We start from the raw sequence: 144,179 nt of genomic DNA on the forward strand, positions 1-144,179 counted from the left end.
GATAGTCAGCCTAGTAGGATTTTCCCGGCTTTGATCTATTTATTTAGCATTCAAATGCAAAGGGAATAAACAAAAGGACACAGTTGTACTTTGAGCTTAGATTTCACACTTAATAAGAGAAACCTGCCAGATGTTCAGGAACTGACATAAGGTTCCTGTCTCAGGGTCTGGTTTGTCTGCTCTTAGAAATCACAATATGCATTACTTTTCTGTTTAGGCAGTTATATTGGAATCTATGTTTAACCTTTTATAAATTTGTAATCCTACAGTATCTGCCATATTTTGTCCATCGATTTTAGTTAACTACCGCTAAAGGCGAATTCGGGCGGTCGGAAGACCGTATGGCCACGCACACGTCACAAGTGACTTTTTTTACGGACGCAGTGGTACACGGCACGATTTTAAAACCTGCCGATTTCCGAGGCAATCACATTCTGAGAGGAAGGCTGTGTATAAGATACTGTGTATGTACTGTTAAATACAGCTGCTCTCTGTCTATCTCATAACTGCATATAAAAAATATGAGTCGTGACACTTTGCTACACATGCAGGGACCGTCTGATCACCCTTGCGTGTGTACACTGGTTACAAACTTGACAAAACTTCACCTCTACAGCATTGCTAACAAGCATATGCATTAAAAACATTGGAATTGCAATGCTACACTGTACAGCATTGTATGTTTTAACGTAGTATTATGCACGTCGAGGAGGCTATTTCTTTCTCCATAGTCCAAGTCGCCGTGGCGCTGCCATGTTCATCTTCTTCTGTGGTTTTCTTTTCTATAGCTTCTGATTGGTCATTTCCAGTTTGATCAACAAATCGGCTCGTTCAACAGCACACACGTCACGCCTTCAATCCGACAGCTCCCGAAGTTTTTTGACATGTTTGAAAATGATCGTGAGGTCGGGAAGTGCTCGTAAGGCACTCTGCTCGTCTCATAATTTCTCACACACCATACGAGCCCCGACCATATGAGAAGAGACGATTTCCTCCGATAACCCAAAAAATGCAAGCTCATACGACCTCAAAAAACGCACCGTGTACGTCCGCTTTAATAGACGTGCTGTGTTTTGTTTAAGCTCAGGAGGCTGCTTTAGAGAGCGTTGTCTTCCAGTGTTGCCATGTCCTCATATTTACAAGTGCTTTTAGGCATGTTGTTTGGTCTTAGCTCATAAAGCTAGGCACTTCATGGAGTTAATAAAGTGGTCTGTTGTGGATATAAGATATATAATTTTTTTGTATTATAAAACATAAAGCATTTGGGTGTTTTAGTGTTTTTTTCTATGGAGATCTGGCAACCCTGATAGTTTACCACAGGGCACGTGTGCCTGTGTTAAAATGTGCTAAGATTAAGACTTCTTTCACCGTTAATTTAAAACAGTTTTAAAATGAAAATGCACTAGTGTAAACAGGGCCTTGTTTTTTTTCAACTGAAGAAAGACATGAAAATGACAAGAGGGTGAGTAAATTATCAGGAAATTTTTATTCTGTAAGTGAACTAATCCTTTAACTTGCATATTTTATAAGTACCCTGGAATCAGATCAGAATTTAATCAAATCAAAAGTATAACATTGTAATAAATTTTACAAATTTATTAAAAATAAAACACTGAAATAAGTACATTGCATAAGTATTCATACCCTTAACTCAGTACATAGTTGAAGCACCTTTACAGCCTCAAGTCTTTTTGGGGTATGATGTGACAAGCTTTGCACATCTGCATTTGGCAATTATCTGCCATTCTTTGCCTCACCTTTTCAGCTCTCAAGCTCTGTCAGCTTGGATGTGGGCTGGCAGACATTTTCTAGAGTCCTAGTTGTTCCAATAGTCTTCCATTATGGATAATGGAGGCTACATGCTTCTGTGAACCTTTAGTGCAGCAGATTTTTTTCTGAACTCTTCCCTAGATCATTGCCTTAACACAAGTCTGTCACTGAGCTCTACAGGCAGTTATTTTGACCTCAGGACTTGGTTTTTGCTCTGATATGCATTTTCAGCTGTTAGACCTTTTCTGAGAGGTGTGTGCCTTTCTAAATCAGACTCATTCAAATGAATTTGCCACAGTTTAACTCCACTCGAAGTGTAGTAACATCTAGAAGCAATATGAATGCTCCTGAGCTAAATTTCGAGTGTCCCAGAAAAGGGTGTGAATACTTATGCAACGGGATCTTTTCAGTTTTTTATTTCTAATAAATTTGCAAAGTTGTTACAAACCTGTTTTGTGCTTTGTCTTTATGGTGTATGAGATGTAGATTGATGTGGAAAAAAGTAATTTAAAGCAGTTTAACATAATGCTGGAACAAAACAAAACGTACCTAAAAAAAAAAAAGGAGTATGAATACTTTCGCAAGGCACTGTATATATTCTTTAGTCTTCAAAACACACTCCAGCTTGAGCACACTGCATTAAAGCCAGTTTGATTACATTTGAGATTAGAGCAAGGTGGGAGGTGTGAGCCTGGTGTCTGGCTGTAAGAGTGAGTTATGCTGTTGTTACCTGAGTGGGTCGGGAACGTGTCGCATAGTGCAGAGGCTGTACTCTACTACTCTGTTCCTGTGACCTTGGGGGTCATTGAGCGGAGAGATGCATTCATCACTGTGATGCTGGGGATGGGGGAAGGGGAAAAGGGGTGCTGTAGGCATGCAACTGTGGCATCCTCATTACTAACCTACACCCAGCACTCTGCTGCTCTTTGTGAGAAGCTATGTAATAATGTGTTCATATATGAATGGGATGTTACTGTTTTTTTACTGGGTTTAATGGATTTATTCATTTATTTACCACAGTAATCACAATACTCAAGTTTCCTTTTCCCCCACAAACACTAAAGTTTCATTTAGAATATTTTTAGGTCACTTAAGCTGGACGATTAATCAGAAATTAATTGAAACCTCTAACTGATGTAATTTTCCCATGTCAGTTTTTTAAATCCTGTTAATTTTTCATTAATCGTAATCGAGGTAAAATGTTCAAATAATTAAGATTCAGATTTTAGGTCACAAATCAGATTTGGTAACTTCTATTATGTGGCTCTTGATTATTGTGATGATCAGATGTTTTTGCTCTTATTGAAGCACAAAATATTTTCTGGATCATTCTCCAATGTTGATTGAAAACATGATGAAGATCAGTCAGTAAATCAAAAGACAGGCAAACCAAATACTGAGCCATTATGAAATATATAAAAAATGTTTCAGTCTCTTATTCTAATTGTTATGCTAAATATTGTATCATTTGTAATGACATGTTGCATTAAATTAGAAAAACTGGGACCCCACTGTATATCCCAGCATGTCTCTTTCTGCATCACGTTACAACATAAACACTATCCTCCATCCATCTCCATCAATAAAGTGTAATGAATACGTAATGGCAAAAAGGATGACCCCCTCCTCTTTTACTATGTGAGAGTATTGATCCGAAAGAGCTAAGGTCATGTATCATCTGCCTTTCGAACTCAAAGAACTCATCTTCTGTTGTACATAAAACAACTGAATAATGACAGAGATAATGGCGAAGAAAGGCTGAGGAATTACGCGGTCAAAATAACCAATTGTTCCCATTGCTGAACAAAGGCTTTATCAACATTTCAAGTATGACAGTGCAAACTCAATTCAAAGATTTCCTTTTCACTCTGATTCCCTGTATGTTTGAAGAGCTGTTGTGATTAATCTCTGCTCTCTTTGTATACTGTTTCCATGTTGAAAGCCTGAAAGCTTGTGCTGATTTCGGTCGGTTTGCTATTATGACAGACTCCAGTCTCATGGAAACACAGCATCTGAGCTACATATATCTGAACGAAGCTTCCCTTGACACATGTATGTATCATAAACACAGCATGACAGCTGTCACTGCAGCTCATGTCAATGCACGGCTGCTGACTTTTCTCTGTGCTATTGGCAGGGCTCTTCATCTTTACATTGACAAATGTGACTGGAGGGTTTGCGACTGTCGTTTATAGGCTAGGACCAAATTCGATTTGGTTAAGATGAACAGATTTGTTTTGAGTGCCGACGGACTTTTTAAAGAAACTAAATGCATCTTAGAAGCTGATTTTAGAGCATGTATTGATCTGTTTGCTGCTTCACTGCAGAGAAAGGGTAAAAATACACAGTGTATGAGTATAGTCTAATAGCATATTCTTTAAATAGAGTTTCAAGAAATGGTATAGACAGTCAGGCATTAGTGTAAAATAAATACTGACTGGATGATCAAGGCTCTAGTATCTCTTATTGAATGGCTACCTACCAAATAAATATGTTAGAATTAAATATTGGTGTAAGTTTAAATCATTTTGTAATTTTACATCTATATAATCTTAAAGCTATTGCAGTTATATTAATACTGTCTAGGGGTCGACCAATATGTGTTTTTTAGGGCAGATACTGATTATTACCGATCAACCGATAACCGATATTTTAAACTGATATATACAGTTAAGGTCAAAAGTTTACATACACCTTGCAAAATCTACAAAATGGTATTTATTTTACCAAAGCAATAGGGATTATACAAAGGGAATGTTATTTTTTTATTTATTACTGACCTAAATAAGATCATTCACATGGAAGACATTTACATATAATCCACAAGAGAATATATAATAGTTAAATTTATAAAAACGACCCAGTTCAAAAGTTTACATACACTTGATTCTTAATACTGTGTTGTTACCTGAGTGATCCACAACTGTGTTTTTTGTTTAGTGATAGTTTTTTTTTTTTTTTTTTTTATTGACTTTTCATATAACCACAGAACAAACAATACTTAAACTGGAATACAAAAACACACCACTCTTTACAAACATGCTCAATTTATAATAAGTATAAAAAAAAAAATAATAAAAAATAATAATAATAATAAAACAAAAAAAAAAAAACCCCCACACAAAAAAAAATAAAATAAATAAAAATAAATAAATAAATTAGTTACAGACAGTATTTACAATGTCCAAGGAGCAGTCAGTACAATGTCCAATAAAGGCTGTGTTCACATTTACATAATACTCATGTATGGTTCCCAAAGCCGCTCAAAGTTTCTCTGCTTGCCCTTTGCAATATATGTTAGTCTCTCCATTCCGATACAGTTCAATATCTCTTTTTTCCACATTTTCAAGGATGGCACATCCATGCTTTTCCATCTCAATGCAATAACTCTCCTAGCCTGAAGGAGGCCAAAATCTATGAGCTTAGTCTGTTTCAAAGTAGACTCCAAAGGGTATATACCAAGTATACAAAGTTTAACATTCAGAGGAATATTTTCACCGAGCATGTTCGACATACATTCAATAACATTTTTCCAAAAGTATTGTATTTTTTGACATCCCCAAAGGCAATGATACAATGTTCCTCTCTCATCCCGACATTTAGAGCACACATCTGGGATGTTAGCAGACATACGATGAAGTTTAACGGGAGTTATGTAGGTTCTCATTATCCATTTATATTGAAGTAATTTAAACCTTGTATTTATTGTTTGCATTTGTGCTTTTAAACATGCCTCGTTCCAGTCTGCCTCATCAATATCTTCATGCATATCCAATTTCCAGGCATTCAATTTATCTAGTGTTGATTCAGGGCTGTGTTTAACCAAAAAATTATAATACATAGATATATGCCCCCTTCCTTCTAAGTTTTTAAGAGTTATTTCCTCTAATTTTGATAAAGATGGTATATAGCTTATCTGTTCCTTTTTTGATGACATGTAACTTTTTAACTGTAAATATTTAAAAAAATGTTTTTTGGGGATTGAGTATTTCTGGCATAAGTCATGAAATGAAAGTAAAACTCCATCTTCATATAGATCCATAATTTTCTGAATGCCTCTTGCATTCCAAAACTTAAAACCTCCGTCTTTTTTGCCTGGTATAAATTGTGCATTACCCCAAACAGGAGTGAATTGGGACAGTTCTGGCATATCACCAATATATTTATGAGCAGCGTGCCAAACTGAAATCGTATTTTTAAGAAAGGGATTTCTTGTGTTCCGTTTTATGGACTTCACATCTGAAGAGTATAAATACATTTTTAATGGCAAATCTGGAGTGCATGATTGCTCAATGTCTACCCAAGCCGGAGGTGGTGCTGTATGGAAATAGTTTAATGCTGAAGTCAGCTGGGCGGCCATATAATACCATCTAAAATTGGGAAGCTGAAGCCCTCCCCTGTCATAGGGTAAATGTAGTAATTTAAGGCGAAGTCTAGCTCTCCTGTCATTCCAAATAAATTGGGCAAGTAGTTTGTTAAGTTTATCAAAAAACACATTTGGTAATGGTAATGGGAGTGTTTGAAAATAGTATAAAAATTTGGGTAGAATATTCATTTTTATTATGTTAATTCGTCCGATCATGGATATTGGTAAATTTGACCATTTTTGCAATAACTCATTAGTTTTGTCCATCAGGGGATCATAATTTATTGGGATTGTTTTGCTAAAGTTGGGAGTGATTCTAACACCTAAATAACTAAAGCCCTCTGTAGTTGCCATGAAAGGGGTGTTTATTATAGGTTTATGTCTTTCTTCCTTGTTAAGAAACAGCAATACTGACTTAGAACTATTAATTTTGTATCCAGAAAATTCTCCAAAATTTTCAATTAATCTCATTATATTAGGAATACTGCTTTTCAAATTTGTCAGAAAAAATATAATATCATCCGCAAATAGAGAAATTCGATGATCCCTCCCCCCAAGTATAATACCTGATATTTCTGTATGGACTCTTGCTGCCATAGCTAAGGGTTCGATTGCCAACACAAACAACAATGGTGACAGAGGGCACCCTTGACGGGTGGATCGCTGAAGATTAAAAGGTTTTGAGATTATGTTATTAGTTAAAATCTCAACAGCTGGATTGGTATATAGAAGCCGAGTCCACTTAAGAAATGTTTCGCCTAATCCAAACCTGGGAAGCAGATCGAACAGATAGTCCCACTCTATCCTGTCAAATGCTTGGCATGCATCCACAGATAACATTGCCGTGTCTTTTTCATTGTATCGCTCATATAGTATATTCAAGACCCTTCTGATATTATGATATCCTTGTCTTTTTTGTATAAAACCTTGTTGGTCATCGTCGATTAATTGGGGAAGATATTTATCCAATCTTCTAGCAAGTGCTTTACAAAGTATTTTTGTATCGCATCCCATTAAGCTAATTGGCCTGTAAGATGAACACTCAGTCGGGGACTTATTTGGCTTTAGTATTAATGTTATGATAGCTAATCTTAATGAATCTGGGAGCATTCCTGTCATAAAGGATTCCTCATACATGTCAAGCAATGGTCTTATAAGCTGTTTCTTAAATGTCTTGTAAAATTCTATTGGAAGCCCATCTGGTCCTGGCGCTTTACCACTATTAATATGTCCTATGGCTTCACTGAGATCTTCTATTGTTAATGGGCTGTCTAATGTTATTTTCTCCTCTTCTGATATAGTTTTAAATTGCAGCTGGTCAAGGAACAGTTTCTGCACCGTTCTATTTCCATTATATTCGGATTTGTATAGTATTTGATAAAAATCCCTAAAATGGTTATTTATCTCTGTTGGATCCATAGTTAAATTACCAGACTTTAACTTTATACTATTAATTGTTCTTTCAGATTGCATCTTCTTTATCCTCCATGCTAACAGTTTACCTGTTTTTTCCCCCTGATCATAGTATTTTTGCTTAGTCCACAGTAGGCTTTTTGCCACTTTATCGGTTGTTAACTTGTCATAATTAGCTCTCAAGATAGATAAGTTATGTAGCTTTTCAGGGTTATTATCAGTATTAATTTCAATTTCAATTTTTTTAATATGTTCTTCTAAGGTTTGTAGTTCCTGATTGTAATGTTTAGCTTTAGCACTTGTATAACTAATAATTTCTCCTCTTATGTAAGCCTTAAATGCTTCCCATCTAATACTTGCTGTAGTTTCATTGGTATTTAGTTCAAAATATTTATTAATACAACTCTCCACAAATTTAATAAACTCTGGGTCCTGTAACAAATAAGTTTGCAACCTCCATCTAGGACACTGTTTGAATCTTCCTAAGTGTATTTCCATAGACACTGCTGCATGATCACTAATTACTATACTATTGTACCAGCATTGTTTTACATTGGACAATAAGTCTGCAGATATTATAAAATAATCAATTCGTGAATTAGTTTTATATGAACTTGAATAACAAGAATATTCCCTTTTGTCTGGGTTCAGCTCTCTCCAGATTTCAATTAAGCTTAGATCCTTCATATAATCAATTAATGTTTTCCTAGTTTGTGTATGGGTTGTATCCCTTTGAGTGGATCTGTCCAATATTGGGTCAAGGGTACAGTTAAAATCACCTCCAATTATATTAAATCCCTCCAGATCAGAAACAGTTAAAAATAATTTCTCAAAAAATGATGGGTTATCTTCATTGGGACCGTAAATATTTATAAGATTTATTTTTTGTGTCAGAATACTCCCCTGGACAATTATATATCTTCCAGAAGGGTCTTGAATAGTTTTAATAACTTGAAACGGCAGCGACCTATGAATGAGGATAACTACACCCCTTGCATGAGAACTAAAGTTTGCATGGAATATTTGGCCTGGCCATCTTTTACTCACGTAATGCATTTCTGATGTCATCAAATGTGATTCTTGCAGAAATACTATTTTAGATTTGAGATGTTTTATCCTATTCAGTACTTGTTTCAGTTTGACCAGTTTTCTCATTCCCCGGACATTCCAACTTGTAATTTTAATATCCATACTACCTTTTACTTTTGTTTCCTCCATAGATTACTGTCTTAGTATATAAGGAAATATATAAATAAGAAGAATAAGAGAAAAAGATAAAAAAAAAAAAAAAAAAAAAAAAAAAAAAATAATAATAATAATAATAATAAATAGGGTGGTGCAAATATACACAAACCAACACCTCCTACCCCCTCCCACATGTTCAACTCCAGCATTCTCAACCGAGATGCCAACCCCTCCCATTAACTGACAATCTGGGGAACGTTGATCCACAATATTTGAGGAGCAACAAGCCAACGTAGCTCGGCTCAAGACCCACAGTCTGCTCCTTTCCCCCGTGCAAGTTAAACGTACAATTCAATTTCACTTCTAACATAAGCATGTAGCTTGATCTTATCAAGAACGACACCCTTTATAGGCTATACATAATCAACATTTACATGGCAACGCCAATTCTGTTATACCCGACCAATAAAACAGAAAACATAAATGTACAGTAGGCATAAAACTCAACATGTCAACTAAATTATGTTTCAAATGACTTGAACTCGCATACTGCACATCTCGATCGTCTGTTGTATTATACAGACAGGATTTCAACCTGTTGATACAACTCAGATCACTTAACTGATGATTCTATGCTGGTTGTGAAATGCTTTTGTAGAATTTTTCAGCTTCTTGCGGCGTTGAAAAAAGATGAAGCTTGCCGGCGTGTAGCACTCTCAGCTTACAAGGGTTATGTTGAAAACCACGGAACGCGTTGATATCCACAAACAGCTTTGTAACTGGATTAAATCCCCGTCGGATCCGCATTGTCTCAGCTGACAGGTCCTGCGCAAAGGATATCTTGACTCCGTCGTGCATGATGTCCCGCCGCCTGGATTCCCGGTAGACAAATTCCTTCTCCTGAAACTTTAAGAAACGGATGAGGATAGCTCTGTTTTGGTTGGGCTTCCCGGACGCTAATGTGCGATGAACCCGTTCTAAAGTAAACGACTTGTCCGGCCCCAGCCATTGTGCCAGCATTTCACTGATGAATTCGAGTAGTGTTTTCTGGCCTTCGGCTCCTTCACGTATACCATAAAGACGGAGGTTTTTCCTTCTGCCCCGGTTTTCCAGGTCATCCGTCTTTGATTCAAGGTAAGCGATTCGTTTTATGGCCGAGTCAAGTGTAGCTTCGTTCTTTTCCAGTGACTTTTCCGTATCATGAATGCGGCCTTCCGCCTCTTCGATACGTGTTGCGTTAGAAGAGACATCTCGTTTTATATCTGACACTTTACTTTCCAACGCTGCCATTGAGCTTGCCATATCAGTCAGACGAGTGTCGATATTATCCAACTTCGTTCCGATTTCTGATCGAAGCGTTTTCAGTTCTTTTAAAACTTCGGCTAAGCTATCCATTTGGTTAGCTTCCACGTCACTCGGTAACTGTTCGCTTGGCGAAGTTGTTTTAACGCTCGTCTTGCGCCCTCGAGTAAAGATGTCACACTGTTTCGTTACGGAAGGTTTTGACATTTCAACGCGAAGTTATTGTTAACAGATCAGCAACTTATATTGAGAGTTTTTATATTAAATCGTGCACGGTTACTCAGAGCTTCTCCGCTAAGCTGCCATCGTAGTCTCGGCCACGTCTGTTTAGTGATAGTTGTCCTGAACAGTTAAACCTCCCGCTGTTCTTTAGAAAAAACTCAAAAAACAGATTACAGAAAGTGTTTGAACCTACTGTAAGAGTTGCATTTGAGTCCCTCAGTTGTCCTCAGTGTAAAAAAGTTGGATCTCAAAACGCATATAGTCATTATTTGGAAAAGGTTCAAATACACAAAAATTCTTAATATCGGTGCCGATAATAGGTTGACCCCTACTGAAGTTCTCTCAGGTCATTTTTATTACAACTTTTAACTTAAAGACAATATCAGACTGTGGTTTAGACATGAAGAGACATGAAAGTATAGTGTTAGTTTCAGTTACTACAATGACTGGTCTAAAATAGCACTGCTATTTTCATGGTGAATTAAAGGAAATATGAGATTGCTAAATGCCACGATGGACTAATTAGAATTAAGTATTTCAAAGAGGTGCAAGTAAGTCCGTTTAGAGGTTTTAGAGGAAGCTTTGATTGCCTCTATGGTCTTCTTCTCAAAACTATTATAGCAGCACATTCACAGGTTTCCAATGAAAGTGCAACACAGACTGCTTTTAGTTAATTGCTCATTTGAATCTTTAAAGGCAGCCAATTATGGTTATGTGTGCTGTAAATCTGATTAACCTCCCCACACTGCTCCCCTAATGCCATGGAGACCACAAAGGTCTAACGCTTGTTCAACAAGCGTGTGTTATTATAACATAAGTAAAGCCAACCAGGGCTGGTGTACCTAAAATAAACATTAACATATGAGCTGAAGAACTGAGATGGATCATTTGTTAGCTGAACAGTTATGTTTTTACCCTTTCTGTGGTGATTTAGGAGGGCAATCTGTAGTTTTATGTGTAATAATTTGCATTTTATATGTGTAATTGCACAGAATTAATCTAAACAGAACTGAAAGTACTAAAACATTTATTAGAAAGCATATTTAAATGATTTAAAAAAACAATAAACAAGCACACAAGATGTAGGGAATATGTAGTGTCACACCCCCGGACTTCCATGTTGGTTTCTCCCATCTATTCCCCCCGCAGCTCTGTGTATTTTGGTTCATCCCTCATTGTCTGCACCTGTGTTTGTAATCAGTCTGTGTATTTAAGGTGTGTGTTTCTCCTCATTCTCTGTTGGTCTTTAATGTTACCACTCTGTGTTCCTGTGTCTGCCTGGTTCCCGTTGGATTTATTAAATACTTTTATTTTTACTACGCCGTTGTTCGTGTGTTCCTGCCTGAAGCGTGACAGAAAGACAGACCGATACAGTTTTTTTTTGCGTAATCCACCCCGTTTTGTTTGTCGTTCTGTTTTACAGTCTTTTTGTTTCCGTTGTGTTTCCCCTATGGATTCCTTCCTACGTCCAGAATTCATCCTCCTCCGGCTGAAGCAGGGGGATTTACGCTCATGTTCCAGCTTGTAGCAAACGCCACCAGCTACCCGGACGACGCGCTCTGTGCGTTCTATGACGCTAGCCTCAACGCGTCATGTAGAGCACCGTCGTCCGAGGACGGCCCTGGAGCGGATTTCGCCGCGTTTTGTGGAGTGGACACACTCCGGACCCAGAGCCCAGCCAGCCACCCCGACCCGCGGATTACGAGCCCTTTGTTGACGGGAAGCCAGAGCCTGGAGCGACAGTTGTATGGAGCGTCAACGGGGTCATAACTTCCGACCAGGTGCGAGAGCCGGCCACTACATCTGCGACGGTGGAGTGCTTCGTGGAGCAAGAGAGAGCGGTAGAGAGCCCTGCCCACTGCACCACCAATGGGGGTGAGCATGAGCACAACTCTGGGGACTTAATAGACTTTGTCACGGATATACCTTCTCACACCTTCTCCAAGCAATCTCCCCTACAATCCTACCGGCGCTCACACACATCATCAACACATCTCTTCTCACAGGCACTTTTCCCACTACATTTAAGCAGGCCCGGGTAACCCCACTGCTCAAAAAACCTACACTTAACTCCTCACTCATAGACAACTACAGACCTGTCTCCCTCCTTCCATTCATAGCAAAAACACTGGAACGGGCTGTTTTCAACCAGCTATCCTTATTCCTCTCACAGAACAATCTACTGGACTCTAACCAATCAGGGTTCAGAAGCGGCCATTCAACTGAGACTGCGCTACTGTCTGTCACTGAAGCCTTGCGGACGGCAAAAGCTGAGTCCAAATCATCGGTACTCATCTTGCTGGACCTATCTGCAGCTTTTGACACTGTGAATCACCAGATCCTCCTGTCCACCCTCTCAATGCTGGGTATTACAGGGACTTCACTTCGCTGGTTCAAATCCTACCTCTCTGGTAGGTCTTTCAGAGTGGCCTGGGGAGGCGAGGTATCCAAAACTCATCAACTGGTCACTGGGGTTCCTCAGGGTTCAGTTCTTGGACCTCTCCTCTTCTCCATATACACTACATCTCTGGGCCCCATCATACAGGCACATGGCTTCTCCTACCATTGCTATGCTGATGACACACAGCTCTATCTTTCTTTCAAACCAGACGATCCATCGGTAGCTGCACGGATCTCAGGTTGCCTAGCGGATATCTCTGCATGGATGAAGGAACACCATCTACAGCTCAATCTAGCAAAGACGGAACTCCTTATCTTTCCTGCCACTCCATCTCTACAGCATGACTTCTCCATCCAGTTAGGTTCATCAACAATTACCCCATCAACTTCAGCCAGAAATCTGGGTGTTATCTTTGACAACCAACTGACTTTTAAAGACCACATAGCTAAGACCGCTCGATCTTGCAGGTTTGCATTGTACAACATCAGAAAGATCAGGCCCTTCCTAACAGAGCATGCTACACAACTCCTCGTCCAGGCCCTGGTCATTTCCAGGCTGGACTACTGCAATGCTCTTTTAGCTGGTCTTCCAGCATGTACAATCAAGCCTCTACAAATGATTCAGAATGCAGCAGCACGACTGGTCTTCAACGAGCCCAAAAAGGCCCATGTTACACCTCTCTTCATATCCCTGCACTGGCTACCGGTTACAGCACGCATCAAATTCAAGACACTGATGCTGGCCTATAGGACAGCCACCGGATCATCACCTGCCTACCTCCATTCACTACTACACATCTACACTCCTTCCAGAAGACTGAGATCCTCTAGTGAAAGACGCCTCATTGTACCACCACAGAGAGGTATTAAATCACTGTCCAGAACATTCTCGTTCAACGTTCCTGCCTGGTGGAATGATCTTCCCACCCCTATCCGGAATGCAGACTCCTTAACAGCTTTCAAACGACTGCTGAAAACCCATCTTTTTCGACACTATCTGACTCAATAAAAAAAAAAAAAAAAAAAAAAAAAAAATCCTCCCTTCTAGCCTGTTTTTCCTCTCTTTCTTGATCTTCTCCTTCTAGCCTGCACTCTTCTAACAACGCCTGATATATGGTATTTTTGAACACTTCCTATGTTGATCTGCCTCCTTAGGATGAATCACTTGTTGTATTCCCAATTGTAAGTCGCTTTGGATAAAAGCGTCGGCTAAATGAATAAATGTAAATGTAAATGTAAATGTAATATACCTGTCTGCCTGAATTTCCCACCCACCCTCCCTCTTCTGTCTATGCCTGAATCTCCGCTGGTTCCGCCCAGCCTTCCAGAATCCCCGCTGTCTTCTGTCTGTCCCCTTGCTCACCCCCAGCCCACCATCTGTGCGGTGGGTTTGCCGCGGGTCTACCAGTATCCATCGGTGTCATGGCTGGAGGATCCCTCACCATCACCTACAGCCTCAGAGTCCTGGACTCCGCCTCGGCCCTCCGACCCTGCAGCTCCACCCCGGCTCTCTGCTCCCTCGTCTCCACCGTCGCCCGTCGGTCCACCAGCTCCACCGGGCTCCATCGTCCCTCCGGCTCCGCCCTGGTCAGTCGTCGCCCCACCTTCACCTCTGGACTCTACTCCTCCGGCTGTGCCTTGTCGCTCCATCCCACCGGCTCTGTGGACCTCCTCCCTCCCGCGGGCACAGCCTCGGCCCTCTGTCGCTCCGGCTCCGCCGCGGACCTCCGGATCTCCCACTCCGCCTTGGTCGCCAGAGCCTTGGGTTCCGCCTTGGCCCTCCGGATCCGCGGTGTCGCCCAAGATCATCGGCTTTCCGTCTCCGCCTCGGGCTCTCCCACCACCTGCTCCGCCCCCATCGGTTGGCCCCATGGAGTCGTCAGCCCTTCCTCCACCATGGCTCCTCCCTCCATTGGCTCCACCGTGTGATTCCATCATGGCTGAGTTCTGGGTCCCACCTGGCTCCTCCTGCTCCAGCCCCCTCCTGTCACCTCCTTGGCTCCTTCCACTGTCACCACCCTGGACTACATCTTGTGTCCTCCTCCCGGTAGTCCGTCCTCCACCAAAGCCCCCTCCTAAGACTATGTACTGTTTTCCTTCTGTTTTTATTTAAATGATTTAAAATAACAATAAACAAGCACACAAGATGTAGGGAATATGTAGTGTCACACCCCCGGACTTCCATGTTGGTTTCTCCCATCTATTCCCCCTGCAGCTCTGTGTATTTTGGTTCATCCCTCATTGTCTGCACCTGTGTTTGTAATCACTCTGTGTATTTAAGGTGTGTTTCTCCTCATTCTCTGTCGGTCTTTAATGTTACCACTCTGTGGTCCTGTGTCTGCCTGTTTCCCGTTGGATTTATTAAATACTTTTATTTTTACTACGTCGTTGTTCGTGTGTTCCTGCCTGAAGCGTGACATGTAGAACTTATCCTTTAAAACCATTAAACATCATTTTCAACTTAAATGAAAATTAGAAATGTTGCATTGGCAACTAATTGAATTAAAACAAGTTTGAAGTGATAGAATTACGAAAACTGAAATGAAAAATTAAAATATTTTTAATATTTAAATATTTTATATAATACGTCATATTTAAAAGCACAATAAAAGATTGTTCAAAATATAAGTGTTACAACAGTATAAATTATACTATCCCATGCAGACTCTATGTTGACCTAATTATGGTAAATAAATGAATAAATGACTTGTCACTATTGTTTAGTATTGATTATCTGACTTCTTTTGGACATGATTGACCAATATTCTTCTTTGAATGTGACAGTTATGTCAGAGAATGCTCTAATTTTCACATTTCACTTGGAAGTTGTGATTTGTGATGCTGCCTAAGATGCCTCGTCCGACTTCGTCTCCTGCCCTTATCCATTACAAAGGCCTCAAGGGAAATTAATCCATCCCAGAAATGGCCTGCCCATAATTGTGGCAACCTGCACCCGTGTCATCGGACTGTAAATCAACACACGTTCCCAATACATGCATGCACACACTAAAGGTAATTATATCATTGTCTCAAGTTGCTCCCAAAGATAAGACATGATGCACTTTTCATTGTCTGGGTGAGCCTGGATTGCCCTTTTTGCAACTCTGCTGATGCTGCTTTTATGCTGAAGAGGTGACGCGGTGAATAATGGACCTGAATTATCACGACAAGCAAGATTAATTGCCGTGAGCTCTGATTAGCCCTCGCTGCCAAGCTGAGCTTTTATGCCTCTATACATACTTCATCATTAAATGCACTCAGTAATCACATTTTTCCACTGCCACCACATTACATATCTCAGCCGTAATCCATATGCAGATGACATTAGGGCGGATTGTTATTTAATTGGCCCCTTGAAGGTCTGTCAGCGCGTCTTTATCGGCAAGCCCTTGTCTTTTAACTACCTAAAGCGACCCAGCCATCCCCTCATATTCATCTGGCCAACACAAGCGCTCTGGCTGTCACTGGGTGGATGAATGCTAATGAGGGCGAGAGAGATGAGTCTTTAGTGAGATCGGGTTTTGGCTCATTGCTCAGCGAAATGTTTGGCCAGCTCTCTGATCATATTTGTCTTATTCAGTCCATGCTGTGATAAAGCTGTAAGCAGGAGCGGGACAGAGGGGGGATCAGCATTACAGCCCTCGGAAACTTGGGTGGAGACCATACTTGAATCCCAAAAATCTTATTTCAAACCAAAATTTCAGTATGAAATAGACTGAATAATTGCCTTATGAAATTCATGATAACACCAGGTGACGTGCCCCAAATTGTGGAATCATACCGTTCTATGAACAGCTTCTTTAAAGTATTACTTCACTCCAGAATTTACATTTTCTGATAATTTACTTACCCTAAAAGTGATGATAAAGACATTTATAATGTTACAAAAGATTTCTATTTTAGATAAATGCTGTTCTTCTGAACTTTCTATATATCTGACCTGAACAAAAATTCTACTCTATTTTTTAACATAATAATACATTTTTATTAGCAATTTAGAATATTAGAATGATTTCTGAACAATCATGTGACTGGAGTAATAAATCTAAAAATGCAGGTTTGATATTACAGGAATAAATTATATTTTAAAATATATTCAAATAGAAAACAGTTTTTGTAAATAGTAAAAAAATTCGTTTTTTTGCCGTACTTTGGACCATATAAATTCAGGCTTGGTGAGCAGAAGAGACTTCTGTTTAATATTCAAAAACTTTTGACTAGTATGGTCTTTCTGAGATGTAAAGACAAATTGATTGCAGACAGGGATTGAAATAAAATTTTTAATTACCAGCCAATTTGGCTACTAAATTTTTAAGCTACTGGCCATTCATAACTTCTACTATAGACAAAAAAATATATATATTAATCTTTGGAGTCAAATTCTTATATTTAATCTGTCAATTATAATAATAATACATTTAGGCTGTTACTAAAGAAATAAAATTGGTATCAACAAAATCTTTGCAGACATTGCATGTGAAGTGACATTTAAATGTATTTAAACATGTTAATGCAGCTTAGAGGGACATGTAATGTTTTAACCTGCAGTTACAAATGCATAAATATTGTTTTTTTTTTTACATAAAAGTTGAATATAAATAATGTTTGAAATTATAAAAAAAATGTAAAGATACTTTAAATGTGAAATTAAAACCGCCAGTAGGTGGCATCAAGTCACTGTTAATAAGTGAGTCATTGCAATTGAACCGGATCATTTAAACGGTGGATTCATTCAGGAACGAAACACCGTCATGTTGCTCAGAGATGCAAAACAGTGCTGTTTGAAATGATTTTTGTTGGCGAAATAGAGCAAAAACAGGCAATATGGTGTCTAAACGTAAGTCTAAAATGTAATATTAACTTCATGTTTATTGAACTGTTGTATAAAATTAAAATCACATTTGTAACCATGCTGATTTTTGAAGAAAGATCAGATATTAACTATATGAAATCATATAAATATATCAATTTTCTGCCCCTATATCTTGAATTATAAACATTCTCAATGCATAGGCTACTAATAGACTGAATCATGCGGTAAAAGAACACACTCTAAATGCACACAAGCACTAAGTTAGTCTAACTAGACTTCATTACATAGTCATGTATGCGTGCACTCTGTAAGTGTGTTTTGTTTGGTTTTTGCAATATCGATGTCTTGATGTCTCACGAGTTCAGTATTTGTGCTAGACCTGTGCAGATTTGGCTTACATGAACTTGGCTAGTGATATGACAGCCTTACCTGCCACAGCTTATTTTTACCTGCATTTGGCGGGTTGGCGGGTGTTAATTTCAAACCCTGATTGCAGATAAAATGTTAAAATAGTCCATATTCTCACATACTTATATATGATAATATAATTAATAATGTGGTGTATAAATACACATTCTCATACAAAGAATTACACGAAAAAAAATGTGTAGAAAAAAAGTACTATATTTGTGGTGTTTTGAGGTGTTAATACCCTGCAAATGAAGGCTTTTTAAACATTAAATATGATCCATATGCAATATGATCCACCTACAATCGTTTGCACAATATTTTGTGTATTTTATATGCAACAGTGATCAAACTGTAGGTGCACACCCTTTTAAAGCAGTAATTGTTTTAGATTTGATGTTTGTTCTGTAAGAAGAAAATGTGCTTGCTATGCAAATAAACGCATATTTTCTTGTAGCTGTGCACTAAACATGGAGCTGGTGAGCCATAGAGAGGATAACTCATGTCAAGATGTGTCTCAGTCCAGAGAGTGTTCTAGCAGACTAATAAACCAGGAATGACTGAACAAAGCTGTAAGTCTAAGCCACTCACTTCCTATGTCAGCAAGGGATAAATAAATTGGGAATGTGCTAAATAATTGTCTGTTCATTTGTTTTTAATTTCCAGTCAATAAGTTAAGCCATAATTAAAAGATGGTTTTCAAGTGGTCCAGAGGTTTGTTGAAACCGCCCCCTGCCGGTGAAAAAATACGTCTGGAACAAAAACATCTTTGCGGCGAGATGGTAAAGCTACTAACTAAAATGGATGCAGGAGCTGTCTAGAACAACTGTTTGATATATTTTAAAGTATTGCTGAGAAAGCGCGATTAATGATTAATACAATGAGCGCCACACAAGGGATGGCTGGCTGTACGTCAGTGCGTGTTGTTTGGGGGGAGGGAGGGAGGTAGTTCCTCGACCCTCGTTGTCATAGCAACAGTAAAGGCGGAGTGATATTTCAACAGAGGGGCTGGATTGTTTGTTAGTTGGAGTCACGTGACGTGCCGCTGGGGAATGGGGGCACTTCCTGTTTTACTCTACTGAGACTTGAGACTCTGCTGTTGTCAGTTTCAACAAAATGGCTGCTGGAGCGCCACAAACGAAAAGCCAGTGAACGCTTCAAGTCAGTGCAGTATCATTTCTAAATGGATGCATTGGAATTCCCCAACTTCCGAGCGTCGGGACACTTTCTCGTGTGGACTCGTTTACAAACGTATTAGCGAACTAAAGGCATGCTGAAATATACCCTTTACGCACTTTATACACATCCAAAAGCATACAAAAGCTCAAACTGCCAGTGTGCGCGCGTCTGTGTGGGTGTGCGCGTCTGTAGCTGCTCCTGAGAATCGCCGAAATGTTACAGCTGATCAACCTCGCCGACGTGCAAAATTGTCGTTCAATGTCCTTTTCACTGTTTGCACTGCTATTTTAGACTTTTCTTCTTCCCCCTCTGGATAAATTCCACTGCATATTGAGAGGTGAATTCCTCAACTGGAAAGTCAGGCTCGCCATTGCAGCTCACTGCAATTGAGTGAGTGTCTGACTGCGACTGAATAATATCTGATCTGTGTCAGTACGGGTATCGACAACATCCTCCTCCACCATGCAGTTCATGCATCACATCTGAACAGCAGACCGCAGTTGCTCCGTGTGCAAAATAAAGGTAAGACGAGACATTTTTGAAAAAGCTGTTATATTGTTTCAGTGGGCGGGGGTGATCTTTTCAGTATACACACAGTCAGTGACAATGCGTCATTGTAGCATTTTCATTTATGCTATTTTGTTTCTGATAGCCAGCGACGTTGAGAAGCGACCTGGCATACAGTGTTCATAAGCTTGCAGGTTTATTTAATAACATGTGCTTGTCTTTTCTGTTTTGATGGCTAGAAATAGCTTGCGTGTGCAATTGTTTACTCCCACAAACATCAATATTGGCCCATTTTTTTAAACGGATGCGAGATAAGCGTTCTTTCTTATCGGATTCCAGTCGTATTTAAGATTCACACTACGCCAGTGTGACCAATGTTGTGATTTGCCCGTTGCGTTTAGTTAACGCCAGAGTTTGGTGCTCGAACAGTGTGTTGTGTAAATACATGCGTCCAGTATTTGCTGGGAGTCCCGTCACGTCGTTTTGATGCTTAAAAATGTTGTCTATGAAGGCACCCCACTAGTGTTTGACGTTATATTGTTGTGGTATAGCTTTGACGCTAACCCTGGGGGATGAACGCTAAAGAAACAACCGCTGTGGTGTTTATATTTCCGTTTAAAACTCATTCATTGTATGTTCGATGCTGTCATTTTGCCCTTGAATAAAAGATTCAGATTCCTCATAACAGTTTACTGTTCGCGTTTCTTCTATATGTTCTTGTTTTTCCAAGGGAGAATACGTTTTATTGGTGAAAATTGAGAGTAACTATTTGTTTACTAAAAGTGGTATTAGTTTTCAGCAAGATGTGAAATTGTAGTATATTCATGAGAAATAACATTCAGACAGCAAAAACTGTCAGAGTGTTTCTGTCAGTATTTAATTTCTTTTGGAGAATGCTTGGTAACGCCAAATTACTACCGTTTTGTAGTAAATGTAACTGGTATATAGATGCACACTGTGGCTACCATGGCAAATTTTCTTATAAGTTATCTTGGTAGTGCAGGATAACGCTAACGTGCTTAGCGTCTGAGGACAGCACCAATGTCAAACGTCCCCATGGCTGTTCATGTGGTGCAGTTGCTAATTTGGCAGGGAGAGCTTCTGCTCCCCTCACAGGGTCAGGGGGCCCCCTGTCAGAGGCAGACCTTTGAAAAGGGCTGTGTGTTCTCCAGGAGTGAAAAAGGGTCAGACAAAAAGAGGCCACTTAATGCTCAGATTACCATAAAGCTTAGGTCACATTGCCCCTCTCGACTTGTTCTTATGAAGCCGTACCAGCATTACTGTGGCTGGGGATTTGCACCATGTGGTTTCGTGTTTGGTCATTTGCCGCTGTTGGTTATTGAAGTGGAATCGGCATTGCCGAGTCTGGTGTGTGATTCCCTTATGAAACTCACTTTCTGTATAGTAACTGGCATTTTGAGCAAACCTAGTAACCACAGATAAAACCATGGATTTCCTCTCATTTCAATATTTTTGTCCCTTGACCACAAAGCCAGTCATAAGGGTCAGTTTTTTGAAACTGAGATTTGCAGATCAAATGAAAGCTGAATAAGTAAGCTTTTTATGTATGGTTTGTAAGGATAGAACAATATTTGTCTGAGATACAAGTATTTGAAAATCTGGAATCTGAGGGTGCAAAAAAATCTAAATACTGAGCAAATTGCCTTTAAAGTTGTCTAAATAAAATTCTTAGCAATGCATATTACTAATCACAAATTCAGTTTTGATTAAATATTTTCATGGAACATTATCTTAATATCCTAATGATTTTTGGCATCAACAAAAAAATTTAATTTTGACCCATACAATGTATAGCTGGCAATTGCTACAAACATACATGTGCTACTTAAGACTAGTTTTGTGGTAAAGTGTCACATTTAGATTTAGAGTTAATGGGTTACTTCAAAAACCGAAAACTGTTTTATTTGTTTCAGAAATAGAATGAAAACACTGTCATAATTGTAATTATTGTACTTTTCTATACAAATACTACAATATAATGCTTGCCTATATTTTAAAAACAACTTTTTTCTGGTTCTTCTTTGTGCATACTTAATTTTCTGGTGTGTATACTACAAGTTTGTTGCTATTTGCTATTGCCGTTTTCTACACTTGGTGGTGATATGCCACATTGCACTGTTGGCACATGTATCAGTTTAGCATTTGTATTCAGATCCAATATAGAGACTCCCATCTGAGCTTCTCAATCACTGGTATCAAACTAGTAATGCTTAAAGAATCACACAGTGGTTTAATAGCTGTTTTATTAATTCCCACTTTCCCTTATTAGCCAACTATTTTTGAGTCTTATTGAACCAAAGGTCTTTTGTTATGTATGACGGCAATTTTGTGGCATATTAAAAAAAAAAAAAAAAAAAATCTAAAATGACGAGATTATTATATAAATGACGAGTGACATTTTTAGAATAAAGTTGAATGTTTCGAGCATAAAGTCGAAATGATTCGAGAATTAAATTGTAGCATTTAAAAGTTATAATATTTTCAAAGTATAGCCTGCGTATGCAAAGTTGTGGTTTGGGAGCACCGGGGGAAGTTGCCAGGCCACCGGAATTTATTTGATTATATATGTGGGATTATTAGCAGAAATCATACCATGTATTATATTCTCAGGGACAGTATTCTTGGAATGAATATTTCCCATCTTTGATTGCATTCATAAGGCCTAATTAGTGTGTCAGCCAACCAATAATAGCAATAAGCTTTGTGCTTTTTGTACTTTTAATATAAAACAAAGTCTCAGCTTTCAAAATCCATCAATATTATAGCAAAATACAAACAATGTGTCTTGCAATAAAGTGTTTTTCACACTCTTTAATGGGGTGGGACAGATTGTTGTATTCATGTGAATCAACTGGGTTTTTTTTTTTTCGATTACAATGAAATATTCGTTTTATTAAATTATGCTGTTTTTTTTTTTTTACGTGGCACTAAAACGGCATAGTGATTATGCTAGGTACATAGTCATTTTTGTTTTTACAGTCTTTGACTATGTAGTCATCTTGGTATCTTATCAAACGTTGACATTAATGCTTCAAAGTCAGTCTGGCTCATCAATAGCACAACCTTTTTTGGGGTATGGACAGAAGACACTAACCAACAGCTGTGACTCCCAAAGATTTATGCTGACCTCTGAAGATTGTGACTAGTGTTGGGCGATATGCTCAATTTTGATATCGCCCTATCGTCAGCCTGAGAGATCGCCGATACACGATACTATTGTGCTAATTTAATTAATTATCTATGTACTAAATTCCTTATTCGTTTTGTAAAGGTAGACTTTTCTATTGGCATATGATTAAGTTGTGCGTGTACAGAGCGCTGACTGTAATTCTGCCGGAGTTGTTCAAGTTACTTTCGGTTTCATTCTCTGCTATCGTCAGTGAGTGAGTTGTAAATTTGCGTGCCAGAATGTAAATTATTTAACCTTTCTTTACCCGTCATATTGCGATAATGTTACCGCTGTATATCTGACCGTTGTCATCAGGTGATGTTTTAGTTCAGTTCATATTGAATGCGGAGAAGTGATGTGCGTGTAATACACGTGCATATGTTTAGCGCCATCTGATCGCATCGTAATTCTAATTAACGCCTATAGACGTTACTGAGATCAATGTTTATGTTTACTATATACAGACTGATTATGATACATCGTAATTAATTCAGCCTGAACCACGTTTTACTACCTCTGTTATCCTAATGACTGCAATGCTAATATAATAACACTCCCTTTAGAATCAGTTAATCTACCACCGTACTGCATGATGAATATCTCCCATTTTAACTGCACGAGGTGTGTTAAGGTGCCGTGGCGTCTCTATGCGTGTGTTTATACCACGTCAAGTTTCTGAAGCATCCTAGAACAGACTCTCTGCGCTGCATTGCTAAAGTTAAGTTCTTTGTTGACGGATAATAATAATAATCGTCTAATATCGTCAAAGGCATCAGCAACAGGCGATATCTCTGACTATCGACGATACACGATACTATCGTCTATCGGCACAACCCTAATTGTGACTAGATCTGAGTCTTACTGACCTTCATTGGACTTGCGTATCATGATAGATAACACTGATGTAGAGATTTGCTTTTGATATCTTTATAACATATGCCTGTGGAATTGATATTGAAATTTTATTTACACATGAAAAGCCACAGGATCTTTGTGTTTTGTGTGCTGTTTTTTTTCTCTATGCAGGTTTGATTCAAGGAGGTTGAGTTTTTAAACCTTCAGGTTGTGTTTTTGGCACAAGCTTTACATTCTTCTTTGATAGGTTGAAAACTCCAGGCCAAAAAGCTGCTTGGATGAGTCTTTCAAGGGCAAGTTTGCCTCTTTGAGACTTACTGTAGCAGTTCTCTGAATTCATTAACCTTTTAGAAAGGCATGTTTTATTCGAAGATTGCCACATTTCACCTGCTTGGTTGCATGCAAAATGGCAGCCCTCAGTTACTGTAAAGGCGTATAGTCCTTCCTTGTCCATCAAGGCTATCAGGATGTCTTAAAGAGATATGAAAATTCAATCATTTACTTGCCCTCATGTTGTTCTAAATGAATAAGATGCTGGTTGATGTTTTGATGTTTTAATAAAACCTCAGAGGTTTTGTTGAAAGTCCAGGTAACCATAATATAGAAGATCCAAAAAGGTCATAAATGTGATGTCTTTATTTAGATGTTTTAGGTTTTGGTTACCTGGACTTTCAGTAGAGGGACAGAAATCTCTCAGGCTTTGTTAGGAATATCTGAATTTGTATGTTGATTAACCAAAGCCATATAAGTTTGGAATGACATAAGGGCAAGTAAATGATGACAGAGTATTCATTTTTGGGTGAACTTTCCCTTTTACATTTTTGTGACACATACATTACCAATCAAAAGTTTTTGAACAGTAAGATTTTTTGTGTTTTTTAAAGAAGTACAGCAAAAACAGTAAAATAACTGATTAAAATATCTGATTTCTATTTAAATATATTTTAAAATATAATTTATTCCTGTGATTTCAACGCTGCATTTTTAGCATCATTACTCCAGTGACATGATCCTTCAGAAATCATTCTAATATTCTGATCTAAGGTCTCTTTGATGAATAGAAAGTTCAGAAGAACAGCATATATCTGAAATAGAAATCTTTTGGAACATTCTAAATGTCTTGATCAATTTAAAGCACTCCTTGCTACATAAAATTTGTAGAATTTCTTTCTCCAAAAAAAAAGAACTCCAAGCATTTAAATGGTATAGGCTATATTGTTACAAAAGCTTTTTATTTCAGGTAAATGCTGATCTTTGGATATTTCTATTCATCAAAGAATCCGGAAAAAGAAAACCATTAAAAATCTTTCTGTTAAAAAACTTTTGACTGGTAGTGTATGTCTGGGTAATGGAGTCTATAACTCAATAAATATAGGGTGCTGAAAGTCTCACAGTTATTTGATAGTTCATTTGAGAGATTCATGTTTTGTGGTATTCCGAGTGTTATTCTAGCCAAGAAACGCCCACTTAGACAGGAAGAGACCCTCTGACCGACATGTAAAGCCAGTCACAGTTTGTGGTGTTTAGGGGTGGGAAATTCTGAAATAGATGACTACCACAATAATAGGCTGGCTCAGATAAATCTTATTCAGAGTAAGCCATGATGACAGTCCTCCTAAACAGCTGAATGTGTTTAGAATCTGCGATCAGTGTTTTTGTTTCCCTAAAAGTAGTTACCATTGATTATTTCACAAGTAGAGAATAAGGCTAGATGTCTAGTTTGTTTCTAGTTTGCTTGCTAAAGTTCCTATAACTATAAATATGTTGTGCTTGCATAAACTGGGGTTGGAAAGTTTCTGTTTGTTTGTTTGATTTGAAAGAAGTCTCTTAAACTTACCAAGACTGCAATTATTTGATCAAAAATATAGTAAAATAGTAATATTGTGAAATATATTTACAATTTAAAAAACATTTCTGTGTTAGTATATTAAAAATTTAATTCATTCCTGTGATGAATTTTCAGCAGCCATTACTCCCGTTTTATGCTGATTTGGTGCTAAATAAATATTTTATTTTATTATCAAGGTTGAACAGAACTGTGTTGTTTGAATAGAATGTAAAAAAACAACAATTAGTTGAAATAAAAAAGTAAGCAATGTAAAAGCCTTAAATGTCACTTTGGATCAGTATAATGCAGAAAATAAGGCTAGATATTTAGTTTGCTTACTATAAAGTGCCTTAAAATATATTGTGCTTCCATAAACTGGGGTTAGTAAGCTTTTTTTTTTTTTTTAAGTTTGTTTTTGTTTTTTGAAAGAAGTCTCTTATACGTACCAAGGCTGCAGTTATTTCCACGTTTGACCAATATGTGACCCTGGACCACAAAACCAGTCATAAGAGTCAATTTTTTAATTTGAGATTTATACATCATCTGAAAGCTGAATAAATAATTGATGTATGGTTTGTTAGGATATGATAATATTTGGCTAAGAGATACAGCTATTTAAAAATCTGGAATCTGAGGGTGGAAAAATCTAAATATTGATTAAGTTGCCTTTAAAGTTGTCCAAATTAAGTTTTTAGCAATGCATATTACTAATAAAAAATTACATATATTTACTAGGGATGCACCGATCCGAATCGGCCGATCATGCTTGCTCGTTTTGTCAGTAAAGCCGGTTCTGTAATCAGCGGTAAATGCCATCAGGTGCGTGATTTCACGTTGAGCCGTATATACTACACACAGCCGTTGTTTACCGACGAGCTGCGCAAATCCATGTTCATTATCAGTGTGAATGTGCGCAGCTCGTCAGTGAACAACGGCTGTGTGTAGTATATACGGCTCAACGTGAAATCACGCACCTGATGGCATTTACCGCTGATTACAGAACCGGCTTTACTGACAAAACGCGCAAGTGATCGGCCGATTCGGATCGGTGCATCCCTAATATTTACAGTAGATAATTTACAAAATATCTATCTTTACTTAATATCCTAATGATTTTTTGGCATAAAAGAAAAATCAATCATTTTGACCCATACAGTGTATTTTTGGCTATTGCTAAAATATACCCGTGCTACTTAAGACTGGTTTTGTGGTCCAGGCTCACATATAATGAATGCTTGATGAATAAAAGCATTAATTTCTTTAAAAAAAAGTATGCATCAGGTGGTCAGTGAATGTGTTGTGGGCAGTCATTGGGCACGTCTGAGGCCGAGACTAGCTAAACATTGAGTGTGGTCTCTTTCAAGGGATAGTTTGCACATTTTGTTCTGATATTTTGAAGACAACAACATTGGACTCCATTGACTTTCATTGAATATAAAAAAACACTGAGACAGTCTTACAAATGTCTTGTGTGTTTTACAGAAGAAAGTCATATAGGGAAGGACATAAGGGTGAATATTTTTGGGTAAGCTGTAATGTTTCATTGGTCCAACATAAAGCTCTCTGGAAGCTGAAAGAAATGAAGGATGAAAAGCCTTGGCTGATTACAGGGTTTGTTCTAAACTCACTCAAATTCATTTGACAACCCTTTTCCCCCTTAAAATTCACTTGACAACTTTTTTTCTCCCCTTGATGCATCACTAATAACCTCAGAACTGATCACTCTCAATTTAGCCCCCGTTACATGAGTTTCCTCTTATGCTAAGTCCATTAGCGTGCTGAACTGTTGGATGTTTTGCATTTTATTGAGACAAATGTGCAATCGCTGAAAGACCTACGTGATTTGAGTATAATGACAGGGGTCTTTATGGCAGGCATTTGTGTGATCTATTAGGGCAATAAATTGTCAGCAGAGCTTGTGAAAGTGCTTTCATTAGTGACTTTGCAGGAAGATGAAAGTCATCGGACTGCTATGACAGCGAGTCAGTCCACCGAAAGGCTATTTTTAGCCGCTGTTTGCCCGCCAGGAACCGAACATATGAAAAATCACCTTTCGCTGTTTTTCATTGCCATTCAGGCTGGTAGGAAGTTTTCTTCAGCTGAATTAAAAAAAGGTGCCTACACATGGTCTGGAATTTATAAAACGGTATTTCACGCCGCACTTTCACCGCTGTTTAGTCGCCTGCGGAAATAAAATCAGACTCTAAAGGTTCTTTCACCCAATCTTTTGTCTGTTATTTGTTGAGTGCGGCTGGATGACTAAAGGAGGTTTTCATGTTATCCAAGGGTTTACTGGCATGTCAGTTCTGGTCTTCTCAAATGGCTCGGAAGTTATGGGTTTCTAATGCGTGATTGTGTCGGATGGAGGGGCTACAGATTTCTTCCTCTGTAGACTGCTGTTGCTAGCCAGCAGCTTCCCGAGGGCTCTCTGCTCTCTTGTTTGTCTTGCAGCGTTGACATTTTTTGGCTCTGTGCCCAGAGAGCGTCTAGTCCTCCCACCCCCTTACCACCACATCTCCACCGTCTCTTCAACTGGCTCATTCCCCCTCCCTTCCTTCACCTACTGCTATTTCCTACAGTACGTCACACTGGACTGCATCACTTAGAAATACATATTTAGCCAACAATGAAGGCAGTTCTGTTGTGGGATGTGTGTTTGACACATTTATTCTTCCCCTGGTCATCAACGGTTATTCACACATAGGTAAAGCAAAGGTCAGTATAGACTGAGACATGATAGTTATGTACATATCGTGATATGATAAATTCTGTGCTATTGTGTCTAATTAAACATTGAGAAAAGTGTCACTTGAATTGTTATAAATGGTACAAGTGGATTTAGGCATCACAAAATCATAAAATACAGTATGAAAAATGTATTCATTTTAAGATTTCAAGATAACAGTGTTAAATTGAGTGTTTTATAGAGTAGTTATTTAATTTTTTGGAATCACATTAAATATCCAATAAAGTTTTTTAAAAATGTACAATACCAGTCAAAAGTTTTTGGAGAGAAAGATTTTTAATGTTTTTTTTAAAGAAGTCGCGTCTACTCACCAGGCCTGCATTTATTTGATTCAAAAAACAGCAGAGGCAGTAATTGTGAGAGATTTTTACTATTTAAAATAACTGTTTTCTATTTGATTATATTTTAGAAGGTAATTTATTCTTGTGAGCAAACATACATTTTCAGCATCATTACTCCAGTCACATTATCTTTCAGAAATCAATCTAATATGCTGGTTTGCTGTTCAAGAAACCTTTAATATTATTATTATCTATTTAAAACAGTTGAGTAAATTTTTTTTCAGGATTTTTGTGATGAATGGAAATCAGCAAGAAGAAAAAAGATCAGCATTTATCTGAAATAAAATAATAATAATAAACATTATACACTATACCATTCAAAAGCTTAGAGCCGGTATGTTTTACAGGAAATTACAGGGATTAATACTTTTATTTAGCAAGGTTGCTTTAAAATGATCAAAAGTAATGAATGAAGACATTTATAATATTATAATATTTATAATATTTCTATTTCAAATAAATGCTGTTCTTCTGAACTTTCTATTCATCAAAAAAACTTAGTAATAATAATAGTAGTAATAATAATAATAATAAAAAATGTTTTTTTAAGCAGCAAATCGGAATATTAGAATGATTTCTGAAGGATCATGTTACTGGAGTATTGATGCTTAAAATTTAGCTTTGAAATCACAGGATTAAATTATATTTAAATAGAAAACGGGTATTTTAAATAGTAAAAATATTTCAAAATAGTACTGTTTTTGCTGTACTTTGGATCAAATAAATGCAGGCTTGGTGAGCAGAAGAGGCTTCTTTAAAAAACATCTTAGTGTCCAAAAACGATTTTGACTGGTAGAGTACAGTACCTTCCTTTGAACTTCAGCAAAAGTGCATATCATAAGTGAATGTAAAAACATTTATCCTGAAAATCTAGGGGAAAAAAAGTGTTTCCATAAAATATTGAGCTACACAACTGTTTTAAACTGTTTCTTGAGCACTAGATCAACATTAGAATGATTTCTGAAAGATCAGGTGACATTAAAGACTGGAGCAATGCTCCTAAAACTAATAGTATTACTATTTTTTTTTTACTGTATTCTGATCAAATAAATGCAGCTTTTGTGAGCGTAAGAGACTTTGTTTTTGTTTTTTTTTACATTAAAACATGTTATAACCCCAAAGGTTTGAATGGTAGTGAATCAGTGAGTATTTTGCAACATTGTGCATCACTAGTTTAAACTGTATATTAATGATTATCTGGGAAGAAGAGCTTGTTTTGTTTTGTTTTTTCAGTGTGCGTAGGCTTCCATCAGTCTTGCCCTTAGTGCATCTGGCTCATGTCACATTTGTTTATCTCTGATTTATCCACTCAGACAGAGTTTACTGGAAACAGGTGGCATAGAATGAACAAAGTTCAAAGTCAATGTTTTTATTCCTAAAAGAAGTGTCCCTCTGAATCCCAAGCACATGCCTTTTTCCTGTGAATTTCTTGTTAACATTCTTTTCTGCCTCTTGTTAACATGAGTGCAAAGATTCAGACCAGCTCTCACACAATTTACCTCTGTTCGGAACTTAGAACTTAGAACTCAATGCTGTTTTCATTTATTTTGCAAGCAAAGTGATTGGATTCTGCTTTATTTTGTCTTAAAGCAGGTTGGTTTGCATTATCTAATGAATAGGGAGGGAAAGTTTTCTATTTTAGGCCGATTGGGGTTTTTCCTCAGTACTAAAGAAGAGCTTGTCTTTTGTTAAAGTGTTTTAGCTTTTGTGGCTCAGTTTTATTGGTGGTTAACCAGACTTTGTTTTAGTCTGAAAAGCCACACTAAGTTGATTACATTTGTAGGTTCCCTTTCTGCATGTGCAAAAATAGAATATATTTTTATTGTTTTCTATTAATGCCAGTTTCTACTTTATAAAGGAAGCAAATATGTATACTTAAAGGAGTAGTTCACTTTCAGAACAAAAATTTACAGATAATGTACTCACCCACTTGTCATCCAAGATGTTCATGTCTTTCTTTCTTCAGTCGTAAAGAAATGATGTTTTTAGAGGAAAACATTTCAGGATTTCTCTCCATATAATAGACTTCTATGGTGCCCCTGAGTTTCAACTTCCAAAATGCAGTTTAAATGCAGCTTCAAAGGGCTCTAAATGATCCCAGCCGAGGAAGAAGAGTCTTATCTAGCAAAACGATTGGTTATTTTCTAAAAACATTTACAATTTATATACTTTTTAATCTCTACACAGAGTACACACAGAGCTAGACAAGATGAGCATTTGAGGCTTAAAAAAAGTATATAAATTGTATTTTTTTTATTTATTTATTTTTGTATAAAATAACTAATCGCTTTGCTAGATAAGACCCTTTTTTCCTCAGCTTTGATCGTTTGAAGCCATGTGAAGCTGCATTTTGGGATGTTCAAACTCGGGGACACCATAGAAGTCCATCATATGGAGAGAAATCCTGAAATGTTTTCCTCAAAAAACATAATTTCCTTACGACTGAAGAAAGAAAGACATGAACATCTCGAATGACAAGATGTTTATCTATTTTAAATAAACGCCTATTCTCACATATTCATCAAAGAATTAAAAAAAAAAAAAATAAGGAACACATTTGTTTTTTTACATGATTGTAACAATGAATCAGCTAAACATGTTCATCCTAAAATCATTTATTAAGAGTAGACCATTATAAATGTTTAGAATGTGTTTTAGAGTTACTTTGTCAATTGCATATATTTGTTGTAAAGTCTGGGACTAAATAACTCACAGCTGATCTTTTTTCCACAGCCTTGGCACAAAAGACGTCACACAAGAGGAGAACCATTTGATGGAAGAAAAGAAAAAGAAAAAGCAAGAGGAAAAGAAAAAGAAGGAAGCTGCTCAGAAAAAGGTCAGTTTCTTTTTCTGTGACCCACAAACTTTCAACGTAGAATCTTTTGCTCGCATCCTTCTTACTAAAGCCACTTAACGGACACCTTACTGAGTCTGTCATAAGCTTCTGAGACATCTTTACCAATGTAAACCACAGGTAGCAAACCGGACACCTAGAGCTCACAACAATCTGTTTATAGCGTCTGCCTTTGAAGCTCTGTTCAAACACAGATAGTTATTACGGCACTCGCTTCTTAGGCCATGGAGTTACGTAGTCAGTGTTCTCATCTTGCTTTTACTAATACGACATTCACTGAGATTACACATGCCACATCCTGCTGCTCTTTGGATTGATTTAGCAGATATTAAGATAGAAACAATCAATTAGAATCATCAAATGTTTTCCTAGATTGTTCCAGAAAAATCGGTTTCTTTGTTATAAAGCTTTTTGTGCGCTAGACATTAGAAAGTGTTCATTTCTGTCTACCTTTGTTCTTTTACAGGCTGCTGAACAGAAAACCAAAGGTCAGTTATGATTCTCTTTGCAGTGCTGCACTAAAGCATGAAGTAAAAAAATGTTTTTTTTTTTTTTTTTAAGGATTCATATGTTCGTACCACATGCATCTCAAATGCTACTGAAGTGGCAAAACTAAAAAGTTGCATGTGCCTCAGAGTTTTTAAATGGCAACTGGCTGCAATCTTTTTTTTTTTTTCTCTTGAGAGTAGAGAAGAGGTGAAGAGTAGGTTCTGTGCAGTTATGTATTATATGTGGGCGAACTGAATGACTGGCACAAGACAGCGCAACAGTTGGTAGAGATAAATCAGCCATGTTTGGTAACTGCTGAGAGATTTTGTGCAGGTGAACATTGAGCAGTTGTAACTGGCCATGCAGTAAATCAGGATTCTATCCCATAATGTAATATTTAATGACTTATTCACAAACATGCTGCTGTGCATAAAATTGGGCCCTATGATTTCCGCGATGTGGAAAACGTGGACTGAATCGTGGCATCCAGCCATAAAAATGTAATTTACTGTATAACGTGGCATCACAGAATTTGCCAAATTTTGAATAAATAAATCAAAAGTAGGTCAGTATACTTAAATCAAAACACAACATGAGCTAGTGTCTGTGAATATTAAGCCACAAACAGACTATTAAATATGAATCCTCCATGTTACACGTGTGAATAATTGCATAGACTCGCGGTTTCGTTTACTACACACACTGAAGGGCACATGATTATTGCTTTGTTTTCAAACCTCTGTCACCTCAATATAGTATAACACAAACATAATTTTAAGTATTAATCTGTAATGTCACTTTATAGTCACTTTATGAGCATTTCACAGCTTCTTTCGAGAAAAACTATTGTCACAAAGATCTTTAAAGCAACCGAATAAGAGTTCAGTTTAGCTTGAAGAAACTGTGACAGAAATATATTACTTAATGTAATGATAGTACTACTAGTAATAAAATTGTTACACATTATTATTCATTTATTATGTAAACACATAAACATATTTAAGGAATATTTACCAGAGAAATTGTTTACTAGAATGTATTTATCAGAAAACTGTAAATACACAACAAAATTATAATAATAATAATAATAATAATAAAAAATATATATATATATATATGTATGTATATATATATTATTATATATTATATATATTATTATTATATATATATTTTTTTAATAAAATCAGTTAATTAGAGATGCTTTTGATTATTAAAATGTAATGAAACTACTAAAATGGAATACAGAAAATTAATGGAAAACACTGAATTAGCTAAAAATACAACCAATTTTTTTTTTTTTGGGGGGGGGGGGGGTTAAAAGTATTTCATATTGCCTTAATGACATTTTTGTTCAACTTTTAATAGTTCGTTGTTAAACTGTGTATGTTTCGTGGTAACAGTGGTTCTTGATTTATATATTTTATTTAACCATTTAAACAAAGTCTAAAAACTTAAAATGGGGGAAAAAAAGAAAAAAAAATGGAATTTGACTAGGAGAAAAGGATTTCATAGGGCCCTAATAAAATATACATATACAGAAATATACATCAAAATTATACATATATTGTTCACACTTTTTTTTACCCCTTAACTGTCACTAACGCTTTTGAACAGAGATAATAATTAAAGAAATAATTTCCATGTTAGTGCAATGTCTGATTTTAATTTTAAGTTTTCGACTGATATATAATTTCTTATGATTTCTAAAGTGTGATAGGGAAAAAGGCAACAAGGAAGTCTGTTTGTGACAAAGGTCAGAACTCTTGTTATGAAGTAGATTTTTGAGGTCCACTGTTGTCATAAAATAATGTATTATTTTTCCTACATAATTTGTAACACAAAAAAAATGTCAATTATCTATTTAGCCTTAGACCTTTCCAGCAATATAAAGTTTGTCATGATTAGATTAGGATTTATTTGTAAAATGGTGAAGTAAACTTGGGTGTCACACAGAGGGGATTGTGACAGTTAAGGGGTTAAACATTGAAATCTGCCAAAATGTATAAAACTGTAATTTAATTCTGATATTTTAATGGACATGACAACTGAATGACAGTCATAGTTTGTGTGAAGATTTAAATTCTTTTCACAGTTTTTTTTTCTATAGTTTATTTTGCTCCTTTTGCAGATTATCATAATTTTACACATGTAATAAAATCAATATAAGAGGAGGACATAAAGTTTTTGTAGTTGAAGTAACAGCCTTTCATTCAAAAGTATCTGTCGTGTGTTAGTCTGCTAGTTAGTAGGTCTTGGTTAAATCATTGCTAAGCAGCAGATCTAAGACAAGGATATTAAAGGAGAAGGGAGAGTGACAGCCCTGGAAGAGAGTCAGCAAGAGCAAGAGAGGAAAGTATGTGCTGACGTGTTTGCTTCAGGACTCCTCGCCCACAGGACAGGTTACACCCCCTTCATTGAGAGGGGTGAGGTATGAGGCCGTAAATTTTCGACAGCAGAAAGGGTTTTTTGAGGGCTGTCGTGGGGCAGATGGGAGAGAGGGGCTTATGTCATGTGAGGGATAGACAGTCATAAATCTCATTAGAGCATCTGCTAATGCTGGAACTCTCAAACATCAGACTTGACGCAGGAAGAAATGCTGGTTTACTCCTCACAGGGACCTTCTATTGCAAAATACTCCAGAGAACTGAGTTGTCTTTGTCCTTCTTTCACACTTTCATCCTCCGAATCTCTATATCACCGCGTGAGTCAGCTCTGAATCTCTTGTTTCTTTAATCGGGATGCACTAGGGGCATTCACAGAGTTCTGCTAATTAGATCTAATCTGGTTTTGCTTTGTTTCACATCTTTCTTTATCCCCTCTCGGGCCACGCTTCCTAAGGACACACATTATCTTCAGCTGATAAGGATGTGTCTCTTCCTTCCGCCTGTTAGATCTTGAATTTGGCTGACCGGTTGCTGGGTGTTTCGACATGTGTGTTCGATTTCTTGTGTGTAAGGAAAAGTAAGATAGACCAAAGTTCTTGTTTGTGAAAAAGGATTTGTCGAAGGTGATAGTGTAGCATAACCCTCCTGGATCGATGCTGACCTTTCTATGTCTAAGCCTTCTAAATCCTTTACCCAAGATACCGTCTGTGTGACGGATCTCTTATAATCTGACAAATGTGATACAAACAAATAGATACAGTGAGGTTAGAACTGTGCCGAATGACTTTCCTTGTTAATGGGGGTTTTGGAGATTTAAGGTTTTCAAAAATGCAGTTTGTGTGCTGTTTGAATGATTAGTTGGTCTTAAAGGGATAGTGTACCCAAAAAAGTATATTCTGTCATCATTTACTTACTTACGGGGTTATTTTTGGTGTTATTTACAATGGAAATAAATCGTTGGTTTCCACCTTTAAAGAGATGGTTCAACCAAAAATGAAAATTACCCCATGGTTTATTCATCCTCAAGCCATCCTTGGTGAAGATGACTTTCTTCTTTCAGATGAATACAATCAGATTTATGTTAAAAAAGGTCCTGGCTCTTCCGAGCTTTATAATGGCAGTGAATAGGAGTTTTTGAAGCCCAATAAAGTGCATCTGTCCATCATAAAAAAAGCTCAGAGGGGTATATAAAGGCCTTCTGAAGTGAAGCTATGCATTTGTGTAAAAAAAACAAAATGCATATGGGTCAAAGACATTAAGATGTCCACGTCAAAAGAAATGTACAAAAGTGATTTTATGTCCATAGAAAGCACATTAAATGTAAGTAAAGTGTCTACTTTTAAGGTTTCAAATGGGTTTTGGGAGAATAAAATGTTAAAATTTGGTTGAAATAATGTTGTCATTCAGTCTAACACAATTTTTATGTAAAAATTCAAACAACATGCTTATTCTGACTTGTACATATTAAAATATATAAAAGAATAAGGGAGCATATTTAATTTGATTGCTTTTTAAATGAGTAAAAACAATTACTGACAAATGGGCAAAACCAAGGATATTGACACTTTTTTTTTTTTTAAATGTAGAATTGCAGCTATTTAATATTTTAATATTATAATCTTTTAATGTCATAAATTGATCTTTGTTGACAAGAATGTTACATTGAATGACATTTTGCTCAGAAAATGAAAACAAAAATGCAATTAAATTAAACAAAAAAAATATTTTTGGAAAAACAACAATTAAATGCAGTGTTACACCTATTGTTTTTATGCTTAAACTATTTTTCCTCTTTGACCCATATTTCAAACTTTTTAAACCATAATCTCTTGCTACCGCTAACTTTGATATACTTTATTGGACCTCAAAATCTCAACACTGCCATTATTAAGCTTGGAAGAGCCAGGACATTTTTTTTTATAACTCCGATTGTATTCATCTGAAAGAAGGAAGTCATTAACACCTAAAATGACTTGAGGGTGAGTAATTTTCATTTTTGGGTGAACTATCCCTTTAAGGAATCTCTGTATATTTAGTTGAGGGAATGACTATTTGATGCCAGATGTGTTTTTAAGATGTATAGATGCTCATCTCAATTATTCAGTAGGGTAACTGACAGGTATTCAGCAACAAAATGACTGAATTATGCAAACTTTTAGCGAATACAGAGACCTACGCATTAATAACAGCAAGTGATGTGAAGACTGACAATTATTGTCTTGAAATTTGTTAAAACTATGAAGTTTGAAGTCTTGACACAACTTATTTTAGTCTTTCAGCATGCTCAAACACTCTCTGTGAAGTTGTGTCTTTAAAGCACTGCCTGTAAAAATATTAAAGCCACAAAAAAGAAAAAAAAAGTAGTTGGCCTCACTTATCGCCTACTAGTTGACCATTCTGACCGTGCCTCCTTCTAGTAACACATATATTGAATATACAACGTTCTTTGAGTGTTGGAGGGACGTTTTAAATTCAGCATGATTTCACCTAAAGAGTGTCTGTATCATTAGAGAAAGGTGAAGGTGATCTCTGAGGCGTGAAGCTCTGGAGAGACTCCTGAAGGAAGCAACACTGTGCTTTGGTACAGAGTGAGCAGTAGATGACTGCAAGACCATCTTTTTCTTTTCAAAAGAGGCCCAGGAGGCCCCACACAGGGGCACATGCACACACACAACCTGGAGAAATTCACAGGGAAGTGCATTTGGCCAAACCGACGGAGTATTTTTGTGGAATGAAGCGAGCAATAACAGAAGAAAAAAAAGTTTGATGGAAAGCCGCTGTAGGTGTCTGTGTCAGTGGAGGAGGAGAGCGATGGAACCGTGTGAAAGAAAGAGTGAGAACCTGCTTAAGTTTCCTGTCAGCTCAAGTCTCATGGTTTTGGCCGCAGAGAAACTCAAAGGCCTCGGCAGATATTCAGGCAACTGAAAAAACAACCATCCCCCTTTCACCTCTCCTTTTTTTCTCCCAAGCTATTTCTTTCTCTTTCATTTTCTAACTCATTGTCTTAGTCGCATACACACAAAACCTCATGGACTAATCAGGTTTGCTGCTGATTTTTAATGAGCTAAACCAGATTTTTCAGTTGATTCTGCTCTTTTTGTTTCGGTTCAGGGCAGGCACCCTTTTTCCACTTCAGCCACAGGTACTTTTTGTCTTGCGCACTTATTTTATTCTTATGATATTGTGATGCATTGAAATGTATTCTATTTTGAGTAAAGTATTTTGAGTGGGTACTATTTAACTTCTCTGAATTTGGATCAGTTACTTGGGAAATAATGGTTTGTGTACACTAATTGCTGGATTTGCGATAAATTGCGAAAGTTTGCACTCTGTCATCAATCTTGAAAGATTCTAAAAGAGTCACACAGTTGCAAGAAACCAACATATTTATTAGCATTTTTTAATTATTTCTTTTAGTGTGTACTGTAAGAAGCATATGTGATCATTAACCACAAAACCAGTCACAAGGGTCAATTTTTTTTTAAATTGAGATTTATATTATCTGAAAGCTACGTAAATAAACTTTCCATTGACGTTTGGTTTGTTAGATAAGACAATAATTGGCTGAGATACAACTATTTAAAAATCTGAAATGTGAGGGTGCAAAAAAATATTGAGGTAATCGCCTTTAAAGTTGAAAAAATTAAGCAATATTAAGCAATATGCATATTGCTAATCAAAAATTAAGTTTTGATATATTTATGGTAGGAAATTTACAAAATATCTAAATGGAACGTGATCTTTACTTAATATCCTAATGATTTTTGGCATAAAAGAAAAATCAATCATTTCAACCCAAACAATGTATTGTTAGCTATTGCTACAAATAGACCCGTGCTACTTAAGACTGGTTTTGTGGTCCAGGGACACATATGTTCTTCTACATCAACTAGTAGGGCATGGTGCACACATCAGGCAAAATGTCTTAATTTTGTCAGTGATTTTTTACGATATTTAGCTGAGACTGCTGTACCAGGATTTGAATGACATTGTATTTTATTGCAGTTTCATTGATTCTAGATTAACTTAGAATGTCTTTTTGTTGGTTTGGACAGTTGCATTTGTACTGCAGCCTCATCACACCAAGGACAATAACTGTTATGATAACTATATTTTTATTAAAGGGATCATGAACTGGCTTTTTTATTATTTTGTACTGTTCTCTGAGGTCCACTTATTTTTATGTCAAAAAACATAATTTAGAAGTAATACAGTCGTGGCCAAAAGTTTTGAGAATGACACAAATATTAGTTTTCACAAAGTTTGCTGCTAAACTGCTTTTAGATCTTTGTTTCAGTTGTTTCTGTGATGTACTGAAATATAATTACAAGCACTTCATACGTTTCAAAGGCTTTTATCGACAATTGCATGACATTTATGCAAAGAGTCAGTATTTGCAGCGTTGGCCCTTCTTGTTCAGGACCTCTGCAATTCGACTGGGCATGCTCTCAATCAACTTCTGGGCCAAATCCTGACTGATAGCAACCCATTCTTTCATAATCACTTCTTGGAGTTTGTCAGAATTAGTGGGTTTTTGTTTGTCCACCGCCTCTTGAGGATTGACCACAAGTTCTCAATGGGATTAAGATCTGGGGAGTTTCCAGGCCATGGACCCAAAATTTCAACGTTTTGGTCCCAGAGCCACTTAGTTATCACTTTTGCCTTATGGCACGGTGCTCCATCGTGCTGGAAAATGCATTGTTCTTCACCAAACTGCTGTTGAGTTGTTGGAAGAAGTTGCTGTTGGAGGGTGTTTTGGTACCATTCTTTATTCATGGCTGTGTTTTTGGGCAAAATTGTGAGTGAGCCCACTCCCTTGGATGAGAAGCAACCCCACACATGAATGGTCTCAGGATGCTTTACTGTTGGCATGACACAGGACTGATGGTAGCGCTCACCTTTTCTTCTCCGGACAAACCTTTTTCCAGACGCCCCAAACAATCGGAAAGAGGCTTCATCGGAGAATATGACTTTGCCCCAGTCCTCAGCAGTCCATTCGCCATACTTTTTGCAGAAGATCAATCTGTCTCTGATGTTTTTTTTGGAGAGAAGTGGCTTCTTTGCTGCCCTTCTTGACACCAGGCCATCTTCCAAAAGTCTTGGCCTCACTGTGCGTGCAGATGCGCTCACACCTGCCTGCTGCCATTCCTGAGCAAGCTCTGCACTGGTGGCACTCCGATCCCGCAGCTGAATCCTCTTTAGGAGACGATCCTGGCGCTTGCTGGACTTCCTTGGACGCCCTGAAGCCTTCTTAACAATGCAGTGGAAAGTTTTTTTTCGGGATTAAGTTAATTTTCATGGCAAAGAAGGACTATGCAATTCATCTGATCACTCTTCATAACATTCTGGAGTATATGCAAATTGCTATTATAAAAACTTAAGCAGCAACTTTTCCAATTTCCAATATTTATGTAATTCTCAAAACCTTTGGCCACGACTGTACATATCAAGTACATATCAAACAATCTGTAATAATAGAAAAAGCAATAGTGACCACGTAATAAAAACAGTGACTCACACTTGTGTGTTGTGACATTACTGTCGGATCCGATACAGTTGGCATAGCGTTATCTTTTAGTTTCAATCTTTCTAAAAATCCTGCGTTGAATTGTCTTGTTTGTAAACGAATCCATGGTAAAATGAAGTGAATAAAGAACCAAGTTCTCTTATCCTTTAGTTTGTTTAATATGGCCGTTCTAGAGGGGTCCATTACCCACCAGGCCTACGTTAGGCTGAACTGCTCGCACAGGTTGTTTGTCAGTTAACACCTGCTCTGCTTTAAGGGCCTGCTCATTACAGCACCGTCCTATGCCATATTTGCCGAGTTAGGGCATCGTTAATTACTGCTAATGACTCAGTCTGGCTGTTTGTCCTTGAGTTCCTCCGTTCCTAAGGAGGAGTTTGATCCCCTGAGACCTTGGCATCCGCCGTACGAGCAGAATACAGGCTGCTGCTCCGTGAGTCCTTACCCAGACAGCCCATCTGAGAGGACAGCCGCTACCCACTGTGTGCATGCAGGGCAGCGAGCAGAAGGATGACTCATGGCGTAGTGAAGCATGGTTTTTAGATGTTTTTTTTTTTTTTTTCAAGCTCTGAACTTGCTTTTTAGAAATTCACTTTGTTGTTACTAAAACGTCTCTTGGCAGTAACACAGGCACTAAATCAAGTGCCAGTTTTCCCCTGGCAGGGGGCTGGTGTTATAGCTGTTGTCCCATTTGAAACCGTCTTGTGCCTTTCTGTTATTGAAAAAGCGTTGATTAATTTTCTTATATTTTGAATTAAAATTGATTAGTGATTTATATAATAGGTTATATCATTTTTTTTTTTAAATATTATAGTAGAATAGTCACTGAATCAGATGACTTTGGATGGTGGAATATTAGTTTTTAAAACTTGATATGAAAACAAAGACATTAAATGTTTATTTGTGGTATCTGTTGTTTATCTGCATCTAGTATAGGTGTATTTTATTTTCAACATCCTCTCTGAGCAGTCCATTTGCATAAAGTTGTTAAAGGTAGGGTTTTCCATTGCTCCGGAGTCATTTTAATAAAAGTGGGAAAAGCGGTTATCTGTTTCTTAGTCTTTCACTCTTTTGAGGTGATTCTGTAAGGCAAAGATCCCAAAATATAATGAGACCTTTACCAGGGATTCTACATATAGGAAATGGCATATATTATAGATCCATGCATTTTCATCAGTGGTGAAACTACTATACTTTATAATTCTGTCACCTGCATGATATGATAAGTGATACATTTTCTGTGGTTTGCTTTGACCCCTTCTTCACATTTCACTTCCCATAACAAGAGTTTTTGACTGTTTGTTGTGTTTAACATATCATGAAAACACCTCTATGGGATAGTTTACCCAAAAATGAAGATTCTGTCATTAATTACCCATCCTGATGTCATTCCAAACTCTTAAGACCTTTGTTTAACTTCGAAACACAAATAAAGACATTTTTGATGAAATCCAATAGCTTTCTGACCCTGTACTAACAGCAAAGCAGCTACCACGTTCAAGGCCCAGAAAGGTAGTAAGAACATCGATTAAATAGTCCATGTGAAATCAGTGATTCAACCTTAATTTTAAGACAAATACTTTTTGTACGCAAAGAAAAAAAAAACGACTTTCAACAATTTATTCTCTTTGGTGTGTGTTTTGATGTAGAACATCTATCTTAAATATGCAAGGGGCCTTTTACATGACAAAGTTTTCAGCCAAAAAAAACTGTTTTGCCTGTTCATTTACACAACAACAGCATTTTGGGGACTGAAAATGAATAATAAAAAATAAAAAAACAAGTTTCAAAGTGCAAGTTTTAGAAAACACCACTGTTATAATTTCTGTGTGAACACCCAATATGGGAATCTTATAAAACGGTGACGTCATGCGCATGCATAGTACGTGTTAGGTATGTAGACATGCGCAGTATGTGTCGATTTTAAAGGCAAGCGCGAACAAAAGGCACGCCAACTACTGCCCTAGCATACGTAATACAGCATTTTTGGCAGTATTCGTGAATGAGTAAACACAAATCATTTTGAAAACATTGTGTATACGTTTACTTTATACATATACTTTTTAAAAAACGCAAGGGAAAAACTTCTGTTTTTGACTACATCGTTGTCAGAAGAAATTTAGTGTGTCGACGTCATGGCTAGTTAGGACAAAAACTCAGATTAACATGGAAAAAGGTCCCTATTATCGCGTGTCGCTGCATCTCGTTGCGTGTAGTTAGGACACAGTGTAAGACTGGGCAAACAATTGCCAGTCATTCTCTCTGTCGAAATCTTCGGACATGTTTACAAAGACTGTTTTATGTGAGCGCATGCGCATGGTACTCTTGTGAATGCATGTTGAACACTGACATGGAAAAGAAGAAATTGTTTAAGTCGTTATTTTAGTTTTCTTGGCGAACAAAAAATATTCTTGTCATAATTCATTTTAACTCCTAACCCCTAATGTCCTTACTACCTCTCGGATTTCATCCAAAAATACCTTAATTTGTGTTCTGAAGATGAACAAAGGTCTTACGGGTTTCGAACAAAATCAGGGTGAGTAATTAATAACAGAATTTTCATTTTTGGGTCAACTAACCCTTTAATGTCCTGTAAAATGTTCCAACTTTTTCTCAAAGTCTCTTCTATATAATAGCAGACACATTTTGAATTTCAAAAAGAAACTTTGCCAACACTCCACGTTCACATATAAGTCAGCAGCGTTGCAGGAGAGTCGGTGTTTCTCTGAGAAGCATCAGGCTCTCAAAAGAAGCTCTGCTGATTTGCATGGAGAACCAAAGACGCTGGTTGAATTGGTGCGCTTTTACACGGGTAACTATTTTTACAACATCCCACAAATGGTGATGCAAATTCTCACCAATATGCTGATGTCTTCCTGCTTTCTTTTCTTTAAGTTTTGCACTGCTGCATGTATGTGTGCTAAGTGGCCTGCACAATTTACCTGATTGCATTTTCTAGTATTACTCCAGTTACTATAAGGAGTGTAGCAGATCAAGTAGCTAATCTGACAATTTTAGACATTTTGATTCATCTTTCCATCAAAATATAATTGTATCTTCAGGTGCACATTTTTTGTCATGTCAGTTTAACTTAGCACTGTGCAAAAAGTAGTGAATATTTGATGAATAAACAGCTTTGTCGAACTGAATTTTAGTCCAATGAGGTTTGACTGTGAGCAGGGCTACCAAGAGGTACAGAAATCAAGCAATCAACAAAATGTTAACACTGAATTGAACATTTGATCATGTTGCTGTTCTTTTTTCATATTGTGCCTGGTCAGGACACAGTGTGAGACATGATGCTGTTGCTAAATTTCTCGCATGGTCAAAAAGGCTTTAGTGGTTTTCTGACTCTGAGAGTGTGTGTGTTTGTGTTTGAACCGCTGGAGGTGGTATATGTGTGTGTGTGTGTGTGGAGAGACAGAGACGTTCTCTGACTGGGTCAGTATTTATAGCCTGCCTCAGGCAGTGCAGCCTACCGCCATCTTGTCTTTTTGCCTGCCGTGTGTGAGTGTGTGTGTTCACATGAGCTCGATCACCCTTTAAAAATGACACTGTGCTGTACTGTCCTTGAGTGTGTGTTTTGAAGTGTGGCTGATCACTTTCTGCGTTAAAGCACCATCAAAAGGGTGGTGGGAAAAGCACAGGATGGCTTATAATAGAGCTGTCTGTCTTCATAACGTTCCTGTCTGAATGTCAAACAGTTTGGTGGAATGTGGAGTGAAACAACGCAGACACATACGCACCGGTAGTGCAGGTCAGGTGAGCCGACATCGGGTATCTGCTCCACAGGCTGTACCTGCTCATCTTCATGTACGTTTCTTTGATCGTAAAGCTCTCTCGCTCATAAGACCCGGCCTGGACTTATTCCAACCTAGGGTGTCAGACGTGACGGGTTGCTGTGCTGTTCCTCAGTGCTTAGCATTTATTGGTGCCTCATCCCAGATTAGAGGCTTGTGCAAATTGCTTTGGTTTAAGAAGTGGCCTCAGTCCAGAGATGGCAGATTCCCTAGTGAAATTTGTGGCCTCATTGTTATGACGCAATGTTGGGAAAGTTGCTTTGAGACTAGGCTAATCGTAATTTAACGTATTTAAACTACAGCCCTTATGAACCGCTTTATGAAGTAGCTACACTCACAAGCTACTAAATGCGTTTTGTTTTTAACAACTACATTTCAGCCATTTAAGAGGACAGTGTTTATTAATTTTTATAGCTACCAGAGAAAATTAGAGCTTGCACGAAAGCAATAAAGATCTTAAATACAACTAAAAATAAATAACCAAGTACAGTCGAGGTCAAAAGTTTATATACACCTTGCAGAATCTGCAAAATGGTAATTATTTTACCAAAATAAGAGGGATCATACAAAATGCATGTTATTTTTTTGTGTAGTACTGACCTGAATAAGATATTTCACATAAAAGATGTTTACATATAGTCCAAAAGAGAAAATAATAGTTGAATTTATAAAAGTGACCCCGTTCAAAAGTTTAGATACAATTGATCTTCTAATAATCTTTTTTTTAACCATTTTCAACAATGACTGTATGGTTTTGAAATCTATCTTTTCACACTCAGAAACAACTGAGGGACTCATATGCAACTATTACAGAAGGTTCAAACGCTCACTGATGCTTCAGAAGGAAACATACAAGCATGTTGCTTCTGAATGTAACTTCTGAAGGGTAGTACTAAATTTGAAAAAGAAAAAAAAAGAATGAGAAAAAATAAAAATCTACACATTTTCATTCTGTTCAGAAGTTTACACACTTGGATCTTAATGCATTGTTTTTCCCTCTGGAGCATCAGTGAGCGTTTGAACCTTCTGTAATAGTTACATATGTGTCCCTCAGTTGTCCTCAGTGTGAAAAGATGGATCTCAAAATCATACAGTCATTGTTGGAAAGGGTTCAAAAATTGCACAAAAATGAAACCAAAGAATTTGTGAGACCCGAAGGATTTTTCTGAGGAACAGCAACAGTTAAATTGTTCAGGACAAACAAGGGACTCATATCACATATCACTAAACAAGAAAACACAGCTGTGGTTCATTCAGGTAACAACACAGTGTTAAGAATCAAGCGTATGTAAACTTTTGAACAGGGTCCTTTTTATAAATTCAACTATTATTTTCTCTTGTGGGCTATATGTAAATGTCTTTTATGTGAAATATCTAATTCATGTCAGTACTAAATAAAAAAATAACATGCATTTTGTATGATCCCTCTTATTTTGGTCAAACAATTAACATTTTGCAGATTCTGCAAGGTGTATGTAAACTTTTAACCTCAACTGTAAATACAAATTAAATGAAGATGCACTACTATTCAAACGTTTTCATTTGTTGTGTAATTTTATTTGAATTATATTTGATTTTATGTGAAAACAGTAATGTTGTGGAATATTATTACAATTTAAAATAACTGTTTTCTATTTTAATATATTTTAAAATGTGATATTTTTTTGTGTTTTCCTGTGATAACAAAGCTGCAATTACCATTGCCAAGTTTCAGAAGTCATTACTCCAGTCTTTAATGTCACATTGTCCTTTAGAAATCATTTTAATATGCTAAACATTCAGGATTCTTTGCATTTATTTGTAGTAAAAAGTAACAATATTTTGTAACATTATGAAAGTCTGTACTGCCACTTTTGATCAATTTAAAAAGAGTTCACCCAAAAATGAACATTCTGTCATTAATTACTCATCCTCATGTCGTTCCAAACCTGTAAGACCTTCATTCATCTTCAGAACACAAATTAAGATATTTTTGAGGAAATCCATGAGCTTTTTTTTTTTTTTTTTTTGACCCTGCATACACAGCAACACAACGGACACATTAAAGGCTCAGAAAGGTTGTAAGGAAATAGTCGCTAATGTGCATTACAAAACAATATTTGATTTTTGTTACAATGTACTCCTACTTTTCACTGGAACAGTGACAACAAGCTGTTGTCATACTGGTAAAGATAAATTGCATAACTTAACAAATTGAATCTTACTGTTATTGAAAATAATGATTTTTGGAATGATTCAGATGCATTTGTACAGTGTCAGTGATACGACAATCCGCTCATGTTCACTATTACTGTCTTAGTGCGTGTGCTGGAGGGGGGATGTTCATATGAAGTGCGGTTAATTGAGGGTGACTATGGTAAGGATTTCTCTCTGCTCTGTGCCCGTCCCATGAGGCACGTCCCTAGTCGCTCCAGTTTTCATGTAGAGCAGCTCCCAGTCTTTCTCTCATGCAGTCTTTTCATCTCTCCACGAGAAACCGTAGGACTTAAATACAGCTGCATATTTAAACGCCGCTAATTAAGATCTCCAGACTCTTCTCGTTCCTGCAAGGTTAAACATGGAAAACGATGAGATTAGCATGATAGGCGAGCGTTATGGTGATTTCCCTGCAATGGCTTCCACTGATTCGTGATCTTATGCGTGAAGCCCTTCAAACATGTCTGTTGGCAGGGTCGGGGTCGCACGTCACTCTCGATTGTGTAGATCGTATCAGAGCTAATCTCACTGCTTCAGGGTATTGAACTCACTGACCACGAGCTGACTATTTAGTTTGACATGTAGGGTTTGATACTGTAAAAACAAAGATCAGTCACTTGTGCTAAAGGAGCGCTAGTCAACACGCAGACCACATGTGGACCTCAAGCCATATTTATATGGCCCACTTTTATATATCGTGGTGTATCTGACACACGAGCAGAAAACTCATAGTTTTCTCATATATCAGTTTTCTCATATATTATTTTACAATGGCTTAAGATGTGTCATTTTACTTCTGGTAGTTCACTTATTTCTTTTTTTTAATATATTGTAAAATATAAATTACTCCTGTGATGATAGCTGAATTTTCAGCAGTCATTACTCAAGTCTTTGGTGTCACATAATCATTCAGAAATCATTCTAATGCTGGGGACACACTACACGACTAGCAGAAGCATTCTAAGACTGACCTGAACACACTTAACGATTGTTTCCACCGACTGGAACCGATTTTAGTCTTTGACAATCGGAAAGGAGCACAAACCTAATGACTGAGTCACTCCACTCCACAACACACTTAACGATTGGTGAGTCACGACTGGACAAATTCTGCCAAACCCAAAAAAATTAAATAAAAAATACAGTGTAGGCTACTCCAACTGCAGCATCTACCCGCGCTCCCTCAGCCGCACCAAAATACAACACCGCGGTACTTTATTTGACACCCGTTTTACCTATTGAAACGTTGTAACGCATTTTTATTATAATATGTCTTTTCAAATGCCTAGGTCTGTTTAATTTCCTTAATTATAACATTTCTAGCACTACTTTTAAAAGGTTTATTCAAGCAATAATATATAAATGATATCATGCATGCTTGTCTAAAATCAGGGATTAGAAACGAATTGGTTCCAGGTAAAATGGTATTTTTTTCTTTACATTTACAGAGAATGAAACGAACGAAATTAAACATTAGCCTACTTAATAAATTCAAGGCACTATAATTTTCTTATCCATTTGATACAACTGTTATAGCTATACAATTAATTTATATAGAATAATTGTACTTCGTCATATTCGTGATTTATGAAATTATATATAAAAACTTCGTTTTGAAGTGTAAGCTATTCGTTTTGTTTGTATATTTATTATGAAGAAAATTCGTTAACCTAGCCTTTAAAGTTGATTTAATATTGTTTTAGAAGAAGTTAAAAGTTAAGAAAAAAAATAGGATTAAGCCTGTAGTTTATATATATTTAGGGAAATAGGCTAATCTTTTTTCTTGACTTTTCTTACACTGCAGATCGAAATAAAATCATTCTTGATCATCTTTAAAATAGGAGAATCACTGAGAATCAGAGCGCGGGGCACAAACGAACGCGGGGTTAGTTGTAACGCGTGGTTCAAATATTTCCACACATGCAAGCATAACCAAATTTTCAGTATTTACTAGTTGGCGTAGCAACACTATGCATAGAAAAAAGTGCGCCAAAATGCAAAAGCCTTTTGAAGATATCGCAGAATATTTTGTTTACCATAGTAAAAGTACATTTCTGGCTGAAATATTTTTTTCATTTCAGCTTTTGGTGTTCATTTAAAATGAGACAAATAGGCTATTATATTTTATTCTCCAATCTGTTGTTTATCAGTTTAGAAAGTTTATTAATGGTTCTCAAACCAGCAAGACAGTAACCTGTATTATATTCCAGTGGCGCAGAGAACGTTGTAACACTGTGTTATTAAACTATGATATTCGATGCAATTTACACTATTGACTTTCATGGATTTTATTGAGAAATGTAAAGCATTTTGGCTCGTTTATGTGTGTTGTTTATGTGTGTCGTGTTCTTTGCGAGCTGTGTGTGGACAATGTGTGTCCACATTGTTTTGAACTACTGTACAGCTGTGTGTTGCGATCAGGGCCGTTCTAACCATGTGGCAATGTGTTCATTGTCAAACTCCAAAATTGGATTCTTTTTATTATTATTTTTTTTAAACGTCATTACTTTATTTGAAAAAGTGAATGCATGCATTTTATTGACAAAATATTTTAGTTTGTTGTGTAAATGTTTTTCATTCGATCAGATAGCATTTTAAGCTGTCATATGGTCGTGTTATAATGTACCCCACCTACGGGGCATGTTGTCACATTTCATTACCTTTCTTTTGAGGTAAATAACGAAAAACGTATACACTGTAAATATGAAACAAAGCCACATATTTGTACTAGACAAGTGTGAAAACAATGTGGACAAAAATTGTACTCCGAACCCCTCACAGACTAGGCTATACAAACCATGAAATTCAAAAAGTGTTATGCGCTCCCCTTTTGAAAACGAAACTATTTAAATCTGTGTAGCCTTAAGTTATGAATGAAAAGAAAGGCGAAATAAATCACATCAAGACCAATCTGTATTTTTCTTGTAATCAAGAACATTTTTTTGGACAAAATTACCTAATTAAATGCAGAATTATGTTTGACAGTGAACGCATCTCCACCGCATAGCTGCATAAAATCGCTGGTGTCAGTCGCAAATATTAAACATGTTTAAAAAAATCTTAGTGAAAACGACTGGCTCTTGAATTCTAAGATTATTATCTTTAGACACCACACACTATGCGATTCTTTGTGACGACTATAAACAGCGACTGAGCCCGACTGGAACAGACTATGCCCGACTAGGCACGATCTGTGATCAAGACCAAATTCCATTCATAATCGGCATGAAAATCGTGTAGTGTGTTCTCGGCATAATATGTGACCCTGGACCACAAAACCAGCCTTAAGCCAGTTTATTTGTAGCAATAGCCAAAAAATACACTGTACAGGTCAAAATTATTATTTTCCTTTATGCCAAAAATCATTAGGATATTAAGTAAAGATCAGGTTTAGAGTGCGGATCGGGCCGCATTTTTCTGTCCGAGCCCGCCCCGCGTCCGACAGAGCAGTAACCGAACCCGACCCGAGCCCGACAGGCATTAAGATATTTATGTCCGAGCCCGATCCCAGCCCGACACAGTTAAAATCTAATTTTTTCTCATACTAATGACACATGCACTTTTTTTGTGTGGAAAGCCCGCTTTTAAGCATCTGTAGGAAGCAGTGATGCGTGGGTTGATCTAAAATGAGCGGGTGTCTGCAGTTACGAGTCATCCAAAAATATTTTTAATGATATTCGGTTTGCGGTCGGTTGGGTCGTTTGAAATAAATAGGGATGCACCGATACGAATCGGCCGATAATGCTTGCGCGTTTTGTCAGTAAAGCGGGTTCTGTAATCAGCGGTAAATGCCATCAGGTGCGTGATTTCACGTTGAGCCGTATATACTACACACAGCCGTTGTTCACTGATGAGCTGCGCAAATCAATGTTCATTATCAGTGTGAATGTGCGCAGCTCGTCAGTGAACAACGGCTGTGTGTAGTATATACGGCTCAACGTGAAATCACGCACCTGATGGCATTTACCACTGATTACAGAACCGGCTTTACTGACAAAACGCGCAAGTGATCGGCCGATACGGATCGGTGCATCCCTAGAAATAAAGATGCTAAATAAACATTTGTAATTTATATAGTAGGCTACTAGACACAATTTTCTATGAAATACATAGACCTACACTTTATTGGCTGAATAATATTTACCTTTTGAATGTTGAGCATTATTAACTGTTGAATAAATGCTGAGGCGGGACAAAATGCCCGATTTCCAACACGCTGAACTGAGCAATGCCATTGTACTATTTTAATAGGCTACTTTTAAACGAATATAGCTCAGTAATGTCAGTTTTATGTATTTCCTGAGAGGGGGTGGGATTTTTGTTGGGAAAGTCGGGGGAGAGACGCACACTTCGATTAGACTGGATAAACACATGCAGCATCCTAATTGTTAAGAAAATGGTTTTCCTAATAAATGTCTCGACTATTTTGATTATGTCCAATGCTTCTCTTTCTTTTTGGTATTATTAGACACATCTCACTATGTCTTTTCAAATGCCTAGGTCTGTTTAAATTCCTTAAACAATAATATATAAATTATCTCATGTATATGCTTGTTTAAAACCAGGGATTCAAAACGAATTCCAAGTAAAAACGGAAATTAAACATTACTTAATAATATCAAAGCACTATAATTTCATTATTCATCTGATATAATTATTTTAGCTATACAATTAATATATATATAAAATAATATTATTTTGTCTTATTCGTGATTCCTGAATTTATATGACTTCGTTTTGGAGTGCATTCATTATGTTTGTATAAGAAAATTTGTTAACCTAGCCTATTAAGTTGATTTAATATTCTTGATCATTTTTAGAAGTTAAAAGTTAAGAAAAAAGGAATTAGCTTGTAGTCTATATACTTAAGCCTATAGGCTAATCTTTTTCTTAACTTTTATTACACTGTAGATCGAAATAAAATAATTCTTGATTAACATCGGAGAATCACTGACATAATTATAGAGTACTTCGAAAACAAAACTATTTAAATCTGTATAAAGGAAAGACAAAATAAATCACAACAAGAACAATCTGTATTTTTCTTGTAATCAAGGACATTTCTTTTGACAAAATTACCTAATTAATGCCGAATGATGTTTGACAGTGAACGCATCAACACCGCATAGCCGCATTTAATCGCTGGTGTCAGTCGCAAATATTAAACAAGCAGGTCGGGTACAATATATTATTTTTTTGCGGTCCGAGTTGCGGGCGGGTTAGTTGAAAACGTTGGTCGGGTTCGGGTTGTTTATACATTGATCCGCGCATCACTGGTAGGAAGGCGTTCGAAATGTCAACAGATGAGAGCATCAGCGCACACGGGGCAAAAAGCGCCGTTATAACACAGGCGCACACTATCGCGCTGATGTGACCGAGCCCGACCCGAACCCGAGCATCCTTTCTAAATATCTGTCCGAACCCGGCCCGGCCCGTCGGGTACCGTCAGGTACTGTCGGGCTCGGGTCGGGTATCCATCCTCTAATCAGGTTCCATAAAGATATTTTGTAAATTTCCTACTGCAAATATATTAAAACTTAATTTCTGGTTGGTAATATGCATTGCTAAGAACTTCATTTGGACAACTTTAAAGGTGATTTTCTCAGTCTTTAGATTTTTTTTTTGCACAGATTCCAGATTTTCAAGTACTTTTATCTAAGCCTAGGGGTGTGCGATATACTGTAGTCAGCATTTGAAGTGATTTAAAAAAAGTTAATCCTAAGACAAGAACAGGTATTGTTTTGGTTTTAGGACATCTGTGATGAAAGGTTTTGATCCACTTCAAATGTTGACTACTATATATTGTCTACGATAATATCGTAATTGTTGTTGAAACGATATGCGATTTGACATTATCGAATATATCACAGAAACCAAACAAAAACATTGATTTGATGAACAGGAATGTCACTGTTCAATAAACCAGAAGTTAATATTAAGTGACTTTCATTTTAGACATAACAGTCATTGTTTTTGCTGTATTTCAACAACAAATATAGTTCTAAACAAAGTCACAGCAGAACTGTTTTGCATCTCTGAGCTACACAGAATGGTGTTTCGTTACTGAATAAATCAGCCATTTAAACGAATCGGTTGAATCAATGACTCAATTAATCACTCATTCAGTCATTTGCTTTGGGAGTCCTAAACCTGTCAAAGCACAATAACACTCTTAGCACAATATTGTCTAATTATGGTTAGCTACAAAATTATGAAGAGATAAAAGAGATAAATAGATGCTTTTAAAATTGTTACATTATAAGCCGATCACTGGACTTTAGTCTGAGAAATCCATTTAATTGAGGTATTGTATCCAGTTTTTTTTAAATTGTTGCTTTATATAAACATGCTGAAGGATATGTTTGGCTTGCTTACAAAGCATAAAATGCAATGTCCCCATAGCCTTTCAAATTACATAGCTCCTTACATAGTTATCATGAAGAGCATTACCCATCATTTCCTTTACCAACTTCTTGGTTAACTGCACATAAAGCTGCCTCCTCTATAACTATATTATCTGTTAACATCTGCTCACTCATACCTGTATTTTGACCTGTCGGTTTATTACATTTTGTGAGTCCTGTAGCAGCCTAAGTGAGGTGTGTTTGTGTTGTGAGGAAGTGACAGATGCTCTGCTGTGATGAGATCTGGGAGAGGCGGAGAGAAAAAAACAACTGCAAGGTGTGTATCTCCATAGCAACAAGCATAAGTCTGGGACCTGGGGATGCACACGGCATCACAAGGTGTCTGTGTAATAAGTGCCACCCTGAGGAGAATCTCTTATATGTCTAGCTCCAGAGGACTGATACCCTCTGTACAGAAAATGCTCCCTCCCCATTTACTGTACCTAAAAAACATTGATGGAGAATCCAAGATGCTTTCGGTAACATTTGATATGTTTCTCAACTTAAGAAATATTTTCACTGGAATGAATGTAATTCGGGGTTTGTAAATATGGAAAAGAATTGTGACCCTGGACCACAAAACCAGTCAAAAGTAGCACAGGTATATTTGTAGCAATAGCCAAAAATACATTGTATTGGTCAAAATTGTCAATTTTTCTTTTATGGCAAAAATCATTAGGATATTAAGTAAAGATCATGTTTAGTAAGACATTTAGTAAGTTTCCTACCGTAAACATATCAAAACTTAATTTTTGATTAGTAATTTGCATTGCTAAGAACTTCATTTGGACAACTTTTTATCAATTTTATCAGTATTTTTTAATCAATATTTTTTTGCACCCACAGATTCCAGATTTTTAAATGGTTGATATTGTCCTATCCTAACGAACCATTCATCAATGCAAAGCTTATTTATTCAGCTTTCAGATAATGTATAAATCTCAATTTTAAAAACCTTTATGACTGGTTTTGTGGTGCAGGGTCACAATTGTGGAAAATCATGAAAATTGACATGAAGAAATATATAAGAATTGATGCATGGAGAAAGAATTAAGTAAAAGTGACTTTTTTAAGATTTTTTGTTTGTTTTACATTTCGGCAACAGAGCTCCCGCCACAGAATGGGGTTTCCACATTCCAGGAAAATCTGGAGCTATCAGAGAATTTTACAAGTGTGTTTGTCAGGCCTGGAAAAGTCATTTAAAGTGTCTGTATTCTGATTAGATGAGTGGTTTTCAACTAGAGGCCAGGGCCCACTAGGGGGCCTCAGCAAGCTTCTAAGGAGGCCTCAAAATGATTTAAATGATTTAAAGGCAAAACAAGCATTAAAATGGGCTTAAATATTTAGAAATCATGTTATGATTTCTTATATTTTAATTCACCCCCTCACCCTAGCCTAATTGTCAAAGTGTTATTTATAGACCCGCAAAAATCATGTAAATTAATAATCTCATATCTTGTATTTTTTATTTAATTTTTTTTAAATGAACATACATTTTTCTACTTATGCCAATCTATAAATATTTGATCAGGTTGAAATTGTAAGTAGAAATATTTTTATAAATCCTTTTTTTTTATTATTCAGTGCGGGCCTATGAGTCAAAAATTTGAGAACCACTTTTTATAGGTATTAATAATAATAATAATGATAATAATAATTAATCATTTGCACTCAGTTTTGAAGTATTTTCTTAGCCAGATATTGCTGTTTCTCTTACATTAGCCCTATCCTGCCTCAGAAAATCAGGGAACCATGTTGAGAAAGTGTAGGTACCCTGACCTTTTTTATTAATATTAATGTCACAATAAAAATACAAAGATTTACCTAAAGGAAAAGTTCACTTCCAGAATGAAAATGTCCTGATAATTTACACCCCCAAGATGTTTATGTCTTTCTTTCTTCAGTCAAAAAAAAGAAATTAAGGCTTTTGAGGAAAACATTCCATATAGTTCCCACGAAATGAGGGTCATATCTAGCAAAATGATCATTTTCTAAGAAGAATTCAAATGTGTATACTTTTCAACCACAAATGCTTGTCTTGCACTAGCTCGACTTCACACATTATGAAATCATGCTTGTATGACGTAGGCAGAAGTACTGACCCAGTGTTTACAAAGCAAACGTGCAAAGAAAGTCAAATGCCCTATACAAAAAAAAAAATAAGGTAAAACAACTATGTTGGACTATTTTGAAATTGGAGGTTGGAGTTTTTTGCCCTACGATTACGTAATGACTACGCCTTAGACGTAATGCACGCAGTGTAGAGCTAGTGCAAGACAAGCAATTGTGGTTGAAAAATTGTGGTATAATTTTTATTTTTTTTATTTTTACAAACTTTTATTGTTTTTATTTGATTTGATTGTTTCGCTAGATAAGACTGTTATTCCTCAGCTGGGATCGTGCAGAGCCCTTTGAATCTGCATTGAAGCTGCAGTTTGGACCTTTAACCCATTGATCCCCATTGAAGTCCTCTATAAGGAGAAAAATCCTGGAATGTTTTCCTCAAAAAAACAAAAAAATTTTGCGACTAAAGACATGAACATTTTGGATGACATGGAGGTGAGTAAATAATCAGGAAATTTTCATTCTGAAATGAGGTTTTGTATAGATACTGAATGAATGAATACACCTTTTGTTTTCTCCAAACTCGCTTTCCTCGCTAAGTTCCTTAGCTTTCACTGTAGCCTATGTTTTATAAACTCTATATAATTTTCTGTAAAGCAAGGACTGTTTAAAATAGATCATGGTGAAACATTTACAACCGAGTCTGTCAAAGTGACAGATAATGATTTGGTAGTACAAACTCTGCCTGTACTCTCCTCCACAGATGGCCGCTAACATGCCATTGAGAGCGAGCGACGTTCAATTATATTGACCTCAAAAACCTGTTCTCTCTGTGAGGTCTGATTCATATCTCCACATCACAATGCCTTTGTCTCATCTCGTCTCGTAACTCGCTCACAGTCTGAAACCAGGGCTAGAAAGTGCTTTTGATCAAAATAAACCCACTCAGCGTTTTCTGGCCTCCGTTTGAAGTCACGGCTCATCTTGGAAAGCCTGTCATTACGCTTTAGCAGCGTGTGCGGAGTGTGTGTCTGTAGTAGGAGGCGCTGTCAGTGTGCTGTAATTACATTTAAGGTGTCTCCTCTGTACTTAGACTGGGCTCAGGTCCTGTAATTTCAGCCTACCAGGACGTGTTACACCATTCTCGTACCTTTAGTGCTTTCATCTGTCCTGTGTAGTCGAAGAATTGAATGTGTAATGCAGGATTTAATTTCTCATCAGTCAGTAAATGAAGATGCCTTTGTGAAAGTGAGAGCGATCGGTGGCACACCGTGAGATGGAAAATACTCCCTCGGGCCGGTGTATAATATGCTTTTTTTTCTTTTTCTCTTTGTAATGAAATGCTTCTTAATTCACTGGGAATTCAGTGAGCGTTTGAGCTGTTTCGCAAACAGACGAGTTTAATATCTAATGCGGTCTCCACAAAAGAAGCTGATGTTTGCTTTTTCTTGTGTCAGTCTTTTTATCTTGCTTTAGAACAGTGCCTGGGTTTTTGTTGAGACTGCGTCCCATGAATGTCCCAGGTATTTTTTTGTATGATTTATCTAATGGCTTGTTTGTTTGATAAAATAATTGTAGTGAATGAGAAAGCTTTTGCATGTCTGATCAAGCAGCCTTTGTTGTCTGTTGCAGTTGTATACTGTAGATGAATGGTGATTAAAAGAATGTATAAGAATGTATATCGATAGCATTAATGGAATAATGTCCATTACCACAGACAATTTTTTTTCTTCTTCCTTTTTTTATTTTAGTAACAGTAATGCACTTACAGTGGAAGTACAGGGGGTCATGCTCTTGCACGGTGGGGGTGTCAAAGCAGAAATGTGGAACTTATGAATAATGCAGTCCTAAAAAATGTATTTATTTTTGAGTTGTAAGTTGTATAATCATCATTTAAGTAAGGCTGGTGAATTAGTTATTCATCACTGTAATTCATGTAAAAAGTTTGTTTATTGTTTATTGTTTTATGCATGGTAAGTGCCAGAATTGTTCATAAATTAAATAAATAGCTGTTTCCAGCTATTTCTAGCTGTTTTAGAAAATTAAAAAATGTAAAACATCATCATAAAAAAACTATATGTATTTTTATTACTACTATTATATTACTATTATTTACACTTGCACAATTATACTATTACATTTTGTGGTAATTGCCATTATGTCTCAAATATATTATTATTTTAAGTGTTTAATTATTATTTTTATTTGTAGTATATTTTTTTCTTCTAATTATTAAATTATGTTTTGTGGTAATTAGCATTGTTAAATGTGTTAACAGGGTTCGTACGGGTGCTTGAATTCCTTGAAAATGCTTGAATTTTAATGTAGTGTTTTCAAGGTTTGAAAAATGCTTGGATTTTGGATGAAGTGCTTGAAAGTGCTTGAATATGCAGTTGCATCGGTTTCATATTTATTCGCTTTCATACTAAATAGTTATTTTTTGTCATGCTTATAATATGTAAAAGAAAGAAAAGAAAAAACAGGTCCGCTCGAGTGTGCACGTGAGGCTGTAGTGATCTGCCGGTCTTTCTTGCTGCGCGCCCTCTGATGGAGCAGAGCGGTAGATAAAACAAGCCAGTTATCAGGAGGTTGTTGCATCAGTCCTCGATGGCTTGAAAACGACAAATAAGAATTATGTTTAAAACGACAATTTGGGGATCGCAAAATTGCCAGCCCGATGTCCCGGGGCTATTGTGTTTTCCAGTCGGGCTACTAAAATGTCTTACTATCTATCTACTATCTATCTATTTACTATCTTAAAGTAGAGGGCTCGTGCGGGTCATTACAAACTCATCAATTTAGCCTTATCAAAGTAAAGGCCATACAAAGTTTTAAATGTATTAAATAGTATAAGAAAAGGCTTAATTATAAGTTTAAGAGCTAGGGACGGATATACGAGAATCGCGATAGGGCTGGATAAAACTTCAAAAGGCAATGATGTCATATTGAATAAACATACACACTGCACGTTTCAAAGTCAAAACGCGGCACGGATGTCTTTATATGAATGTATCTGAAGGGAACCGTCTGTCCTCAGAAACGTGTCTTTGGCATTTACATTTCATGCCTGATAAAACTGCGTTAATGCTGATTTGTGTACAGCCGTTACTAGGAAACCGTAATATTTCAGCACTCCTAAAGCGCCCCCTCGTGACAGGGAATGAATTTGCGAATATTCAGCTGTTTAGCAAGATTATTACAAATATTGGCCCATGTTTTTATGCAGCAAACACATAAGAGTTGTAAATGTAAAAGTTATGTGCTTTCTAAAAATCTAAACAATTAAGACAGTGATATTTATGTTTTAAATAAATTATACTTGATTTATCCATTTTAAAGGTATAAAGGCTGAAATGCCATTGTATAAGATGTTTTGTTTTTGTGAAAATCTGAACTATAAATCATGTCATTTTATGGCTTAATGTTACTGTACATTGTTCAACCCCACTACAGTGTTCATTTTACTTGTGCAGCTCTTAAAAAGGGTCATAAATTGCCTTAAATTGATATTTAAAAATTCTGCAGATACACTGTAAATAGTGAAAAAAATACCTTGATATTTGTGAATAGGAAATCAGGTAGGAGTCTAAATATCAATCAAAAATATTTTCAATGTTTAAAAAATGGTCTTTTTTCATTTGGGCCAGTTAAATTGTATTATTAATTTTATAGTGTCTTTTTGACTACCTTTTAGTAGGCTACTTTTAGGCTGGAATGTGAAATGTATTTGTGAAAATCCTTCAAGTTTTAGAAAGTTTTCAAGTTTTAGAATTTTAGTTTATCATTTTTTTTTACAGTCATTTTATAGTAGTCATTAATGTGTTACCATAGACATTGCCCTACTCCACTCATACAGTATTACTTTTATTTGTGCAGGTCTTAAAAAGCCTTTAAATTTTATTTTTAAAACACTACAGATACTCAGTAAATTATATTAATTATATATGTTAAATTATATAATTTGTATACTGAATGTTGACTATTTATATGGGGCAATGTTATATGCAATCTAGACAGTTGTTTTTTTAATAGCACAATAACATCTGATTTAAAATTTAGAACTCGTGTCTGTGAATATGTAATTTCAAATCAAATCAAAATTTATTTGTTAAGCACCTTAAAAAACACAGCGTGTACCAAAGTGCTGTACAACACTATAAACACAATAAAAACACAGATATAGATAATAATAATATAGAAACACGGATTCTTTAATAATTTGCCACAGTGCTGGAATATCTTGAAAATGCACCTTGAAAGTGCTTGAAAAGTGCTTGAATTTTACTTTAGAAAAGGTGTAAGAACCCTGTGTTAACTTTTTGACTATTTATTTATAGAATATTATTATATTTATATATTTTTTGTAGTGTTTTATTCTCATTAATAAATTACATTTTGTGGTAATCAGCATTTTGTCTGAAATGTATTATTATTTGTATTTATTTATAGTATATTATTATTCTTGATATAATATTTGTACTGTATTCATTTTTTTTCTTATTAAATTACAATTTGTGGTAATCAGCGTTATGTCTGAAATGTATTGTTTTTTTTATTAATTTATTTATATTTATTATTATTATTATTGTTGTTATTATTATATTTTATGTATTTGTATTTATTTTTCTTATTCTTGTTAAATCACATTTTGTGGTAATCAGCATTATGAACTAAATATATTATTGTTTTGATTTATTTATAGATTATTGCGATTATTATTATATATTTTGTAGTGTAGTAGTTTTTTTCTTATTCTTATTAAATTACATTTTGTGGTAATCAGCATTATGTCAGAAAAAAATATTTTTTTTGTTATTTATAGTATACTATATTATTATTATTATTATTATTATTATTATATATTTTTGTAGTGTATTCATTTTTTCTTATTCTTATTAAATTACATTTTGTGGCAATCAGCATTATGTCTCAAATATGTTATTATTTTGATTATTTATTGATAGTATATTATTCATATAATTTTTTGTAGTGTATACATTTTTTTCTTACTAAATTACATTTTGTTGTAATTGACATTTGTCTCAAATATATTATTATTTTGATTTATTTATAGAATATTCTTCTTCTTCTTCTTAATAATAATTAATTTTTGTTTTAGTGTATTTGCTTATTAAATTAACTTTCTGTGGTATTCAGAATTATGCCTCAAATATATTATTATTTTGTTTTTTAGAGTGTATTATTATTATTATTATTATATATTATTTTTATTATTTATTTATATTGTTATTGTTATTATTATTTGTAGTGTATTTTTTCTTATTATTAAATTAAATTTGTGGTAATCAGCAATATGCCTCAAATATATTATTAATTATTTATTTATAGTGTATTATTATTATTATTATTATTATTATTATTATTATTATTATTATATTTTTGTAGTGTATTAATTAGTTTCTTATTAAATTACGTTTAGAATGAATCAGCATTATGTCTCAAATATATTATTTTGATTATTTATAGTTTATTATTATTATTTTATTATTATTATTTGTAGTGTGCTCATTTTTTTATTATTGTTGAATTACATTTCGTGATAATCAGTATGATGCCTCGAATACGGTTTGCCAGAGCTTATCTTGTATTGAACCTGTAAGTTTCCTATAACAGATCCTAGCCAGATCTCTGTATCAGTGCTCTGGCGAGTGGCCTTGAAGTGTTTACACGTGAGAGTGTGTATCAAAGCAACAAAGCTTTAAAATAAGCCTTCGTAAACTGGTTAGCAATTAAAGCGTTTCAGTTCGCATGAATCTCATAACTGCATAATTGGTTAAGGATTTGCGTTGTGTATCTGTGTCCGGTGCTCAGAGAGCTGGATTTAGATGCATACGCACATTTACACGGGCACACACATACACGCTCTTTTTCCTCGTCTCCCGTTCGAGAGCTCGTTGCATCTCCCTCCCCCTTCCACTCTCCAACCTCCCCTCGCCAGTGCTGTGCTGTGATTGGATGAGCGCTGACAGTTTCCACAGAAGCTTCTCGAATACCTTTCATCAAAAGGCCCTGACTGCAGTCATTTTTCACTGACCCGGGGCAAAAGTGCAAAGACTTAATATGCAGGTACTTCTAGCGTAATCAAGAGAAATTAGCCATGCACTTACGAGTCCATATGCTTCCTGTAACACGTTCCTAATCGCCTATCACAATGGCCCGACTCAGATGCGAGAGAAAAGCAGAGGAGGACGGGGAAACTGTAGCGATTGGTCGGCCTAGCTCGTGGCAGGCAGGCTGAGCTGGACTTAATCAGGGATTGGCGTCACTGATTCCAGCTTAGCACTGCGACTGCGCCACTGGAGAGCGTCTGTGCTGCAAACATGGCGTGAAAGAGAGCAAGGGGCCAAGACTGGGGGAGGGACGTGCCGGTGAGGGAGAGAGAAAGGGAAAAGGGAAATTGAAAGGACATGTTCACGCTAGCTCAGGATTCATGTTTTTGTGTAGCGTTAAGGCCACGTCACATTTGGCCTCTCCAGTACATAATCTATAGTGTATGTGAGCCTCTCTTTCAGCCAATAGGAATGAAGCAGTGGATTCTGAAGGGTGTAGTTCACCTGAGTGATTTAGTAATGTACTGGGTAACAATTACACATACTGGCAAGTTAAATATAACTTTACACATTTGACGTTAGGTGTTGGTAGCCAGAAGGTTGAACTCTGTTGCATTTCCATAGTTACTGCTTAAATTCTTGTTAGCAGATACTTAACCCAAGCACATTCTCTACACTTAATAGTGGTGGGAATCGTTCGGTACCTCATGATTCGATTCATATGTGACCCTGGACCACAAAACTAGTCTTAAGTAGCACGGGTATATTTGTAGCAATAGCCAAAAACACATTCTATGGGTCAAAATTGTCGATTTTTCTTTTATGCCAAAAATCATTAGGATATTAAGTAAAGATCATGTTCCATGAAGATATTTTGTTAGTTTCCTACCATATATCAAAACTTAATTTTTGATTAGTAATATGCATTGCTACGAACTTCATTTGGACAACTTTAAAGGCAATTTTCTCAATATTTAGATTTATTGCAACCTCAGATTTCAGATTTATAAATAGTTGTATCTTGGCCAAATATTGCTCTTTTCTAAGAAATTCTTGGGGTCCAGTGTTTGCTAAAGACTCTGTGTGTGCTTGCACTTCCCCCGGACGAGAAGAACTCTGCTCTGCATGTTTGCAGCATAAAAATATCAGTTGATTTTCGCATTGGTCTGAACGGAAACAGCAGACGAGTTGATTGAAAATGCAAATTTATTCTCTGCCAGCAGGAGGTGCTTTTGGACCTGCAGAAATGCAGTTTCCCCCATAATAGCAGCGCTGCGCTCACAAACGCTACTTTGTCAGGCGTTATAGAAAAGATTAAATGAAAATGACATTGAAGCTTTTCTGAAGACAGTCCGTTTCCATCAGAGATACATTGAAAGAAAAACACCAGTGCCACATTTTGAAACGTGCCTTGCTCATGTTTATTCAACGAAACCTTTTTGGAAAATTTATTTGTGGCAGTCAGTTTTGATATTTTGGTGGGCCACCACAAATAAATCAGTGTATAGGAAACACTGGGATCGGCGCCGATCAAGCATTTTTAACTGATCCGAATTAGCTCTCCTAAGCCTATCCTAATTTTACATCTGCTGTCATGCCAGTGTCGTGCAGTAGGTGGCGATATGCACCTTTTAGTGGGTTTGCACACTTATTGTATTTGATACTTTTGTAATGATCACTTATTAATTTATTGTTTACTTTTATCAGCAGTCAGACTATTTGAGATGTCATTGCTATGGGTTATGTCTTGCTTCGGATTTGACTGACAGACTGGCGTTCTGTCACCGTGAGCTTGATGCTTTCTAACCATGTCTTTACATTTTTCCTTTTATGTTGCAATTATTCTGTGTATTGTACATTATAAAATAAAGTTTATATCAGCAGTCCCATATTCATAATTGTGACCAAACAGTCTGTTTACCATTGTAACATGTTTACATCTGCTAGTGTCTTTATACAGTATGTGTAAGAGTGTGTCTTATATATATTTACATATATATATTACTCTTACTCTTTGCACAATAGTGTGTACACTGGATTGGTTTTAATAATTTTTAATGTATTTGAATTGTGCGCCTAACACTGAATATACAAGTATCATATTGAGATTCAGTGTCGGTAGATACTCTGATCGGATCGGATCGGAAGCACAAAAAAACTGATCAGGGCATTCCTAGTAACTAATATATAAATAATGATTATATCAGTATGTATATGCCATCATTTATGTCATTTGCTAAGCTCTATTGGATGAGTAGTTCAGTCATTAAGTACACAGTCTTGTACCTTTGTCTGTTTTCCCTAATTTACTTAGTCTTAAAGTGGGCTGTTTGATTCATGACTTGGACCTCTTTTTTGACAGAGAAAACAAGCCGGGAAAATACTGGAACAAAGACTACTAAAAAGAATTGGCGGTCACTGTTGAGCTTTATTACAAACCAGCATTTTGTATTAACCAGTTGCAGAACTGTTATAGAAGTTTGAAGTCTTAGATATTTTACTCTGTCACTCTAAAATTCTGAAACTACTAACTATGCACAAAAAGCCTAGAAACCCAAGTATAGTAGACTCAAAGTGTTTTTTTTCCTCCTCCAAGCTTCAGCTCCACCGCCAGGTTTTTCCCCCAGCAGAATGAGCATCTCCCCCGTCTGCGAGCTAGGAGTACGTTACGTAAGTCCGGCACTCATTCACGCAGATGTTTGCGTTCCCTCTGCTTCATCTTTCCCTCTGCCTCAGGCGGAGATCTGCCTGTATCAGGCTCTCTGATGGCTAATTGTGTAACCGTTTCTGCCTCCTCCACAACTCGGATGCGTGAAGATAAACGGCACTTTCGTTTCCTTTCGTCTCCCTCTCCACGAGATCCCCTGTGCGTCTAGACCAGCTGCGATAGGCAAAGACAGGCGAACGACATCCGCGATGGTCTCGCACCCGCTCTTCCCTCCCGAATCCTCTCATAGCTGTCCCTCCAAAGACACTTCCTGTTTGCTTTCATTATGGCATGTGCTAAAATTAACTTTATCCTTCCCTTCTCCCCCTTCTCTCTCTCTGTCTCTCTTTCTCTCATTCTTTCATCTCTGTGTCCACAGTGCCAGACTCTGCCAAGCCCAGCCCCACCCCTCCTCCCCCCACCAACCCGTCCGTGCCCTCAGCCAGCAGCAGCACTGGTGGCAATGGCAAGCGTGCACCCTCCGGCAACCAACAGCAGCAGCCGGCAACCCCTCGCTACCCGCCCCGAGAGGTGCCCCCTCGTTTCCGTCAACACGAACACAAGCAGCTACTGAAACGGGGCCAACCTCTGCCCACCAGAAGTACGGCTCTTGCACAGCCAGTGTCCGCCAACCCTACGTCTCAGCCCTTCTCCTGCCAAACCCACCCAGGTCAGCCTCTCCTGCATGATGTACACTGGGCAGCCTGCTGAGTCAAGGTGCAGCCCAGAAAACACTTAAAACCCATAGTTGGTGAATTTGTGGTCTGTTTTGACATTTTGTTATGTAATATTGCAAAGGACGGTGGAGGAGCTGGTTGTGGCAGGGGGTTTGGATCAAGCCTGTGCTCATGCAGCACTAAGTTAGATTTTTTTCTTGTTCAAGAATCCGTTTAACTCATATATACATCACAATAGGGAAAAATAGTTGGTAGTTTCATCACTTTACAGTGTTGCAATGACCATCTTTTTGCTGTTTTTGGGGTGAAGTTAGTGGGATTTTGTCCACAAAATGATAAGAGCACACATTATTACATTTTATTTTATTATTTCACGCAAGCCATTCTCATTTTCTTATGCATACAGTGTTGGACACAGGATTTCTGGTACGGAAAACAAATACTTTACGGGAATTCCTTAAGCTTTTTGTTGTTACTGTGGCAGTCAACAACAGCACATATTGAATACGTTTAAGTTTAATTAATTCCATCAATCTTTTTTACCCAGTTTTAACATGGATTTCTATAGAGACCGGAACACGAGAGCACCCAAACGGAAGTTAGAATCCATCTTGGTGGTGTTCATTGGTTACTCATTTTATATTAGTAACGATTAATCCCCTTGTATTGTGCATTGCTCTTACTCATAGAAAAATGTTTTGATTAATTTCACTTTATGTACTCAAAAATAAATCCAATCAGAATGGTTTTGAAATTATGAATTGGAATTTGAATCATATTAGGAGATTTTTATCTAATTTAGCCATAATAATGAGATTTTTGGGGGGTATTTTTGCCTTTATTTTGATAGGACAGTGTAGAGAAGACAGGAAGTAAAGTGGGAGTGGGATCAGGAAAGGTCCTTGAGAAGCAATTCGAACTTGGGATGCAAGCAACAGCGCTTTATAGGCTATTGCTGCTGACCTAATAGTGAGATTTTATACAAGCTAAAAAAATTGTTTAAAGGGATAGTACACCCAAAAATTTTTATTAGCCCATTATTTACTCACCCTCCAGGCATGCTACGTCTATATGACTTCCTTCTTTCAGACGAATCCATTCGGAGTTATGTTAAAAATTATCCTGGCACATCCAAGCTTTAGAATGGCATGGCTGGGTGTTTCTTTTCATCAGTCCAAAACAAGTCCAATAAAGTGCATCCATCCATAATAAAAAAAGTCCCTTACATGGCTCCGGGGGTGAATAAAGGCCGATGTTTGTTTACAGGAGCATAGGAAGCAAAGTTTCCTTACTTTACTCTCCTCATGGCTTATATCGAAATCCTCCAGTATTTTTCGTTACTTCTAATTTGTCTGGAAGAGAAAGTCATATGCACCTAGGATGCCTGGAGAATGAGTAAATAATGGGCTAATTTTCATTTTTCGGTGAACTAACCCTTTAAGAACCATTCCTTTCTACATTCCATTGTCCTGCATCAAGCTGTGCTTTAAAGGCCTTTCGTACAGGACATGCTTTTGCATATTAAATTGAGATGCATTTTTTGTAAAGTTGAATTTATTTAAACCTGAGCGGTGCAGTTTTAGAATGGCACAATGGCCAAAGACATTGGTCTCACACGTGTTTATATAGAAAAGCAATGGATGTGGTTCAGTAGGTAGTAAAATAGCCTAATTTGTTCATCACACAGACAGGGACTCGTTGAAATCTCCTGTTGACATTTAATCATGTTCGTTTGTTATGTAGTGTTGTTTGAGCCTATTCATGTGTGCATGTGCAGTAGGTAGTTGTGGATGCTTTTTTTTTTCGCTGTCTCTGTTTTGCAGGGCAAAAAAAGCTTGATGGAGAGAAACGGTCTTGCTGAGTTGTGCTTTGCTGCTTCCTGTGTTTGGAGGCGTGTGGGTGTGCCAAGAGTGTTGTAGTTTGTATGTGGACTTGGCAATCTTCTGCTGTGTGTCTGTGGCTTCTCGATTGCAGTGGCAGAGCGAAAGAACGAGTTCGAGAGAAAAAGCGAGAGATGGCAGACGATCAGCTCTGTGGGCAGGGGTGATTCACAGCTTACAGTAAATGTGCGTGATTCAGAAGGAGTCTCCTTTGATTGGCATGGCACATAAATGGGCTGGCTCATGGACTGTTCGTCTCTCCTCCCAGAGTATTGATTGGCTCTTACTTATGGTCTGAAGGAATCATGTGTTCTTCTCAGCTGTGGAGTCCTAGTTGCAAGACCAAAGCCTTTTCCAATTTCTAGTGAACTGTCTTCCTAGATTATATTTTTAGGAATCATAGTTACTCTATGAAGACTCTTCTTTGTAGTGAAGCAAAACCGCACAGTCACAATCAATGTCTAATTCCGAATGAATGACTCTTATGGCCTTCTTTTTTTAGTGAATAAAACTAATAGTCCAGTTCCTGAATGATTGACTCATATGAGCCAATTCTTTTTAGTGAATCAAAACAATACAGGGTGACTAGTGCAGTCCAATTCCTTAACTAGTGAATCTTCTGAGTCGTTTTTTTTTTTTTTTTTTTTTTATCAACACTTCCAACTTAGATTATACTGTAAGCCTTAAATCATTATAGCTAGACTGGTTGTTTACAAAGCATTGTGTTGTTAAAGATACAGTTTTGTCAGTACTATTTTATGAAAATAATTGAATACATTTACTACTTTTGTTTGTTTAGAGTTCTTATTTAATACACAACCTCATGAAAGACTTGAAAGTCATTAAAAAGTCTGTATATAAACTAGGGCTGTCACTAACGATTATTTTGGTAATCGAGTAATCAGTCGATCATTCTGACGATTAATTGAATTGTTTTTGCTTTAAATACACGTAAGCAAGCGATAGCTTTTAAAATGACTTAAAATACATATATAACAGCAATGAGACTATAATAATTAGTTCAAATAAAGTATCAAAAGCAAATAAGCATGTGGTTTTATTGAACAAAACTGTTAAAATATATAATGTATTATAAACAATAGAGCTAATGTACATTATGCATTATAACAAATGACTGCAGAGGGCGTCAACGCAATTCTTGTTTAATATTGACTAAACATATAATTCAAATGTCCACTTAATTTGTAACATTTGGCCATTTCTTAATGACAAAAATGCTGCAGCTACTGTAATTACTTAAATATGTGGAGCTTTAATTTTGAAATTGTGCCTTTTGAGAAAAATATTGATGTATTCTCATTAGTTTGCATAGGTTTATAAATGATTTACCTTACAAATCTGATTTAAATGGCGCATGTTGCATTCCCAAATTAACATGATAAACCCAAATTCACAGCAATAGATGGCAAAGATGGAGTTTGAGGTGTTCCACACATGTAAATGATAACAGTTGGTGTGGAGCAGCATTTACACATGTAAATAATTAAAGCATGTATATTTATTTTATTAAATTGTAGCGTTTGTGAATTCACAATAGCATTATACTTTATTATGGTTTTTAAATTGGTTTAATATATCACTGCAGCCTTGGAAAAGTCTACTAATGTGTTTCACGGATTCTTGTCTCCAGGATGTGCCACTTCCAGCATTTTGCTGGTTACTTGACACTGCCAAAATGTAGTCGAGGGTTTTTTTAAATCGAGTACTCGAATTAAATCGAGGAGTTGTGACAGCCCTAATATAAACACACCTGTTTACATTTTTTTTTATTTGTTTATTTATTTATTTATGGAATTTTCTCATTGTTTGGCAGTGCAGTGGCATTACTTTCCCCCCAAAATTATTCTTCGTCAAACTACTAGCGTAATGGTAAGTAGAACAGGAATCTTTATAATCCTTGTGATTCTTACCCCTAAGGGTTAGGGAGCAATAATAGCATATATTACCAAGCATTATTATTTATGATGGCTTATAATGTTAAGACAACATTTCATTTATGGCAATCCCAAAATGCATTGTGTTGGGGTTTTATGTTTTGTTTTTGTTTTTTACATCTACAGACACTTGCATTTATTTTCATGCTTCTCTCCCTCCCTCTCCCTCTCCTGGTTGAGTTTGCTTTTGGGTATGTTTTGAGCCGGCACGTGCATTGAGCTGTGGTTCCGCTGAATGTTACTTAATGCACATTGGGAGCCCATTGAGTAATAAGAGCTCCCAGCTTTCTATGCGAGTGTGTGTTTTTACAGGAAGCCACTGGAATGCAGCCGAATGGCCCACAGCTCTGCTTTAAGCCAGCGGCAGCAGCAACAGCACAGAGGCTGTATTCATTTAGCTTGTCTCTTTTGCTCCCCCCGCGCCTTTCCTACAGTCGTCACATGGATATCTAATGTAAAACAGCCCAAGGGACAGAAACACTTTGCCTTCTATCTTCAGAACCTTTAGGAGACCATGCTTTTTTTTTTACTTAGTGTGGCCTGATGCCCCATTTCCATGTGTTTGTGTATATATCAGATTACATCTTAAAGGGATAGTTTACACAAAAATGAAAACTCATTAAACTGTCATTAATTAATCACATTCACCCGTAAGACCTTCATTCATCTTCGGAACAAAAATGAAGATATTTTTGATGATCTAAGAGCTTTCTGAATCGGCATAGACAGCAATGTAATCGCCACATTTAAGCGCAAGAACATTGCACATTGCATTTCCCCTAAATTGCATTTTTAGTGTTGGTTCAGTTAATATGCATGCTTTCTAAATCTAAACCAGTAAGGCAGGAAGATCGTCATATTGAGTGTTATTTCTTTCATTCATAAATGTAGCAGTGGAGTGTCTCAGCATTTTATAGTCTCTTACCACATAATTTCTGTCCTTGTGATCTGAATCATCAGACAGTAGCATTCACAGTGTCTTTCAGTCCAGGGCACCACTCAGTATTTCAGATTGGAGTATTAGAGGATTTAAGGGCTGTCCTTTCAAACAGCTAGTCAAAGTGTATCTGAATACAGCAGTCTCAATATTATTTTGCAGTAGCGTTTGTTGATGCTAGAGTTACACAAATGACACACTTCACCTTTAAGGTCTAGTGTATTTGTTTCTGCGTGTTGTTTTGAGGTTTACATTGCTCAGTATGGCCAGTTGCTCTGTGGAGTGCATTACAGCTTACAGGCCTGCTGTTGCAGGGGAATTATCAGCTCATTATGGGTCTGTTTGCCTCAGTGAGTCCTGTGTTCTCTTCCCCCCGAGCCGCCAAACAGACCTGAGCGCTGGCACTGGTCCCAGCCACAAAAACTTTCGCTCGTTCTCTTTTCCTGTCACACCCACACACACTTATATGCATCCTATCAACGCCAACACTGATGTGACCAGGAAGTAAAGTTGACTGGGCTGAGAGGGGCCAGGGAATAATAATGAGGACTTCCCTTCCCTAAGTACAATGGTATGAAATCTCTCTCCTTTCTCAAAGTAAGAGCTGAAACATTTTTTCTCACTAGTTGGCTTTAACTGAAAACGATTAACTTTCCGTTTCTTTGTTTTACAAAGAACACACACAAACAAACAGGGATTTTTGAGGTCCAGAAAATCGCATTTGCCTGCAAGCTGTAACCTGGTTATGATTAGTTGTTGAGTTTTTATTGTCATGCCATAGTTCTGCTATCATCTGTTATAGTCGCCCCCTGCTGTCCAGTGCTGGTGGTCGCCCAGTGTCTGCCTGTTCCTGATGTCACATCCTGCCGTGAATGAGTTGTTGCATAAGACCCTCATGTATGCTGGCCTTCCCCACACTCTTAGCGTTTTTGCAACTGACAAACGGCGATGTCAGCAAAGCCCCCTGTTTTCGCCCCACAGTACCACTGCTGTTTGTGTGTACATGAATGAACGTACAAACACAGGCAGCATATGGTGCTGTTCTCTTGGACATGGTTTATGCTTGCATTCATACAGGATGCATTTTTTTGAAACATTGAGACAGATTGGAGTAGTAAGGAATAGAAAGCAGGGGTAGAGAGACTTGAGATTTATCTCTGACAAACTAGTGAAATGTTCATATCTAAACGTCCCCCATTGTTCTTTTTAAATCTTGTAAGAAATATGCAATAAAAAGTTGAGCCAAAAAAGAAAGAGACACAGATCGATACATTCCAGTGATCTTAAACTGAGCTGACATTCAGCTGAAATAAATATATATAAATAAAATAATTAGATATGTTGCCTTGGCAACTTACTGAAACTACTGAAATTATTAACTGAAATAAAAAAGAAAACTTTTAAAAGAAAAATTTGAAAAAACTAAACTAAGAAAAAATAACTTGTCCAGATGAATAATCGAAAAGTAATTGAAACCAAAATTCTCACAACCTGTAACCAATGCAATTTGTAAACGAAAGCTTACTACACTTGCCCCGCCTCTGTGGTCTTCTGATTGGTCTACTGTTTTGAAACTGGCTGATGTTAACTGAAAACTTTTAAAAGAAAAATGGAAAAATGCATCAAAAGTTTTTTAAAAATGCACCAAATTAAAATTAAACTAGGCTGGATGATTAATTGGAAAGTAATCGAAACCGAAATTCACAACCTCTAACCAACATAATTTGTAAACAAAAGCTCACTATGCTTTCTCTGTGGTCTTCTGATTGGTCCACTGTTTTGGAACTGGCTGACATTAACTGAAATAAAAATGAAACTTTTAAAAGATAAAATTGAAAGCCAAAACTAAGAAAAGTCTACAAAATGCATCAAAAGTTTCTAAGAAAAAAAAATTAAGAAAGTAAGCAAATTAAAATAAAACTGGGCTGGATGAATAATCGAAAAGTAATCGAAACCAAATTTCACAACCTCTAACCTACGTAAATTGTAAGCAAAAGTTCACTATGCTTGCCCCGCCTCTGTGGTCTTCTTATTGGTCCACTGTTTTGGAACTGACTAACGTTAACTGAAATAAAAATAAAAAAGTTTTTTAAAAGAAAAAATTAAAAACCAAATCTAAGAAAAATTGAAAAATGCATCAAAAGTTTTTGTAAAATGAACCAAAATTAAAATAAAACTGGGCTGGATGATTAATCGAAAAGTAATCGAAACAGAAATTCACAACCTCTAACCGAATTTTCCCATGTTGGGAATTAAAAAAAAATGTAATATACAAAAACTATAAGCGCATATAAATATTAATAAAATAAAACAAGTGAACATTTATATTGATCAAAAATTTAGTAATAGTGCAGTTTTAGTATGGCATGAATAGAGTAGTTTTAGGTAATTGTATTATTGGGTGAGTTATTACATATACGCACTTGATATTTTCAGTAGGGTTGTTCTGATTCCGATACTAGTTTTGAAAATGCCACCGATACCACAAAAAAATTCAAGCGTCGATATCAGTGAGTACTTGAACCCACGTACCGATCCGATACCTGGTTGTGCCCGCTAGCTTTGCTTAACGCTGCAAATCGAAAGTCAGTTCTTTGCTGCTCACAATGCAAACACAGGAAGTTGTGTTGTGTTGCCACAAGCAACCACTGTTTAGAGCAGCGAAGAAGAAATAAAAACGTGCTAGCAGTATGTCCGCTGTTTGGCAGTATTTCAGACTGGACCAACCAGCCAGTAAGACGGCGACATGTCTCTTATGTAGGACTGTGTTATGGATTAGTATTTGTAAATGTTAAGCCACAAAATGATCATTTAAATATGAATTCTGCATGTCTCTGTGTTAATGAATGACGCAGACACGCATTTGTGTTTACTACTCGTACTGAAGCGCGTGACACTTGCAGATGAGAAACGGCAAACAAAACTAAACCGAACTAAACCAGCAGCGCAGCGCTGACCATTTATCAGCTCGAACCGCAACGCAAACAAACTTGCACGAGCCCAGAACAGCTGTATTTGGGAGCCAAAGTTGATTTTGCGACACTGTTACTGCTGCCAGATAAAGTGAGAAGCATTTGAATTCACCGCACAATAAGGTTGCTGCGAGATCTACAGTAGTCAACATTTGAAGTGGATCAAACCTTTCATTAAAGTTGTTCTAAAACCAAAACAATTCCAAGTTCTTGTATTAGGATAACTTTGAAAGGTTTTAATCCACTTCAAATGTTGACTACTGTAGTGGGAATATTTCAAATTCTGCCCAGAGTCTGTTATAAAACTGTCAGAAAACCACTAGTACTGTTAACTATATAAAAAAAAATTACTGTCAAATGTATGTCAGATAATTAAAAATACTCTAATAAAACATGAACAAATGTATACAGTGAACTAAAGGATAAGTCTGAAGCACACCATAAAATAATAGCATCAATTCATACAGGGATAGTAGTATCTACAGCTGTATATACAGATACACACCCAGGTATCGGATCAGTTCTCGGTATCAGTATCTCTAATTTTCAGTTTAATTAAAGATTAGTACAGCTAATACACTGCTTTAGGCTTAACTTTGTGTGCATTTCTCATGAGATTTATAAGTAACAATGGCTGACCTCTAATCATAGTAATAAATTGGTATCCACTTTGTTTTAAAGGATGTTTTTCAATGTTGCAAACAGCATGTTATGCTGTTTTAGATAAATCTGAGTAGAGTTAGTGTCACTGTGTCTTCGGATGTTTGTTGTGCTGAATATTAACTGGCAGAAATTGGTCCAACATGGGATGGTAAACTCCTTCATGTTGTCTGTACAGTACTCTGGTGTTCTAACTCTTTCTGTAGTAAGAGTTACTACAGAAAGACACAAACAAAACCAACCAATAACTGTTTAGGTAGTGAACTTAACCTTGTTTGGGGTTTTCATAAAAGGGTCATTTGCAGGCAAGGGAATAATCAATAATGAGGCTTTGATTACATCATTGCATATTTGGCTGGAAAAAGCTGGCTTTGAGTTGGGAGTATAATAAAAGTCTGTTCTCTTCGGACTTTGGTGTATTGTGTGTATGGGAGGCGCTGGGATCATTTGTAAACAATGCCTTCCTTGATGCCAAGAGCTAATGTGCTTTTGTAAATGTTCATCTCGTTTTCGGTGTTTCTATCTCTCTTCAGTACTGGAGCCATCCCTTCTTTCCTCCCAGCATGCGTGCTTTCCGGTCGTCTTTCTCTCTCCTCTGCATCATTAAAGCGCGGGCACACTCTGCACAGATATTTAGCCCTTGGCCACCTGCCCGCCTCCATGTGAGCCTCATTTGGTGCGTTTATCCTGTTTCCCATTCAGCCATTGAAGTGTTGTTTTCCTCTAAACTTGGGACCGCACCTCTGGTATGCAGAGCTACAACTTAACACACCCACTGTACTTTTAATATTACAAGAAAACCGTATGTTTAAAATCAGCTGGTATGACAGGGACCTCTGTGTCTGTGTGTCTGTTGCTGTGTATGCACAGTCCTTGCAGTGCAGCCTATGCTCTGAGGCTGGCTTGCTTTTGTGCATCTATTCAGCTCGCTCTATTGTGAGCAGCGGTGCTAATTGCAGCCTGAATGGTCTCGGCTAAATGTTTTGTGACAGTTTGAAAGCATGAAAGAGAAGAGGGGCACACAAGAAAAGGAATCCCTCTTTTTTTGTTTTGTTTTTCCTCCCTCCTAATGGTACAACGGAATGCTCTTGGCTTTAACCTTCAACTCACATGCAACCCCGTTTCCCCTCCCTCACGAGAGAGTCTCCTCTCCGAATCAGGAATAGAGGTAGATATAAATAAAGCCCGGGCGAGGGAACAGAGATCGGATCCTACCGAAGCCGTGTGGGACGAACGGGGCGGTCGCTCGCGCACTGAGCTGCAGCTCCTTGGCAGCATTTCAAAAATGAGCCTCGGAAGCCTCGCGAGCAGCAGACATATTGTAACAGGGATGGCCAGCGCTCTGCACGCAGCCTAGCGCTTCTATCAGGATGGTCGGGCGACATCTCTCCTCAGGTACTTTTCCACTTCTCTGCGACCCCACCCCCTCCAATCTCGTAGTACGATGCTCCACGCGCTGATAACAGGCTTTTCCTTTGCTTTGCTCTCTGCTGTACTGCTGCTGTTTGATCTGGAAGCGTAGCATTCGTATAACTGCAAAGAGAACGCAAATCCCTGAAGCTATTGCATTGCATGTTAGAGATTAATGCAGGGCAGAGGTTTGCTGCGCTCATCTGATAAGCTTTCTTCAGCGAGACGTTGTAAGATGTTGACGGCAGCTCTAAGCTTTTTTGGCTTCAGTTCAGATTTGATAAAATGGCGTCCTTTACTACGCAGTGACTCTACAGAAGGACAACGTTTGTGTTGGAAACACACTATCCTCTCTTTTAATAGACTCCCTCCCTTATCTTTAGTTGAAAGTGCTTTTTTTGCGTGGTTGACAGAAAGCCTGGTGTGCACGAGCACTGCCGCTTTGCTCAGATCTGACACAGACTGAGCCGTGCCTGCGCATGGAAAGCCACACAAAAACAACAACAACAGAGTTGAGCGAGTGCCAGGAGGTTGGGCAGCGTTGCCAGCTAATTAACACAACAGGATCCTGGTATCCATATGTGGGCATTTGCGCTGCATTCAATGTTGTTATCAATGTGTCATATTTAGAATGAACATATTTCTTTGAAAGCAAAGTCTGTGGTTGTAATCTGTCAGTCCAGCAGAGGGAGATGCTTGTGGTTGGGAGAAGCAAAGCTTTGCGGTGACAGCAGTGAAATATAATGACTCCAGGCTAGCATATACATGTGAACCAACACATGCAGTCATTGGTGCATGTTTGTGATATACATTTTTAATTCTCAAGTTAAGTTATGACCATAGCTACCGTGTCTTAAAGCAAGCCAGGAAAAAAATGTTTTGATCATTCTAGCCAGATCTTGCAGTAAATGGCCATTTAGATAAATAAATATTTTTTTCAAGTGAAATGTAAAACTTCTGGGAACTTTTCATTTGTCTGCATTTGTATAAATTTAATTCTGTATCAAAATGTTTTAATATTTTCCTAAATATCAAAACTTTTTATAATCTAATTAAAATCTCTTGTAATATTTCTGTTTGCATATAGTGTATTTTATCATAACGTATAAAAACTGCATTTGTTTTGAGTGATTATCTGAATGAGTGAAATTAATGTAGTTTACAGGCACAGTATTTCAATATTTTCTTTTTCTTTCTTCCTGTAGAGCTGCCCCCACAGAGTGGCCTGGCAGCCCAGTATGAGAATATATCCCCCAATCGCAGTGCCACTACAGCCTCTACCAACAGCTGCAGCGGCTGGGATCCACTGATTATTGACGAGCGCGATACGGAAGCGTGGCCTTCCATTTCATGCAAAGAAAGCCACGCCCCTGCAGGATGCCCCTTGGACACTGAAAGTATCAGTGACATCAGCAGCATGAGCATGGCCACAGGAGCTGGCCAGCAAGGCCATTTCTCCGCCAATCACCCAAGCAAAGCCAATGCCAGCCACTCAGGAGGTCTACTCTCTAGTCAGGGTGGGGCCAGCAGAGGCTGGGGCTCTGGCCCATCTCCTGCCAGTGGAGGAGAAGGGAAAAATGAAGTCTCCAGCACATCAATGGGAGCCAGGGGTTGGGGCTCCTCTAACTTTAACTTGAACTTAAACCCCAACGCCAACCCCTCTGCCTGGCCAGTTCTGGGGCATGAAGGGACCGGCATGGGTGGCGGCAGCTCTGGAGGAAGCAACCCTCCTCCTCCTAATCTCTGTAGCCCACCGGGCACTCTGCCCAGTCAGGGCCCTAGCAGCAGTGGCAGTATAGGTGGTGCCAATGGAAATTCTGCAGGTAATGGTGGCAGTGGCAATGGCAGCACCACATGGGGTAGCATTGTGCCCGGTGACTCCTCAGAGCCACACTCCACCCCATCCACGAATGTGTCTTTCAGCTCCGAACCTCAGAACCTTAACACTGATGGACCAAATCACACTAAGCAAGAGCCCAGAAGCCCTGGCCACAGCCTGCCTAACTGGGGGGTTGGGCCTGCAGGCATGGGCTCGTTTGTTCAAAATCCAGGAGGAGCCTCGCAGGTCAATGGGGATGAAGAACCTGTTTGGGGTAATGGAGATGCTCAAAAGTCTGGTGGTGGCTCAAAAGACTCTGGTTGGGACTCAGGGAGCAGCTGGGGTCAAGGAGGGGCCTCAGGCACTTCTGGCTGGGGACAAGCTGCCTCAACTGGAGACTGGGGGAAGCATTCCAACAGTGAGGCCAAAGGATGGGATTCTTCAGGCTCTCCCACCCAAGAGCAGCAGCTCAATTCTTGGGGTCGTGGGGCCAATGCCCCAGCCAGTGAGGGAAGCAGCGACAGCATGGAATGCAATCCTCACAGGAGGGTCCGCTCATCAAGAGATGAGGCTTCCCCTGTTCTGCCTGCCCAGGATATGGACCCTCGGGTTCTGTGCAACACAGGCTGGGGACAAACACCAGTGCGTCAGCACACCGCTTGGGAGACCGAAGAAGCTGCACGCTCCAACAGTAAGAATGACATTGGAACTGACGCCTGGGGCTCATCCTCAAATGCAGCCAATGTAGGACCAACACCAACTTCTGGCAGTGCCAACCCAAACTCTGGCACTACATCCAGACCTGACTCTGGGGGCAAGAACGAGGGCCCCAGCAGTGGAGCTGCACCTGGATGGGGCACAACCATGCCATCACCCCAGCCTAGCTCTGGTTGGGCAGATCCTCCCAGCAACAAGAAACCTTCCAGTGGTCCAGGAAGTTGGGGCAGTACCCCAGCTGGAGGTCCAGGCGGCAACCTGCAGAAAAGTGGTCAGACTTGGGGTTCAGAGGAGAAATCTCCTACCTGGGAAGACAGTCACGCTAAAGCCAAACCACAGGGCTGGACTGAGGTGCCCAAAACTTCTCACGGATGGGGCAATGGACCTAGTGGAGAAAGCGGGTCTGGAGGAGAATGGGGCGAACCTGGAGATGGAAAGAAAAATGGTCCCTCCAGCTCTACCTGGGAGGGAGAGGGAACCAGCTGGAATGAGGGCTCCAGAGGATGGGGAAAGCCTGCCCCGTCAGTAGGAGGAAATTGGGGAGATGCACAACACTCCAGTGTGCAATCACAAGGATGGAATAACAAGCCCCAGGAGGGCACCAATGGCAATAGTGGCGGTGGAAGTATGGGTTCTTGGGGAGGTCCTAGCTCTGTAAAGCAGAGTGGCTCTGGTTGGAGTGGAGGAAATGGTGGAGGTGTTAAACCTGACCATACTGGAGAGCCCACTGGATGGGAGGAGCCCTCTCCACACTCCATCCGGCGCAAGATGGAGATCGATGATGGTACCTCAGCTTGGGGAGACCCAAGCAGTTACAACAAGACAGTCAATCTCTGGGACAGGAATAACCCTGGCATTCAAGGCAAACCAGGACCTGGCAATGCCAACAATGTACCCAACAACCATCATCATCATCCCCACCATAACCAGCCTCCAATGCAGACCCACAGCCATTCAGACCCACACAGGCCAAATTCAAACAATAATCATATTTCCCCTGATAACGCTGGCCCACATCAAACAGGGCCACCTCACAATAGAACAACACACATGAATCCAGGTAAGAAGACTTTTTAATTTGACATAAGCTGTCAATAACCTTTACCAGGTTTAAATGTATCACTACACTTTTGTTTGAATGCTAGCAGAACAAATAGAAATGTTCACGTAAATCAGTCATCAGAATAGTATTTACATTCTGTCTACAAGTGTAGTTCAGCACAGTGTTTGAGCCAGGAGGAAGTGTGTAATTAGAGTTGGGTCGCCATCTGTGGGGAGTATCACTAGGCCTCAGCAGGATTCTTGGAACAAACCAGACGCCCTCTGCTGTTTGTGTGTAGCTTTGCACTCCCTCTGCCAAAGCTGTATTTAACATGGCACCCTCAGATCTCCCTTGTGCCAAGAACTGAACAGACATTAAATATTGCAGCTTATTATTCCATTTTAAGACAGAGGAGCATATAAATGGACATTTGATTTTGAGGAAAAAAAAACTTTTAATTAAAATGTCTTTGTTAAATGTTAATTTCTTTATCAAACTTTGTACTCCAATTGTTATGTGAGAAATGCAAAATAGAAAATAAACTTTTGGACCAGGCTGTATATACTACATGTTGCCAGCCTCAAGAGCACTTTAGTATATGGCTTATGATGCAGTGAAACCTAAAGGCACACTTTTCCTGAGTTTTTCTGTATTCCTTTACAGGATGGGGTGAGATGTCAAATGTCCATTCAAAACCTGAGCCCTCATGGGGAGAGCCAGCCGCCCCTCCAGTAAGTGTGGACAATGGCACTTCAGCATGGGGTAAACCCCCAGGTGGCTGCGGCAGCTGGGGTGATAATGGCCCTGAGGTCTATAGTCGAGGCAGCGGACCTCCTGGATCTGCCCCCTGCAAACCTGGTTAGTTTCATAAACTGACATTTTCAGTTGCTTTAAGTTATTTTATGTGATTTTTAAAAAGTCACATGCACTTATTCTGTGTCAGTTATATGGTGTTGTAGACCTATGTTGGTCAGGTGGTAGTGATCAGAGCTTTGAAATGTGTAACAACAGAGCCCCCTGTTGATGTAAAAATGCACTACAGGATTATACCTGTTTTGGTATCTCAATAAGGACAAGTTATTTATATTGTTTGTAAGCATAACCATTTGCAAATGATAATCTGTGTTTCTGCTAAGGCCACTTTCAATAAGGTGTGTTTTTGTTCCTCCAGCCCCCAAATCTATGCAAGATAGCTGGGGTGATAGAGAGGACATGGGCCTGTCTGCAGGGCAGTGGGAGCAGGATGAGGGTGACATGTGGAACAGCACTGCATCTCAAGAGAGCAACTCCTCCTGCAACTCCTGGGGCAACCCACCCAAAAAGGGCCCACCAAAGGTAAAAAAAAAAAAAAAAGAAAAGAAAGAAAATTGTGTCATTAATACTCACCGGCATGTCGTTCCAAACCCGTAAGACCTTCGTTCATCTTTGGAACACAAATTAAGATATTTTTGATGAAATCCGAGAGCTTTCTGACCTTTTGAACGGCATGAGAGTGAGTAATTAATGACAGACTTTTCATCTTTGGGTGAACTATGCCTTTAGTGTAGATGTCAGTCGCATTACATGCTGCAGAAATAGTAAATCTGTCTCTGTTTTTCATTAAAGGGAAAAGTCCCAAACAAACAGGATGATACTTGGATAATGAATCGTCTCATCAAGCAGCTGACTGACATGGGCTTCCCTGTGAGTACTGCTGATCTTTCATAAAATACCATTTCTTCCTCTGTATATAATTTGATTTGTGTCCCTGGGGTTATACTGGCTGGATAATTGTGCGTTATCCGTATAGTATAAATATCCAGTTGCAAATGTATTCAATTATTAAAATTAATCTTTGTAACAAATATCAATGCAAATGGTTGACATGGTATTTACTGAGTGTTTGTGTTTGCCTTTGCAGAGAGACCCTGCAGAAGAGGCTCTCAAGAGCAACAACATGAACTTGGATCAGGCCATGAGTAGGTGTAAAACCTTCAATGTCTTCAAAACTTCTCTGCTAGAATATTGTATTCAACTATCGTTTGTGTGGTAGGCGCCCTGTTGGAGAAGAAGAGCGAACTAGATAAACGGGGGATGGGAATCTCTGACTACAACAACGGCCTAGTCAATAAACCAATGGGCTGCAGGCCTTCAGTCATCTCCAAAGAATCCTCCTCAGATCGTCCCCCCTTCTTGGACAAGGTATGTGCTTCTCACGAGTATCAGCACATTCCTAGTTACTGCATAATGGAGACTTCAAATTGTGCTGCATTTATTTATTTTGTTATCTGCCTTACCTACCCTAGGATGCTGGGCTAGCAGATGATGCCCAAACCTCACCGTTTATGCCTTCTCCGAGCCTGAAGCTCCCATTGGGTAGTGCTGCACTCCCTGGCCAGAGCCTTGGAGTTGCAATGCAAAACTTGAACAACAGACAGGTGGGTCTATGAAGATCCATGTATATTTAACATTCCAGCATTGTGCTAATCATCATCAACCTGGCTTTCAAGATGCTGTCTTTATTGCCCAGGCAGTATGATGAGAGATAGCTCTGAGCATGTCCTCAAAGTCTAAATCAGATTGGGTTGTTTTGTGTGTGTTTGCATAGATGCAGAGTGGAGTGTTTGGTAGTAGCGGAGCAGCACAAGCCCGGGCCCTGCAGCAGCAGCCTCCTCCCCAGCCGTCAGTGCCACCTCTCAACTCGTCCCAGCCTAGTCTACGCGCTCAAGTGCCTCAGTTTTTCAGCCCTCAGGTGTGCAAATACAGATGCTTGTAGTTCAGCACCTTGTTGTGACACTGGCTTCATTCGGTGACACATAGTTTTTCACTTCTTGAGTAAATGTGGGAGTGATGAAATCATGCTGAAATCTGACTGTTTTGTTTACTGACAGGTTCAAGCACAGCTTTTACAGTTTGCAGCAAAAAACATTGGTCTCAACCCTGCACTTTTAACCTCACCAATAAACCCTCAGCATATGACCCTGTTGAACCAACTTTATCAGCTGCAACTGGTAAGTGCATCTTATCCTTAAATAAGGAATGTTTTTTTTTTTTGTCAGAAAGCTTTTACTCCTAGTTTCTCATCTTAATAAAAACTTGTCACTTTGATCTTAGGCGTACCAGCGTTTACAAATTCAGCAGCAGATGTTGCAGGCACAGCGCAGTGTTTCTGGCCCCATCCGACAGCAAGAGCAGCAAGTGAGCAGTTCATTCCAGCAACTAGTGTCAACTTGATATCATTAAAATGTCACAATTCTCAATACTGATTAGTTTTAATATCACACTTCTGTAAAAATCACACACATGTCTTCTTGCAGGTTGCACGTACAATCAATAACATGCAGCAACAGATCCAGCAGCACCAGCGGCAGCTGGCTCAGGCTCTGCTGATGAAACAACAACAGCAGCAGCCACAAACCTCACACCCGGGTCTGCACCCCAACGCAGGCAAATCAGCTCTGGACACATTTCCAACCCATCCCCAGGCCTCCAGCCTCTCTGTTTCCGATCTTCAGACCAAAGAGCCGCAGTCTTCTCCAAACTCCTTCTCACCCTACCCTATTTGTGAGTACCCTACCAAAACTTATTTCCTTCTACCCTACCAGCACTTCTTTACCAACATCTTTTCTTTTAAATAAGTCAACATAACTGGTTCACAAATTGACCCAAATGATTTATTGGAAGATAGGTCTGAATCATAATGTTTTTATATTCAACACCACTGATTGTTGCATATGTTCTTCTCTTGATTGTAGCTGGATTGAACCCTAACATGAATGTAAACTGCATGGATGTGGGTGGCCTGTCCATTAAGGACTCTCCTCAGCCTCAGTCACGCCTGTCACAGTGGACACACCCAAACTCCATGGAGAACCTCTCTGGAAACTCCTCTCCAATGGAGCCCAACTTCAGCAAGCATGGTACATATGGTACACATTCACATATTGTGAATATGTGGCATAGTAGGTAATATTAGCCAGGATACTGATGAAATTCCATATCACCAATATAATACAGGTGCCATCTCTGCAGGCCCCAATCTGGGTCCCCCAAGTAAGCCCCCACTGGATGACTCCTACAGTCCCTACAATCTGATTTCCAGCTCTGAGTCTCCTGCCAGCCCCCTGGCACCTCATGATAGCTGGGGTCAGGGAAAGAACACCAATGACAAGATCTCCAATGGGACCAATGTCAACTGGCCTCCAGGTGACTAACTGGCATCTCTAAAATCTCTTTGGGCTAGTAGGATTATGAAAGCATTAAAGGATTAGTTCACTTCAGAATAAAAATGTTCTGATAATTTACTCACCCCCTATGTCATCCATGTTCATGTCTTTCTTTAGTTGAAAAGAAATTTAGGTTTTAGAGGAAAGCATTTCAGGATTATTCTCCATATAGTGGACTTCAATGGGGATCAACAGGTTGAAGGTCCAAATTGCAGTTTGTGTGAAGTCGACGATAAGACCTTTATTCCTCAGTTGGGATTGTGTAGAGCCCTTTAAAGCTTGAAACTGAAAATTGGACCTTCAACCTGCTGATCCCAATCAAAGTCCACTATATGGAGAAAAATCCTAGAATGTCTTCTACAAAAATCTTAATTTCTTTTCGACCGAAGAAAGAAAGTCATGAACATCTTGGATGACGTGGGGGTGAGTAAATTATAAGTGAATTTTAATTCAGAAGTGAACTAAAACTTTTTTGAATGTTTTTAATTTTTTTTTTTTTTTTTATTTATTTATTTTTTTGCTTATAAACCTGTAGCAGATTTAAAATAGTTTGGATACTTTTGATCATTTTTACACAAACCATTTGAATGTCATTACACTAGATTAAAATGACATCAAACCAAGTAACATCTGCAAAAAATAAATACATTTTTCAAAATGACTTTTAAGTGACTAGTTGTCCAGCAGAGTAACCACAGGTGTAGTTCACCATGATAAATGTGGACTTATTCAACTACTTGACAAACTAATGTTTAAAAAAAAAAGGAAAAGGAAATAATCAAGTATATTATGTTTTTCTATTATTTTATACACTACCACTCAAAAGTTTGGGATCAGTAAGACTTGTAATGTTTTTTTAAAGAAGTCTCTTATGCTAATCAAGGCTGCATTTATTTGATCAAGAATACAGAAAAAATAGTAATATTGCAAAATGTTATTACAATATAAAATAATGGTTTTTGTAATGTAAATCTATGCTATCACTTTTTATTAATTTAACACATCCTTGGTTAATAAAAGTAAGAATTTCTTTCAAAAGATAAAAATGTACTGTCCCCAAACTTTTGAACCGTAGTGACTATTGTACATACATACATGCCTTTTTTAATATTTTATGTATTACACAATGTGTCTCAACTGATCTGATTTGTATGAAATCCCTCAGAGTTTTGTCCAGGAGTGCCCTGGAAAGGACTGCAGAATATTGACCCTGAGACTGACCCTAATGTGACCCCAGGAAGTGTTCCCAGTGGGCCCACCATCAATACCAACATTCAGGATGTGAACCGCTACCTGCTGAGAGACAGGAGTGGAGGTAAGAGCAAAATCACATTTTCCTCTCAGAGAAAATATCTATTATTGACGTTTCTGTCAGATGACACTGGAACCACAACGCCTGAATAAATCCCATAACACCATGTCAAGTTAAATATTTTTTAACTAGACAGTTTTTTTTTTTACTTCATATTTTCTTTTTATTTAGAATGTCTAAATGTTTTTCACATAATACAATCACTAAGATTGCCCTAGGTTTTTTTCCTTTAGTTTTTCTTTATATTCTCTACATACGTTATTTTTCTGATTTCCACTTTGCCTGCTTTGTTCGCGACACATCGCAGGTTCCACCCCAACTTCCTCACAGGGTGAGGCTCTGCCTCTCTCCGGCGATTGGCCAGTCACTAGCTCTTTCAGTCTGTCCTCCCCCGAGGCAGACAGCACAGGTACAACTCCCAGAATTCCCTTCCTGCCCTCAGTCCTGCTCATCAAACTCTTCTCTTACCACTTACTGTTCAACCTAGCATGGGGCCCCAAACGGCGGCCGCATACCTGTATATCTAGTGCATCCAACTCGAGTGTGGCCCTTTCCCCTATAGAGAGCTCTATCCCGCCTACATTCATCTGTACATCCCTTCAGTGGTGTTAGTCACACACTGTCCCTTTGTGCAGCATGGTCACCGGTTATCTGTGATCTTTTTTTTGTGAGATGGAAGTGGTGAGACATAAACTCTTAGGGCCCTGGGGCCTCTCTTTCCTGTTTGCGGTGGCACCTCAGTGACTGTGACTACTGTGAGAACCCCTTTCACCACTTGTGTGTCTAATTCTGGGGTGCACAGAATTAGAAACAGGAAATAAGATGTCAGTTGGCGTATTGTTTTATTGTGTTTCCTCCTCTGCCCTTTTTCACACTTTCACATCTCTGATCTGCAGGTAAGCTGTCTGACATGAAGTCCACTTGGTCTCCGGGGCCCATCTCACATACCCAGGCTTCTCTCTCTCACGAGCTTTGGAAAGTCCCACAAGGACCCCGTAACACAACGGCTCCCACACGGCCACCTCCAGGCTTGACCAACACAAAGCCCTCGTCCACGTGGGGCGGAAACACCCTGGGCCTGGTGGCTGGTTGGAGCAGCTCCTACTCTTCAGGTGTGTGTGTGTGTGTGTGTGTGTGTGTGTGTGTGTGTGTGTGTGTACCTGGTATTCATCACGTTATGGGGACCAAATGTCCCCACAAGGATAGTAATACCAGTAAATTTTGACCTTGTCCCCATTTCTTAGGTCCCCATGAGGAAACAGGCTTATAAATCATGCACAATAAGTTTTTTTGAGGAAGTAAAAGTGTGCACAATCTCCTGTGAGGGCTAGGTTTAGGTGTAGGGTAGGTGTAGGGCCATAGAAAATACGGTTTGTACAGTATAAAAACCATTACGCCTATGGAATGTCCCCATAAAACATGTAAACCCAACATGTGTGTGTGTGTGTGTGTGTGTGTGTGTGTGTGTGTGTGTGTTAAAGGCGCAGTTTAATCCCAAGCAGATATGTGTTTACACAGCTATTCTTAGGTGAAGGTGTGGGTGTATTGAAACGGCAGTTGAATTGTCAGTTGACTGTTTTATGTGGGTGTTAACGCTAGTCAAAATGTGTGTGTGGGGGGGGGGGGGTCAGGTGAGGTGTGGATTGGAAAGGTTGGCGCTTTTGCGAGCACAGGCTCTGGCGGCATAGCGAGTGCTGTTTTGTGGTCTCGCATATGGCGCGTGTTAGTCAACATTCCCCCTCTGTTGCTTGATAACACTTTCATGACATTTAACTGAAACGCAGTTGTTTACCAGACTTTTTTGTATGAAAATGTGATTTTGATATGTTAAAAACTTATTTTCCATACAATCATATTCAAGGGTGATTGGGGTTGTCAAGCAGCATCATGACAGAAAAAGATGACCCGATATAAAAAAAATTCTGGTCAATACTGAAAAGCTTTTCAGGTTTAGGCTGATATTAAAGGGTTAGTTCAGCCAAAAATGAAAATTCTCTCATTAATTACTCACCTTCATGTCGTTCCAAACCCGTAAGACATTTGTCATTTTTAGAACATAAATTATACTTTTTGATCAAATCCAAGAACTTTCTGAGTTAGTAAGAACAGTGATAAAGCACCAGCACCACACATATGCGTCAAAGACTGGCATGGAAGATTGTATTGTATTGTATTTATTTACACATCTCGCATCTCTGAAATCAGCGAAGCACATTTTCAAATGGCCACTGTCTTTATAAATAAACCGCAAATTCTTGCCTAAAATACTCTTAAAACTACATTTCATGACACAATAACAGTAATATTTAAAAAAAAATGATGCCAATAAATGGTGGTTAAAATACATTGCTAAGGGAACTCAACCAATCAGCATGTTCAGTGCCCTAGTCCCAAGTTCTACATGGAACTTCATTTAGATACTGTTACTTAGGTGGAAACACGCCGAGTACTGCCCGAAAGTCCCTAGTTCCTTGGGAAATTTCCTGCGGTCGAAACAGGCGTTTAAGTAGCAAAGGTATATTTGTAGCAATAGCCAAAAATACATTATACGGGTCATTACTAGGGCTGGGCGATTTGGCCTAAAATCAAAATCTCGATTAATTGAACATTTTAACCCGATTACGATTAATGAACGATTATTTTATTCATTAATAAAATTATATTTAATTATATTTAAATAATATTTATTTTTTTGCCCTCATAGTTCACTGTTCACTGTTTTGTACAGTAAATATGCGCACATATTACAAGTGAGAGATTTTTGAATGAAGGGTGCACACACTATCTACTATCTATGATTATTTATTGAACATCAGTGTTGAACAACTGAAATTAAAGCACACATTGCTTAAAATGAAAAGTCACATTTTTCTTAAATTAGTGAAAATAAATAACTTGCACTTTTGGAAACAAAATAAATTATTTATAAAATAATAATAAATATTAAAAGTAGAAAATAAGCAGTATCTCTTCTAAATAAAATTACTCTTGTATATCCTGTAAATACTTTTTACTGTATAAATACTGTTTAAGCTCCCCATCGACATGTCGGAGGAATAACGCAACGTAACGGAGCGGGGTCACGTGACTCCACGTGCAGTAGTGTTTTTAAAGGGAAAGTAATTGAAATAATTGACCTGGAAAAATTTGATCGATTATAGGTTCTGAATGTCGATTTCGATTACTTTTCGATTAATCGCCCAGCCCTAGTCATTACGCCAAAAATCATTAGGATATTAAATAAAGATCATGTTCCATGCATTGCTTAGAGCTTCATTTGAACAACTTTAAAGGTCCCATATTGTACACATTTCTGGAGGTTTATTTTAGTCGTTGATGTCCTTAAGAATATATATCTGCAGTATAAGTGCCAAAATCCATCTCAATATATTTTTACAGCTCCTTTTTTAGGAGCTCTGTCAAAAACAGGTCGATTTTGGCCCATCTAATTAATATTCATGAGCCTCTCTTCTGATTGGCCTGTTGTTTTCTGAGTGACGCACAGCCAGGCCAATCACAGGTAACTACGGTCATGTATCGTTGTAGCTGAACCCAGAGCCATGGAGAGAGCCTAGCCTGCTGATACTCAACAGGATATTTCAGAATGATCATTAATGTTTTTTCTTTTTCAAACACCGAATGCAGTAAGCTACATAACTGTTGCTTTAGTAAAGCCCCTTTCACAATGCGCGCTGATTCTGGAAAATTACGGGAACGAGCGCTGTGTGAACAAAAGCCAGAACCATAAAGGCAGAGTTGTAGTGATGATGCACGTTATCATGCGACTCTTCACAACAAAAAAATACGTGCAAAGTGGAATGAAGCGGCGATCAGACAGAGCCAGCTCCTCACTATCAGCGCTGAAGCACAGTTTGTTCAGGTTAGTTTCAGTTTAGTGAATCGTACGCGTCGCATTACATCTCACATCCAAACGTTACATGTCTTTATGGGTTGTGTGTAAAGCACGCACAGATTCCGGAAAACAACCGTGAATGAACCAAATTAAACAACTCCGGAACAAATCATGGGACACATTATCCGTGTATTTACCGGAATCGCTGTGTGAAAGAGGCTGAAGTTGACGTGCCTCTGGTCTCTTATATTCACGTTGTTCTGAAGCCTGTGCAATGATGTAGTTTCAACATCTATCGACTGAACAGGGTTTTCTAGATTAGTTTTCGTGTTGTTGTTGCTTAGCAATGTTATGGACGCGATGTTGTCTGGGTTTGACAAAAGGAGGGTGGGACGTGATTGGTGCTCGGGGTGGTGACTGAAGGCGGTGACTGAGTAGATCGGACGTCACATCGTTACGGAAGTCACAGCGGCTCGTGAAAATGAACAGCTACTTTAAGCAGGCTGTGTGCAGTTTACTGTGGATTGACTGTTTTGAAACTCATATGGTAGTTACATAGCCCCTAGACCTCAGTTATCATGAAAAATGCCAGGAAATTTCGATTTTGACAATATGGGACCTTTAAAGGTGATTTTCTCAACATTTAGATTTTTTTGCACTCTCAGATTCCAGATAGTTGTATTGTAGATGATAGATGTATTTGTAACAAATCATACATCAATGGAAAGCTTATTTATTTAACTTTCAGATAATGTATAAATGTCAGTTAATGTCAGACAGTTGACCCATATTACTGTTTTTGTAGTCCAGGGTCACATAAAAAAATGTTTAAAAAGGGTGAAACAATTTACATAGCCATTGGAATTTTCTCACGCTCACCAAAGATGCAAAAATACAGTAGTATTGTAAAATGTTATTACAGTTTAAAATAACATTTTTACTTCAGTATATTTTAAAATGTAATTTATTCCTGTGATGGCAAAGTTGAATTTAATGCAGCCATTATTCCAGTCTCCAGTGTCACATGGTTTGGTGAATAGTTCAAAAGAAATTTGAAATAGAAATCTTTTGTAACATTACAAATGTCTTTATCAGTTTTAATCAATTTCATGCAGCCCTGCTGAAAAAAAAAAAACGTTTTGAACTGTAGTGTACATGGTACTTTATTGCTTAGACTCTGTTGCAGTGGTTATAATGGACTGTTATAAGAAAATTTTATCACAGCATTAAATAATTATTTCTCTCACAAAGCAGGTACCACGTGGAGTACAGACAGCTCCAGCAGGAGCACTAGCTGGTTGGTTCTGAGAAACCTCACACCACAGGTATGCTTGTGGCTACTGTTATATTCATTGATCTCTTAGCTAATCGTATGCAGTGTTATCTAACCCTCTTTCTGTTCTGTGGCGTTTAGATTGATGGTTCAACACTGCGGACACTCTGCATGCAACACGGCCCGCTCATCACATTCCATCTCAACCTGACGCAGGGCAATGCCGTGGTGCGCTACAGTTCTAAAGAGGAGGCAGCCAAAGCCCAGAAGTCCCTACACATGTATGTAAATGTTTCACTGATGTCTTCTTTTTGAAGTATCTGTATCATAACAGGTTCTCCCTTCTTTCCAGGTGTGTTCTGGGAAACACCACTATACTGGCAGAGTTTGCTGGAGAAGAGGAGGTGAACCGCTTCTTTGCACAGGGTCAGTCCCTTACGCCCACCACCAGCTGGCAGGCCAACCCCGGCACCAATCAAACACGGCTGGGGGGCGGAGGGACGGCGGCTACGCACCCCATTGGCCACTGGAACAGCAGCAGTCTCGGAGGAGGAGGCGGAGGAGGAGGAGGCGGAACAGGTTCTGGCGGCAAGGCGAGCAACGAGCTGCTGTGGGGGGGTGTACCGCAGTACTCCAGCCTGTGGGGGCCGCCCAGCGCCGAGGACGGCCGAGTGGTGGGCAGCCCCACCCCAATCAATACGCTGCTTCCTGGAGACCTGCTGAGCGGAGAGTCCATGTGAGAGTGCCAAGCGCTCGAAACCCCCTAAGCGCAGCAAAACATGAACCTTCACGAGCAAAAACCAAGCAAATCATTTGGCGATAATCAACGTCAGTGGAACTGTGAAAAACCAAGAGACAGGAGGCTGAGGCCACACTTGCATAGCGGCTGCTGACCTTCTTCCTCTTCTTTTTTTTGTTTTTGTTTTGCGTCTTTTCATGTGTTATTTTGATCATTAGGCTTGGGTTACAGTATTCTATAGACTTCTTACGAAGAACCGTGACTAAAAGAGAAGTGAACCTTTACCGAGACTTTTCTCTAATAACTGATACCAGTGTGAAAGTGTATTTTACTACAAACCGACGAGACAAGCTGCCATTTTTTAAAATTCCTCTGGCGCGAGCACATCCTGTCAGCCCAATCACAGCATATCGCCCTCTCTTCGAAGAAACGTGCGTCATTCCAAACCAACTACTCCCTGTCTTTTCGACTGGATCCATGGCTTTTTTCAGTTGGATCGTTTGGATTAATTCACAGCACTAAACTTTAGCCTTAACTGCTGATCAGTTCAACTCCATTTGTACTCTGAAGAAACTCATCTTGAGAATTGCACATTTTCTCATTTTCTGAGCCAGGACTGTCATGGTTTCGATCTCAGTACGGTGCCCGCCAGGGGACACCTTCGGTTCACTTATGTTTGTCGTGGCCACGACATATAAACTCGTGGGAACATGATATTATGTTGTGGCCACGAGATATTAATTCGTGGGAACGTCATATTAACTCGTGGGAACGTGATATTATGTCGTGGCCACGACAAACATAAGTGAACCGAAGGTGTCCCCTGGCGGGCACCGTACAGCCGCAGCGTACGCGCATTCGTCCTTCCTGTTTCCCTCGGTTGCCATCTGTCCTCGGAAAGGACGGACAAGTATCCCTCTGCACATTTGAGGCATTTCTTCTTAAGCTGAGAGGACACGTGGACAGCTGAGGAATATATTAACCACTGCTCACGATGAAAAAAAAACTGTACAGGAAACACTTTTTTCAGATGGACTACTTTCTTTTCCTAAATGACTTCGGTCTCTCTCTCACTCAAAAAAAAAAAACATAAGCCCTCATTGTTCGTCTGAAGTGCAATATATGCCACAGACTCTTCCGTCCATCTTTACGCAGTGCTTTTTTTGCTGATGAAACGGTAGGAGCTCGCCTGGGGACGGGGGGGAATAGAATCAAAGACTCGTCTCCTGCTGTGTCCACCAAGCGTGGGACTGAACAGAAGAGGACTCTCTCAGTGTGTAAGCCCATGGTGATGAAACATTCACAAGCACTTCCTCTACACACTCAAGGACAAGTGTGACTACAGGGGCAACAGGGGCTTCAAACCAAATAAGAGGTGTTTCTTGTAACCCAGTAGACAAAGTGCATTTTTTTTCGTTGTTGTTGTTGTTGTATTTGGTACAAAAGTATGGAACAAAGAAGGCGTGGTTTCTTCATAGCACTTAGCAAGAGCGTCAAGCTCCGACTTCAATGCCAACAAATTACACATGGACGTGTGAAACTGACAAAAAAAAAAAGCAACGATGAAAAGCAATCTACCGAACTTCTCCTCCACGCTCCTTTTTGAACTCTAAACGGATTTTGCCGTTCCTTTTCTTCTTCGTCTTCGTCTTTCTACGGTCTTTCGACTTTGAAGTCAGACATTTCGAAATGGTAGCAAAATGAAGGGATGTCTGATGAGGAAAAAAAAAAACACCACCACCACCACAAGACTGAAGCGTTCACGTGTTTTTGGGGTTTTTTGTTTTTCTTTAAGATGATATATATCAAAGTAAATATCACTGTTACAGTACTCCAAAATCATTAGCCTTTTTGTCTGGAGATGCTAGACGTGTTGTAATGTTTCTAATGGATTCTGCGGGGCCTGGCGGCCCTGCCTACCTGTATGATAAGTGTGGCCATTGAGTGCCTATCTGCTGTGGCGCCTCGGGTGCCCACACTTTTGACTTTTGACCCGCTGTGCCAGGCCGGCGCACCAGATGCCAGAACGGACCCGCCTGGGCCGGAGCAGTGGCTCCTTCAGACCTGGCCAATCAGTACGTACTACTACTGCGCCAGCACTCGACCTCGTCTCAACTTCACTCTCATAGACTCTCTCTTTCTCCCTCTCATGCAAAGATCACTTTAGCTGGAAGTGGACAGGTTCGTTTTATGTACTTTTTACGATCGATCGGGTTTTTCCCTTCTGGAATTGCAAGTGTTGTTTTCTTTTTGTTTTGGTCAACATTGCTGTTGTTATCGTCGTTGCTGTCGTTGATGTTATATCGTTATTATTTTGCGCTTTTTCGGTTTTGTGTGTGTCAATGCAGTGGTCTCTATGGTAGCTGCTCTCACCAGCCCCTTTTGCTGCGCATATGCAGAAACACTCTGATTAAGAGGCACACCTCAGCGTGAACGGCTGAAACGACGGAAATGGGTTGGAGACTAAACCAAGAGTAGGTCGTTGGTGCTCAGTTTGTCTTCTGCCTCTCCTCTGCACTTTCCTCCGCTCCGCTCCGCCAGGCCACACACTCACACTGGTGCTTACGACAAAGGGCAGGCAGAGTACACTACTTTACTTTACCTGGTCGCCTCTTCTCACAGTAATAAACGCAAACGATAACGGAGACTCGGCTCTCCACTTCTATGCAAAGACCGACCGAGAGGTGCAGTTCACGGCCTTCAGCTTCAATCCGTAGTTCTCTCCAAGCCCACTCTTCAGCTCACCAGGTGATTGTGCGAAGGCAGCTTCCTTACAGCGTGGCCTAAAGTAAGAAACCGGCCCGCTTCGTTTGAACTGATGACCCGGCCCTCACTGTTTACTCTCTGAATGATCTCTTACATTATGTACATGCAGTCTCAGGGCAGCCTCAGAGAACCCCAAACTGTTTTATCGTCACGTGGAGGGCGTTATTGCATTACCCGACGCGGCTTTAAAGACGGGTGGGCGAGTGGACTCGGAGAAGGATTCGCAACGTGTTTTTTGCTTTTCTGTTTAGATCCCGATCTTAACCTAGACATGAATCGATCAGAGTTGTTTCTTGAAATAGAGCACATGGAGATGGAGAGGTAGAATGCAGGCTGGCACCAAGACAGACGGGTAGCACCTTGTCCCGGGTATCAAATACAAACGTCCGGGAGGACTGCTGAAAATCAAACAGGGAATCCAGAATGTTTAGGTGCACTGTAGAAGGTTCGCATTTGGGTACATCTTTCTTTTTTTTTTTTCTTTAACCAAAAAGGTTTTTGTCTGATTATTATTGATATTGTTGAAAAGGAAACTTTAATTCTGTAGTACACTCTTGACTGAAGTGCTTCTCTCTGCAAGCCTTTGACGCCCTTTGTGGCGGACAGATGACTCTGGGGTTGCTGTATTGATGGTATTAAATTCTGCCCTGACTCGATAGTAGGGGAACGGTGCAGATTCTTTTTTATTTGACTTTTTTTTTTTTTTTTTTTGTAAACAGGTCCAGGTCCATATGGACCTATTGTATCAGGAGGCCTGGGGCACATGCCAGTTGATACCAAGTCTTAAAAGGGGGAAAATCCCTTTCTGGAATTTTTTTTTTCACTCGAGTGACACTAGCAACAATCACTATTGCCTGTTTTTGAAGATATATATATATTTTTAACTGCCTTTCTCTAAGCTGTACTCGAGACCACGAAAAACGTCCAAAACGTGTTCGAAATCCAGAGGATTGCCTGGCGAGACTAGCTAGCTAGCCAACAAGTGCCCGGGTCCTTCACATGTACCGGGTCTTAACGTACCCCGGCTTCACGAGATGCAACTTTGTTTAGTTAAGAAGGCTGCTTCGATCGTACAAAATAACAGGGCCTGGGTGGAGATGAGCTCTAAGAAACACAAATCCTCTTTTCTTAGGGTCCTGGCTAGAATATGCACATGCTGGTTGATATACATGGACATCTGAAATCCTGTGTATGTATATAACCGGTTCTCTTTTTTTCTTTATTTACCTTTACTTTGGTTTTCAGGCCCCCTGTTTCCTTCTCTTCATGAATTTACCTAGATGATAAGAAGCATAAACATATCAAAATGATACAAATTAAAAAAAACACAAATACTTGAATCAAAAGAAGCGCCAATAATGTAATGTGAAACATTTTTTGTAATAATTTTGTCATTCATACACTTCCAAGCTTTTTGATAACATCAGTTCAAACTGAACAAAAAAAAAACTTTAGACAAAAAAAAAACAAAAACAAAAAAACAAAACAAAAAAAATGCAAAACGACATCGGTTGTATGTGAGTGTTTGCACAAGGTTGCGTGTACTGTATGACGGTGAATGCGAATTCGTTTGCTTGTTTGTGTGAGTGGGTTCAAACCAATGTATGCTAGTGGTTACAGTGGATTTGTTTGCGCCTTTGTTTCATTTTAAGCATCTTTTTTTTTGTCTTTCTTTTGTTGGCTAGTCGAAAATATATTCGGATGTGTATTGTTATCGTATGTGTTATTAGCTTTGTTATTAGAGTTGCACTGAGTGTCTGCTTCCCCTCATTCAGCTAATCGTACAACATGATATTAAAGTACTAAGGGGACAAGGTGACAATTCATGTGTTAATGTTTACTCAAGGACTTATTGAGAAAAATAACAAGTGTGTTTTTTTTTTATCTGTAATACGATTATCTACCTTATAGTGGCTTTTATTGTGGAATAATCCGTGATAAAGAAATGGATTATTTTGAGTATTGCACCATTTGTTTTTCAGATTATAAACAAGAAAAAACAAAATACTAACAAAAAAAAAGTATATAAATATAAAATGTGGGGAATTTTTGTTTTTACGAAGAACTGTGGCCATAGATTTCGATGTAGAGGGACTTGTAACTCCCCATGTTACACCATGATGAGCTGGATAGACATCTGGAGAAGAGTTTCTTACAAGACTCATTTCAGAGGTGCCTACCTTTCTGGGTTGCTTTTTTTTATTTTAATTTTTTTTTTTTTTGGTCGTTAATGTTTGTGTCTGTTCTAGTTTTCTTCTTTGTGCAAGGCCACCATCAGTTTACAAGCATTTCATGTTTTTCTGAAGTTGGAGGAAAGGAAAATTTTCGATGGGATTGTCGTGAGAAGAGAAAAGATCCTAAAGGACATGTACTTCCATCAAATGAATAACAAAAACACTTTACGGAATGAAGATTATTGTGCTACTTGCAGAACTCTGGGATTGATCAGTGTTGTCATGTTTTTGTTTTTTATTTATGTTGGCAATGTTACTTTCGTAGCCTGTATTTTTTCTTTCTTTTTTTTTTTTTTTTTTTTTGAAAGCAAAAAACATTTCCTTTGTTGAAAACAAAAGAGAAAAGAAGACATAAATGTTCACTATCTTGCACACACAAAAAAGTGGATCATGTCTCAGGAAGGCAAGGGTTCCAGAGTACCAACTCCACGCCATTTAATGTTCGTTTTTAGAGAAAGAGGATAACAGAAAAAAAGAAGAAAAAAAAAACATAAGCACTGAAGGTTATGGATTTCAGAAGAAGAAAATACCTTTGTTTCTAAATCCGTAGCAGTTACATATTTACCAAATAATGAACTCTTAATGAACTTTAAAAAAAAATGGAGTGCTTTATATATAAATCTATATATTGAAATTGCTTTACATTTTAAACAAAATGATCAATGATTTTGATTGTTCAAAAGACGGTGAAAGAACATACAAATGCTGTATGTTTGAATCTTTATTGTATTTTCTTAACATGAGGTCCCTTCCTGTTGAAATCAGGACCATTGTGCATTACTATTTCTTTCCTCTTTGTCATTCTGTCTCTTGTGGCGGGTATTACATAATGAGAAATTAAAAAAAAAAAGCGAGGGGTTGGGGGGACAGGGTTTCTCTATCAAACTGATCGATTTAAAGAGAATAAAAACAAAGCTGGTTTATACGGATCATGATCTATGCACAAGGGGGGGGTGGGCTTCTTAAAGCCTCTGTGACCCATCTCTCATTGGGATTAGAGGGATTTTTTTCTGTGTCCTTTTATTGTGCTCATTTGTCTCCCTTTCCCCCCCACCGACCCCATCTTCTTTCCCGTTTTTCATGTTTCTTACATACAAGTACATCGCCATGCTGTGTATTCCTAAACCAATGAACGTCTCATTCTGAAGCACTGTGGGGTTTTTTTTGTAGCCCATGACTTTCAAGGTTGTGTGTGTGTGTGTGTGTGTGTGTGTGTGTGTGTGTGTGTGTGTGTGTGTGTGTGTGTGTGTGTGTGAGAGTGAATGAGTGAGTGTGTGTTACTGGGATGAGTGTGGATGGAGATACTGGGTTGCTTTTGCCTTTGATTTTAAATGTTAAGGAATATGTCTGTACTGAGATTTTAAAAAGTCAGTGGCTTTTAATGTTTTTGTTTTCTCTCTCTTTCTTTTTCTCTCCTCATAGAATGTGATTGTTGACATGCACCGAAAAAAAATGTTTTGAACTATGGAGCTTCTTTCAAACAATTAATAAATTGCATTTTTGTTCTTGGCTGTAATGAATTTGGTGTGGTCATTTCTTAGTAGTAGACATCACATGGGAGATTACATACAGTTGAAGTCAAAAGTTTACATACACCATTTAGAATCTGCAAAATGTTAATTATTTTACCAAAATAAGTTTTTTTTTTTAATGTATTTATTTTTTTATTAAAGTACTGACCTCAATACTATATTTAGCATAAGACATTTACATATAGTCCACAAGAGAAATAATAGTTGAATTTATAAAAAATGACCAAAGTTCAAAAGTTTCAAATCATAGATTTGATTCTTAATACTGTGTTGTTACCTAAATGATCCACATAGTTGTTCATGAGTCCCTTGTTTGTCCTGAACAGTTAAACCGCCTGCTGTTCTTCAGAAAAACCCTTCAGGTCCCACAAATTCTTTGTTTTTTCAGCATTTTTGTGTATTTGAACACTTTCCAACAATGACTGTATGATTTTGAGATCCATCTTTTCACACCGAGGACAACTGAGGGACTCATATGCAACTATTGCACAAGGTTCAAACACATGCTTCAGAAGGAAAAACATCTTTGGATCATTCAGATAACAACACAGTATTATGAATCAACTCATTTTTTTTTTTTATAAATTCAGCTATTATTTTCTCTTGTGGACTATATGTAAACGTCATTTATGTGAAATAACTTATTCAGGTCAGAACTAAATAAAACATTTTGCATTGGGTATGATCCCTTATTTTGGTAAAGTAATTCACACGTTTCAGATTCTGCAAGGTGTATGTAGCAATTTGGATCACAAAAAAAAAAATGTCTATTAAAAATGATCAGAAAGTTTCCAGCCTGTATTCACCCTTTTTTTTTTTTTTATCTAAAATGACTTTAGCCCAGTTGGTTTAAAATCAAAAAGAATTGGAAAATGCAGTTTTAAGAAAGAACTACAACCTAATTTGATCATTTGTGAATCTGGACCACAAAACCAGTCTTAAGTCGCTGGGGTATATTTGTAGCAATAGCCAAAAATACATTGTATGGGTCAAAATTATTGATTTTTCTTTTATGCCAAAAATCATTAGGAAATTCAGTAAAGATGATGTTCCATGAAGATTTTTTGTAAAATTGCTACTGTAAATATAACAAAATGTAATTTTTGATTAGTAATATGCATTGTTAAGAACTTAATTTGGACAACTTTAAAGGTGATTTTCTCAGTATTTTTATTTTTTTGCATCCTTAGATTCCAGATTTTCAAATAGATGTATCTCGGCCAAATATTGTCCTATCCTAACAAACCATACATCAATAGAAAGCTTATTGTTGAGCTTTCATATGATGTATACATCTCAGTTTTGTAAAATTTTACCTTATGACTGGTTTTGTGGTCCAGGGTCACATTTTATCCCATTAATTAGGTTATTGTTGTTATTATTGTTTAAAAAATGAAATAATTGTAATGTAATGCATTACAAATAATTGTATCATTTTGTCTATTTATTGCTATTGTCAATTATGTTTTTTATTATGCATTTATTATCTGAGGTGACATAATATTTGTACTTATATAAATAAAATGTGTCACATTTGTCATTTGACCAAAAAAAAAAAAAAGTAAATATAGTCTGACAAGCCAAGGCACGCTCACGCCACTCAATGTTCTCATGCAGTAAAAAATGCATCACAGAGCAAAGAGGAATCTGACAACATGGTGACAGAGACAGAGCAGATTACTTTTGGAATGTAACAAAAAAAAAAAGACAATTTGAATGCAGAGACTTTAAGTTATAACAGCAAATACCGTTTTGTGCCTTGTCCATGTGTTGCTGTAGCGCCTCAATTCAAGCGTCATGTGAAACAATCGTCTCTTTATATTTACTACTATTTATAGCATGGAATAAACAAGAATATCGGGAGGTATGCTGTTTCAACTGCGGAAAGACATCAATACACAGTTCAAGTTCAAGTCCAATGACATTAATCTACTGTCTACACTCCTGTCTAGTTTGTTTGACAGACAAAATGGTGGATTCAGCATTATGATTGATCAGTTCACCTGTCAAACTCTCTTTGTCACTGTTGCGGTGTCTGACAAGCCACGGTGCTCTCACGCCACACATAATGTGCTCATTAAAAAATACATTGCAAAGAGGAAACTGACAACGCACCAACAGACAAGACGGAGCAGGTTACTTTTTGTATGAAACAGTCTGCAGTTTTCAAATTTTGTATTTTTTTTTAAGAAGTTCAAACAATAAACATAATATCGTGGCTCTTTAATGTATCACGCCTCCATCTGTTTTGTATGTTGGACAAACATGACAGATTCAACGTTATGATTGGTTGGTCAGATCGCCTGTCAATCAAATTCCCTGGGACGGGTCAGTTGGCACATCTGTACTATACACCGTTAGTTTTCATTATGTATATTTGTATGCGTTTTAACTTGTGTAAAAAAACAACAACAACTGTTCCTTATGAACTTCAACATGACCCTGGAAATGGACACATTTTATTACAACGCATAGTTTAATTCACAACTAAGCTAAATTATGATTCGTCTTTTTCCTGATGCTGTTCCTCATTTGTCCTTTTGGGAGGTTCTCCAGTATAGTCTTCCACCCTGAAGCAGATGTTTCAGGGTCTGGTGGACTGATCCGATGACAGTTCGCACTGCTTCCTTTTCCTTTCACACTTGACATGTCTTCATAAACTGGAGCTGTGGTTTGACGCTCTGGCTGAGCATATGGCTTTTTCTGAGGACAAGTAAGAGGAGTATTTTCCCATTAAGAATGACACTATGTTGCTTGTTAAATGTTAAATGAAGTGTTGAGCTGTATTTGTTGGGGAACCTTACATAACGTGTCACAAGGAGAGCGATGGCCGAGAGTAGGAGCAGACTCACTCCTACTGCGATGGTATAGATGAGCAGAGAATACTGCCCACAGGAGCAAGACTCACCTGAAACAAACAGATGTGTGAGTTTGTTCCATCGCTACAGCCAAATACGGATTGTTCACCCAAAAAATGAAAATTGTGTTGAACCACTGATGTGACTATTTTAATAATGTCCTTATAACTTTCTGGGCCTTGAACATGCTAGTTGTGTTGCTGACTATGTAGGGTCAGAAAGCTCTCAAACTGCATCAAAAATCTCTTAGTTTGTGTTCCAAAAATGAACAAAGGTCTTACGGTTTGGAGCAACATGAGGGTGAGTAGGCCTAATAAGTGACAGAATTTTTTTTTTTTTGGTGAACTATCCCTTTAAAGAAGTGACCACAATGGATAGAGTTCTTTAAGTTTTTATTGTAGGCTATATCCAATTTTCATTTTTTTTTTTTAATTCAAAAGCAAGAAAGATTATTATGTGATACGCTCCCTAAAGAAAATGTTATTTGTACTAGGCTATTACTGAGATAATTTGGCTCTTGTAGACTCATGTGTCTGAAATGAGCGCGTTTACCAACCTGCCGCTTGTACAAGCAGAAAGAGAGCCGTGTTCGCCAAAAGCGGATCGGAAGGATTTCCTGAGTAGTAGCAGACATAAAGTCCCGTGTCTGTGAGCCTTAAACGAGAAAGCGTCAGAGTAACTGTGCGTAAACTCAGCTTTCCGGAGATATTGATTCGTCCCTCAAGCTCCGGATCTGCTCTCACGACTTCATCTTCAGAGATGTTCAACAGACTTTCTAAATGAGCAAACCTTCGTCTCAGGCGCAGATTTGCTGGGCGTGGTTTACTTGCTTGTGCAACACAATTTATGTCCACTGATTCACCCTCAAGCCTTTGAATGTAATGAAAATCTTCAGATGCTGAAAAGTCTTGATAAAATGTTAATCAAAAAAAGACAATTAATATTTAAAAATTAATATAACACATGGTTAATATGTGAATTTTTGGCCTTACACAGATAAGATACATCTGTTCACTGATGAGTAACTTCTAGTCTTAAGTAACACCGGTATATTTCAAGCAATTGCCAAATAATACATTGTATGGGTCAAAATTATTGATTTTTCTTTTATGCCAAAAATCATTAGGATATCAAGTAAAGATCATGTTCCATGAAGATATTTCGTAAATTTCCTATCATAAATATATCAAAACTTGATTTTTGATCAGTAATATGCATTGCTAAGAGCTTTATTTGAACAACTTTAAAGGCGATTTTCTCAATATTTAGATTTTTTTTTTTGCAACAGATTCCAGCCAAATATTCTAACAAACCATTCATCAATGGAAAGCTTATTTATTCAGCTTTTAGATGTATTAATCTCAAATTTAAAAAATGACACTTATGACTGGCTTTATGGTCCAGGGTCACATATAATAACTTAAAATGCTTGAAATGTGTAATATGTAAAATAAGTAGGCCTACAGTTTCTCTAAAGCCCCTTTGGCACAATCTGTGTTGTACACATCAATGATTAGCGTAAATTTATAAATTAAGCCAGTTAAAAAAAAACTGAATTAAGATACATGAGACAATAATACATGGCTTCTTTAGATTCTGACTTTTTTCCTAATAAATTGAATGAATGATATTTTTACAGCACACACATAAAACATTTCTACAGTGACATACCTAACGTCTGCTCCCATAAAATCCAGAGGAATAAACAGGCTCTCATTTTGCGCTTATTAAATGTTTTAAAATATCCAAGACAAGTTTCACATCACTCCTCAAATCGTTGCTTGTGCTGCTTTTGCTACTATCACCCCTCTCTTTTCATCTCCAGAGCTCCACCCAATGCACAGGAAGCTCAGCAGACGTGTCTGTTTTAGTGTTTTAGCGTGTTTTTACTGATAAAAGAGAAAGGCCATATATATAACTTTTAGAGTTTCCACATTTGCAATTATTTCCTTCTCTTAATTTATTTCCAGAAATGACGTTTACAAAACTGATGTTATTCAAAGCACTTAGGGAACTTCCTTTTTTATTACTTAAACAGTTACATGTTTATATATAAAAACTGTTGAAGTAAAAAAAAAAAAAAAAAGAAGTTCCTTAAATATATGACCATACATACACATGACAAAAAATACACAGGCCATTTGTTTTTTTCTCAGCTTTTATTATTTTTAAACAAGACAAAAAGGTAAAGGCAACTTGGTCCTGCACTCTACTGCAAAGCAAAAAACAAAGATATAAACAGCTCATAAGAAAATGTCTAACTATGAAACAAAACTCAGTTTTTCCTGTAAAAAGGAAACTGAACAAAGACTGATTCACATACAAGCTGAAACTTACCAGCCGACCAGGCAAAGAACTAGTTGACAGTGAAGAGGAAAGAAATGACTTTTGTATTTAACCAAATCTTATATTAATTGTATATAACCAAAAAACTGATTTACATATCCAGAATAATGATACTTACTCAATCTAACCTGCAAAGGGGGGTCCTGGATTACATTTTCATTCAAAACCAATATAGTAGCAACTGGGCAGATAAAAGAAACATAACCACAAACTATTCACAGATACTTTACAAAACACAAAAATACCTGATTCATATGGTTGTCTAGAGGCTCAATGAAACCTTACAGTAGTTCTATGGATTGATATCAAAGCCAAACTGTGGACAGAAATCCATCAAATACTTCATTAATACCAAACAAAAACCAACACCAGTGTCATTTCTTATTATGAAACTTCTATGATCAAAAGCACACTATATACAGTTGTGCTCAAAAGTTTACATACCCCCTGCAGAATATGCAAAAATGTTTGTTTCATCAAAATAAAAGGGACCATAAAAACAGCATGTTATTTTTTTTTAACTTAGTACTGTCCTGAATAAGCTATTTCACACAAAATATGTTTACATCTATTCCACAAGACAAAATAATATGTGAATTTATAAAAAAATGACCCTGTTCAAAAGTTTACATACACTTGAATCTTAATATCGAGTGTCGTTTCCTGGATGATCTACGACTGTTTTCATGTTTTGTGATGGTTGTTCATGAGTCCCTTGTTTGTCCTGAGCAGATCAACTTCTCTGCATGTTTTAACCCTTTACAAAAGTGACTGTATGACTTTGGGGGACAATTGAGGGACTCATACACAACTTTTACAAAAAGTGAAAACATTTACTAATGCTTAAAAAGGAAACACAATGCATTAAGAGCTGGGGGTGTAAACTCTTTGAATTGATAAGAGTAAATTATCCTTATATTGTCTTCTGGGAAACATGTATTTATGTAGCTTCTGAAGTGCAGTACTAAATGAAAAAAAAATATGATCTTTAAACAAAATGAAAGAAAAATGTACACATTATCATCCTGTTCAAAAGTTTACACTACCTGCCTCTTAATGCATTGTGTTGCCTTCTAAAGCATCAGTAAATGTTTTCACCTTTTGTAATAGTTATGAGTTCCTCAGTTGTTCTCAGTGTGGAAAGATCTCAAAATCATAGTCGCTTTTGGAAAGGGTTCAAATATGCAGAAAATGCTGGAAAACCAAATAATGTGCAGGAACTAGAGAATTTTTCTGAAGAAAGACAGTTGAACTGTTCAGGACAAACAAGAGACTCATGAACAACCATCACAAAACATGAAAACTCGGATCATCCAGGAAACGACACACAGTTTTAAGATTCAAGGGTATGTAATTTTTATAAATTTGGTTATTTTGTCGTCTTGTGGAGTATATATAAATATCTGTTGTGTGAATAGCATATTCAGGACAGTACTAAGTAAAAAATAGCATGCAGTTTTCATGATCCCTTTTATTTTGATCAAATTATTAACATACAGTCAAGCCTGAAATTATTCATACCCCTGGCAAATTCTGATTTAAAGTTACTTTTATTCAACCAGCAAGTTTTTTTTTTTTTGACTGGAAATGACTTCTCCCAAAAGATAATAAGACGATGTACTAGAGGCATCATTGTGGAAAAAAATATTTCTCAGCTTTTATTTACATTTGAACAAAAAGTGGCATGTCCAAACTTATTCATACCCTTTGCAAACTGTCACGGTCTATGGGAAATCCAAAGTTCTATACCATTCCAAATAGTCCAAGCTGTTCTAAAGCATCCCAATTACCCTGATTCATTGGGAACAGCTGTTTTAATCAACTCAACAGGTGAAAAACAGAAGCTCTCTGCTGTTGGTTTGTGGACAGTCATGGCTAAGACAAAGGAGCTCACTGAGGATCTGCAGCTGTGCATTGTGGCTGCTCACAAGTCAGGAAAGGGCTATAAGACCATATCTAAATGTTTTGAAGTTCCAGTGGCTGCAGTGCAAAGTATTCTTAAAAAATACAAGACTTTCTGCACTGTGAAAAATCTCAGAGGACTTGGTCAGAAGCCAAAAGTGACACCTGTGCTGGCCAGGAGGATAGTGAGAGAGGTGAAAAAGAATCCGAGGATCACCACCAAGGCCATCCTGATGAATCTGTAATAGCCAATAAAGGCTTTTCTATTGATTATTGAGAAGGGTATGAATAATTTGACATGCCACTTTTTGTTCAAATGTAAATAAAAGATGAGTAATATATTTTTTAAATTATAAAGTCAGAATTTGCCAGGGGTATGAATAATTTCGGGCTTAACTATTTTCATAATCTGCAAGGGGTATGTAAACTTTTGAGCACAACTATTTTACCACAGCTTTAAATAAATATTCTGGATTTTCATCAATGCTCATGGAAAGAATCTAAAGCACGCTGAACAATTTCACCTCATCCTTCAGTTTGTAAAAATAGTAAAGTAACAGTAAAATCTAATAATGACTACTTTAAGGCAAAATATCTTCTTGTGTTTTATGAACCAAATTCTTGTGAGGGAGTTAAAGAACTCAAAAGCACAAAAACAGTTGGTTAGCACATAAAGTATAATGCTAATGTGTTATTTATGAGCAAGGTGTTTTTTCAAAAGGCTTACTAATTAGCATAATGGCTAAACTGTCATTGCAGTTACTGCATTTCCCATCTACAAACTGAGAGATGAGCCAAAATCATAGTCTGTGGTAATCAACAGCATGCCATAGATGTGGTTGAAAACAACAACATATTACTTTAATATACACTTCCATTCAAAAGATTGAGGCTGGTAAGATTTTCATACTCACCAAGGCTTTTTTAACCAAAAAACAGTGAAATCAGCAATACTGTGAAAGATTTCAACTTAAAGTATCTTTTCTATTTGAATACAGGTTCAAATGTAATTTATTCCTGTGATCAAAGCAGAATTTTTAGCATCATTACTCCAGTCTTCAGTGTCACATGATTCTTCAGAATATGCTGATTTGCTGTTCAAGAAACATTATGAATATTGACAATTTCATAATTTTGGGAAAATTAAAAAAAAAAAAAAAACAGCATTTCTCTGAAATAGAATTAGAACAATTGCATTTGTCACTTTTGATCAATTTAATGCATCTTTGAGGAAAACACATTACAAATCTTACTGACCACAAACCTTTGAACCACGTGTATTTTTAACATGTTAGCTAAAACTAAGAGTTAGTTAAGAAAACTCCCTCGATATTAATAAACCCGGGGGCCATCACCAAACTTGCTCTAAGTTTGGGGACATTTGTATCCAACAGCCAAATGGCTGTGACACCCCCTGAATACAGAGAGTAAAGAGAGAAAATGTGAGACTTGCCTCAGCCTGTGCAGGGCAACACTGAGACTCTGCCTCAGCCAGTCCCATGGCATTGCTACAAGGAGAAGAGAAATCCTCAGTTTAGGACAACAACCACAGTGAACTACAGTCTCCTTCTTACCTGCCTCTTGAAAATCACAAGTTATGAGACTTAAAGTGGACATAAATAATCCTCAGGTTCACAAGGGTTATTTAAGTCTCTCTCAAGACTGGGATTTTCAGGAAGACTGCTATCTGAATGGTTGTTTTTCATTTTTGTCTAGCAGCCCTTATGTCCTTGCATAAGAAAGAAAAAAATTTAAAAGGGTCTCATCACATTTTCTTTTAATGTCCACTGCTATTCTTCCCCCATCAAAAATAGTCCTAATTTCTTTTTGATGATCATTCATCTTGTCACTTTCTGTTGCCGCACAAACTCTTAAAATAATCAGTGACCTTGTTAAAAACAAACTACAGCCAGTTTTATACTGTTAGTTTGTCTGTTGTTCACTGATGTCAAAATATATGATGACAGACTGACTTTGGACTGAAGAGGAAGTTTTTTGAGAATTAAGGCAAGTTGACATGGTAGAAAACTAATTCATCTCAAAAGATCAAGGAAAATTGATTCCTCGTGATTTGACCCCTTTAAACTCAAACATTCATATGAAAAGACCAATAAGAACATCAAAACTGGATGCAAATGCTTCTGCTTTTTCCTCTCACCCACAAACACATTTCAGCACACTGCAAACACACAGCTTTCATAGAAATCACTAGGGCTGGGTTTTGACACAAATTTCACGATTCAAATAGATTCCGATTCACAAACTTGCGATTCAATTCGATTTACGATTTGATTCAATATTGATTATTTTGGAAATATATCAGGTGCAGTACATGCCAAATCATATACATTAGTTTGTATTATATCACTATACTGTTGCAGTTTTTACAATAATAAAGTCACAATTACATAATTATATTTCTACTCCAATTTATTTTTTGAAATACGAACATTTAAAATGTTTAGAAACTTGATAGATTCATTCAATCATAAATTGAACATTAAAGAACAGTAAAAATAATAATGAATATATTTTATATGGTGCATATATTTAGCAAAATGCTCCTCTCTAGGGATAATTTTTCTAGTTGACTGAAGATTTTATGGTCACCAATTTTTTTTTTTCTGAGGTAAATGAGACATTATGTGACTTTTTTAGTTTTTATAATGACGTCTTTGTGCGGCTGAAACTCTGAGTGATTACACGAGACAGAATACAGATTTTGGTAATTTGTACTCTCTTTTAACATACCTTCAGATGTTCATTCACGTTTATTTTGTTCTGAAACTGGTATTAAAGTGGAGGAGACGATCAGTTCATGTGCTTGAGATGCTACAGCGATCTGTCCCTCCACATTAAACAGCACCAAAATGGCATTTATTGATCAAATAATTTAACAAAATTAGACAGAATTTGAAATTTGAGACCGTTTCATATCAAAAGTAACAAAGCACAAAGCTTATTGCGATTTATTGGATGGGATGTGAGCTACATTGTTCCGTTCACTAACTGAAAACAGGAGAGACTAATCGATTCTTGGGATTTGAAGAATGATATTGTTTCATAAAAATAAGAATCTATTAAAATCGTTAAATCATAATTTTTCCCCAGCCCTACAAATCACAGCCATCATGTGGATCATTTGTTGTACAAACCTTGTGAGGTTGTCCTTTACTTGCTAATGAAAAAACAGCCGTTAGAGTTCAATAGTTTATTACAATTAATAGTGGAACAGTACAGATAGCATTCACAGGAGTCCGTTTGTTATTGGCCCTACAGAGGGAACACTGTAAAATGTAGACAGGCAGACATAGAAAAATAAATCCAACAGTGACAGCTATCTGAAGCCCTCACCAAGCAAAGCTGGGGACAGGACGCCCAACAGCACCTATGGGTGCTGCGAAGGCTTCACACTTTTTATTACAGTAGTATATTTACAGTGACTTGCCTTGATAAAGGTGCTGTACGAAACTCCAGCCGCTTCAAATTAATACGAACCATATTTACTACACTTCACTTCTAAAAACCTAAACAAAACATGAGAAAAAAGCCAAACTGTATGATCTGCAACAAAGGGTAGGTCCAAATAATAAACTCAAATGTCCCATGCGTTACACAGTTTGATTATTCCATCTCCTCATTGCAAGAAGGGTTACGGTTACTGATCTGGATTGAAAAGCACACCACTAGATGGTAAAATGGTTGAATCACCAAACCTACTGAAGACCAGTGGTGACGCTTTAATATCGGCCTCCGGGTGACATTACAGGAGGTCTCATGCCAATGGCGGCCCGAGGGGGAGCGGCCTGGTAGGGGGGGACCATGGGTGGGGCTTGTCCGTAAGGAGGCATTCCTCCTGGGACGTACCCAGGCACTCCCTGCGGCGGGGCACCGTATGGCCCTACAGGAAAGGAAACTAATCAGTTGCATTTCAAACAGTGATTCTTATTTTTTACATTTTTGAAATATCTGATTTTTGCTGTTATTCTACTCTAACATACGCTGCCGTTCAAAAGTTGGTTAGTAAGATTAATTATTTTTGAAAGACATAAGTCTCTTATGCTCATCAAAGCTGCATTTATTTGAACAAAAATACAGTAAAAACAGTAATATTGTGAAAAATTTACATTTACAATATCTGACTGCAATATATTTTAAGTTACAATTTATTTCTGTGATGCAAAGCTGAATTTTCAGCATCAATACTCCAGTCTTCAGTGTCACATGATCATTCAGAAATCATTCTAACATGCCGATTCGCTTCTCAAGAAACATTTCTTGTGTTGAAAATTGTTGAAAACAGTTGAGCTGCCTAAACTGATAGTTCACCCAAAAATGAAAATTCTTCAAAACACAAGTTAAGGTATTTTGGATGAAATACAAGAGCTTTCTGACCCTGCATAGACATGGCACATTCAAGGCTGAGGAATGTAGTAAGGACATCATTAAAATAGTCTATGTGACATCAGTCGTTCATGATGATTTTATAAAGCTATGGGAATACTTTTTGTGCGCAAAGAAAACAAAAATGACTTAATTCAACAAATTCTTCGCTTCTGTGTACCTTTCTGGGTCTTGAACGTGTTACTTGTTGTCTACGCAGGATCAGACAACTCTCGGATTTCATCAAGAATATCTTAACGTGTTCTGAAGATAAATGAAGATCTTACAGATTTGGCATGACATGAGGGTAAATAATTAATGACAATTTATTTTTGGGTGAACCATCCCATTAATATTTTCGTGGAAACGTTCTTTTTTTTCAGTATTCTTTGATGAATACAAATGGGTTTTTTTTGTGCATCTTTTTAACATTCTCAGTGCATTTACTCTCACTTTTGATCAATTTAAATGCATCCTTACTAAATCAAAGTGTTAAAAATCTCACTGCACCCAACCTTTTAAACAGTGACGTAACAAGACATTTCCTCTCTTATTTTGAAATCAAAGTCTGAAAGCACTCAAATGCACCCTACCTTGCATGGGATGCCTAACACCTGGCTGCTGTGCAGGAACGCCCTGCTGAGGGGGCAACACACCTCCCATTGCTGCAACCGGTGGGGAAGTTATGTGGGCCTGTCCTGAACTAGGGATTTTACACTGGTAGCGAGGCAGCTGTGCCCGCAACTCCTCCTGTAAAACACAATGCACATTGCACAAGCTGGTAAGACATAAACAATGGCTTTTTTGCTTCCTTTCTTTCATCTGTGAAAAGCAAAAGACTATGAAGAAATCTTTGACTTTCAGTTTACAGACAAAATCATTATTCAAATTTATGTTCCACAAAAGAAAAGTCTCAGGCTTAGAACAAGACAGTGATTTACCAAATGAAAGCATGCACCGTTCCAAAGCCGAGCAGTTATTTCTGCAAAGGTTACAGACGAAAGCACAGAAACAGGTTCACTTACCAGTGATATATCTTCATCAGGGTGGATCAACTTACTGGTTGCACTGGTGGTGGTGAGGGTGGCAGGCTTACTTGTGACAGGGGTGCCCGGTTTGGCCACAGTGCTGCTCGTGTTGGCAGCAGCAGTGGCGGAGGACTGGGTGTAAGCTGGGAATGTTGGTTTGGGAGCAGAAGGTGGTGCAGAGGAGGTTGCAGCTACACCTGAACCAGCCTGCTGGACCTGCAGAAAGAGACCAAGAAGCAAATCAGATACATTCAGTGATTCAATTTATTTCTGCATTTAGGTGCATTTTGGCCAGCATAAGAAAACATCAAATCAAGCGCTATTTACTTCATCTAGAAATAAGCGTCAGGCAAAAATTTGAGATGCACAATATTAATAGTATAAATCAGTTATTGGCTGATATTAAAAACTGAACTGTGCATACTCATTTGTATCAGTGTCATGCAGTATTCACTCAAAGTCAATATTTAAAAACACTAATAATTTCATAACACTGTACATTTCATACAGTACATTCCAATGGTGTGATGCAAATTCACTTGTAGTATTTAAAGCTATTGGTTTCAGTTATTAGATTTTAATGTAAAAAAACAAAAAAAAAACAGCTTAGAATTAATATCAGCCATAACATTCAGTCTGATTGGTATAAGAGAGAATTTTAATATCAGGGCATCCCTAACAAAACAACGTTTGTTAGGCTTAAGGTGGATACAGACGTCCTCTAGAGCAAAGTCAATTATTCTAAGAGGCAGTCTGAGGTCTGTCTGCTGTTACATGCCATCAATAGTTTTATGAAGCAGCTCTTTCACCGAGTCAGCAAGCTACTTGCATACTTGGGACAGCGGTTTAGAGGATGCTGACAAACTGTCCAGACTGGAGGAGCCTGAGCTTGTGCTTGGAGCTCGAGTCCCCATCTGCAGCATGGAGAGAGAGCACACAATAAAGAGCCACAGCTGTTTGATTCTGGACATGACTACTGCTTACCAAAACTATCATAATCAACACACTTAACACTGAATTTCAGGTTAAAACCTTTCTCTCAAACTACCAGCTCTAAGGGTTTTCATATACATATATGGATCCTCAAGTTTAAAAAAAAAATGTAATCCAAAAAAAAAATGTATCCAAATCATAACTTGGTTTCATTGGTCTCATAGCTCTTCATAGGGTTTTTTTAAACTCCTGGTCCAGTCAGGATAGTAGTTTAAATTTTTTATTTTGTCTGTCAACATTTTTATTGGTCTAACATTAAAAAAAAAAAAGAATTTCATTACAAAAAAAAGGTAAAAGTAAATAAAGCATCAGAAATTCAATTATTTTTTAACTATATAAGAGAATAATTCATATACATTTATTGGAAATCAATGACTAGTCTCTGATGGAAAATAGCACTTTACTAGCAGCTCTTAATTTCAGTTTAAAACTAAAACCACTGCATTAGAAGGAGCACATCTGCAAACCTGAAAACATCATTGTCAGTGGCATGTGCACTAATTTTATTCAACCAAATTTCTGATTTTCAATCGACTTCAGTGCTCACAGTGCCCCAGTCACCCTCATTTAGAACTGGAGCAAGCACCGCTATAATGGTGTGAGTATCACTGTTATTTTTGCATTAAAGGGATAGTTCACCCAAAAATGAAAATTTGATGTTTATCTGCTTACCCCCAGGGCATCCAATATGTAGGTGACTTTGTTTCCTCAGAAAAACACAAACGAAGATTTTTAACGAAAACCAGTGCAGTCTGCCAGCCTTATCATGGACGTGAATGGGCACCAGACCTTTAAAAGTAAACAAAAACATGCACAGACAAATCCAAATTACACCCTGCGGCTCGTGATGATACATTGATGTCTTAAGACACGAAACGATCGGTTTTTGCGAGAAACTGAACAGTATTTATATAATTTTTTACCTTTGATACACAGCCACGTCCATCTGTCATGAGCACGAGTTTGGCATCAGTCACGTCACATGTGCACGCGCTCTAGCGTAGAATACGCAAAAGCCGTAAGAGGAAATCAGTTAAAAGTCCCGGATGAGTTTGCGCAAGCAAACGTAATCTTTTAGCGTTAAATCGGTTTAAACAATCAGGATACGCGCAAGTAATTACCATTTTGAATAGCCGCTATACCCACAATCTCTGTGCTCTGTGTAAACAATGAGTGTCGTATTCAAGCGACAGATCGCTTCCGGCGTTTGCGTATTCTACGCCAGAGCGCGTGTTCATGTGACGTGACTGATGCCAAACTCGTGCTCATGACAGATGGACGTGGCTGTGTATCAAAGGTAAAAAATGATATAAATACTGTTCAGTTTCTCACAAAAAACGATCGTTTCATGTCTTAAGACATCAATGTATCATCACAAGCCGCAGGGTGTAATTTGGATTTGTCTGTACATGTTTTTGTTTACTTTTAAAGGTCTGGTGCCCATTCACATCCATGATAAGGCTGGCAGACTGCACCGGTTTTCATTAAAAATCTTCGTTTGTGTTTTTCTGAGGAAACAAAGTCACCTACATATTGGATGCCCTGGGGGTAAGCAGATAAACATCAAATTTTCATTTTTGGGTGAACTATCCCTTTAATGACACTTGAAAGGAAAGCTGAAAAATAATGTTAAAAGAGCTATTTTGTAAATATTCTCTGACACTGACCAGTAAGACAAAAATAAACATGCATGTTCATAACAAGTAAAATGTATGTAAACAGAGATCTTATTAAAAAAGGGCTCTGGTAAACATACACATAACAGCACTTATGCATTCGGGTATTCTGAATCTGACTGAGAAGAGTGTCATTTTCAATCATGTTTGGTTTTTTACTGTTCTTCAGATTATTTCATGTCTTCGCTGCACTTCACTTCCTCTCTTCCTAACCAAATCATTTGTGGATGAACAAAACTCTCATACCAAAAAAACAAACAAATGTATGGGCAGAGTCTAACCAGTCTGTGAAAGTGATGCAATAAAAACATAAACCATTTAAATTTACTTCAGATACCTTTTTACTTCAAATAACTTTTTTGAAGTTCTAAGTAAAACACAAATAACATTTTACAAAACAATCCTTTTTTTTTTCCAGCCTTTCTACTTCAAAATTTCACATTTAATTCAATGTGTTACATGCAATTTCTTTGTCATTTGTGAATTCTACTAACAATTTCTTAGTGGCAACAAGGTTCTAAACCAAAGTTTTTCGACATACCTGTCCTGCACTGGGAAACAGTGGCTTGGAGACACTCGGTTGTGGCGTGGACACTGTGGTGACAGGCACAGCCGGCCGGGCGGCAGCAGGAGGGGCCTGAGCCATGTGGGGTATGCCAGGGTGATGACCCATGGGAGGAGGTATTCCTGAGCAGAACAAAGAAATAATTATTAATTTAATACTAAAAAAAAAATGATACAACTTAATACTTTTATTTATCAAGGATGCTTTAAATTGATAAAAAGACAATTGATAAAGGCATTTATGTTACAAAGATTTCTATTTCAGATAAATGCTGTTCTTCTGAACTTTCTTTTCATCAAAGAAACCTGAAAAAAATTCCACAGCTGTTTTCAACAAAATAATAATAAATGTTTTTTGAGCAGCAAATCAAAATATTAGAATGATTTCTGAAGGATTATGTGAGGCTAAAAATTCAGCCTTGAAACTCGGGAATAGATTACACTTTAAAATATATTCAAGTATAAAATTGTTATTTTCAGAAGTAAAAATATTTTACAATATTACTGCTTTTGCTGTATTTTGTATCAAATTAATGCAGGCTTCTTTAAGAAACATTAAAAGTCTTACTGTCCAAAGTTTTTCAGAATAACCTGCATACACAGTAATGGGTAAAGCATTAACAGTGCAGAAAAAAAGAGCAGAAGAAAGGGGGGGGGGGGGGGGGGAGTGTGGTCTAGTTTAAAACAATATTACAGTGCCATCATGTAGACAGTTAAGGATACATAGTAGACTAGTACTCTCCAAAAACTTTTGACTGGTAGTGTACATAAAGAGATACATAAATAAAAAGGTTACTGTACCTGGGGGCATGCCTGGCATCATTGGGGGCATTCCATGTGTAGGTGGCATCATCCCACTCATTGGCATCATGCTATTAGTTATAAACAACAGGAAGCAAATTTACAACTGACGATGCAAGAAGCATGGATTAATCACAAAACATTAACAAAAAAAAAAAAAAAAAAAAATCATTCCAATTCTAATAACTCTTACCCTGGAGGCATCCCGGGCATAACAGGAGGCATCCCTGGCATCATTGGGGGGACACCAGGCATCATTGGGGGCATTCCTTTGAGAGAAATCATTTGAGATACACATAATAAATATACTAAGCATAACATCTTAAACTAGGTGTATTAGAAAACATACCTGAGTAGCTTCCGGGTGGCATTCCTGGTGCTGGGACATGGGCGATTCCTGGTTGAGTCATAGGGGCATAGGCTGCCTGAGGCTGTATGGTTGTTGCTGGCTGCTGGAAGGAGGGACCAGCCTCTTCATCATCATCATCTTCATCTGAGTCATCTTGCTGTTTTTTCTTCTGATTTTCTGATTTCAAAAAGAAAGTAGAATATAGAAGATGGATTTACTTGGGCTACAATAAAACAGACGAGTAAGTAGGAATTTAAATGTCCTACCTTGTGTTTTTTGTTCAAGCACACGTCTCCTCTCCTCCATGTCTTTCTCTGGAATGCCCTCCATTCCATAGATCTCCAGTTCTATGTCAGTCCTTCCCGGTATTGCATTAGGAACACCATCAATGGTTTCTTTATGAACCTTTAACAAATCAAACAAAAACAGTTTTGAACACACAAGTAAATTAAATTCAATATAAACAAATATATTTAAAAAAAAAAACTATCCACCTTATTTTTGCCGTAAGAGTGCCATTCGCCATTCGTAAATTTTATGGGTCTGGCTTCCGGTCTCATCCGATTCCAGCTATTTTTAGCTGTACAAAAAAGCTTGTTCTGCTGCTCGATATTGCAAATTGGTGTGTCTCACCATATTATTTTAATGAATCATCTCAATTATGAACACAATGGTTTGTAGCGCAAACGTTTTACCATTTACATGTTGTTATTCTTCTCAATGTTTTTCTATAGCAGCTAATGAACCAGAAGTCTCACCCATAAGCTTACTTACGCATTGAAGAATAAGGTGTGTGTACACACATACATTCATACATACAAACTAGGGCTGTGCAATATGGACAAAATAATCATATTGCGATTTTTTGAATGAATATTGCGATTGCGATTTTATTTGCGATTTTGGCAACTGTTTCTGCTTTTTCAAACAAGCTACATACATGCATTCTAAATGTATTCAGTGCACAAGAAGTGCATAACAAAACATTTCACAATGAAATAACATAGAATTAAGTTTAATAAACAAAACTGTAGTAAACTCCTCTCTCCTGAATCCAAAATACTCCCAAACGACTGATGGTGAATTTCTCTTTGGCACCAAATCATTTTTATTTTGACCTGCATCCATATTTTATGTTCTTTCCTCCTGCTCGCCTATTCGGTTCTCCCGCTCAGCTTCGTCGTGCATGGAGTGAGCTCTGATTGGTTAACATATTAAAATCATGTGCACAAGGACGTATTTCTGAATAAAAATCTAAATAAATTAATAGATAAAATTGCAGCCTTATGCGGTTTAGAAATTGCATGTGCTTAAATCACGATTTTTTTGCGATTGCAATTAATTGCACAGCCCTAATACAAACACACACACACACACACACACACACACACACACAGAGCAAACAAAATAACTACATACCTGCATACAGTGGATGGCCAGACCAGGACCAGTGTATAACTTCTTGTGACATATGTGACACTTAAAGTGTTTTGCCTTCTGATGCTGAATAAGAATCTTTTCATCGTCAAAATCCCTGTTACAGTACCTGAGTTTGAAGTTAAAGTCAGATAAACAAGAAAACAAAAACAGGACAACAAAACAACAAGAACATCAGAAAGGGCAGAAATTAACAACATTGACAACACAGTCAGACTCAGTATAAGGTTGCCTAAAAATTTGGCACATTTCTTTCACATTTTCTTTTTAATATAGCCTAGTAAAGTGGTTCTCACCCTCAGGCCCCCATTTCGCCACAAAAATATTCAAATCACAATCACAACTTCTGAGAAAAATTGTAGAGCAAAAAGCTCATTAAGTTTATTTGTCACAATTTCACAAATTTCCACATGTTCTTAAGTGATTTTCTTTGAAAATTATTATTTTTATTAAACAAAAACATATATCCAGGGTTTTTAGAAAACAACTGTATTTTTACCTATTTAATAGCTACTGTATATATCCTTGTCAACATAATGGTTTATTTTTCTTAATAAAGCGTGAAACTAATCTACACATACAACTGTTATAGAGACAATAAAATTATTTTAACTCAAATTTATGTCATGACACATTAAGTCGGTGTATATTAACCGGTAGGTTTTCTCTTCGCAAACGTTCAAACACAACGCAAATTCGAAAGCGCCTACGATGAAACAATACATTAGCCATTCGAAAACAGGAAGTGGACCAATAAATACTAAGAACCAATTCGAAAAACATTCAACAACGCTACAATAGCTTTTAAAGAAGGATACCAACACCAGGGCTTCATCTGCTTCTTCTTTTTTCTCCCCATGATTTATTTACCAGTCTATTCCGCGAGCACCACACTGACGACTACCAAAACATTAGCAAAACTAAAATGGAGAAAATAGGACGTGACGACTGCTTTTTCCATGCACTGACAACATGTCACGAGAAATACCGCCACCAACTGGACAGGAGGTGAACAACTTTAGAAACTGGTTGGTGTTTAAATGACAGACGCTTTTATCCAAAGCGGCATACAATTGAGAATACGATGGCAATAGGTTTCAGTCATCGTTTAAAATAGTAAAAGCTAGAACAGAAAAGGATAAGGATAACAGAAAAAGTGAAGGCATAGTATTTTTTATGAAGAGGCAGTAGATGCTCACAGAAAAGATGAGTTGTCATGTTTTTTTGAAGATTGTGAGGGATTTGGCTGTCCGGATGGAGGTAGGTAGGTCATTCCCCCAACAGAGACTTCATTCATTCATTCATAGTTCTGTATGAGTGCATAGCATACAACCCCTAGCAAAATTATGGAATCACTACACTTCAGTGTTGTTCTCCCAAATGTTTACTTAATAACAAATAAACGAATCACACATATGACTCAAAACAATTTTTGTTTAATAATTAAACATTCTGGGTATGTAAAACACACCTCAAACAAATGCGATTAAATAATTAATTAAAAGCTATTTTCCATATCAAGGACAGGAAAAAATGATGGAATCAACCAAAAAACACAATTAGTAGCTGCTCTTCTGGCATTAATGACAGCCTGAATTCTTTAGGGCATTGACTTCACTAATGAAAAACAATATTCTTAACCGAGATGGTTCCCGCTTTCTTGAATTGAGGTTGACGGATCAGCTTTGCAAGATGGAGCCTTGTCATGGACCAGTTTTTTTCAATTTCCACCATACATTTTCAATCGGATTTAGATCTGGACTGATTGCTGGCCGTGTCACTGAGTTAATATGCCTTTCCTAAACACTCTTTGCTCTGTGGCAAGGTCTATTATTATCATACTATCATTATCGCCAAACTTCTTTTCTAATAATGGAATAAAAAAAGTGTCCAAAGTTTCAATGTAAACCTGAATTGACTGTTGAGGTAAGGATAGCCATTTCCCCTGGTCTTTTACCTGACATGCAACCCCATATTATAAATGAGTTGGAAAATTTGATTGTTTTCTTCAGGCAGTCATCTTTATGTATTTCATTAGAACGGCACAAGACAAAAGTTCCAGCATCATCTCCTTGTCCACTGCAGATTCATGATTCATCAATGAATATCACTTTCATCCAATCATCCATACTCCATGACTTCTTCTCTTTAGCCTACTCGAATCTTGTTTTCTTTTGTTTAGGTGTTAACGTTGGTTTTCATTTGGCCTTTCTATATGTAAATCTCATTTCATTCAGCCAGTTTTTACAGTTCTGTCACACACATCCACGCCTGTTTCCTCCAATTTGTTCTTTATTTGTTTCTTTGTGCATTTTCTATTTTCAAGGCAAATTGCTTTGAGTTTTCTATTTGACGCTTTGATGTCTTCTTTGATCTGCCTGTATGTTTTCGTTTTATAATCTTTTCATTTTGTTTATACTTACACCAAATTTAAGAAACAGCTGACTGGGAAGATCCAACTCCTTTTGCCACACTCCATGATGAATTTCCATCTTGAAAATTTTTTATAGTCTTTTCCATCATTGACATATCTCGTTGGAGACATGTTTCCTTACAATTTGCAAAGTTCATCAGCTCAATAAGGTCTGTAAGCACTCTCTTTTAACTGCTGACTAATTAACCTTTTATATATGTTTAGATATTTGTTTCAGAAATACAAATTACAAGCTGATTCCATACATTTTTCCTTAACATTGAATGATTCCATAATTTTTTCCTCTACTTGATATGGAAAATAATTTTCCATTAATTCAACTATTTTAATTTCATTTGTTTGAGGTATGTTTCACATAACCAGAGTGTTGAATAATTAAACAAAAATCTGGTTGGTTTATTTGGTTTATTTGTTATGAAATTAAAAAATTGGGTGAACATCTTCTAAGTGTAGTGATTCCATCATTTTTACCAGGGGTTATATTAATCCTTATTTCACTTTCCTTCATCATCACTTAGTCACCCTTCTAAAATACGAAAGTTTAAAGGGTTAGTTCACCCAAAAATTGAAAACCATCAGCATGGAGCAGCTTCCATGTACAACTGTTAGGTTAAAGGAACACTCCACTTTTTTTTGGAAATAGGCTCATTCTCCACAACTCCCCCCGAGTTAATAAGTTGAGTTTTACCGTTTTGAAATCCATTCAGCCGTTCTCCTGTTCTGGCAATATCACTTTTAGCATAGCTTAGCATAGATCATTGAATCCTATTAGACCAATAGCATCACGTTCAAAAATTACCAACGAGTTTCGGTATTTGTCCTATTTAAAACTTGACTCTTCTGCAGTTATATCATGTACTAATGGTGCGTTCACACCGGACGCGAATGAAGCGGCAAGTGCGAGTGATTTACATGTTAAGTCAATGCAAAGATGCGAATAGCCATCCTGCGGTGCAAAACGCGCGAATGCGGCAGTGCGAATAGCGTGAATGCGGCTGTGGTTACTCGGAGCTGTACGATACATCTTTGTACTTTTATAGAAACAGGAATAAAAAGGATCTTGCTTGGAAGAAAGTGAGTGAGGAGGTCGGACAATCTGATAAGTTTTAAAAAAACGCTCTTTACTCAATTTGACCTATATATATATACATATATGTATGCTAAAGCTGGCAATTTGAGCTCATTCACCTATTTTACAACTACTTCCCCGTTGATGAGTGGCAGAAGCCCCTCCCATGACGTGAATTCGCATTTGTTTTGAAGTGAATTTCATGCACGAATGACGCGAATTGCGCGCGCGAATGAAGCGAGTAAACTGAAAATGTTCAAGCGTCCAACTACGCGCGGTGTGAACGCACCTTAAGACTGGCGGAAAATGTAAAGATGCGATTTTCTAGGCCGATAAGATTAGGAACTACACTCCCATTCCGGCGTAATAGTCAAGGAAGTTGCTGACAAAACATGGCCGAAGCAGGCGCAGTAATATCACGCAGGACAACGTGACCAACTGCATGCACAGAGAGCGTTCCTTGTTTGCAGTTACCTAGCTGGGAACTAACTTCAGGCGCTGCGTGATATTACTGTGCCTGCTGCGTCCATATTACGGCAACAAACTTCCTTGACTATTACACCAGAATGGGAGTGTAGTACACGAACCAGTCTTAGTACACGATATAACTACAGAAGAGTCAAGTTTTAAATAGGACAAATATCGAAACTCGTTGGTCATTTTTGAACGTGATGCTATTGGTCTAATAGGATTCAATGATCTATGCTAAGCTATGCTAAAAGGGATATCGCCAGAACAGGAGAACGGCTGAATGGATTTCAAAACGGTAAAACTCAACTTATTAACTCGGGGGGAGTGTGAGAATTAGCCTATTTCCAAAAAAAGTGGAGTGTTCCTTTAAGCGATAAAGTGATCATTACAAAAATACATCAGTTCACCCCCTGAAGCTGTGTGAGCCACTTTTTATTATGAATGGATGCACTTTATTGGACTTGTTTTGGACTGTTGAAGAGAAAGACCCGCCCATTGCCATTATAAAGCTTGGAGGAGCCAGAACAATTTTAAATGTAACTCCAGATGTATTCGACTGAAAGAAGGAAGTCATATACACCTAGGATTCCTTGAGTGTGAGTAAGTAATGGGCTAATTATTGGGTTAACTAACCCTTTAAATAGTTCTGAGTTGACCTCGCCATTGTTTTATTGCATTGTTTAGTCAGTGTTATCTGAACTAATTTTGATTTTTATGGCACCATCTGAAAACAAATATTGATTCAGAATAAAGAAAGGTTAAAATATGAGTAAAACATTTTATTTTGTTGTATATGCCTACATGTGAACTTTATAAAGCTCAGTGTGTTTAAAGTTTCAATAAAATCAAGGCTGATTTGAGGAAAAAAAGTAAGATAAATGAAAGTAAGCTTTGTTTTTTGGTTATCATAAATAACCTTAAATGTATTTATTCTCTATTATACATAAAGAAAGCAGGGAATCATTGCCAAACTGGCTCAGCATGCACATCTTTTTAAAGTGAATACAGCATGTCAAGGCACACTACTTTCAATGCAATGCATTCAAGCAAAAAAAAATAAATACAAAATACAAAATACAATCTCCAGAGGTAATTATTTTCTAAGGTATAAGTACTTTTCTCAAATAACTACATTTAAACAGTCTCCATACCATATTTCATATTCAAAATTAAAGGCAGGCATTTTTATATTCAGCTAATTCTGCATTAAATGCAACTTACCAGTTAAATTAATTGAAAAAAAAAAAAGTATAATATATAATGTGTTTTTGATAAACAGAGTCAGGTAACAGCAGTCATGATTTATGTTAAACACACATTTCTTGTCAGCTTCAAATATAACAGTACTTTGCATATTTCTGATATGGATTAGAGCTTTGGAAACACATAAAACATGCAAATTGCGAAACCACTTAATCATCACAGACATCATGCACTACCTGTGGGTCAAAAGCCCTTTGTGTATAGATTTATAAATAACTTTCAGACACATTTTTTTAGCATTCACCAGAGAATATTCCTTAATAAACACAAAATACCCAAACTGAATGTAATAAACTCCCCCTTTTCATCTAAAACCCTTGTTGTCGCACCCATTTTCAAGTTGTTCAAGGCAGTTATTTATACCATTTACTACATTTTATCACTAAATCCTGTATGTCACTCTACACTTTAACAATGAAGACTGAAATATCAGAAAAGGCTAAAATTGTAAAAAGGTAGCAAAGCAGCAAAGATGTCATAAAAGAACATCAGTCAGTTTAAGATAAAAATTCAACAATCATTTGAAGAGTGCAAATCCTTTGATCATTAAAGTGTAGCAAATAACATGCTTAGCTCTCACTGACCTTTACAAAAATATATGAGTTGCAAACAGTGTGAATCCCTGCTCAAACATGATTTAAAATTTATAAATCATTCGGAAATCATCATTCATAAGAGGCAGTTTGAAATATCCCATTCCCATGTGTACATTAAAACACCTTCTTCAACTTTTTGGTTAGTTTTATGAGGGAAACTTTGGTTGTCATTAAAAAAAGTACTGTGTTAATCCTCCTACAAATACTGCAATAGGCCCAATAGAGTGTTTTCACAATGCATCATCAAACGGCCATATTGTAAATGATGCCACTGAACCAAACAAAACTTGCATATTTGGCTGCTCAAAATGGTCAATTATTCTCTTTTTTTGGGCTGTACTAATTGGTCAGACCAGGAAAAACATTTGGAGTATTATAGACTGCCAAAAGTTATAACAAATCAAGTTGAAGAGTGCATAAAAACAACAAAACAAAAGGCGTTTGTGGTTGGTCAATCTAAACAAGGATTTTCAGGCCAAGAGTCTTGACAACATTCGTGTTTGTTATTATCTTTTCTGGTCAGGTATAGGTGAAATATTAGGCTAATATCTTAATTAATACTGCTTATATGTGTTTACCATCTATTAACTTTAGTTTGTCAAAATATTGCGCCCTTTCCTCCTTACTAAGTCCTTCTCTATATGATTTAGCAGCTGCCACATGTTTTTTCCGTGATTTAGACAGCATAAATTAGCAGAACAACGTATTCAGTAGTACATTAACCATGCAATCCATGCTGTTGTTTACATTCGAGTATCACCAATATGGCTGCAGCAGGGTAACTGACCAAATCGTGGCATAAGTGCAAACCATCTATATGTCGCCATCACTCCCTGAGTGATGGGAGTTTAGGGAGTTTGATTGACAGTCTGCTATTTTTGTCCAACAAACAAAGCAGATGGTAGAGTAGATTAACGTTGATAGATTTGAACTTGAAAATTGGTGTGTATTGATGCCTTTCCATCAATATGTTATAACTAGTAAAAAGGAAGAGATGATCAGTTCATGTGCCACTTGTACTGAGGCACTACAGCAATTGGTCACGATACATTAAAGAGCCACAAAATGGTATTTATTGTTTGATTTTTTTTTAAAATGACCAAATTTAAAAGCTGAGACTTTGTTTCATACCTAAAGTAACCTGCTCTGTCTTGTCTGTCGGCGCGTTGTCAGTTTCCTCTTTGCTTCGCAATGTAGAGTGTTTTCAGGACGTGTCGTCAATTGGCCATATTGGTGGCACTGAACATAATGCCACTGAACCGAACAAAACTCGCATAATTTGCTGATTATTACTGTTAATAATGAATAATTATTGTCATGTTTTGGGCTGTACTAATCAGTAGGACCTGGAAAAACACTTGCAGTACTATAGACTGCCAAAAATTATAACAAATCAAGAAAAAAAAACTGTCTGAGGAACAAAAGCCGTTTATGGTTGGCCAAACTGAACCAGGATTTTCTGGGCAAGAATCTTGTCAATATTCGTTAATTCTTATCATTTCTGGTCAGGTAGGTGAAATTTTAGGCTAATATCTTTATTAATACTGCTCATACGCATCTCAATTTTTTCGTATGTCACCTATCAACATTAGTTTGTCAAAAATTGCGCCCTTTCCTACTTACTAAGTCTTCTATATGATTTAGCAGCTTCCACACATTTTTCCCATGGTTTAAAAATAAATTAATTATAAATTAGCAGATTACTGTATTCAGCACTACATTAACCATGCAATCCATGCTGTTGTTTACATCCGAGTACCGCCAATATAGTCTCGCATAGCCAGACCTTCAGACTGACGGCTGAAGGTCTGGAACTCATGGCAGCTTTCATTGGCCAAGTCCCGCCCATAAGACCGTTTGATCGACATGTCAAACAACCAATCACAGTTCGTTTCGTTCAGCGTCACGTTTCGGTGCGTGGAAATGCCCCCACAACAACGGGCGTGCAACAAGTCAGTCATTGAAATAACCAGCATTGAAAGATAACGAAGAAGAGGGAGAACAAGCAGTAAGTCAGTAATTTGTTCGCGAACGTCGCATATGTGTATAACAACAATGGCGTCTGCATAAGCACATTTTAGCAAAACGGCGAGTAAATCAGTCTGCGCTTTGTTTCCCGGCGGACCGAAAATAAACGCGACGCTCGCGTCTTCCGGAAATCCGGTCAAATTCAACTAATCAGATGACGACTTCGACATTCCTGAAGTGTTTCCAGTTAAGTGTACCATATGCATCAGACGTTTAGCCAACGTTCCGTGGGCGTGACGTCTGAGGCTGAGACTACCGCCAATATGGCAGCGCATCCGGGTGACTGACCAAATCAGCAATGTATTTTCCATGGTTTGTCAGACATAGCAAAAATAACAAAGGGGGGCGGTTCATCACTGTAATGGCATTACATTCCTTGTAAAATTAAGGACTAAGCAACAGTGTTCACCTTTGCACATAAAAAGTTGTTTATAGCAGGTAAATAGTGTACAACAAACCTGAGATCTCCAAGCTGCCAGTCACAGATAAAACATACTCTGACCACAACCACTGTTCCTAATGGTTGCCTCAGCCCAAAACTATTTTTCCATCCTATTAAAGTGTGAATTGCCATGGGAATGTGATTGCGTACAACGTAGAGGTTTGTAGGTCATTCATTGATTATGTCTTCCTTATTCTGTTCTCTAGGGGTCCTCGGTGCCTCCCTAAGGCTCTTTTTATGAGGTTCAGATGTTTCATCGTCCTCTTTTTAATACAGGTTCTCTCAATATTTTTCACTCTGATTCGGTTTTAGTTTAGGATCCCACTCCCAGTGCTTTCTTCATATGCTCATAAACCACATAGGAGATGCTAACAGCAGGAATGACTTTGAGGAAATTGGGGGCAATGCCACGGTAAAGTCCAGGAACGCCTTCATGGGACACAATGTGCTTGAACTGGCCAAGCATAGACAGCTGAGGAGTGCCATCTACTGAGGCTGAAAGGGAGGAGGAGGAGGAGTAAGGTAAAATTAAATTTGCATTTCCAATGTTTTCATTGTTGTAAACATAATAAAGAATCACAAAATAAGCAGAATGACATTTAATAAGACGTATGTGATTCTGTTTTATCTCGCTCACCCTGAGCCTGCATCCGAGTGCGGATTAAAGCCAGTGGGTAACTAGCCAGCTGCCCACATGTGCTAGACACAGTGCCACATCCAAGAAGCACCAGAACACCAGGATCAGCCGAGCCCATGCAGTAGCGCTGTAGCCAAGCGTTCTTTAGAGTCTGTTAAAATGACAGAGAGAAAAGAAGAATATAGTTATACTTCAGATACTTTTTGTAATTTGCACTTTTAAACATTTTTTCAAAACATGCCCAAAATACACTATCAGTCCAAAGTTTTTGAACAGTAAGAAATGTTTCTTAAAGAAGTATCTTCTGCTTACCAAGCATGCAATTAATTGATCCAAAGTACAGCAAAAACAGTACAATTTTGAAATATTATTTAAAATGTAATTTATTCCTGTGATCAAAGCTAAATTATTATTTTCATTAATATAGTGCATTTTTTTAGGATTCTTTGATGAATAGAAAGATCCAAAGTTCAGCATTTATCTGAAATAAAAAGCTTTTGATACATTATACACTATACCATTCAAAAGCTTATAGTCAGTGTGTATATATATATATATATATATATATATATATATATATATATAAATATTTGAGAACGAAATTATTGAAATTAATACTCTTTTATTAAGCAGTGATGCTTTAAATTGATCAAAAGTGATGTTAAAGACATTTAGAATGTTTCAAAAGATTTCTATTTCAGATAAATGCTGTTCTTCTGAACTTACTATTTATCAAATAAAAAAATTCTCTGTTTTCAACATAATTATAATAAATGTTTTTTGAGCAGCAAATTAGAATATTAAAATGATTTCTGAAGGATCATGTGACTGGAGTAAATTAATTTGATCAAATAAACAGTAAAAACAATATTGTGAACCATTGTTAATGTACTATTATCACTTTTTGTATATTTTATTATACTACTAGTGCATTTAGTATATTGCTTTAGTATACTTGAAATTATTTCATTGCATTGACATTGAGTAGTTCACTTTCAGAACAAAAATTTACAGATAATGTACTCACCCCCTTGTCATCCAAGGTCTTTCTTTCTTCAGTCATAAAGAAATTGTGTTTTTTGAGGAAAACATTTCAGGATTTCTCTAATATAATGGACTTCTATGGTGCCCTATGGTGACAACTTCCAAAATGCAGTTTAAATGCAGCTTCAAAGGGCTCTAAATGATCCCAGCCGAGGAAGAAGGGTCTTATCTTGCGAAACGATGGGTTATTTTCTAAAAACATTTACAACTACTTTTTAATCTCAAACACTCATCTTGCCGAGCTAGACAAGATGAGTATTTGAGGTTAAACAGTGTATAAATTGTATTTTTTTTTTTTTTTTTTTTTTGGAAAATAACCCATCGTTTTGCTAAATAAGACCCTTCTTTCCTCAGCTGTGATCGTTTTGAGCCCTTTGAAGCTGCATTTTGGAAGTTCAAACTCGGGGGCACCATAGAAGTCCATTATATAGAGAGAAATCCTGAAATGTTTTCCTCAAAAAAACATAATTTCCTTTACGACTGAAGAAAGAAAGACATGAACATCTTGGATGACAAGGGGGTGAGTGCATTATCTGCTAATTTTTGTTCTGAAAGTGAACTACTCCTTTAAGTGTCACATGATATTTCAGATAATCATTATAGTATGCTGACTTGTGCTGCTAAATATTTTTGTGGAAACCATGGTCTTTTTTCAGGATTCTGCAATGAATAAAATATTCAACAGCATTTATTTAAAATAAAATGTATTTATTCAATCATTTTTTGCAACATTATAAATGTCTTTCATTTTTTAACAATTCTGTGCATCCTTGGCCAGATAAAATGATTGTTTTTTGTTTTTGTTTTTTTGAAATGTGGTTAACAGATTTTTTAAGACAATCACCTGAATAGATCTGTGAATTGTAGGAGCAGATCATACAGCACAGTAACATAAATACATAACATATCATTAAACCAACCACAGCAACTGTGAGTGATGAATTCCTAGTGGCAGCAGGAATTTGCAAACACTTAAATGTGTTAAAATACACACATGCACAGCCATACCTCATAGACAGCCAGATCAATGCCAGCATACGGGATGATGCCAAGTGTGTTGGGCAAATAGCCTTTGTAGAACGCACGCACTCCTTCTTTACGCAGTATCTGTTTGGCACAGTCTGCCATGCCAGAATATTGCCCTGTCTTCCGGAGGGTCAGGCGCGTCTTCAACACCTGCGAGGCAAGAATAGAGTAATAGAGTAAAAATACAGAGTTAAAAAAAAGCACAATTTAAGTTTGGAGGAAACTGAAAACTTCAAGGCTTCCAAAATGTGGTGCTGATCTGCCTCATTAAATACATATTAGAAGCCAGAAAAGAAGTTGGTTTTCTACTATTAAACCTACCAGAAAGAAACCTACTAGAAAGACAATCTGTACATGTATTTGTCAGCTAGGCCCAACTCATTTTTGACTAGTTTTGTGCATTTAGAACAACGTGTCTTAACAGGCAAACAGCAACTAAGAACAACTTTTGTAAAACAACTTCCCTGTTACATGATTCTCTGGTATTTGTACTTTACTTTAACAGCTATGAACATTACTTGAGGTAACAGCTACTTTTACAGCCAGACATTATATTAGCAGGTTTGCGCTGGTGCAAGCTGTTAGTAAATCTGGCCATCAAATTGATAATACAAATCATCCAAATCAGATATCAATATTACTACATTAAGCATATTATAATAAAGTATTGTAGTTATACTTTAAAAAAAAAAGTGTTTATTATGTATTGCCTCGCCATTGTATGTGTCTTACTCTACACATTTCTACCTATAAAAATGCAAATCACAATTTAAAATTATTTTCTGTAGTAAACAGCATGACTGAAGTTTTTTTTTTTTTTTAGATTTTTAATGTTTTAATCAAGTCTTTTGTGCTTACAAGGCTGCATTTATTTAATCAAAAATACAGTAAAAACATTAATATTATAAAATAATATTACACTTTAAAATACCTGTTTTCTAAGCATTAAAATGTTTGTTCCTGTGATATAAAGCTGAATTCTCAGCAGTCAGTTTTCAGTGTCACATGATCATTCAGAAACATTTTTTATTATCTAATGTTTTTGTTGACACCATGATCATTTTTTTGATGAATAGACTTCAAATGAACAGCATTTATTTATAAAACAGAAACTTTTGTAACATTATAAATACCTAGTTTACTGTACTAATGTCTATCTATAATTGTAATTTCAAACGTTAATTTATCATCTTCACAGTTTATTCTGAAGTTTTCCACATCCATTTTCTATCACTGGGACAGATCTTTCTGTTTACATCCATCAACTTTATATACAATATCTGTAGAAGTGCTTATGATGAAAAAGACGATAAGTACAGAAGTATAGCAACTAAGTTCTTCAGGTCTTATCTTTAGAGAGCTATTTAGTCATGACGTCAATTTGTAGGCCGACCCGGAAGGCTAATCTGCCAAGGATTCCCTCAGGAATTTCTAATGGGTTTTTAGAAAGCCACTCTTCGATTTACAGTATGAGGCTCTGTGGTTACATTACTTATAGACCTTAAAACCGAAAGTCTCTTTATGTCTCTCACTTCCTCTTCTCTCACCTCCATGGGGTAGATGATGGTCTGAGCTGTAGCTCCTGCCAGTGATCCAGCAATGAAGCGTTCCTGAACTCTTAGAGAGCCACCCTCCTTACTGCCTCTGATCAGCCATTTGATCTAAACAAGATATTTGTTATTGTTTACTTACATTAGACAGTCTGCCACCCCAGTTAAAAAAACTGCATATGCTGGTTAGGTATGTTTTGAAACATTGCAGATTTTTGAGCTTGTTTAAGCTGGTCCTAGTTGGTCATGAGGTGAGAGGTGGTTTAATAACCTGCTCATAACCAGCTTAAACCAGCTCATGACTAACTAGGACCAGCTTAAACCAGCTCAAGCCAGCTGCCATGCTTCGAAGCACACCTAACCAGCATATGCTGTTTTTTTTAACAGGGACTCAGGCCTGGTTAAAAACAGATTGGCTCCTCTGTAGCTACTGGATTTTGGTTTGTTTACCTGCTCATAAGACATGAATTTGATAGCTGACTCCGGGGCAATTTTGAGGACATTGATGCCGTTGCCTCTCCAAAGGGACCTCAATCCACCTTCCTGCACCATTCCCCGCAAACCTCCAAACAAACTCACACCACTGGAGCCATGGACCTGTTGAAAATCCACTCAGATCACACACCTTTCATTATGAGTATGCATTATTTCTGTTGAGTTTATTTTATACAACAGTAATTAAAAGAGACTATAAAGTTTCAATCAAACACTTGACTGAACCTGAAGGAAAACTTTAAGACGGTCGAGAGGAGCAGTTCCCGTTCGCGATACGGCTCCTGCCATTGCCCCGGCTACTAGCTGTCTCCACACCACACCTGAGCGCCGCTCTTTCTCTGAGAACTCATCCGGCACAGTCAACTGCTCTCCAATGTCCAACATCTGAAACACATACATTATTGATTTAAAGGACAGTTTAAGGTCTACATTCCTAAAATTCTATGAATGTCAGGCCTACAGTCTAATTTCTGAAAAGAGTTTGAAGTGAACCAGAGAGTGTTTCCAGTAGTGAGCGATGTCCTCCATGTTGTGTAAGGGGTTAAACAGGAAGTGGTCCCGCCACTCGTTCCAGTCAATGGTCATAGTGCCATCTCTGTCTATGCTGACACACAAAATGAACACAAAATAGTTAAAACAAGCTTTTTCTATGTCCATTGAAACTATGTGTGACTCAACATGTGGAGGATTCAAAGCAAGATCTCAAGCTCCTTTGAAAGCACAGTCAGAGTGGGCGGTAACTGTGTACTGTACATGACATTGATTAAGCGCAAAAAATGTTTTGCAGAAAGATGAAGTGCTCTAACCTCTGCAGGATTCTGGAGGCCTGCTCTGTGGATACATTCACGCCAAGGCTGCGCAAGGAGAGCTGAATTTCTGCAACATCTATGTGACCTGAGGTTATAAAATACTTCAATGCTTATTGTGTACATGGGCAGCACTATCGTACTATTGCTCAAAAGTTTAGGGTCACTATGTTTTTTACAGACGTCACTTGTGCTCACTAAGGCTAATATACTTTAAAATTCAATTTATTTCTGTGTTGCAAAGCTAAATTTTCAGCAGTCATTATGCCAGTCTTCAGTGTCACATGATCTTTCAGAAATTATTTCAATTTCTTACTATCACTGATGTTGAAAACAGTTGTGCTGCTTAATATTTTTTGCGGAAACCATGACGCATTTTTATTCCTCAAGTTTTCACTGATGAATAAAAAAATTCCAACAGAACAGCATTTTGTTTTCAAATGGAAATCGTTTGTAACATTTTAAATGTTTATACTGTCATTTTTATCACTTTAAATAAAAAAATATATATTAATTTCTCTAATGACCCCAAACTTATGTCCAGTAGTACGACAACATACACTTCCAGTCAAAAGATTTTGAACTGTAAGATTTTTTTTTGTTTTTCAAATAAGTCTCTTCTGCTAACCAAGCTTGCATTTATTTGATCCAAAGTATAGCAAAAACAGTAACATTTTGAAATATTTGTACAATTTAAAATAACTGTTTTCTATTTGAATATATTTTAAAATGTAATTTATTCCTGTGATTTCAAAGCTTAATTTTTAGCATCATTACTCCAGTCCTCAGTATCACACGATCCTTCAGAAACCATTATGATATTCTGAATTGCTGCTCAACATAACAGCTGAGTATAATTTTTTTCAGGTTTCTTTGATGAATAGAAAGTTCAGAAGAACAGCATTTATCTGAAATAGAAATCTTTTGTAATTATAATCACTTTTGTGCCTTTCTATTCATCAAAGAATCCTAAAAAAATGTACTCAACTGTTTTAAATATTGATAATAATAATAAATGTTTCTTGAATATTAGAATGAAGGGTCATGTGACACCTGACTGGAGTAATGTTGCTAAAAATCACAGAAAAAAATTATATTGTAAAATATATTCAAATAGAATACAGTTATTGTAAATAGTAACAATATTTCAAAATGTTACTGTCTTTTGCTGTACTTTGGATCAAATAAATGCAGGCTTGGTGAGCAGAAGAGACGCCTTTAAAATGGGTTTCTGATTTTCTGATTCACAAACACTTTAAAACCAATCATGCAAAGTGAAAATGTGTATTTTCAGTGAAGTAAGATTATAATGTGTAAAAAAATCATCCAGACCGTCGTTGTTGCGATCCAGGCTGCTAAACATGAGTCTGAGCTCTTTCTCGTGCATGCGCAGATACTGTGTGAACTCCTCAAAGTCCAGCTGGCCGTCATGATTGGTGTCACTCACACGTACAATCTAAGGGGTGGAGGAAGTGAAAAGTGCAAGTTCAAGGCCACGATTGTGAGGGTTGGAGGAGCTACATGTGAACTTATCTAACTGTAGCCATGTAGAATGAGGAACAAAGAGAAACTAACAGAAAACAAAAAGCAGAGAGAGGAGGTATTGCTCTAAGCTTATAGATGCAAGGTTTCAGTTTGTGTGTAAAGCCCTGCCAGCAGTCTGGCGACTCCAATCGCAAACACATTGTGAACTAGAGCTAATCTCTCCTCTTGCATCACAGCATATGACTAACACAGTCACACAACCCAGCAGCACAGACATACCACTGGCACATAGTGTCGCTCTCCCCAAGGTCATAATGGCACTTTCATGGTTTCATCTAGCATCCTTAGCTACCTGCTGAGGTAATCATCACAACACAACATATGCACTTGTCTTGTCTTGTAAGTCGCTTTGGCAGGAAGGAGTCTGTTTACAACATTACTGAAAATGTAAACGTTGCTGAACTGTTTTTTGTGTGCTAAAGTGCTGCAAGTTAAATACAAAAGTTAGGTAGACATACAGCAGTAGGTACAGCAGTTTTGTAAAAGACAGTTTCAGTGGAACCAATACAATTATACAGACTATACGAAGGATTATCAGTAAATATATTGTAGATCAAGTACACTTGCAGGCCCTCAGTAGCTCTTACAGTCCACTCAAGCAGCTTAGACCAGTGGGGCAGACTGTGACTTCACGTTCTAAAATAGCAGGGTAGACTGGGGAGTGTTGTAACACATTTGTGACCCTGGACCACAAAACCAGTCATAAGGTTAAATTTGACAAAACTGAGATTTATACATCATATGAAAGCTCAATAAATAAGCTTTTTTATTGATGTATGATTTGTTAGGATAGGACAATATTTGGCTGAGATACATCTATTTGAAATCAGAAATCTGAGGATGCAAAAAAATCAAAAAGACTGAGAAAATCACCATTAAAGTTGTCCAAATTAGGTTCTTACCAATGCATATTACAAATCAAAAATTACATTTTGATAGGTTTACAGTAGGAATTTTACAAAAAATCTTCATGGAACATGAACTTTACTTAATTTCTTAATGATTTTTGGCATAAAAGAAAAATCAAAAATTTTGACCCATGCAATGTATTTTTGGCTATTGCTACAAATATACCCCAGCGACTTAAGACTGGTTTTGTGGTCCAGGGTCACATTTTGTCCCAACATCTGTATCTCAGTGTTATTTTGCGCAAACATTGCTAAAATTAACCTGTATCCATTTTTGTATGCTGCATAGTACAACCTAGAAAAAACATGGATGTTTGTGCATCAGTTTATTTTAGTAAATTTACTGTTTGAATTTAAATTTACTACCACAAATATTTGTTGTTATATATGCTAATAAATTCTAAAAACATAACAGTGTTCATGTTTAATTTTGTGCAATCTTCAATGCAGTCCAGTAGATCTAAAAGTGTTACAATTTCAACTCTCTGCATCTGGACAGCTATAAAACTTAAAAATGTAGATGAAAAGCATAATTTATATCACATTAAAGGGGCCTTCATCTTTTGGCATATAAGAGGTCTTTATTCTATTAAAACGTCCTGGAAGTTTCATAGCTTAAACGTCCTTCCCATTATAAAAAAGGAATTATTTAATCAAGCCCCAAAAATAGCTCCAAAGTCATCATCTTATTTTAGGCCTCGCCCACCGGCATTCAGTCGCGTTCACATTCTGACACAGTCCACGCATTTGAGTCTGTCGTCAGTCGGACAAATGAAGTAAAAGAACGTCTCCTTTGACGCATTTGGTTGAAAAGCTTGTTCGGGTCTTCGTACAGCTATCAGAAGAATCCCAGCATATGTTTATTTTTAATGGCATCCTGGATTGTGTCAGAGGAATGTCTAGAGTATTTTGTTTTGTAAATGAGGCACAGTGTCATGGAGAGTTCACAAAGAAACCTTTGTTGAAAGATGAAGCGGTACTAGATCTGACTGCAGCTGCATCACAAACTGTAAGTAAACGATTTCATAATATTTTGGATTTTTTAATCATCTTGTTAAAACACTCACATGCAATAGCTAGGGGGCATTGATACGGTTTCCTATGCAATGACGTTAGCCAATCATAACAGTGACCGCTTACTGGGAAGCCTTAAAGGACACGCCCCTTAAAAACAGGTATAATTTCAGACATGGGTCAGCAATGAGAGTTGAAAATAATCATAATTCTTTTTTGTGCTAAAAACTAATTAACATTAGTAAACCTTAAGGAACATTAAAATAATTTTAAAAAATCCATGTCATGGCCCCTTTAACAAAAGAAGCTGTTGATAGATGATATGTTGATTTATAGTCTTTGACATTAATTATCATGCTTTGTAAAGGTATATGTGATATACTTACACATAGTGGAGGATGAAGTTCACATGATTAGCTCATTGGTTAAAAAGCAGGTCTTACGGAGTTTCGAAAAATATCTCTTTTGCAGTTTGTAACTGTCCTTTAATGTAAACAGTCTGCAAAGTTGTTAATCAAAAAAGTGCATGACAAATAAAGATACTGTCGTCATATTTTCTAAATCCTCATATTTTCGAATCTTTTGCCTGTTACTTATCTGAGTTGACAAATCAGAGCAGAGTAGGCTAATTAAAGGGAGGGGTTTACAAACCTTAAAGGTCCCATATCGTACACATTTCTGGAGGTTTATTTTATTTGTTGATGTCCTTAAGAATATATATTTGCGGTATAAGTGCCAAAATCCATCTCAATATATTTTTACAGCTCCTTTTTTAGGAGCTCTGTCAAAAACAGGTCGATTTTGGCCCATCTAATTAATATTCATGAGCCTCTCTTTGGCCTGTTGTTTTCTGAGTGACGCACAACCAGGCCAATCACAGGTAACTACGGTCATGTATGCTGTAAGCGTAAGCGAGCTCAGAGCTCAGAGAGAGCTGATACTCAACAGGATATTTTAGAATGATCATTAATGTTTTTTCTTTTACAAACACCGAATGCAGTAGGCTACATAACTGTTGCTTTAGTAAAGCCCCTTTCACAATGCGCGCTGATTCTGGAAAATTACGGGAACTGTGTGAACCAAAGCCAGAACCTAAAGGCAGTGTTGTAGTAATGATGCACGTTATCAAGCGACTCTTCACAACGAAAAATAACGTTACGTGCAAAGTGGAATGAAGCAGCGATCATCAGGCAGAGTCAGCTCCTCACTATCAGCACTGAAGCACAGTTTGTTCAGGTTAGTTTCAGTTTAGTGAAACGTACGTGTCCTATTACATCTCACATCCAAACGTCACATGTCTTTATGGGTTGTGTGTAAAGCACGCACAGATCCCGGAAAACAACTGTGAATGAACCAAATTAAACAATTCCGGAACAAATCGTGGGACACATTATCCGTGTATTTACCGGAATCGCTGTGTGAAAGAGGCTGAAGTTGACGTGCCGCTGGTCTCTTATATTAACGTTGTTCTGAAGCCTGTGTAATGATCGTAGCTTGACATCTATCGACTGAACAGGGTTTTCTCCACTTGTTTTCCTGTTGTTGTTGCTCAATGGAATGGATGCGTTGTTGTCTGGGGGTTTGACAAAAGGAGGGTGGGACGTTGGTTTGTGACTGAAGGCGGTGACTTGAGTCGATCGGACGTCACATCGTTACGGAAGTCACAGCTGCTCGTGAAAATGAACAGCTACTTTAAGCAGGCTGTGTGCAGTTTACTGTGGATTGACTGTTTTGAAACTCATATGGTAGTTAGATAGCCCCTAGACCTTAGTTATCATGAAAAAAGCCAGGAAATTTTGATTTTGACGATATGGGACCTTTAAACTCAGAACTGCTTTGAACCAGTCGTTCGACGACTCTAATATTAAACGTAGATTCTGAGAAAATGTTTTCTGACTTTAGATGCATTTAAACCTGTTCTAGGGAACTCCAACACAATATTAGGACACTTTTAAAAATCACTTACTCTTTAAACCAGTGGTTCTCAAACTTTTTGACTCGAAGGCCCCGTTGTCCAACACAGTTTTCGAAGTGAGGGCCCTTAGGATAATTATGACAAAGCTGCTTGTTTTATGATACTTTGTGCTTTTGATAGTTATGTGCAGAAGTTATGTTCTTAAGTAAAAAAATAAATGGGTCCGACCAATGACCTCCCATCTCACCCTGAGTTACAACACTTTCCAGTCTTGCCTACCGAAGCAACGAAACCAGTCTGTTGGTTTGTCAATATTGCAGCGTGGAAACAGAAGTCTAACTTCTAAATAAATTAAACGGGATCATTTGTCCTTGGTCGCCTGGATAAGTTTCTCTCTTGCTAAAAGTGAGCATGCCAAAAACACCCGGTTTATTAAATTCATCACGTCCTGTAGTCTTACCAAAAATAAGACCTGTTATGTTGAGGTTTCAAAAAGCCTGAATTTGCAATTCACCACACCTTACATCTCAACTCCCAGAAATGAACATGTTTAGGGTGAACAACTAGCTAACTTCCCGAAGGACCCACCTCGTCTACCTCACTGCGAACGATCCCCCATGCGGTTAAACCGGTGCGCAGTTCGTTCACATCGATCCTCCCATCTTTATTTAGATCCATCTGATCGAACAGTTCGGCCCATCGTTTCTCCCGCTCTGGATCGGACACACCATTATCTTGACAGCGAGCCCATGTCCAACACGAAGGGAACCGACTTCTCGCTTCGCCCATATGAAACAGTTCTCGGTGAATGTGGGGCAAATTTGTTCTCCAGAATCAGAGCAGGCAAAGCAGTGTTTGGCAGAGGAACTGCATCAAATACAGGTAGCTTTCTTCAGCAAAGACCACTTTGAGGATTTGTGGATTGAGGTAAATCAAAAACTGCTTAATGTGATAAATAGCCTCGCTCACCTGTCAGAGTCACAAAAGAAAAGCGTTTAAACGGGCACCGTATCAGCCGGCATTGCTCCACTGTAGCCCTGGCCGATTACGGCGAGTTAATCCAGGAAGTATTAAACCTCTACCCTCTGGCTAGAATAATAATCCCCGTGTCTGTTCCATCGGTTCTCTCAAACCCAGGTCCATCAAGTCATTCCTATAAAAATCCTGTTCTGGGCTCAGATCACATAAAGAGCATGTGCGCGCCGCCTGCACCGGTTACCGCATCGTAGCGCGACGGAGATCTCTGCATCTAAACGTTGGGTTCGCGTCTTCTTCTCATTTCATCGTGTGTGCAGAATGAGTGCTGTCGCCGCTGCGCAAATCGTAAGGGAAGGGCTGGGTGTCCCAACTCTATTAAAGCGCCCTGAGGAGAGATATCGTGTCGTGGATTGCCTATTTACGAGCTGTGTGCAAATTATTCACTGGTTTTTGCGTCGGTCTGTTTTCTGGGTTCTTCTTGTGGTGTCCCTTGCACATTTCGGTCGACTTAGATGTCTGACATATATTTCTGATGTTTAAAACTATAATAAAGTCCTTAGTAATTATAGTAGCCTACCTTTCGACTAATAGGCTTTTTCTCACTGAAAGTGCTTCAGCAGCGTGTTGCTATAGTAACCTCCTCAGGCGAAAGCCTATTGAACGCGCGCTGATTATTAACTCGCAATCTTTATTACTTTTGTGATTTTCTAAAACCTTGTATTGTAAAGCTAAAACGCTAAAATATTATACCTGTATGAAATACGTGCAAACATCCATCTAATGACATCGCTCAAATACGGCAGCCAAGTTCATTTGCACAAAACAATTACAATTCATTATTTATTGTCTTTTATTAGGCAAACTGTTTCTAACGATTAAAACGAACGACATATACTTTGAATAGGGTGCGCTTCGGGTGCAGTTGACGTACCCTGTGTAGTGTGACGCTTTGGGATGAATGGAAACTACTGAGTCAACACTTGCAGGATAGAGCAAGATTAGATGAAACCCATTGAAGGATTTTGTTATGACGATGAGCATGTCTCCGGAGTTGCGCTGATTTTAAGGTCAACCTTAAAGAAAATGATTGATATAAAATAATTTAATTTGGCCTACATGTATTGATGTTATGGAATTTGTGTTAAAAAAATTTTTAGTGCTGGTTTTGACACACATTTCACGATTTGATTCGATTCACGAGCTTGCGATTCGATTTCTGATTTAATATCGATTATTTTATCTATTATTTTATTTTATTATCAGGTACTAGATGCCAAATTTTCTCAAGAAAAAAACCCACTTATAGGAGTAGTTCACTTTCGAAACAAAAATTTACAGATAATGTCCTCACCCCCTTGTCATCCAAGTTCATGTCTTTCTTTCTTCAGTCGTAAGGAAATTATGTTTTTTGAGTAAAACATTTCAGGATTTCTCTCTATGGACTTTTATGGTGCCCCCGAGTTTGAACTTCCAAAATGCAGCTTCAAAGGGCTCTAAACGATCACAGCTAAGGAAAGAATCTAGCAATGGGTTATTTTCTAAAAAAAAAAAAAAAGAACAATTTATATACTTGTGTATGTCTAGCTTGGCAAGACGAGCGTTTGAGATTAAAAAGTATATATAAATGTTTTTAGAAAATAACCCATCTTTCGCTAGATAAGACGCTTCTCCCTTGGGCTGGGATCATTTAGAGCCCTTTGAAGCTGCATTTAAGCTGCATTTTGGAAGTTCAAACTCGGGGGCACCATAGAAGTCCATTATATGGAGAGAAATCCTGAAATGTTTTCTCTCAAAAAACACCATTTCTTTACGACTGAAGAAAGAAAGACATGAAGATCTTGGATGACAAGGGGGTGAGTACATTATCTGTAAATTTGTGTTCTGAAAGTGAACTACTCCTTTAACTAATGCTGTAAAATATACGGGAGTCAGCTCGTAGCCTACTGCATTACTATATTGATGGTTAAATGAACTGAGTTGTATACAAATGCTTACATAATTATACACATAATAATTTATCATTTATAATACACTTAGCCTAATCATACAAAATTATACACTACCAGTCAAAAGTTTTTGAACAGTAAGATTTTTAATGTTTTTAAAGAAGTCTCTTTTGCTTGCCAAGTCTGCATTTATTTGATCCAAAGCACAGCAAAAACAATAATATTTTGAAATATTTTTACTATTTTTTTTTTAAGTTTTCTTGTTTGAATACATTTTTAAAATGTAGGCTAATTTATTCCTGTGATCAAAGCTACATTTTTAGCATCATTATTCCAGTGTCACATGATCATTCAGAAATCATTCCAATATGGTGATTTGCTGTTTAAGATTTTTTAAAATTATTATTATCATTAGTGAATAGAAAGATTCAAAGATCAGCATTTATCTGAAATAAAAAGGTTTTGTAACATTATATACTACACCATTCAAAGGCTTGGAGTCTGTTTTTTTTGTGTGTGTGTGTGTGTGTGTGTGTGTGTGTGTGTTTATTTATTTTAATTTAGCAAGGATGCTTTAAATTTATAAAAAATGATCCTAAAGACATTTATAATGTTACAAAAGATTCCTATTTCAGATAAATGCTGTTAAATGCTTCTGAACTTTCTATTCATCATAGAAACCTGAAAAATCTCTACTCACCTGTTTTCAACATTTGTTTTAAACTAGTAAAAATATTTCAGAATGTTACTGTCTTTGCTGTACTTTGGATCAGATAAATGCAGGCTTGGAAAGAAACACTTTCAAAAACACAAAAACTTTTGACTAGTAGTGTATTACTATTCCAATTCAAGTTTTTGAAATATAAACATTTAAATGATGGCTGTGATGAAAACAGGAAAGATTTATTCAAACATAAATTAAACCTTAAAGTAAAACAATATAATGGATATGTTATATGTTGCATTTATTTACCAAAATGCTCCTCTATAGAGTTAATTTTTCTAACTGAATAACAGGTTTTTGGTCTCCGAGTATGTTTTTTTCTGAGGTTAATGTGATTGTTTACACTGTCACTATTAAATTGAAATCTTTGCACAGTCAAAACACTGATTGAGCGATTACATGAGACAAAAACGTATTCTGTAAGTTGTACTCTTTCTTTCAACATACCATCAGATGTTTTTTTTTTGTATTAAACTGGTATTAAAGTGGAGGAGATGATCAGTTTGTGTAGGCCTACACTTTGCGCTGCCGCTTCTCTTGAACTAAGGCAACAGCAATCTGTTACTCTACATTAAACAGCGCCAAAACGACATTTATTATTTGAATATTGTAATAAAATGGACAGAATTTGAAATCGGAGACTTTGTTTCATATCAAAAGTAACAAAGCACAAAGCTTATTGCTATTTGTTGGATATTCTGTTCATTAACTGAAAACAGGCTAGACTAATCGATTCTTGGGATTATGATCGATATTATTTTGTAAAAATGAGAATCGATTAAAATCAAGAAATCAATATTTTTTACTCAGTCCTAATTTTTTTAATGTTTATTAATAGTAAATATATTCATAAACAGTAATGTATGTTGTATTTAATTATACTGTATGTTTTCAATTATTTATCATGTGCAGCATGAGAAAAGAGTCTTTACTCGAGCCTCTTAAAATTCTGTCATAATTAACATTGCAGTGTGAATGGCAATGAGTCAACAGCTCTGCTTTTATTGCAGTTTTGTTCATTTACAGTAGAATTCAGACCACTAGGCTATATACAACTCCAAAAAACGGCCTACTCATGGTTTAAAAAAGCATCACAGAACTGAACTTCAAATCTTTGGCAGGAGCGATGAACCTGTCACCAGCAGCAATGCTCTGATATGAAACAAAAGAAAGGGGGTGTTTTTGTGCTGTGTATTTCTGAGCCATATTAAGCTCTTGTTTACAAATCTTTATTTGATTTGTGTTGAAAGGAAAAAGTACAAAGGTAGACAATCCCAGACGGTCATTCTTGGCACAGCACACACAGAGGTTTTCTGGCTTTGGAAAATGATTTCTCTCAATCACACTCCTGACTCGCACATAAAACCTCCTGAAGGACTTCATTCTCCTCTACAGTATTTTTTGATTTGTCATGGTTACACCATCACTGCCATCTAAGGCGTACTGGGTCATTGTCTACCAGACATAGCTCTCCACACTTCAGGTCACATAAATAGACGGAGGGACATGAAACATGAAGTGTCCCATAGTGTTGTGCAGGCCAGCATGCAGAGATGATTTTGTCTGTTCCTTTTAGCATGTATCCAGGGCAACCTCCACTGGTACTGAATACCACCACCTGTGAACAGAGACACATGCAGACTGAACAAACACAGAGCCTATCAGTATTCATAAATGTGCGTTAATCATTCATTGTCAATTTATGTGTCTTATCATGCTACTTATAAAATGAATTTGCTTCCAGTTCAATCCCTTTTTAGCAAACAAATGTCGAGTAGTTAATGTTTACTAATGGCTAATATGGTACAGATTTCCTAGTACGAGTAATCCATTTACATAATTTATATTTCTCAAATATTGTTAATATGTAACAGTTCAGTGATCCTGAGAGTAATGTTTAAATTACTGCTCAGAAGTAGCTTTATGGAAAAGACAAATTACTGCTTTTTTACTGCCTGCCACACATCCCTGGCCACATTCAAAGCAGGATGAAATGAAAATAATGGCTGCTTTGCATGCCTCACATCCTCTCAGGGCATATAGATCAGTTTGCTGCTTCATAAAGCCTATACATTAGACAGACTGTTTAAAACCAAACTAAGTGATTATCATTAACCAGTACATATCTGCACTGGGGTACGTTTAATTTCTTCTTGGACATAAATAGTTATTACGCAAAATGCCACAAGGGGGATCCAAAAGTTAAAATTTCTTGATCAATGTAAAAGCTTAGAAGCTATAGACAATATACTGATTTTGTGACATTGTTGGGAAAAAAAACCTTTGGAGGAAGAAAACAACATACACTCTTAAAAATAAAGGTGCTTTAAATGGTTCTTCACAGTGATAGAATAACCATTTTTGGTTCCACAAAGAACCATTCAGTCAAAGGTTCTTCAAAGATCCATCTCTATACCTTTTTATAATCTGAAAAACCTTCTTTTGCCACAAAGAACTTTTTATGGAACAGACATGTTCTTTAGATGTTAAAGGTTCTTCATGGAACAAAAAAGACAAAAAAAGGTTCTTCTATGGCATCGTGAAGCACCTTTATTTTTAAGAGTGTATGTCACAGCTTATCAAAAACAAGAGAAAATCACACACACACACACACACACACACACACACACACACACACACACACACATGTTGGGTTTACATGTTTTATGGGGACATTCCATAGACGTAATGGTTTTTATACTGTACAAACCGTACTTTCTATTGCCCTACACCTAAACCTAGCCCTCACAGGAGATTGTGCACACTTTTACTTCATCAAAAAAACTCATTGTGCATGATTTATAAGCCTGTTTCCTCATGGGGACCTGAGAAATGTCCCCACAAGGTCAAAATCTACTGGTATTCCTATCCTTGTGGGGACATTTGGTCCCCACAACGTGATGAATACCAGGTACACACACACACACACACACACACACACATGTTGGGTTTACATGTTTTATGGGGACATTCCATAGGCGTAATGGTTTTTATACTGTACAAACCGTACTTTCTATCGCCCTACACCTACCCTACACCTAAACCTAGCCCTCACAGGAGATTGTGCACACTTTTACTTACTCAAAAAAACTCATTGTGCATGATTTATAAGCCTGTTTCCTCATGGGGACCTGAGAAATGTCCTACATTTGGTCCCCACAACGTGATGAATACCAGGTACACACACACACACACACACACACACACACATTTCATTTTTGTATGTAAATAAGAACTCTATGAGCACTAAATCAGCATATTAGAATGATTTCTGAAGGATCATGTGACACTGAAGACCGGAGTAATGATGCTTTGCCATCACATAAATAAATTATATTTGAGTAAACTACCAGTCAAAAGATTTTTATGTTTTTAAAAAGAAGTCTCTTCTGCTTACAAAGCCTGCCTTTAATTGATCCAAAGTACAGCAAAAACAGTCATTTAAAATATATATATATTTTTACTATTTAAAATAATTGTTTTCTATTTAAATATATTTTAAAATGGAATTGTTTCTATGATTTCAAAGCTGAATTTTTTAGCATCATTACTCCAGGCACACTCTCAAAAATAAAGGTACAAAAGCTATCACTGTTGCAGTACCTTTTAAAAAATTTACTTGTTTATACCTAAATAGTCCATTTTGGTACCTTAAAGGTACATATTAGTACTGTACACATTAGAACCTAATAGGTACAAAAGTGTACCTTTTGAAAAGGTACTGCCCCAGTGACAGCTTTTATTTTTAAAAGTGCACATGATCCTTCAGAAATCTCTCTAATATTTAACTTCCTGCTCAAAAACATTTATTATTATTATTATTATTACATTGAAAACAGCTGAGTAGAATCTTTTCAGGTTTCTCTGATGAATAGAACATTCAGAAGAACAACATTTATCTAAAATTGAAATCTTTTGTAACATTATGTGTTTTCATCAAATGTGTTTTTGATCAATTTAAAACATCCTTGCTAAATAAAAGTATTAATTTCTATAATTTCTCCCAAAAAATAAATAATTGAAATATAAATAAATAAATATACCGACTCCAAGTTTTTGAATGGTATAGTGTATAATGTTTCAAAAGCTTTTTATTTCAGATAACTGCTGATATTTGGATCTTTCTATTCATCAGAGAATCCTGAAAAAATTTACTCTGTTGAACTTCTGTTTTAAATATTGATGACAATAATGCAAATGCAGCAAATTAGCATATTAAAATGGTTTCTAAAGGATCCTGTGGCACTAAAGACTAGAGTAATAAAATAAAATAGAAAACAATTATTTTAAATAGTACAAATATTTCAAAATTGTACTGTTTTTTTGCTGTACTTTAGATCGAATGCAGGCTTTGTGAGCAGAAGAGACTAAAAACATTTAAAAAAAATCAAAAACTATTGACTGGTAGTATATTAAAATGTATTAAATTAGACAAGTTGTTAAAAAAAATCACAGTATTTCGGTTTTACTGTATTTTTGGATCCGATAAATGGAGCCTTGGCAAGCATAAGGGATTTCTTTCAAAAGCACTAAAAAGTTTTACCGACCTCAAACCTTTGAACGGTATAATATAATATAGGCTATACTTAAAGCTGATAAAGGATCTCTGGTAATTGCCAGCATTTTTAGTTGAAGATGCCTGCCAACTTGTAGCTGATCGACTTCATCGCAGCGCCAAGGACACAAACGCTAACAACAAAACCTGATTTGCATCTGCTTTCAGTGAGACTGTGAATCTGTAGAAGTTAAAACCAATGGTGTGTATTTGAAGCCATAAAACACGGGGAACGCGCTACATAAACAATTATTTTAGAGCATAAAGTGTAGCTAATGGACCAGAGTGCAATGGAAAAGATAATGAATTGAGAAGAAGAAGAAAAAACTCGTCTTGATTATCAACAGCGTGTTGCGCAGTGGCCTCAGCATGGGGTTCGACAGCAGACTGGATGGAGAAGTTCTGCCTTTCATCCAAAGTGTTCTCTGAGGGGAGAGAGAAGATGAAACATGCCTAAGGGAGCCTGTGAGGCTGGGCTAATCTGGAGCATCAGTGAGGAAATTGAGGCCCGCTGATTACCATGCTGCTGCCTCTCTCTCATTATCTCCCTCCTCATTTAACAGCCCTCGGCCCTCAAAGCTCCGCAGCGTGAGTGGGTGAGATACTGTGTTTCAGCTGCAGGCTCTCCACACTCTCTGTTCTCACAGCCCTCTCTCTTCATTATGCTGAGTGCATCTTTAAAACCTCAAATAGAGATCCAGTGCTTGTGGATTACAAGTTTTGCTGTCCCGCAGCGATTGAGGAAGCCACTTGATTTTACGATTTTCATCGGGTTAAAGTGCGAATATGTATTAGCCTACGATATCAGTGAAGTGTCTAAAAATGACTTTTTAGATTCTGACCAGGAGGTGGCGGTAAGGAACTGGAATTTCCTCACTTGGATGCTTCCGCTGTGGTTTTCATTTGTGAAAGGGAGGGCCAAGCACCAGACAAACCATTAAGTTGACTTATGACCTTCATTATTGACTTTATTATTTTGCATGCTGCTCCTGCGATCCATCAGCAACACTTGGCATCTGGCTTTGCCACGTCTCCTAATGTTACAATGGCTGTTTGGTACAAGACCACACAGGATTTACAGCTCTGACCCACATCTACCACAGTCCAGTGCCTCAGGCAGGCACAGATGCTCCAAGATGCCCATCCAGAACGCACGCCAAAAGCTCGGGGAGAGATAGAGAGGAAAAGAGAGGGAACGAGAGGATGAAAGGGGCGGGAGTATGTGTGCTGGCCGTGACAAACAGGTGGTACCTTGGCTGTCAGGTAGTAGTGCCGTGTCTCCAGTCTGTTTAGTTTGGACAGCAGCCAGTTTAAATTCTCCTTTAGTGAGGTACATCAAAACAGGAAGAGCAAAATGCCTGTCATAGTGTGCATTTCATGAAATCCGAGCAAGCTCATCTACATCATTCTCTTATTAACCGTAATGGGATACAGTAATTCCATTTCTTTAACCAGCTAAAACTTCACACTTCACAAATCACAGCCTGTACTATATGTGACCCAGCCCAGTTAGGGATCAATAGCTAATTCACTTCCAGTCTTTGGAAATGCTTAATCTATAGGCAACTATAAATCAATTGTGACCGAGAGACATCACATTTATAAAGTGGCTGAGTGCATTTCATCATGAATGGCATTGTGCTAATGTAATAGATCATATTGAGCTATGATGCGAACGAGTGGTGTCAACAACTCGGAATGTTTGTGACATTTCTTGGGTTTAGAAACGGAATCTTCGTGACAGCATAACCAACACAAACAGACTGTGGTTGGCGGGGTGTTGTCAGGGTTGACTAAGCTCACAATCAGATTGGCTTGTGCCTGGTGGATGTGTTGTTTAATGCTGGTACAGCTCGTTCATTGTCAGTAAGATGAATATCCTCTTCAGTGACTTATTATTTTCTCTTCAGAAATGGATAAGAAAAAAGACATAATAGAAACCCAGATTTATAACAGAACCACAGTGATAATTATATTTCCTTTGCAATCAGGGATCTATGCTCCTGTGCCAAGTAAGCAATTTCCAAGGCTTTCTCTGGGTGAATCTTTGACGTTGTTTTTCTTGGGGTATAATCAGTTACAACTGATTGATGGCTTGAGTGTTTCAATTGAGTAGCAGCTTGATTTGTCCTACATCACAAAACATATCATATATTCAATATATCATTCAATGATGATGATGTAGCTACAGTTAAAGTCAGAAGTTTACACACACACACCTTGCAGAATCTGCAAAATGTAAATTGTTTTACCAAAATAAGTGTCAGTATTTTGTCCTGTCCTGTTCTGTTTTCCTAGTGTTTTTCCCCCTATGGTTCCAGTTCTAATGGTTTAGTCCTTGTCTTCCCCTCTAGTTTTGTTTCCATTTGGTTTGTTCATGCCCATATTTGTATTTCCCCCTTGTTTACCCGTGTTAGCTTGTTTGTAACCACGCCCTGTCTTCAGAGTATTGAAGTCTGTGTCTGCTCACTACCCCTTGTCCGTCGTTAATGTTACTGATGTTTCATGCTCTCGTTTGATGCTCCTGGTTTTTGTTTGGTCGTATCATTTTCAGTATTTTGTTTAATAAACTGTTTATTTCATCTACTCTGGATCTCCATCTCCACTCCTCAACCGGCCCAGATTGTGACAATAAGAGGGAACATACAAAATGCATGTTATTTTTTTTAATTAGCACTGATCTGAATAAGATATTTCACATAAAAGAGTGTTGTTACCTGAATGATCCACAGCTGTTTTTTTTGTTTAGTGTTTGTCCTGAACAGTTAAACTGCCCACTTTTCTTCAGAAAAATCCTTCAGGCCCCCCAAATTCTTTGGTTTTTCAGCATTTTGTGTATTTGAACCCTTTCCAACAATGACTGTATGATTTTGAGATCCATCTTGTCACACTGAGGACAACTGAGGGACTCATATGCAACTCTTATAGAAGGTTTGAACACTCACTGATGCTTCAGAAAGAAAAACAATGCATTAAGAGCCAGGGGTGTAAACTTTTGAACAGAATAAAGATGTGTACATTATTCTTATTTTGCCTAAATATCTTTTTTTTTTTTCATTTAGTACTGCCCTTCAGAAGCTACAGAAGATACATACATGTTTCCCAGAAGACAAAATAAGTTAAATTGAACCTGATCTTCAAATTCCAAAAGTTTTCACCCCCGGCTCTTAATGCATTGTGTTTCCTTCTGGAGCATCAGTGAGTGTTTGAACCTTCTGTAATAGTTGCATATGAGTCCCTTAGTTTACTATTCAGGACAAACAAGGGACTTATGAACAGCTTTCACTAAACCAAAAAAAAAAAAAACCTGCTAAATTAGCTCTTGCGGACTATATGTATTTTATGTGAAATATTCAGGTCAGTACTAAATAAAAAATAACATGCATTTTGTATGA

The 144,179-nt window shown here is 37.5% G+C and overlaps 3 protein-coding genes across 4 annotated transcripts; 1 reads left to right on the plus strand and 2 right to left on the minus strand.

Annotated features, from left to right (window-relative positions):
- The first annotated feature begins 20,621 nt into the window (after nucleotides 1-20,621).
- Nucleotides 20,622-89,100, plus strand: tnrc6c1 (trinucleotide repeat containing adaptor 6C1). Its single transcript, XM_073832448.1, has 23 exons — nucleotides 20,622-20,749; nucleotides 31,259-31,361; nucleotides 31,846-31,867; nucleotides 63,398-63,688; nucleotides 74,715-77,105; nucleotides 77,751-77,945; nucleotides 78,259-78,422; nucleotides 78,693-78,770; nucleotides 78,988-79,045; nucleotides 79,120-79,268; nucleotides 79,373-79,504; nucleotides 79,675-79,818; nucleotides 79,958-80,077; nucleotides 80,181-80,264; nucleotides 80,384-80,630; nucleotides 80,822-80,986; nucleotides 81,084-81,272; nucleotides 82,458-82,607; nucleotides 82,912-83,013; nucleotides 83,501-83,716; nucleotides 87,709-87,782; nucleotides 87,872-88,011; nucleotides 88,083-89,100. The coding sequence occupies exons 1-23, from the start codon at nucleotides 20,622-20,624 to the stop codon at nucleotides 88,468-88,470; spliced, it is 5,730 nt and encodes a 1,909-aa protein (XP_073688549.1). The 3' UTR covers nucleotides 88,471-89,100.
- A 16,203-nt stretch (nucleotides 89,101-105,303) lies between these two features.
- znf207a (zinc finger protein 207, a) lies at nucleotides 105,304-114,248 on the minus strand. Of its 2 annotated transcripts, XM_073839672.1 has the most exons (11): nucleotides 114,157-114,248; nucleotides 113,321-113,447; nucleotides 112,168-112,306; nucleotides 111,902-112,078; nucleotides 111,746-111,821; nucleotides 111,553-111,623; nucleotides 110,729-110,874; nucleotides 108,352-108,432; nucleotides 107,516-107,734; nucleotides 107,084-107,240; nucleotides 105,304-106,008 (listed from the first exon to the last, which is right to left on the minus strand). In XM_073839672.1, the coding sequence occupies exons 1-11, from the start codon at nucleotides 114,195-114,197 to the stop codon at nucleotides 105,848-105,850; spliced, it is 1,395 nt and encodes a 464-aa protein (XP_073695773.1). In that variant the 5' UTR covers nucleotides 114,198-114,248; the 3' UTR covers nucleotides 105,304-105,847. The 2 variants fall into 2 exon arrangements, with proteins under 2 accessions (XP_073695773.1, XP_073695781.1); XM_073839680.1 differs by lacking the exon at nucleotides 108,352-108,432.
- Nucleotides 114,249-118,269: 4,021 nt separating this feature from the next.
- On the minus strand, nucleotides 118,270-134,018 carry slc25a23b (solute carrier family 25 member 23b). The gene is made up of 10 exons (XM_073839693.1): nucleotides 133,170-134,018; nucleotides 128,532-128,655; nucleotides 127,200-127,287; nucleotides 126,886-126,997; nucleotides 126,619-126,777; nucleotides 126,349-126,495; nucleotides 125,896-126,009; nucleotides 124,331-124,498; nucleotides 122,279-122,429; nucleotides 118,270-122,136 (listed from the first exon to the last, which is right to left on the minus strand). Exons 1-10 carry the CDS (start codon nucleotides 133,368-133,370, stop codon nucleotides 121,955-121,957), a joined length of 1,446 nt encoding a protein of 481 aa, XP_073695794.1. The 5' UTR covers nucleotides 133,371-134,018; the 3' UTR covers nucleotides 118,270-121,954.
- Between the last annotated feature and the right edge of the window lie 10,161 nt (nucleotides 134,019-144,179).

Source organism: Garra rufa, chromosome 1 (genome assembly GCF_049309525.1).
Source record: "Garra rufa chromosome 1, GarRuf1.0, whole genome shotgun sequence".
NCBI classification, from domain to species: Eukaryota; Metazoa; Chordata; class Actinopteri; order Cypriniformes; family Cyprinidae; genus Garra; species Garra rufa.

Bases quoted from the DNA above. Each gene is read 5' to 3' on its own strand.
- tnrc6c1 (XM_073832448.1), top strand. From the start codon at position 20,622: ATGGCTGTTCATGTGGTGCAGTTGCTAATTTGGCAGGGAGAGCTTCTG. The intron at 79,505-79,674 runs GTGGGTCTATGA...GTGTTTGCATAG, and splicing joins AAAACTTGAACAACAGACAG to ATGCAGAGTGGAGTGTTTGG. The intron at 80,078-80,180 runs GTAAGTGCATCT...CTTTGATCTTAG, and splicing joins AACTTTATCAGCTGCAACTG to GCGTACCAGCGTTTACAAAT.
- znf207a (XM_073839672.1), bottom strand. From the start codon at position 114,197: ATGGGGAGAAAAAAGAAGAAGCAGATGAAGCCCTGGTGTTG. The intron at 111,822-111,901 runs GTATGTTTTCTA...TTTCTCTCAAAG, and splicing joins GCCACCCGGAAGCTACTCAG to GAATGCCCCCAATGATGCCT. The intron at 106,009-107,083 runs GTAGGGTGCATT...CCTTTCCTGTAG, and splicing joins TGTTAGGCATCCCATGCAAG to GGCCATACGGTGCCCCGCCG.
- slc25a23b (XM_073839693.1), bottom strand. From the start codon at position 133,370: ATGGGCGAAGCGAGAAGTCGGTTCCCTTCGTGTTGGACATGGGCTCGC. The intron at 126,998-127,199 runs GTTAGAGCACTT...TTTGTGTGTCAG, and splicing joins GCCTCCAGAATCCTGCAGAG to CATAGACAGAGATGGCACTA. The intron at 126,496-126,618 runs GTTCAGTCAAGT...GATTTTCAACAG, and splicing joins GTCTTAAAGTTTTCCTTCAG to GTCCATGGCTCCAGTGGTGT.